The sequence below is a fragment of the Mastacembelus armatus genome, chromosome 8 (assembly GCF_900324485.2).
Source record: "Mastacembelus armatus chromosome 8, fMasArm1.2, whole genome shotgun sequence".
In the NCBI taxonomy this organism is placed as follows: Eukaryota; Metazoa; Chordata; class Actinopteri; order Synbranchiformes; family Mastacembelidae; genus Mastacembelus; species Mastacembelus armatus.
Window position 1 is genome coordinate 22,794,170 of NC_046640.1, and position 120,270 is coordinate 22,914,439.

Below are 120,270 nucleotides of genomic sequence, written 5' to 3' on the forward strand. Positions count from 1 at the left end.
GTTTGTGGTAAAAGCAGTGTCTGAAGACTAATTTATGGCCACGCATCCAACCCCTGCACCAACAGACCAGGACGTTTTATGTTTTATCTGAAGAACCAGAGAAACCACACTCCTCCACAAGTAAACAGATTTCCTCGGTCAGGAAGACGCAGCGACGTTGCCTGTGGGGCCTCGACATTCAGACTCACTGAAGCTGAGTGTAACGGAGCTGGTTGCGGTATCATCAGCCGAGCGTCTTTGCATCACCGCGTCAGGAACAGGCTGTTTTCGTTCAACTGATGCAAAGACGCGTTGGATTTAAACGGACGGGACGAGCTACCACGCCCCCAGGCCCCTTATCTTGGGTGAAGGAACAGCGGTGTCTGCAGCTCAGATAGTGCTGCCAAACGAAGAAAACATGTGGGTGCAGAAAGATAAGAAACCGTTTAGCCTTACTACTCCTCTGAGTGAGGACTTCGCGGTTTCCCCTTTATGCAGGGATTAAACTGGCCCGGGAGCCGGACTCTTCCTCCATGGGTCAGGCTCCGCTCCTGTGCTCAGGACAGGTCCGTTTAAAACACAAGGACTCGTTTTATTCCGTGTTCAGATTTATTACATCTACACGTCTGGCTTCTTCAACGTGTGCGCTTTTACGCACGGCACATGTGGGGTTGACTCACTTCCCCGGTCACCTGCACTAACAAGTAAACATCAATGAGCGCGTGATTCCCGCCCATCATCAAATGAGTAAAAAACGTTTTGTAAGAGTCCTGTTGCCCCACCTCTCCTCCCCTGGTACTGCGAGAACGTAAACAGCTCGGCTCCTCACACCTTATCGCTCCGCACCAGGCGCGTAACCGTGTCGCGCCATCCGTGGTATCTACCCAAAAACAAGCCTCCCAGGGCGAAAGCTGCGGCAGACCCGTTTATGGCAGGTTGTTCTTCAGTGATGCAGGTGGACAGCAGAAGGCCAAAGTCTTTCTGTTCACGGAGAAGACAAAAGGATGACGTGTGATCACCTGAGCCGAGTGTTGGCACTTTACGCGATATTCTGCGCCATGCGAACAGCGTCCACGGTCCAGGACGCAAGACATTTGGAAACGAAAGGTGAGAAACACTTCCGTGGGCCTGGTGTTTCCTGTAGTGGGGACAGAACTGAGACGCTTTAAATAAGTGAAATATTGAATCAATTAAATAAAATTATACAGAAACTCGTTGCTTCTAATAAACGATGAAGAGTGAGTGGGTTTTATGTTGAAGACAAACAGGAAGCAAAAGCCGCTGGGCTGCTCTCACAGTTGTCTGTTGCCTTTCAACTTCACCTCCTCAGTGTCTTTGCTGCTCAAAGAGGAGCCAGAAAACCCCAAATGCTTTGCTGAAGGCCGGAAGGACTTCACGTGTTTCTGGGAGGAAGATGAGGAGAGGGCCGGCGCACTGGACCAGTACTCCTTCACATACACCTACCAGTAAGTGACGGCCAGTGTTTTCACAACTGATGAACTGTTTTAAAATGCTTTGACACATTGAAGCACTGACAGCACCTCAGGGTGTCTGTGCTGTGCAGAACCCCCCACAGTGTCCCCTCTGTTCCTCTGCCTGCAGGAACGAAAACAGCAACAGCTGCCCCCTGACCGTCCTGCCTGCCGCAGGCGGAAAGAGGCTGTTCGTCTGCTACTTCAACCGAACCCAGCAGTTTGTCCAGATGGACATCCGCATCCATCGGGATGGACGGCTGATCCACAATCGCAGCCTCCTCATCGAGCTTTTGTGTAAGTAGTTTTCGTGAGCAGCTCAGTGCAGGGACACGTTCCAGAGGCTTGGCTGAGATCCACTGATGTGATTTCCACAGTCTCTAAGGCTTCAAGAAGCTTCCACAGTCAGCTGATCACATGACTAGACATAGTGGAGTTATCACCTGAACCTGAACTTCCAGGCTTTAGCATCTTTCAGCTTCGTGTTTTGGTTTTAGTGCAGACTCAGTGGTGCTCGAGTTGTACTTTACTCATTGTTGTGCAGACTCCTAACAGGCTGCTTCCTGTCTGTGGCACAGTTCTCCTGGACCCTCCTGCTAACGTGACTCTCAGCAGCACGGGGCAGCAGGGCCAGCTCAACGTCAGCTGGGTGCCGCCTCCTCTCAAGTACATGGATGACAGCATGATGTACGAGCTCAGCTACGCCGTGGCAGACGGTCACTTTGGGCAGGTATGGCCGAGTGAAGTTTTGTCTCAGGTTCAGTGGTTGATGCACAAGCTCTGCTGACGTGGGCTGATTTACAGGTGGAGGTGGTGAGGGCCAGCTCAGAGCTGATCCTCAGGGGCCTGCAGCCAGGCACGCCGTATAAGGTGCGAGTTCGTGTGAAGCTGGACGGGATTACCTACAGTGGGTACTGGAGTGCCTGGAGTGAGCCGGTATTCATGGAAACGCTGCCTGCAGGTGAGCGAACATGTGGCTGACGTGTCCCATACTCCTCTTAAGTCACTCAAAGATCTAATTTCCACTGGATCCATCCGCCAAGACCGATTTCTGACCACACTGTCTTTTCCCCAGAACTCGACCCCATCATCATGTCCCTGGCTTTCATCATCTCCTTCATCTTCACTGTCCTGTCGCTCGCTGTGCTCTTGTCTCATCGCAGGTCGGTCAAACAGGAAGCACACTGCTGATTTTCTAACCACACAGACATTTATGTTTAGATTTTATCTTTTAATTTGTGCTCTGTGCAGGGTTCTCGTAAAGAAGGTGTGGCCAACGATTCCAACTCCTGACAGCAAGTTCCAGGGGCTTTTTACTGTGTATGGTGGAGACTTCCAGGTAAGACCAGACAACTTAGCATGCTAGCTGTGAGGCTACCACAGGTATAAACCTGCAGATTCCTCATTCCCTGTTCCAGCCTTTTCTACTGACTTTTCATAATCCTTTGCTGTGCGTTTGTACAGGAGTGGTTGGGGCAGACCAATGGAGTTTTGTGGTTGACTCCAGGCTTCTCCTACCCAGGCGAACACCCTTCTCCCCTGGAGGTACTCTCAGAACTCAGCCTTTGTCCCTTACTGCCCTCCCCACCTCGGCCACCCAAGGTCTCCAGAGCTTTACCTGGCAACAGAAAGAAGGACACGGTGAAGAAGAGCCAGGATGAGGTAGAGCCGATGGAAAGGGGAGAGCCATCTCTGGCCGAGGGGTGGAGAGCCACACCACACAACCCCTGGCTGATGGATCGCTTACGGGCGCTCCACCAGAACAACGTCCCCTGCTCCCAGTCTTCACTGCTGGAGTCCCAAGACGCCTATGTCACCCTCAGCGCCAATGAGCAAAGCGGACCCGAGCACCTGGATGACTTTCTAGAAGAGACTTTACCTCTGGAAGTGCTTTTTACCTCCAGAAAGACAGTGTTGTGTGAGTCTCACTCTGACCTGGGCTCCGTTCAGCAGAGCTCCGGCTCAGGTCACCTTTCGTCCCAGTCCAGCTTTGAGTACCCAAACCACAGCTGGGCACCCAGAGGCCCTGGGTACGCCTACATGGCTGTGGCAGACTCTGGTGTCTCTATGGATTACAGCCCTATGAGCAGAGTGGACGACATCGGGAAAATGGTTATCTACGCCAATGACTACAAGAACGAGATCCCAGCTCCCAGAAAGCCCTTCCTGCTCAGGCAGCACCTTGTCCACGATGACGGCTGAGCCGGAGTCCACCAGCACAGGCTGCACAGACAGAGGCTGGAGGAGACCCAGGGCGAGGGTGTCTGAGCGCATCAGTTCTCATCAACTGTTACAAAAGGTGTACCAAGGATCTGAAGGTGACTTATGCCAACGTGTAAGCTACAGGACTCAGAGACTGCTGGATGTACAGACGGACATCGTTTTAGCTAAACATCCCAGATCTGTTCAGGACTCAACATTACACAGAAACAGCAGCTGCTGTTCACAGCAATTACTGATGATATTCAGTGCGAAGGTCTGCAGACGTATCACATCCTGTGGAGCTGATCTATAACTTCAGCAGATTCAAAACCAGTGAACCCTCTTAGTCATTTGTTTCAGATTCCTCTTAGTTTTCAGCGTAAATGACAGAATGGCTGTTCAGCCGAAACAGAGCAGAGACCTGAAATAAACGACTTCAGGTTCTTTTCCTCACGTGTCTTAAAGGATACGACTGATGATTGTGTAGTTTTCTTGTTGTCAACAAATCCCATGAAAACACAATAAACTGATCTTTGTTTTAGCTGTAGCTGATTAGCAGCCATGCTAGCAGCTACTCGTGTTGATCAGGGAAACTGACAGAGGAGCAGACTTGACATCTCTCCATCGGCCATGTTGATTGTTACCACGATAAGGATGATGAGATGAGATGCATATATGTTTCAGGAATTAGCCTGATGTTCCTTCTGCATCCATGGCCCATAGATCATGTGCACCGAGACTGGGACCAGTTGAATCCCAGTTGGCTTCCTGCACACATGAATAGGATCAAACCTAAATATCCTGCAGCTCAACTTGACTCTCCAGATGATACTGGATGACAGTGGATCCAATTCTAGTCTGGTTTGATCCGTATTCCAGCTGCTCCTTTCAGCTGTTGTTGCTTTGAGCCCAGAATCTTCAAACCCAGCAGGTTCCCCACGTTGAATATCTTCATTCAGCACGTCGACATGCTGTCATGTCAACGTGGTTTATGATCATTAGTCCCCAACAAAAGCAGCATCTACTCCTTTTTAAATAACACTTGCTAAAGGTGAATAAAAATGAAACTACACATTCATGAGCTGTTTCTTAAGATTTAAATCTTCAGCAGGAACAAATGGTCCGATATTTAGACAGGACTAACGTTGTGTTTTTGTTCTTCTCTTTGTTGTGTATAACAAAAATAGGACATTTCCAGCTTTATCACATTTACACTGCTTTTACTTGAATCCTGCAGATATTTCATCCTCAAATCTCACTGTAAGTAGTTTCACTGTTTTTAGCAAAATAAAGTTTTTAAAAGCAGGAATTCTCTTCAGGTAACTGAGCTGTAAGTAAATTGTTTGTTTAGTGTCAGAACAAACTGCCTGGACATTTCTCAACATTTACATTTGCTGCAGTATAGAAATCAAACTCAAATCATTTCTGCAGGATTTTTTGTGCTTGTTTGCTTTTGTGGTTAGAAAAAATATATAAGTAAAACAGATTTCTAAATATTTCTGTACAGAGTTCACTTTTATTTTGTGGGAAACAGGTTTAATGCTCTTTAGTCTTTACAGGATTCATCAAATATGATCAAAACTTAATGTAAAAACTTTTTGTATTTGTGGATCATATATTATTGTGGTATTGTCCCAACATAGATTTTAACATGAAATCTGGAATTTGTCAACTCACATTGTGTCTCTTTAGGATTAATGTTTGAAAACCTTAATTATTACATTATGTTGGTTCCATTATTAGAAACACATAAAATAATGTTCTCTCTTAGAAACTGATATCAGCAACTTTAGGCTCAGTCGTGTTTAAAACCTGCAGTGGTCCCAAGACAAACCCGAGGGTTGATGGAAAAGAGAAGATATATAGATATAGTTTAATATTGTGTTTATTTTAATGTACAGTGTATTTTCTTTGATCTGTCTGTAAGAAATGATCCATGTTTCACAAACATTTCTAAGGTTTAATTTTCAACTCATTAAATGTTGTACATGTACAAACACTGTTCCTGTTCAATGACACCTGAGAGGCTGAACACAGATCACATGACACACAGGAGCAGGCGTAGCTGAAAATACTCTGGACCTGATCTGATCTCGTTGTTAACAGGTGAGTTTTTAATCACATGTTCAAGTTGTGCATGAAAAGTCAGAGCAGAAACTCTGGAGGTCTGAGACAAATAAACTGATGAAGGTTTTACAGTTTCTGTGACAAACTTTTATCTCCTGATATTCACAGAATGGAAAAACATATTAACTGACATTTTGCTGCTTTTCTCAGTTGAAACTGTGAAATGTATTTGGACAGAAACTCACTGGAACCAACTGGTTCATTTTAAAGTCAACTGGTTTTTAATGGCACAGATGTTTTCAAATCCACTTAAACTCCATTAAACCATCAGGAGAGATCAACAGCTGCCACTCCTGCACCACATCCTCACAGTCTGTGGTCCCAGAAAGGTAAACGTGCCACACCTCCTGCAGTCCAGCTGCTGCAGCTTCATAGCCGCTGTCCTGGGCCAGAGTGCAGCGTGTCTGGAAATAGCGATCGAGGACATTGAGGATGGGGTCTGCTGCAGAGGCTTCCCCGCCAGCTGGTCCAGTGTCCATTTCTTTCTGGAAGGAGGCGAGGATGCGGCAGGGAGCCGAGCAGGGTGCCCGCTGCTCCAGGACTTGACTGAAAAAGGCGGCGGTGTCGCACAACAGCGCAGACAGGTGTGCAGCACAGGACTGTTCACCTGGGTGGAGTCCAGCAGAGCACAGGAAGCTCTCCAGCCGGTCTACGATGATTAGAGAGGGGGGAGTGGAAGATGGGCCGGTGGCCTCGTGAAGACCGGCCACCTGCTGGAGCAGCTCCGCCAGAGTCCTCGGGTAGAAGAACTGGATTTTCTTTAGAAAAGGAAACAGGTTGACAGCAGTGAGTCGAGGCCACAACCTGCAGTACTTTATATACCGCTGGGTAGCTGACGTTAACTACCTTATATACTTCTAATTTGAAGTACTTTATATACTGCTGGGTAGCTGACGTTAACTACCTTATATACTTCTAATTTGAAGTACTTTATATACTGCTGGGTAGCTGACGTTAACTACCTTATATACTTCTAATTTGAAGTACTTTATATACTGCTGGGTAGCTGACGTTAACTACCTTATATACTTCTAATTTGAAGTACTTTATATACTGCTGGGTAGCTGACGTTAACTACCTTATATACTTCTAATTTGAAGTACTTTATATACCGCTGGGTAGCTGACGTTAACTACCTCATATACTTCTAATTTGAAGTACTTTATATACCGCTGGGTAGCTGACGTTAACTACCTCATATACTTCTAATTTGAAGTACTTTATATACCGCTGGGTAGCTGACGTTAACTACCTCATATACTTCTAATTTGAAGTACTTTATATACCGCTGGGTAGCTGACGTTAACTACCTCATATACTTCTAATTTGAAGTACTTTATATACCGCTGGGTAGCTGACGTTAACTACCTCATATACTTCTAATTTGAAGTACTTTATATACCGCTGGGTAGCTGACGTTAACTACCTCATATACTTCTAATTTGAAGTACTTTATATACCGCTGGGTAGCTGACGTTAACTACCTCATATACTTCTAATTTGAAGTACTTTATATACCGCTGGGTAGCTGACGTTAACTACCTTATATACTTCTAATTTGAAGTACTTTATATACCGCTGGGTAGCTGACGTTAACTACCTTATATACTTCTAATTTGAAGTACTTTATATACCGCTGGGTAGCTGACGTTAACTACCTTATATACTTCTAATTTGAAGTACTTTCCATACCGCTGGGTAGCTGACGTTAACTACCTTATATACTTCTAATTTGAAGTACTTTATATACCGCTGGGTAGCTGACGTTAACTACCTTATATACTTCTAATTTGAAGTACTTTATATACCGCTGGGTAGCTGACGTTAACTACCTTATATACTTCTAATTTGAAGTACTTTATATACCGCTGGGTAGCTGACGTTAACTACCTTATATACTTCTAATTTGAAGTACTTTCCATACCGCTGGGTAGCTGACGTTAACTACCTTATATACTTCTAATTTGAAGTACTTTATATACCGCTGGGTAGCTGACGTTAACTACCTTATATACTTCTAATTTGAAGTACTTTATATACCGCTGGGTAGCTGACGTTAACTACCTTATATACTTCTAATTTGAAGTACTTTCCATACCGCTGGGTAGCTGACGTTAACTACCTTATATACTTCTAATTTGAAGTACTTTATATACCGCTGGGTAGCTGACGTTAACTACCTTATATACTTCTAATTTGAAGTACTTTATATACCGCTGGGTAGCTGACGTTAACTACCTTATATACTTCTAATTTGAAGTACTTTCCATGCTGCTGGGTAGCTGACGTTAACTACCTTATATACTTCTAATTTGAAGTACTTTCCATACTGCTGGGTATCTTGGGAATTTCCCCCCAGGGATCAATAAAGTTTGATGATCAGTCTGTATTTTGTTGGATCCATCTGATCCTGAAAAGGAACTAAAGTTCTCAGATAAATGTAGAGCAGGAAAAAGTCCAAGGTTTGACTCTGACATGTAGTGAAGTCCAAGGAAGAATAAATACAATTGTACTGCACTGAAGTAGTTGAGTACTTGGTACCGTCTACGCGCAGTAAACGAGCTGCACCTTCAGACTCTGTGGGCTCATGTTCGGGCCCAGCCTCTGCAGGGTCCCCGGCAGACTCTGGATCTGTGCCGGGCTGAAGAACACCACCCTCCTCCCGGCCTGGGACGCGGCGGTCACGGCCGCCAGCAGCAGCACGGAGCCGCTGACGCTTCGCGCCCCGACCAGCAGGGCGCTGGGGGCCGCGGGCGGCGGGGGCCCGGGGCTGGGCGGCTTCATCCGGCCCGTCTGGGACATAAACGTCCTGAACACAAGCGTTAAGATGTCCGCCATTACTCGTTATTGCACCAATAAATCGATATCACACGGGACTTAGCAATAATGCCCAGTGCTTATTTACATGTTGCACGATGGTGTTCGTGCTTTTGCATCCGTGTGAAAACCACTGTTTGCTCTACCGTTCCGCCTCCGGGTAACAGATACCACAGATATAAACCCTTCGATATACAGATATACATATAAATACTATATATATGTATATACATATAAACAAGATATATAGATATAAAAACACCGATATGCATATATATATATATATATATATATATATATATATATATATATATATATATATACTGATATATAGATGTATAAACACTGATATATAGATATAACATCACATGCTGTTCATTACAGTCAGCTGTGCTATTACTTTGTGTTTCTATCAAATATTCATAAAAATCCTCCTCGACTAGTCTCACTAAAGACCTCCACCTGTATCAGTGCCATCCAACACGTAGCTCCTCCCACTGAACACCTGCAGTCAGTCCCCGCTCTGAAAAAAAAACGTCTCCTTATTTATTTATTCATTTAATTATTTATTATCTATTAAAAAATATCGCCTGGATTGGCGTTTCCGGTTAGATCTGACGCAACTTCCGGGACGCTGTGCTCATCAGCCGCTGGGGCCAATATGGCGCAGATCCTGGCGGATTCGGAGGTCCCCTTGGACGCGGAGCGACCTGGGGCCACGGGGGACCGAGGGGACGGTGTTTCGAGGCGCTGCAGAGGAAGACCCAGGCTCACGGACTCCGACCGAGCCCAGAGGCGCCTCGAGTCCCGGAAGAAGTACGACGTGAGGAGAGTGTACCTGGGGGAGTCCTACAAGCTGTGGAGCGAGCTCCGGAGGAGGACCAGCCTGAGCGATGCGGGACTGGCCGAGTACCTGGTTCTGCTGCACTGCAGCCAGGGGGAGACGGAGCCGAGACGCTGCGGGTAGGAGCCCCTGGTCCTGAAGTACTCTAGTACCTCTCTGTGCTTTACTCGAGTATTTCCATTTAGTGCTACTTCATCCCAGGTGTTTTACTGCAGTCACACAGGATGACACAATATGAAGCACTTTGTGTGTAAAATGGACAAAACAGAATAAATTAGAAAACTGCTTGTTATTGAGTACTTGTATTTAAGTATATTTTACTTTTTTTTAAGTATATTTTTCTGCTAATACCTCTTGAATGCAAGGACTAACGTGGTAATTGTAGTACTTTTACCTAAATGAAGGATTTGAATACATAAAACTTCTTATGTTCTCCTAAAACGTCTGTCTGTTCCTCACAGGAAGAAGATTCCCACAGGAACATCGGTGAAAACAGGTGAGAGCCTCATAGCTAAAATCTCCTGGTCCTGGAGCTGACGCTGTCACATGATGAGTTAATTCTAGTTGTAGAAGCACAAATGACGGCGTTCGTCCCTCTGGGAACAGGATTTAAAGTCAAACCTTTGACTTTATTGATTAGCCCTCGCTGAGAGTCAGTTTTCAGCCATTCTTTCCTTACGGAGTGGACTCACCTGTCGAGTCTGGCTCTTCACTCACCTGTGGACTGTCCTTGTTTGCAGGCAGGAAGGAGTGTGTGTCCAGTCTGCAGAGCCTGGTGTGTTGGTACCAGGAGCACTCCCGCTCCTGCCCCCACGAGCCGCAGCTCCGAGCCCTGCGGCCCCAGCCCGACTCCTCCACCGCCGCCGTGTGGCAGTGTGACTCCAGACACTCGTTTGTGCAGCACCTGTTCCCGCCACGATGGGAGGTTGCTGACTCTGAGGATGAGGAGCGAGCAAACAGAGAGGGTGAAGGAGGGACGGCAGCAAAAACAGACGTGTCTGAGGCTAAAAATGTTGTGAGCAGGAGGAGAAGAAAAGAGACGCACAAACAATTCAGAGGTACATGGGGGTTTTTGTTCTGTGGGCCTTCCAGAGTATCAGGAAGTGAAGAGTGTGAGCCCTTTTGTCAACTGTCTCTCTGTGACTCTGCATATTTTACCAACTGCATGAACTAACGTGCATGAGATGATATGAGCCATGAACGTGAGAAGAAACTAATCTGTCTTGGCCTGAACAAACAATAAATTAAACACAGTCATTTGCTGCTGTTTGTAGGAAAAGATGTGACGATGTCAGTACGGAAGAAACTAATCGCGGTGGCGAACCTTAAAAACTGTCGTGTGTAAATTGAGCCAAACTTGTGGACAGAAACCGTCATGTGCTTCTATGCAGATGTAGATGCTTCTGAGGTGCAACCTTCAGCCATGAGCCCGATGGAGCAGGTCGCGGCTCCAAACCCACAGCCCGGTGTTGAGGCATCGTCCAGGGAGGTCGAGCTGGCGGGACAGCCTGTGTGGGAGATGGAGGTGGTGATGGAGCGAGAGCAGGCGTCCCTGGGTGCAGCTTTCCATTCCATCCCCTCAGAGGAGGAGGCAGAGGATCTGAGGCGAGGTGGAGTAGGTGGAGAGACTCTCAGAGAAGAAGAAGAAATGGGGACTCTGCCTCACAGGTATGAGTGTGTTACGAGCGAGACCACATCTTTAGCAGAGAAACTGGAGAAGACGGACAAAGACTCGGGGCTGTCACGCAGCCTGGGAGGCTCTGGCCCTCCAGCCCTGCAGGTGGAAGAGCAGAGTGACCTGTTTGACCCCCAGACGCTGCAGACGGTGGTGACCAGCTGTGAGGTTCCCGAGCAGAGGACGGCGTTGGAAGGCTCACAGGTCGGTAGATGAGGATGTACATCCACCAGTATGAGTTTTCTCTCTGCACATTTCAGTGTGTTGTACGTTTTATCTTAGAGATATGAAATTTCCATTTTTGCCCATTGTTCTGTCTCCGTAACCTGTAATGTCAAAGGGAGCACAAGAAAACAAGAATGAACGCGAACAGGAAGCAGCTGCAGCATCTGCAGACTTTAGACCAGGAGAGCAGCATTGTCTAAAACATGTTTCACATTAAGACTAGTTTGATGATTCTTTTCACATTAAATCTATTAAGAATTGGTGGAGTCTGGAAACATTTTCATTGTTTTTCCAATTTCTTGTCTTTCCCAGTTAATTATCATCACTGGGCCCAGCTACGAGGCTCTGGCATCAGAGGGCATCCAACTCAACGTGGGAGCCGGAAACGTGGAAGAAGTCACCTGCACTGTTATCGGGGGTGTGACCTACAACCAGGTGTGCACACCTGGCTCAAAGGCCCGGACAGTGGAGGATGAAGACTCCCTGTCAGGTACGCTACCTTCACTGCATGAACTCAGGGGTTTCACCCAGTCTGGTCCCTGCAGGTACCCAGATCCAGGCCCTGGTCTCTCAGCTACACTACCCCCCCAGGACTCTCTGCTACCTACAGCCCTTCTGTTGTTATTCCAGCTCCTCTACCCTGTGTTGGCAAAGTCCGCTCCATCAATGAGCCATGGAGGAGTCTCTGCAGCTCAAAGTGGGAAACAGTGGCTGTTCTTTAGCACAGAGTGTTTTGAGGCTAAACCCAGTTCATCAAGTCCCACTGCAGGTGGACTCTGGCGTCGTATCTTCTGTTAAAACTACTTCACACTGCAGGGCCATGTTCTGTGACCCACAGGGTTGATTTGCTTATACTGGAAGAATCATGTGCATGGATATGAAAAACAAGTTTATTTATGTCTCATGCAAACATCTGATTTGGTTGAAAGTGAGATAAGAGCAGGATTCTGTGAACCAGCTCTGGCCTCAGCAGGTCATCAGCTCCACAAAACATAACAGGGCGAGTCACGTTCTGCATCCTAATGAGCAGAGTCAGTCGGTTACAAAGCCAGATGTTGCTCCTGGAACAGCTGTCTGCGGTGAGAGTGAGCTGAGTGACCTGGTGTCTGCAGAGTCAGCCCAGCACACGTAGACTAGAACCCAGTCCATGGACTGGGACACATTTAGATTCAGCTGATGTTGAAACAGGTTTTTATGCTGCTCCTCTGCAGGTTTGACTGACAAACAGCTGCTGCACCCAGCTGTTGCTTCTCTGGAGCTGAGTGGGGACAGAGAGCTGCAGAGGAGTCTGAGCAGGTTTGTGGTCCCTGAACTCTCAGCAGAGATGAGAATCCATATTAATCCTCCAGTGATGTGGACTGTGTCTGAGGGTCGTGTGTTTCAGCGTCAGGTCAAAGAGAAACAGGCGAGGTCCGGTCATCGACGCTGATGGGATGCTCAAGATGTTCCACTGTCCGTACGAGGGCTGCAGTCAAGTCTATGTAGCTATTAGCAGCTTTCAGGTACAATGCTAACTGCCTTCACTCAGTTCAGCCTCAGTTCTCATGGAGAACATTAAACCAACCGCTTGTTCCTGCACCTGTTCTCTGTAGAATCACGTGAACCTGGTTCACAGGAAGGGGAGGACCAAGGTTTGCCCTCATCCAGGCTGTGGAAAAAAGTTCTACCTGTCGAACCACCTGCATCGCCACATGATCATCCATTCAGGTGAGCTGACAGACGCAGGTGACATGTCACAGACTCATTTTCACAGACCTCCAGGTGTAACTGCACCTTCTTACAGGGGTCAGAGATTTCATCTGTGAGACTTGCGGAAAATCCTTCAAGCGGAAGAATCACCTGGAGGTTCACAGGCGGACGCACACAGGAGAGACACCACTGCAGTGAGTTCCTGAAGCTGAACTGAAGCTCTTATTGTTGCACATGTAACTTTCATTGAGCAGGTTCGTCCAATCTGTAGGTCTGTGTCCACATCCCAGGCCTGAGTCTGTTCCTTCCCACCATGTCTGTCAGGGACCTGTCTCAGGTGTGAACACCCTGAGCTCCTAAACTGCCCCCCTGCACAGACTGAACTGAAATGTGAAGAACAACAACTTCATTTGTGTGACCTCACAGCGTGCGCACACTCACAGATCAGACAGGACTCAGATCTAGGGCCACATATGCAAGTTCCCCAGATCTGATCTGAGAACATCTGGTTTGGTCTGTTCACACTGTGGGAACATCAGGTCTGAGACAGTGGAGGGAAAACAGCAGCTCTGATGTGGACGCAGCCTCAGGGATGGTTCTGATGGTCGATCCCATTTCTGGATCTGTTTCCATGATCTTACAAAAACACTAATGATGTAAACAAATATAACAGACACAAACATGGAAGAAACAGCCAGTCCTCCATTTAAATGTTTGATACGTACAAACATACTTTTAATTCATTCAATAAAACTCATTTCCCACAATCACCTGTGTGATAATCACTTATGGCTTCTGGTCTGTCAGGTGTGAAATCTGTGGCTACCAGTGTCGCCAGCGGGCCTCTCTGAACTGGCACATGAAGAAACACACTCCGGAGGCCCACTACAACTTCACCTGCGAGTTCTGCAACAAGAGGTTCGAGAAGCTGGACAGTGTAAAGTTCCACAAGCTAAAGAGCCACCCGGACAAGCAGGCGAGCTGAGGTGGCACAGGTGAGACATGCTGTGTCCGTCTTTCCTCCCAGGTGCAGGGTGATATGGAGATCACCTGTGAACACACGGAGGCAGAGGTGAGCCGCTCCAACAGCCGTGCAGGACACCAGCTGTGTCGGAGTACGGGCCCGCGCTGTTCAGAACTGATCGGTGACGACGTTCGCTGAACTGCGGCTGAGCAGCTCTGTCGGGATTTGTCCCAGGGATTCTCCTTTTGTCTGTCTGAAACCACAGTCGCAACAGCAGGAGGGGAAGGAAAGGATCTCGGATGTGTTTTCTGCTCGACCATAAGTTGCACGGGCAGCTCACCTGGTTACTTCCTGAGCAGTGACTTTCAGCGGCAGCTGCTTTTCTCACGACGTCGTTACAGATTTAAAACATCTCACTGTGCAGGATTTTCACACTCGGCACGTTAGTGCGTCATCCTGCTCCTCCTAGGACTCGAAAGGTTCCTCCAGCAGAAACTGTGGTCGCTCCTCATCATAAAATGGTTCGAAACATGAAGAGGACAAATCTGATCTCTGAGGTCAAAGGCTAAAAAGCTGATGTTAATGGAGAATTAGGACAAAATAAGTTTAGCATCTTTTAATGTTATTGCTCTTCAAATCCATGGACTGTCATGCTGTTTGCATTGAACTGTGTTGTTTCTTTGTTTCTCTGCTGTAACTTCAGTCGTTTCATCTCCATAAGCTGTTTTAAACCCAGTCAGTGTGAAACTTTATTATTTAGCCAATAACCTCAGTTTTCCAGACAGTAAATTCAGCGTCAGCTCGGAAGAGAAGCCTCAAATTTTCTACCTCTGTCTGAAAACAAGGACCCAGTGTTTTGTAATGCAGGGTAGCGAAAGCTTTTTGCCGTGATGTAAAGTTAAATGCAACATGCAGAAGACTTGTGTGTCCACCACCACAGCAGGTCTGTTGGTGACGTACCAGCCTGGTGGATAAACGGCCGTGGAACCACGTGTGTGTTAAAGAGACGGAGGTGTGAGCGTCCTGCGCTGCAGTCAGCATGTGCTGTGTGGGCCGACACCAGCCCAGAGACTCACAGTCACACATGACAAATCCAGTTCAGTGTGACGGTTTCTCAGGTCCTCATGTCTCTGTCTTTGGTTGTGTCTGATGTCAGTTCCTTAGCAAATGCACTTTCTCTCTTTTCTGTCAGTTGTGTTAACTGATGAATCACTACAAACATGAATAACAAGACACGTACTTGTGTTGTGTTGTTTTTCTCAATGACTTAAATAGGCAGTGACATGCAGCGAGTTGCAGCCTTTTGCTCAATGCCCGGGCGAGGAAGGGCATGACCCCACAGACACTGGACCCTCTCAGTCAAGTGTCCCACATGGATTTTTGGGGGTTTGTGTGGGTTTAGCTCGGTGGAGTCCTAGGATCGGTCAGGGATCACTGTGGGAAATATTTATGAATATAAAAAGGGTTCAATCATCAGTCTAGTTCATGATGTTAGAGATCAAACACGCCGCTGATGCTGCAGACCAACATCCAACAGGCTCTGCTGCTTGGCACTTTGTCCTTTGAGTGTGGACTGATGGACACGCGTGGCAGTTTTATTCATTCATCAGAGCCACAACACAGAGTGAAAAGGCGAGTACTTCCTGAAGAGCAGGACCGGTCCTTCTGGGAAAAACAGCAGCGTGAGGTGAAGCAGAACGTCACGGTTTATTGTTAAACTGACCTGAACCGTTGATGCCGAGGTCACGACTCCTCCTGTCTGAAATCAGGTGCTTGAAGTAACCAGATCCTTTACTGCAGTACTTTTACTACACTGCTTTTTAGACCTGGTCAAAGTAAAAAAAAAAAAAAAAAAAAAAAAAAAAGCTGTCAGTCTGAAAAGTAAAGGTCTGACTGTGCTGAGCTGCTCCCTGTCATTGATGCTGGATTTTAAAGTTTCTGATTCAGGATCAGCAGGTTTGGGGAAAACGGTTTTCACTGCACATGATGTGTCCGATAAGAAAAAGTGACATATCTGGAGTCAGAATCTAAAGGAAATAAGCAGGTGCAGCCCAAATACCTCAGCACCTTCAGTCACTGTACCTGGACTGAGACACTCAGGAGTCCAACATGTCGGTCTGTCCTGTGTTTTCTTGTCAGATCTCAGACCAGCTTGACCTGTCAGGTCCATGTAGGGCAGGACAAATATGAGGCTGGATTATACTGAAAATACTGAAGTCCAGGACTCAGACCTCAAAAGTGTCCATGAGTAATAATCCAGTTTTGTGCTGGTTTGTAGTTATTATTCATTATTCTATTTACAAACTGTGAGAACATAGAGAACACACAGGTGTTACCTCTGCTCCTCCCTCCCTCAGGATCCGGACTCCACTGTGATGTTATTACTCAGCTGCCTCGGTCACGCCTACACCCCCCCCCCGTGACTTATAACCAGCCCCGCTCCGAACATAAGAGCAGAATGCTGGGAAGGTCTCAGGGAGTGGTGAGCACAGAGGATATTTCACAGAAAGAGGAAGAGTCCAGTGCACCTGTTTCCTCCGTGTGTCGGCCTCCGTCAGCAGAAACCTGTACCTGGATTTCACCTGTGAAAGGTAAGCTGGACAGTGTCACACACTGTTTTACAGTCACACGGTGTCTTTGTTATGTGGGTTTTGGCTGTTTTGGTTGTTTTTCTAGTGAAGTGCAGTTGTACCAGCGTAGACAGGGATCCATCCAACAATGACCCTTTGTCTCCTGAGACCTGCCTGTAATTATTCTGCTGTCTCAGTGTGTTTCTGGTGGAGGTCTGAGGCAGAGTACAGGCTTTGTCTGGAAAACCAACAGACACAGAACAACAAACTCACAGAGCAGCTTCTGGTTTTGTTGGTGTTTTAAACTCTGACAAGGATGTTAAAGACAAAACAAGCCGTGAAACATAAAACCAAACAATAAAACACGGAACATGCACAAATACAGCCCCAGAGAGTCAACATAAATAACGCCCACGTATCTGCAGTAGTTAAAGTTGTTTGTTGTTCAACTAAATGGTCCTGTGGCCACCCTACAGCAGTTATGTCATTTGGGGGGGGGGGTGAAATAGGATCCAGGAAGTTCAGTTTGGGGATTTCTGAGTTTAAAGGTTAAACACAGTGTAGTGATCTGTGTGTGTGAATCCTGTGGCTGGATGCTGAAAAACAGCAGCAGACCAAAACAGATGTGTGGAGCGATGAGGAGGCTGGGACCTTCCTCACATTTCCTGCAGCTTCTCTGCGTCTGTCAATCCAAGTTAACAGATACTATTCGGTCACATGACCGCCTACAGACGTGCACATCAGGTCCTGTTTTAGCCATCCAGCCATCATGTGCAGTGTTGTTAATACATCACCAGCAGGGACAGAGAGGACACTGGGGGAGTTCAGGGGAGTCAAGGAAACTGCTGGTTGTGTCTCTGAGGCCGCAGCCCTGAATGGATGATTAACTTGATGACAACCAGCTTTACTGGAAATAAACTGACAGGCCACTTCCTCTTTGGGGTGGACGTGCCGTGAGCTGGTTCTAGGGACGAAAAGGGACCAGAAGGTGAGAATGGAGTGACACAGAAGAGACTTGTCCCAGTTCTCAGCAAACAGCGTGTTGCTACGCAGTCGTCGTCTTTGGGGGCAACGGCAAATGTGCTGTGTCACGCCACACGAAGGCCACCGCTGTCCCTGCTGGGAGGCCTGACTCTGGAGAGCAGGCAGGCTGCTAAATTAGATGCATGTCATGTGTTTGTTTGTGTTCACGTTCTGAAACCTGCCAACATCAGAGGCCGACCGCAGATTTTTCTATGCATATACAGAGACAGAAAACAACAGACCCAGGTCCCGTCAGGGGTTCAGGTTTTCCATCCGTGGCGTTACAGCCCACACTCTCTCATTTCTGGGTCTAAATCAGAGGCTGTCAGATGTTGTCCAGACAGTAGTTTCTAACTTTGAGCTCTGTAAACCAAATCTGACTTGTCTAGGTTTATGATATTAACTTTTATGCTGCAGCCCAGTTCTGTACTGAGGCCACAGCAGAGAAAAGTCCTAAACAACCCGTGACGCCTGAGGGTGGCTCCTGTCCTCGTTTGCATACCACTGGCTTTTCATTTCTCCATCTGTGCCGACCAAACAAAGGGAAGCTGATATGTGGGCATGGAAGGAGGGAGAGCTCAGGTAGAAGCTGCAGGTGTTGCCCCTCCCACCTGAGAGGAAACAATGCCACTGTAAAATACACAGAGATTAAACAGATTCAACAGCCAAATGAACCGTGTCGTTCTGTCTTCTAGGTTCAACGATCGGCAGCAACGATGGGATGTTTTGGATTCCTCAAGGTCATGATGTTTGTTTTCAACGGCGTCATCTTTGTAAGTTTGATTAGAAATGATCGTTTCGCTTGCTCCGTCAGGTTTCAATGCACAAAGAGAAACTGACTCCGATTGTATCCACCAAATGTTTAATCCTCATGTATCACCTGTTCTAGAGACGTCCTTTCCTCTGATCTCACATCTGAATTGTCCAATCACCAACTAATTAACACTTCCTGTCCCCTCCCCCTCAGCTGGCGGGGGCGGCCATTCTGGGTGTGGGGGTGTGGGTGAAGGTGGACAGCGGCTCCATCCTCGGCTTCCTGGGGAAGATAGAAAACGCCCCCGCTGAGCTGAGCCAGGTGCTGAACGTGGGCTACCTGCTGATCGCCATCGGAGCGCTGCTGGTCGTCATCGGCTTCCTGGGCTGCTGTGGTGCCGTGAGGGAGAGTCGCTGCATGCTGCTGCTGGTACTCATACAGGCTGAAAGACAGGGCACATGTTCTCTACCTGTAGACCACAGGCCTTTAGTCTTGTCATCTTTTACCTAGTTTGACAAATCGTCAGCAGAGGAAGCACATGAGCTTTGTCATTTTTCCTCTGTGGGTTTTGTATAAATTAAACAATCTCAGTATGACATTTTTTCTTTCCCAGTTTTTCATCATCGTCCTGCTAGTCTTCATCGCGGAGGTTGCAGGAGCTGTGGTGGTCTTGGTCTTCCGGCCCCTGGTAGGTTTTACAAAGGGTATTAGTTTCTGGATTATTGCTGTTCACATTCGGTCCGTGTGTGCAGACGCTACTGTGCTCCTGAATTTCAGGCAGACGACTTGTTCAACAAGTTTGGCACAACAGCAGTTCAGAGCATCAAGAAGGACTATGGGAAAAATCCAGATGTCACCGGACTGTGGAACACCACGATGAGCACGGTGAGTGTTTCTGCTGCACATGGGACAGCATCAGTTCCACACCAGAGCTTCATGTAACACCAACTCTTTCTGTGTCCATCAGTTAAACTGTTGTGGATTCTACAACTCCTCGGACTTTGTGGGCTCTCCTTATTATGTGGACCACAACCAGCAATACCCACCACAGTGCTGTCCGGGCTTCATTATTAACCCGTGTAATCAAACAGTGGCCAACAATGCCATGGTACCCTGGAACATCCATGTGTATCAATTCAACAATAAGGCTTTGTGTGTTCCTGAGTCCAGATCCCATCCAGAGACTGACAGCACCAATGAATGTGTGTGTATCCAGAACCTGGTTCAGCTTATGGGTCTGAGCCGTAGACCTCCATTGTTGTCCTAAAACTATTAAAAGCCCAGCAGGGAGCCACACTGCTGACCTGGCTCACATGGTTCTTCCTCACCAACAATGCGAGGCCCGCCTGTTTCCAAAAACCAGCTCCAGACTCTGCTGAGCACGACCGTCACTGTTTACAGTTGAGGTTCTGGATTCACACACCACATTCGTTGGTGCTGTCAGTCTCTGGATGGGGTTTGGACTCACACACACACATTGAATCAGCATTTTTCATAACTTTTTGTTCCGTGTTCATGTTTATTGGCACAGGCGATCACCGGCTGCTTCCCAAAGATCAAGCGGCTGATCAATGACAACACGGTGGTTATTGCAGCTGTAGCATTGGGGATTGCAGTTCTGGAGGTAACGAGCTCATCCTCTTCATTAGTTGGACTTCAGAAGCAGAAATGACACATTCACTGAGCCCTTTCTGTTGTACTAACCCTCAGATTTGTGCCATGGCTGTCTCCATGATCCTTTACTGCAAAATAAAATCCATGAGGGCTTGAAGACCAAAAGCCTCAGGAGGATCGTGGGGATCACTGGGGCTTTTTGAGTCCTGCATCGCCTCTGGAGGAGTTTATCACCTTTATGCTGCAAGGACGCTTCATGACTGAATCTCTTGTGCAATCAGAATAACAAATGTATTTTTACTACATTGATGTGTAATAGATGCCAATGATGGATGTAAATGATCGTTATGACCAGGCTTCAGGCAACTCGTGGCCATTTAATGAGGAGTTACATGGAAACTGCTTCACTGTGATGATGAGCCAAAGGCTGGTTGCCATAATGCAGCAGCAGAGTGATGTGTTTGTTGTATGTGATCCATTTCCAAATAAAGGTCAAAGTGTTTGTAGGCGACTGCATTGATCTGTGGCTTTACAAAAGCTTTGAAGGGGAAAAGAAGCAGCAAACTGCAGGTGAGTGAGACTGATTTCCTCTTCTGTCTCACCTGTCCAGGTGCAAAGTTGCACAGTTTCCATTAGAAATGTATCATTTGTCTGAAAGTATTAAGAGCGACCTGATCGCTGATTCCCACCGATAGTTTGAGGATTGTGTTTAGACAAGATAACGTCGGGCTAATTCATGTTTATTGAGTCTGATAAACCTTAAAAGCTGATGTTAATGTGTAACTTTAAATACATAAGCCCTACTCTGACTGAAAGCCTAGCTGGAGTTTCACTCTGGACTCTGGCTCCATTTGCTGCTCATCGGTCTGGAAAGAAATCGACTCTCTGCAGGCCAAACAAAAGGCAGGACCATATCTGATCAGAGCAGGTAAACCCACCTGTACTAACACACAGGTCTGACTTTTAGAAACTACAGTAAGACAGTTATTGCTTTTTAAAGTGGACCTGTGCTGCTCTGATGTGGAATATTCTTTAATAGGAAGTGGTTTTAAAATGGTAGTAGGGCTAAACACTTACTGTACAGTCTGGACCTGCACATGGGCTCACATCATCTTTTTTCTGTTCCAGGACCAGTTTTTAACCACGGGGATCAGGAGGTTCATGTACTGGAACACATTTGAACCCAGAAAGTGTCCTGTGGTAACACGGTCACCCAGAGGAGGCTGCAGCTGCCCTGCAGGGGGCGCTGTCGCTCCATTTCCTGCTGCAGACTGAGACTGGAGCTACAGCTGCTCTGCAGGGGGCGCTGTCGCTCAGTCTGATCTGCAGATCTGATAACAGGTCTGTTCTCATGCTGCAGGTCCAGACCCACGAGCTGAGAGGACCATTCCTTCACTTTTATCTTATGAGAGCATTTCTCATCTGACTGTTGAATAGCAATTATCACCTGAAACCTAGTTCTAAGGATTTTCTTTCTTTCTGTTCTTGCTCAGTGGTTTTTTGTTTCCCTGCGTGACAAATGTGTCAGAATTTATTTTTTTTTGAGAATCTGCAGCGTCATATTGAAATGTAAATAGTTTTAAATGTGCATGTTTATATTCCTACAAACAAAATGCAGTAAATGTGTTTAGTTGTGTTATTTGTCAAGCATTTCTTAAAGTTATGTAAGAGACCTTTCATAGAAGTGTGTGTTGTTTCGTGTTGCTGTGTTACAGAGATCTTCCAGCTGAGTCTGAACACGTGAAGATGGGCAACTATTTCAGTGAACAGGCAGAACTGGACCGATTTGTGAAGTCTCTCAAAGACGGTCCAGATCTGAGAGTCAATGAGAACATTGTGATGTTCTGCGGTCTGTCCTCTTCAGACAATCTGAAACAACACTATGAGAAGAGGAAGATGGAGGTGGGTGACTATGGTGCCAACTGGATCAAGGCCTTGGTGGACAAACTGGCTGCTCTGAAGTGTGCTCCTGAGCTGGGGGGCATTGGGGGGCTCGCCATCGCCATTTTCATCGACATAATTTCCTCCACTCCGCCTGAGGAGAGCACCAAGGAAGCTCTGCGAAGTGTGTTTGCAGAGGAGAAGGCCTCCGAGGTCTGGGATTTGATCGACGAGTGCCTGAAGAGGTGTGTGATGAACCTTCAGAACCCAAACGACCTGAAGAGCGATATCAGACGGATCGAGCAGCAGCTGAGTGTCGCCATCACCAAGCTGAAGAACTCCATGGTGAGGGACGGGCACATGTCGTCTTCGGCTCTGAAGGCCTGGGTGAACGGGGCGGCCTTCCACGTTCAGATGCTGATCCACCTGGTGCGACTCGGAGAGCTCCAGACCTGCGACCCAGTGCAGAAACTCCTCTCTGTTTGTGAGGACGACGTGGACCCACTGTTCAAAAAGCACCAGAAACGTCATGCATGTGAATTATAGATTTAACTTGTTAGAAAAACATTAACATTCAAGATTATTGCACTTTCTAATATCTGAAAGGAAATAAATGGCTTTATTTCTAACACATAACACTTTGTTGTGAAATGTGTTCCCTCCTTCCAAAGTGTCCGTCATGAACACAGTCCACCTTTACACCTGTGAACATTACAAACCTCGTACCTGCAATAAAGTTGTAGATGTTTGTTTATCATAGATGTGCCAATGAATTTTTTTTCCTGTTTTCACCTGCACAGAAAGATGCAAATGACCACAGACAACCAGACCCCCCCAGTCGGTGCTGGGGGTCCCTGTGCAGGAGGGGCCCAGGGGCCTGGTGTCTAAATAATATTATAAAATTAAATATAATCATATAAAACTGTTGACAAGATGTTAATTCCAGGTCTTGAGGGCATGAAACATGTGAATACAGTGTGTGGTGGGAGAAGTACTGTGATCCTTTACGGCAGTACAAATACCACAGAGTAAAAATCCCATGTTCCAAGTAAAAGTCCTGCATTCAAAATATTGCTGCAGTACAAATATCAGTATCCAAATGTGCTTGAAATAGCCACAGTAAAAGTAGTACTGGAAATACTAATACCTCAGAACTGAAGTACAGCACTTGAGTACATGCAGTTTTACTCTGACGACCTAGTTTCCTTTCTCTTTGAAAGAACAAAAAAATCCCTCCTCCTACATTTCCCACAATGCCCCTCTACGCCAGAGAGCAGCACGCAGCTCCACGTGCTCGTGGATTTAAACCAGTACACAGAGGAGGGGCGGGAAAGTGTGTCACTGGGGCACGAGGCTCTCCCCGCGGTCACATGGTCCCGTTTTCTGCCGCGTGCGGGAGCGGCGGCCCCCGCACATTCAGCAGGGCGCGCGCCCTGTTTGCGAAGCGCGTGTAGCAGATGACAGACTCCTCGTGCCGCAGACGGACGTCTTCTTCTCGGCTTCTCTTCTTCTTCTGTGGTGTTTGATGCGGGCGGCGGAGCGGCAGCTCTCCGGGATTTTTAAAAGACCCCCTCGTGCGTGACTCTGTTGGGGCTCAGGATGATAACAACCGCCATGGACACAAACAACAACAACACAGGTAAACAACACCACCCGTTGTCGGCAAGGTAGCCTGTTAGAAATGCGCGTGTTGTGCGTGGTTAACGTGAAGTTTTAAACGCGCCGAATTGTGCGTTCGGGTGTGAAGGTTGTTGGTGAGTCCAGGTGAAATCCGTCAGGTCCGGTTTTCACGTCTGGACGTTGTGTTTCTTAGAAAATGTAGGATTTTACGCCGGAAAACTGTCAGGCTGTAGGTGCGTTTTAATTGGTGTGTGAGCCACGCATCGCTCCGCGGACGGTGCGTGAAGCTTGACGCGGGAAGCGGAGACTTTTGAAGCAAATAAGTCAATAAATATTAATATTAAAAAACAGACTCTTCACCGTCGCCGGTGCGTCTTGACTCGGCACCGAAACTGTGCGAACCTGTGAATGAGTCGCTTTGGACGCGCGGTGCCGCTCTGCTCCTTAACGCTCTGCCGCGCGGAAAACAGCAAGTTACGGTCCAAACACGCGTCAATAAATAATAATCAATAAATGTGTCGACGCTCGGCTCCGTTACTGCCTAAAGACCTTAATTCGTTTGTTGACTGGTCTTGTTGACTGGTGTTCGGTTTGGGTGTGAGCTCCGGTTCACACCGACCGGCTCCGGCACATGTCTGTGTCCGATCATCACGGGGACAGTCACCGTGATTCCGGTTGTGTTTCGGGGAACTGGGTCACGATGACAGCGCTCGGTCGGTGGGTCGTCTGGCGTCAGGTGGACCAGTCCGGATGCGTGTGTGTGGGCGTGTGCATGTGCGCGCGCTCCATCCACTACAGCGGCCGTCGTCCTTTCACATGGACCCGCAAACCGAGCCATGTGCGCTTTGTTTTCACGGAGCACGGCGCGCTGTGATTGGCTGCTGCTGAGAGTGAGCTCATTACATAATCCGCCCCTTTCCGCCTCAGCTCATTTACATACAGATACATGTAAACAGGTACTGCGATCCTTGACTGCAGTAACTGTAGGAATACCACAGTAAAAATCCTGTGTTCCAAATGTTACTGCAGTAGAAGTCCAAAAGCACCATCATCCAAATGTACTTGAAGTATCCAAAGTAAAAGTACTCATTGTGCAGAATGGCCCATTTCACATGAATGGATCTGATATTATTGGATTCTAATTATTGATGATTATTGTGTTGATCACTTTAATGTTGGAGCTGATGTTAACTACCTTATATACTTCTAATTTGAAGTACTTTATATACTGCTGGGTAGCTGACGTTAACTACCTTATATACTTCTAATTTGAAGTACTTTATGTACCGCTGTTTAGCTGACGTTGACTACCTTATATACTTCTAATTTGAAGTACTTTCCATACTGCTGGGTAGCTGACGTTAACTACCTTATGTACTTCTAATTTGAAGTACTTTCCATACTGCTGGGTATCTTGGGAATTTCCCCCCAGGGGTCAATAAAGTTTGATGATCAGTCTGTATTTTGTTGGATCCATCTGATCCTGAAAAGGAACTAAAGTTATCAGATAAATGTAGAGCAGGAAAAAGTCCAAGGTTTGACTCTGACATGTTGTGAAGTCCAAGGATGAAGTAGTACTACATGGAAATACTCAGGTGAAGTACTAATACCTCAGAAATGGAGTGACGTGCAGTGTCTGGTGTCATGTGGTTCAGTTTGAGGCTGCAGGTTCCCATCTTAGTTTCTGATCTCTTCATACCTGCTCTGCCATGTGCAGCTCTGATTGGGTGTTTCCTCACCCCTCCCTCCCCTCCTGTGTGAGAAAGTGGAGCAGCCTTAACCAATCAGCTTCTTTCATTTTCCTCTAGTTGCACCAACAATCTCAGGGTTTCGTTCATTCCAAGTTCAGTTTGAGACTTTTTAAGGCCACTTTGATTTTCTCTGTTTGCACTAAACCAGTTCTGAACTCACTGTAATGTGAACCCAGGACCTGGTTTTGAAGCCTGGAGTTTGGGTTTAGTGACAGGTGGTGTGTAATAACAGATCCATGAATCATGGTAGTGACTGAAGGTTCGGTGCAATCCGGAGGTTCAGTTCTTCCACCGCTCTCACTGTGAGCCTGGGACTGGTCGAGCCTCTGCAGCTGCTATTGGCTGGTGTTGGAGGACGATGAGTTGCCAAAACTGAGTCAGGTTTTTGGGTCTGGCTCTGGCCTAGTTCCATGCAAACTGCTCTTGGGGCCGTGGTATTTAACACAGAGGTAGTTGCTGACCTTTGACCTGAGCTGCGGCCGGTCACTGTTGACCTCTGATGGAACAGACAGAATTGAACGGGCCTATTGTGTTTCTGAGTTTCCTAAACCGTACAGTCACAAACCTTATTCCCCGAAGGACACGCTGCCTGTTTGTTCCGTGAAATGTCAGCAGCCACATTTTAAAGGCTGCTGCTAACAAAATTAGCATTGTAGCTAAACTGAAGCTGTTGGGCCCGACCCGATGGTGGGCTGCACACAGCAACACCCTGTGTCAAACTGCAGGAATCAGTCCGAGCAGGGTCTGGTCCGTCTGAGACATACTTCAGTCTTATACACTGATAAAATCACTGAACCTGTCACACTTGGTTCATCTCACTGTGTGCACTCCTGGACCTTCGTGAAGACCAGGACAGTTTAGTCCTGCACCCTATCCCAACCCTGACCTCCTGGAGCCCACACGGGGTCAAAGGTAGAGTCAGGTATAGATTAATGTCACGGGACGAGCTGGCCCTGCCCCACACTGATGGAAATGCCAGTTTATGGTCATTTTGTGTCTCTGTGGTAGTTTGTGTGTCTTTGTGGTGATGCTTCATGTGTGTGTGGACAGTAGACCAGTCCAGTAATTCACTGGATTAACTGTGTCTGTCTGTCTGTCTGTGTCTGTGTCTGTGTCTGTGTCTGTGTCTGTGTCTGTGTCTGTGTCTGTGTCTGTGTCTGTGTCTGTGTGTGTGTGTGTGTGTGTGTGTGTGTGTGTTCTGAGCGGCGGGAACGTGTGAGCGTGGGCAGAGGGAGGTGTGTGGGCGGCACCAACTGTGGAGGAGGCACGTGGCTCCAGGCCGTGACTGTGGAGAACACACGACTCCTGCAGTCTGCATGAGGGAGGAGGAGGAGAGAGGGAGGAGCAGGTTGAACACGTGTTTCAATGAAAACAGGCTCCGACACATTGGCTGTGCTCCTGAAACATTTCCTGGGTGCGTCTTAGTGACATTTCACACACACCTGAAACATGAAGCCTCAGGTGTGTGTGGAGCGATGAGGAGGCTCAGACCTTCCTCAGATTAACACAAACAGAAATGTCACATTCAATTTGTACGCATGGGTTTCACCTTTTAATCGGCTCCTCTTCTTCTGTGGTGGTTTAATGGCAGCTCAGGTTCACGCAGGTGGAAACTGATCTTCTAAATTTCCCATCCACCAGTTTGTGTTCAGCTTTTCTGGTTGGTGGAAACTTGGCAGTGTGAAAGAATCGTTAAAACCCTTTTACTCTTGGCCGAGCTGGACCAGTTGTGATTCATCAGATTTTCCAGTGTCTCACTGAAACTGCTGATTTTCACACAAGACGTGGATGGAAACACGTTCATTCTCATTTTCCTTCACTGACTTTCTTCAAATCTGGCTCAGATTTGTTCCACATTTAGATGGAAACCCACTTTCTGTCTGGAGGATGAAACTGTGCCTTGGTGGCCCAGTTAGACCGTTGGCAGAGGCCTCGCTTTCAGTTACATAACAGATGGATCAGACTCAGGACTCATCTCCATGTTTGCATCAGCACAAGCCCGACCTGACAAAACCCTTTAGACCTGCAGTCAGTGCACAGCGTCATCCAGCTTGGAGCGTTTCTCTTTGGGCCTGAGGCTTAAATGGGAATCAGAAAATGACGCACTGTTGGTCTGAGATTCAGTTTAAATGAACGAATAAAACCTGATTGTATGAGACAGGAGTTGACGCCTGAGCTCTTACCAAGCAGCAGCGTGTGTGTGTGTGTGTGTGTGTGTGTTCATTCATTGCAGTCGTGCAGACAGAAACCAGGCGTCACGTGCACCCCCGTCACGTGGGAGCAGGAGTCGCTGCTGCAGGATGAAAGCAGGAAGCTCAAACTGAGACCGTTTCTCTGCTGTCGGCTTCCCCCACTGTGTCTCTGTGGACGTTAAAGTCAGGTGTTTATGTCAGAATATAAACATCCTGAATGGATCCTTTCAAAATAAAATCCACAGCTGTATTCAGAATTTACCTGCAGCTGAATTAAGGCTTTAGTTCTTCAGTTCCTTCTCTTTAATGATAAACTTCATTATTACTGTTATAATGCTGATGCTGAATGAGACGTACAGAAACAAAAACATTCATGTCTTTTGGTTTTTCAGAGACGGATCATCCGATTTTGTTTCGGAACCTTGTTCTAACATAAACCTGGTTCTGACCTGAACCTAAGACCATTCAACACTAGAACACTACTATTTAATATTAAATATCCCCTTAAACTGATGCTGGTTTAAGGGGATAGAGTTTGACACATTTTGTTCCATAAATTCACCTCCAGCAGAAACACTGAAGTTTTCCCGATTTACATCAAATGCATAAAATCTTATGTAGCAGAGTGTTTTAACCTTCTCAGCTCCGACTCACCAGTCTGACCTCTCTCCTGCAGGAGGTGTGATCTCCTATGTGGGTTCGTGTGGAGGATCTCCGACCAGGACCAGCCCAGTCTCCATGTACAGTGAGAACTCCAACTCCCAGCCTGGCTTCACCTCCTCATCTTTATCTGCATCCTTCCTCAGCAGCAGCTCCAGTTCAGGCTCTGCAGCAGAAGATGGCTCCTCCTCAGCCTCCTCATCGGCAGGAGGTTCGCCTCGAGGTCGGGACGACGGAGGATCTCTGAGGGTGTCACCCAGCAAGTCTGTGGCCAGTCTGACCAGTAAGAACCTGCACAGCTCCACTTTCAGCAGATCGTAATAGAAAAAGCAGTTGTCATGCAAAGAATCTAAACTGTGCGAAATGTTAAAAACACCTATCGGAACAGGAGAAGAGGCTGTACAAATATTTTATCTGCACAGTGAAGGGAAGTTCCAATAAAATAATGGTCCCCCCGAAGGAACAGGAACTCTCTAACTAAGAAATCCTGAAAAATCATCTTGAAATGCACAAGTTACCAATAATACATTAGACCAGTGGAAGAAGTACTCAGATTCTTTACTGCAGTACAAATACTGCAGTGTAAAAATCTTCTGTACTGCATTCAAAATGTTACTGCAGTAAAAGTACAACAGTACAGTTGATGTTTGAACATGTTTGATGGCACCGTCTGATTTTACTCACACACCTATGCTGGAAATCAAAATAACCCAAGTCAGAAAACAGTTTATTGATCGGTGTGAAAAAGTGTTAAAATTAATATGAAGGATGGAGAACTGAGAGCATGCCGCTGTGTTTCAGAGCTGAACGGGATGGTGCTGCTCTGCAAGGTCTGTGGGGACGTGGCCTCTGGTTTCCATTACGGCGTTCACGCCTGCGAGGGCTGCAAGGTGAGCTCCTACATCCACACACCTATCAGGTCATGCTTTAGCTGGGACATGATGCCTGACCTCAACCACAACAACTGATGCCCCTTTTCCATTATGTGGGTTTGACTCAGATGTCACACTCATGACTCTTTTAATAACATCACTCCCTGTCCAATCAGTGACCCGCAGTCTGTTGACGTCACATTTTAGTACCTGCTCAGCTCGCTTAGAACCTCGGCCGAGCAGGTACTAAAAAAGTACCTTCTACCAGGTACTATCCCTTAATGGAAAACCCCCCAGAACTGGATACATGGATGGAAACCACTTGTTGTTTTGCTAATCTTTGAGAACGTTTGAAAGAAGCCCACCTCGTGTCTCCACCTGCAGGGTTTCTTCCGTCGCAGCATTCAGCAGAACATCCAGTACAAGAAGTGTCTGAAGAACGAGAGCTGCACCATCATGAGGATCAACAGGAACCGCTGCCAGCAGTGCCGCTTCAAGAAGTGCCTGTCTGTGGGCATGAGCCGAGACGGTCAGTACTCACCTGTCTGCCCGTACACACCTGCACACCCAGCTGTCAGCAGCCTGTAGCTCTGTGTTGTACTGGCCTCAGTGTCCAGAGGCCAGTACAACACCTGGTTCAAAGGGTAATCTGTAGGTTTTGTTGAATTGTCCAATAGGAAAATTCTTTTCTGAAGCTCTGATCTGTCACTTCCTCTTCTTCTTCCTCCTCTTCCTCCTCCTGCTCCGTCCACAGCTGTTCGTTTCGGGCGGATCCCGAAGCGTGAGAAACAGAGGATGTTGGCTGAGATGCAGAGCGCTATGAACAACATGGTCAATAACGAGCTGCAGAACGACTTCCAGCTCGCCAGCCTCTCTTCTTCTTCCTCCTCATCATCCTCTTCATCCTCCTCTTCCTCCTCTCCATGCCCGGGTGTGACCATTGCCATCCAGCCCCAGCCCTCGGCACTGCCGATCGCCCCTTCCTCACCTTCTCCCCCTGCCGCTGCCTCCTCTTCCTCACCCCCTCCTCTTCCTTCTCCTCCCTGTCAAAGCCCCTCCCCCTCCTCCTCGCCCCCTCCCAGTCCGGGCGTGGACTCCACCATCAGCACCATCGCCTGTGCTCACCGCGAGACCTTCCTGTACGCTCACGACAAACTGGCCAAGGCTCATGCGCCACCTCAGCAGCAGCTGGCGAACAACCACTGCCACACCCAGGAGGCGGAGCCTTGGGAACCCAACTGCTACGGCAGCAGTTACCATGCCAACGATCTCAACAACATCTATCACCATAACAACAACTTGGGGACGGGGCACCATCTGCCAGTGGATGACAGTAGCAATGTCACATATCGTCACCATAGCAATGGAAGGCGGAGCCTGCATAACAATAATCTGAATAGGGAAGATGGGCCCTGTGATCATGTGACCCAGGAGCAGAATTGTCCAATGAAGAACTGCACAGGGATAGTACTGGTGAGAACCAATCAGAATATTATATTTAAAGCCCCGCCTCTTTCTAACCAGTCAGTTAATCATTATTAAATGTTGATGCAGATTTACCATTAAAATTCATAGTAAATCTCAGTAAAGAGGCACCTCACTAACGTAAAAGTACCAATGAAACAATGTAAAAATACTCCATTACAGGTAAAAGTCCTGATCACACAGTGTATTTAAGGTAAAGTACTGGGTATTATAGTGTTTGAGTACTGGGTATTATAGTGTTTGACTGGTACTTGTACATTAAACACTTGAGTACTTCTTCGGTATTTCGGCCTGTTTGCGATTGGATAATCACTGTTCAGGGGAGGGATTTAGCAAACAGTCGCCTGATTGGTTGATGGAGGTCTCCTCTGTTTGCAGGCCTGTCCAATGAACATGCGGCCTCGTGCTGACCCCACGAAGACCCCCCAGGAGATCTGGGAGGACTTCTCTCTGTCCTTCACTCCTGCCGTCAGGGAGGTGGTTGAATTTGCCAAACATATCCCAGGATTCAGTGTTCTGTCCCAGAACGACCAGGTCGCCCTGCTCAAGGCTGGCACCTTCGAGGTACGATCCGATGCCACCCACCGATGCCTCACCTGTGCAACAGGTAGCACCTCTAGAGGAATTTAGAGGAATTCTAGAGTTTGTCTTCCTTCTCCCTGCAGGTGCTGATGGTGCGCTTTGCATCGCTGTTCAACATGAAGGAGCAGACGGTGACCTTCATCTCCGGCACCACCTACAACCTGGAGCAGCTGCAGGCGATGGGCATGAGCGAGCTGCTGGCAGCCATGTTTGACTTCAGCCACAAACTGGCAACACTGGAGCTGAACGCAGAGGAACTGGGACTGTTCACTGCTGTGGTGCTGGTGTCCGCAGGTGAGGATGGAGGGTGATGGTGGAGGGGGTCGGTGGACCGTACCTTCTGTAAATACCTTCAGTTTCAGGATGTGTTCCCGCCCTGTGTGTTTGATCAGTGTGTACGTTCTCAATATCGATGTTCTTCTTCCTCAGACCGGTCCGGTATCGAGAATGTGGCGTCGGTCGAGCAGCTGCAGGAGAACCTGATCAGAGCTCTGCGCTCACTGATAAACAAGTCGGCTGTCGCCCCTGGCAACAACCACCACAACGTGGAATCGCCACGCTTCACCAAACTGCTGCTGAAGCTGCCCGACCTGCGGACACTCAACAACATGCACTCTGAGAAGCTGCTGTCCTTCCGCATCGATGCGTGATGACGTCACGACGACGTCACAGCGCTCTCTGTTCCGACTCAGATCCAGGTCGCTTCCTGTGGTTGCCAGGGACGACAAACATGATCCTGCGGAGCGCTCTCCTCACACAGCACCCCGCCAAAATAAGAGCTCACAGAGCTTCATGGCTCCCAGAATCCTCCTGACTTTGGTCCAACACTTAAAACCAACTTGTTTATTGGTGTTTTACCCCAAACCTTTATTATAAGTCGGTGTCCTTCGATCCACTTCAGAGTGCTAAGGCTAGCTCAGCACAAAGGCTGGAAACAGGAGGTGAAGCGTAGCCCCACCTTTACTTTGACTTTATTCCACAGTGACTCAGTTTTTTATCTCTGCAAGCTCATTATTTTTTGGTTTTGATGTTAAAAACATTTGGAAACGTCATCTTGAGCTCTTGGAAAATGTAATCAGCATTTTGTACCGTTTTTAACATTTTATAAACCAAACAACTGATTTGTTGAGAAAATGGCACTGAACCCTGTAGATTCACTTTGCTGCCACCAGTGAATCCACAAACACTGAGACTCCTTTGAAATGGACAGACCTTTGCCATTTCAAATGCTGGTGTGACTGGGCTTTGACTCCAGGTAAAACAGGATTTACAGAAGATGTTTCAGGGGAAAGGCGACATCCACAACTTCCAGGAAACTTTCTGACTTGATATTTTGTTGAGCAGTGACACAGAGAAACAACAGAGGATGACGTGGGAGAATGAAGAAGAACATTTCTCGACATCTTTATTGTTAAAATACAGTATAACAGGAGAGCAGCTTCAATGAGACCAATGAGACAGAAACTGAACATTATGCAGCAGAGATTTTGTATAAAAAGTGTAAATAAGAATATCCAGTTATACTTGAAGTGTTTTGAGAACTGTGTTCGACACATTCAGATATATTCTACTGTACATTTTTATTTTTTGTTAATATGAATATATGCCTGTGCTAATATTATGAATATAAAGGTTTGTGGGGCACAAACTGTATGTACAACAATCCATGTAATGGAAGTGAGATATCGATGTATGTATTTTAATCTGTGTTTTATGTTGTAAAAATATTAAATATATATATATATCTATATATATAAATATACACATAAGAATCCTGGCTGCCTTATCTGTTTCTTCTGATGGAGAGGTTTAGTTTTGTTCATTAAATTTAAGACTTTTAAAGATCTTTTCTCAAAACAAACTGAATGTGATTTAATATTTTTCATGTTCATGCTGGTCCAGGAATAAGGTCTGGTCTCCACGGGAAAACGGGGCCCCAAATTTTAAGTCTTAGTCATTTCAAAAACTTAGGGTAAAATGCGTCTTTCTGTGGTGACGACACTTTGATTTGATGTTTTACGGAGGTCAACAGACCCGTTATTAGGCGTGAGCACAGAGGAGCGTGACCGGAGACCCGGGCCCGGATTGGAACTGGAGGCCGTTCGAGGTCAGCGCCAGCAGGTGAAGGTCGAAAGGTAAAGGTGAGATGAGCCCAACTGAACCGGTAAGTAGGTGTTTAAGTACTTTATATACTGCTGGGTAGCTGACGTTAACTACCTCATGTACTTCTAATGTGAAGTACTTTATATACTGCTGGGTAGCTGACGTTAACTACCTCATGTACTTCTAATTTGAAGTACTTTATGTACCGCTGGGTAGCTGACGTTAACTACCTCATGTACTTCTAATGTGAAGTACTTTATGTACCGCTGGGTAGCTGACGTTAACTACCTCATGTACTTCTAATTTGAAGTACTTTATGTACCGCTGGGTAGCTGACGTTAACTACCTCATGTACTTCTAATGTGAAGTACTTTATGTACCGCTGGGTAGCTGACGTTAACTACCTCATGTACTTCTAATTTGAAGTACTTTATGTACCGCTGGGTAGCTGACGTTAACTACCTCATGTACTTCTAATGTGAAGTACTTTATGTACCGCTGGGTAGCTGACGTTAACTACCTCATGTACTTCTAATGTGAAGTACTTTATAACAGCATAGAAACATGAAACAGCATCCTGAAAGATTCAGTTGACGATGGAGGAAACAATGAGTTAATCAACAATGATGAGTTCAGTGACTTTTACTGAGGAATGTAGAAAATAATAGTTTCTACATTTTAGTGAACTGGTCATTGTATTATCATTGTCTGAGACAGAAGAAACTGAGTCACACGGATGTAAACTGGGTCAAACTGAATCTTCATAACCAAGTTTCACTCTGCATCCTGATTGGTCAGCTGCTGCTGAACCTCAGCATCCCCACCGACCAATCAGGATGCAGCAGGTGGAGACATGAGACGCGTCCCATTTTCAGTCGACACAGATTCCAACAGTTTCCTGTTATGGTGTTGATATGTTATATAATAACATTAAAATCAGTGTAATGAGGTACATAATGAGTACACAGTGTACTATGGAATATTATGTGGACACAGCATTAGTACTTTTGTTAAACAAAGCCACTTCCATAGTAAAGTATATTTAATCAGTATTTTCAGAGATGAAGTTTCAGTATTCAAGTGTCCAGCTGTGTGAAATATTCTTATTCGATCAGAAAATATTATTTCTGGTGCCTGTGAGCAGCTATTTGCTGGAAATTCAGAGGTAGAACTGGACAGTTTGTTTCCAGCTCAGTTAAACAGTTTTTATCAAGCTAATTTCTTGTTTCGTAATCAATTCCACTGCAGAAAGTCTGAATCACTTTATTTATCATGAGGCCAGTTCTCCAGTGAAAACAGAAATATTTCTGAATATTTTCTTTTGCTTGGACTGTACTGAGAAAAAACAAATATTGACATTTGAGGAGCTGTTGCCCCTTTTGAAAAATCACTTCCTTTGTATATCAGATTATTATCTTTTACAGATTATTGATTATATGTTGATCGGCTCATTGGTGCAGCTCTAACTGGAACTCTGTGTTATGTTTGGCTGTAGTTTTGTTGTGTTGATTGTGTAGAGGTTGTTGCCGTCTCTCTGGAGGTTCGTCACAGGACAAATTAACCCTTGAATATCCAGGCTGCTTTAAGACATGACTTGTTCCTGCTTCCTGACATGTTTTCTAACACGTGCACATGCGTGTTATGTCACAGTGTACTGTAGGAGCGCAGTGCATGATGGAGGCATCAGAAAGGAGGAAACACTGACACATGGTGGACCCACTGTAGCACTGCAGGAGGTGCTTTTCAAAATAAAAGTTTAAAGGACATCAGGAGCTTATTTTATTGTGCTGGTTTACATGTGTAAACGGCAATAATTATTTATGTGTAATTAAAAACGTGAGATTGGAGTTTCTGCCTCTGAGTGTTAAAGGTTTATTTATGCTGACATTTTGTACAGTGATAAACAATACATTGATAGACAAAGGTTTAATTTAAGAACAGGCCAAAGAGATAAATCCTTTTTGGAAACGTAATAACTGGATTATTGTCAATGAGGAGGAATAAACAGGTGACAGAAGGAAAATAGAAGGAAAACGTGTGACAGGACAGAAAATGAAAGAAGAAAGTGAGACTTGGAGGTGATCAGATGAGTGGACTGCTGCAGAGAAAAACCAACCAGTCAGTCAGACTCAGGTCAGTTTTCTGAGGCTGAAAGAGAAAGAAACAGATTAGTTATTTCATATTTATAACTAACACCTGTTTTATGTTGCAGAACATTAGAGTCCCTGGATTTTAAACTGATTCATGCTATCTTGGGCTAAACCCCAGAATCACAGCTGCATCCTACCTTCAGTGCAGATGTGTCCAGAGGTTGCCCGTCTCTTTTCACAGACAGCAGTCGCACTCCTCCGCTGCTCGGGTATCCCTCCTGCACCTCCAGGTGACACACCAGCAGGGCAGACTTCAGGTAGACCAGCAGACGCTGAGAAGGACGCCAGTCGATGGCAAAGCTGCAAACACAGAGCAGCTGGATCAGGGTTTAGTCAACAAGCTATCAGGTGGGATTAGTCAACTACATAAAATGATTGTCAGTCGATTTGTGAAGATATTGGATGTTATCTAAAGGATATAAACTGTAAAGTCACAACCCATTTAAGTATCACACATAATTCTGTTATAAAGTCATATATAAGATGTATTTAAGGGATTCAGTAACAGTGTGAAGTCCCTGAACCTGTGGCAGTTTTGGTCAACAAATTATAGATTTCTTTCCCCTTTGGGTGACAAACAGAAGCATTTCTCAAAATGTTGGACTGTTCCTTTATACGATAATTATACAGCTGCTCTGGTACTTACAGAAGTTGTACGATGTATAAATGTGTCATTTTTAAATGGACTCTTGAATGATAACTTCTACATAAACATGTCCTTTCTCAGAAACAACAGGCAGCTCATCATGATTAGTGATTATTGATCACACAAGTTTCAGTCTGATCTGAATCATCAGGGGTCTCTGATCATCACAGACTGTCAGATAGAAAAGGCAATCAGCAGGTGTCTGTCTTTAATGACTCACCTGGACCTCAGGGCCTGGATCTCAGTCAGCAATTCCGCCTGACCCATGTAACACTGCATCACCTCCAGCAGGGTGGCACTCAGCTCTGACCGGCTGGCCGACATAGAGTCCTCCACCAGACCATCTCTCCCCTCGTTCACCTGCAGAGGCACAAATAGGTAGCTGTGGACATGTTTGCTCACACACCCATGTCATCCATGTTTACGATTTGACCATGGCACAAATGATGTTGATCTTCTTGTAGCACGTGGCTCACATTTCAGTTCAGTCTGTGCATGGTGGCAGTTTAGGAGCTCAGGGTGTTCACACCGGAGCCTGATACATGTCCCTGACAGACATGGATGTGAAGGAACAGAAAAACGTTCCTATAAAATGTCATGTTGTTAAACCAATCAGCTCTGAGCTCAGGTGAGAGCCATGTGTCTTCCACATCGCCCTCAGTCTTGTGGTCAGTTAAGAGGAACTGCTCCTGGACCAGCATGATGTCATCAGGTTGTTGTTTAATGTTAGTGTGACATCAGCACAAGTCACACAGAAATAACCTGATTGGTTCATGCGTTACCTGCAGTGTGAAGCGGTCATCATGGCTCCAGGCGACTGACAGCCTCAAAGGCTCCAGCTCACTGGACGACAGGTTAGAGGTGGGGTGTGGCCTCAGCTCCACACACAGCTGTGATTGGTTGAAGGAGAGCAGGTTAATCTGCATGACGTCCTGTAGGGCAGAGATGTGCACCTGCAGTCTAACATGAAGAGAAAACTGAGTCAGTGACCAATTAAATCCTCAGAACAAGGGTCACATGACCTGATGACACTCACTCATCTCTGAGACGCTGCCAGCTGATCAGATGAAAAAGCACTGGCTTTAACTCCGCCTTCAGCTGCCTCAGCTGACGATTACATGACTGCAATGCATTCTGGGCCTTCTGCAGAGACTCATCTAGGTGTTCACTCTCCTTCTTCTGAACAGAGCAAGGAATCAACGAGGATAAGTGATATGGAGAGGGGAGGAGACAAGGAGAGGAGTATTAAGAGTGAATTCTGGGTGTTGTAGTAACAGTAATGCATTAACATGGCTCTGCCTCAGACAGTTCTGTGTCTATTTCTGCATTGTTTCCTTCAATCTGTTTCAGACCCACTGACTTAACTTTTAGCAACCACCTGCAACACCACCATAGCAACCATCTATATATATAGATTTCATATTTACTGTCTTTACAGCTGTCTGCCGTCAGTGTGTGTTCCCACCTTACTATGCAGCTGTTGGACCAGCTGTGTGAGTGTATGTCGCCTGTTGTTGATCTGCTGGACTCTATCCTGCAGAGAGTTGAGCAGAGTCTCCAGGTCTTCCACCCGTGACCTACACTCCACCTTGAGAGCCTTCCACCTGCCCCGAGCTCCACCGTCTGTGCACACGCAGGAATAACCAGGTGATAGTCATTCTGCTTGGCACAATTCAAATTCTAATCAAATGTGATAACATTTGTAAATAGTTTGGTTGTGGAGTGTCCAAACTTTATGCATTTGGTGTACTATTTGTATTCTGTGCGTACTCTGCGTGTACTGTGTGTATTCTGCGTGTGCTTTATGTACCAGGTTGTGGGGGACAAGGCTGTGTCATTAGTTGCTGGACAGACTCCAGACCCTCAAGTAGAGACATCATGGAGTCGAGAACAAACAGCTGACGCCATAAAACCTTCTGGACACGACGACTGTCCTACACACACACACACACACACTGCTGGTTAACGAGGAGTCTAATAATTCTTAGTTTAATTACACAGTAACCTGTGGGTCAGTGTAGTTTTTACAGTGTTTCTGTATGTCAGACTCATTAAAGAGGATGGTCTGGATCAGACAGAATTAAAATACTGAATCTCCTGATCGTTGAAATATGAGACGCACTGTGAGGTAGAGGACCATCCTGGCTGCTTCAACACAGTCTGGGGGCTCAGAGGCTCCAGGGTCCAGCAGGGTCGGATCACAGCGCTGCAACACACTGACACAATCACCCACAACACAGTTCAGTCTAACACGGTTTCATCTTCATGGCCCTGCCGTTTTTTTAAATTAGTCCACATACTCTCAAAGGATCCTTCCATATTGGCTCATACTTTTTATTTTGGATTCTGTGATAATTTCAGCCTTTTCTGTATATTTTCTTTGTAACACAAAGACGCGTCCCTGTTTGTTTTCATGTAATAAAAATAATTCATGTCCTTGTAAATGTAGTTATGTGTAATTATTATTCCACCATCTGCGTTTTTACTTTACACTGGGTGTAAACATCTTCCATTTGATGTTACTGATCATTTGAAACTGTCCTGATCATTTATTGATCAGTTTTAGACAAACTAGCCGATTAGCTTTAGTTAGCATTAGTTAGCTTGAACTATGTCAACAACATCCTTCTCTGGCGATAATTCCCGTGTTTTAAGCTATTTCATGCTTGAGACCAGCATCAGTGATAAACCACTATTTGACAACTATTATATATATGACTGCATATATATTTGAATTATCTAAATATTAATCGAAATATAAAACAAACTGTTTTGAAAAAGGCTTACGTTCGAGCTTCGGCCATTTCCGTTTTTAAAATGTCCGCGATTACAGTCAGTGATGTGATTGGCCAATGGAATGTGACGTGTGGCTCTGTAAGCCAATCAGGGACTACTATTCAAAGAACCGTTATTTAAAAGTCCTGACAGACACAAAGCAACAGTGCCACCTGGTGACGAGGATGAGAAAAACAGCACAATGTTGAAATGAAAATGTATAGAAAGTTGACAAATATTAAAATATTGACGTTTAAACATTTTATGCTTTTGCAAGGTGACAACAACACCTAACACCAATGATAGTAGTCAAAGGCATTGCTTTATTTTTGCTTTAATTTTTACCGGTACATGTATGAAGGTTTTCGGCCTACTTTTTCATTTTACACTTCATTTTGAAATTGCAAAATGCACACTGATTTTTTTATTTCGTTATATTGGATAAAGAGGCTAAAGCATTTCCATAAGCCTTTCTCTGCCTCGGTGCTGACAAAAGCGTATGACTGTGCCATGATGCCACTTTAGTTACGCGATAATACCGCGTGGGAACGAGATATCGATCAATCAATCAATCTTTATGTGGATATCAAGGTCCTTAAAAAGAAAAAGGAAAAAAGAAGACCGACGTTTACACAAAATGTATAAATAGACTGGTGCCTGATATCACTCAAAGCCGATTGACAATCATTTTAATTATCTCATTTTAATAAATCGTTCATAAACCAGATCAATTTATGGCTCAAATGTCGTAGTGAACTATTCACTAGCAGCCATTAAATGCAGCCTGACCCGTCCGTCTCATTTAAACAACACATTATATGCCAACATATTACCCCATACATAGATGCACCATGTGTGATCATCATCATCATCATCATCATCATCATCATCGATCTGTGGAGTAACGACCCAGATGTTTGGTGCTGACTGGGTCTGATAAATAAAAATCATCTCTTCTCCTGTGGATCATCACAACTGTCTCCTTGCGTTAATATTAACAACAACAACAATAATGATGATGCAGGAGCTGCAGTATAATCCCATCATGCAGCTGCACCATTGCATGCCCCCGCAATCCCCCCATCCCCCGGGTCACGTGCTCCTGTGTGTTGCCAGCTCTGCAGCAGGGAGGCTAGTGGCTAACGAGCTAACGGTGCTCTGCGGAGAAACAGCTGGAACACGGAGCAACAGAGCAGCTGGAGACAGACTGGTCAGAGTATGAGTGAAGCAGCAGGGAGGCGGTGACGTTCACAGGTAGGAATTATTTCACCTGTCCGTATCATGTGATGCTGCACAGAGCTGCTGCGAATGCTAACCCGCAGCTAGCAGGCTGAGCTAGCTGGTCAGCTAACTCCGCGTTTTAACAGCAAACGTTTGAACCAGGTGTGTGACGCTGAGAGGCAGGTTTGTTCCTGTGAATGTGTTGGACAGATGTTGGTTAGAAACAACGCGAACAGCTGGAGAAGAGCTTAGCACAGAGGCTAACGCGTTAGCATCCTGCAGAGACTGGTGCTGATGCCGTTAGCTGGGAGCTAACTGTGCTAGCTGGTTGTTTTCTGCAGAGCTGGTTTAATAAAGTCTGAAACGGTTTGACACCGAATCCAGGTGCTGGTTTGATCTACACCTGATATGGATGGAAAAACAATTTAAATTTAGCTTTTGTCTGTTTTTATAAACGATTAAAAGGTTTAAACGTCACTTTGTTTATGTCTGTTTATTTGTTTACATTTACCTGTTACAGGTGAACAGGTGTCGTACCAGCCGCAGGATGCCCATCCCTCCCCCTCCTCCTCCTCCACCAGGGGGACCCCCACCTCCCCCCACCTTCAGCCAGGTAACATACATCATCATCATCATCATCTGCAGTTTGACGTAGATCTGAAGCAATAAATCGATCACGTGATTAGCAACAAGTCTGATTACTGATGAATCATTAAAATCAGATTTAATATGCAAACGAAGAAACAAACTTTGACCCGTATCAGCTTCAGGACGTTTTATAATAAAACCAGGTCACTGCAGGTTTTCTGTTTGTGTGAACATGTGGCTTTAGTTAATAAAAACTGCCCCCCCCCCAGGCCAACACCAGCCCTCCGAGGCTGAACAGAGAGGAGGCCAAAGGTCGCAGCGCTCTGCTGTCGGACATCTGTAAGGGCACCAAGCTGAAGAAGGTGGCGGTGGTGAACGACCGCAGCGCGCCGCTGCTCGACAGTAAGACTCAAACACCAAAGAGCCAAACACCTCCCACAGAGCACCCATACATTCGCTTATACCAATACCTACACCAGCAGCAGAGCCAACCTAAACAGCAGGGGGCGCCGTCCGAGGAGCAGAAGACGACAGCCGGAGAAAAGAGCTCTGCTCTGTCTCCAGAGAGTAAGACCATGAACTTCTCTGATACAAGAGGCTGACTGCAGGAGGCTCGGGGTCAGGGGTCAAACAGCCGCCACGGTTCTGTCCAACATAGTGAATGAAGCCTGTTTGTGTCCAAACTGGGCTAAACAAAACCATCGTCCACGTTTAAAATCTAATATTTTACCAAAACCTAAAGTTAACCCTCGGTGTTTGATGACAGTTTGATGCAGTGATTTGAAAATCCAAATCCTCTTTCAGTCAGACTGACAAACGTTTAGACTAAATTAAAGCGTGTCCGCTGTAAATAACAGTTTCTGTGTTTTGTGTTCATACTGAAAGACTCTGGGTCCAGAGTTAAACACCTGAACACCAGCAGATTCTTCAGTGACCAAATAAAACTGTCACAGCAGCAGGTGGCGAAGAGCAAGGCAGAACATTTGTCACCGTATCAACATAAACGCACACAAATACAGACGACAGCAGCTGAGTGTTTGCAGAAAGGTTAGAGATGACACACGCTATGGAACCGTGAAGTTCCTGACACGATAAGTCGATGGTCCATGAGCGTCTGTCGCTGAAGTCTGTCCGGTGTGTCCCGCTCCGTCCGCACTAGTCGGCCTCCTGTTGGCGTCTTTCTTTGGCCGATGCAACATGTTGAATTGGCAGCAGATCTGTCAGCGACTGCCCTGATTGGCAGTTTAGGTGGATCAGTGTAGTTTCTGTGATTTCACCCATTTAGTGCAGTTTCTCCTTATTTTCCTCCTCCACCTTTTCCCTCCTTCTTCCCCAACCAAAGACCAGGTCCTGCCAACAGCAGCTCCACCTGCAGGTTCTTCTCAGACGTGTTCTGGATCAGAAGCAGCTATAAACCGTCTGTGGTGTGAAGATGGTCAGTAAACGGAGTTTTGGTTACTCTTTATCTATATCTGCAGTATAGGGCTTCCACTGTCCCTTTCTGAATGGCCAATACAGACTACTGCCCCCTGCTGGTGTGGAGAGGTATTAGCTCTCAACAGGTGTGATGGTTGACGTCGGCTGGAGTCAGTGTGGTGCGTTCAAGTGTCACTTTTTGGTCCAGACAAAGCTGGTTCTGCTGTCGGCTCGGTGTGTTTCTGTTGTAAAGAGGTTCACGGGCCGAGACGTCTGATGAGTTTCTGCACCAACTCCACATCCTGACCCAGAGCAAACCTTTCTCACGCACATTATTCAATTCAGTTTATTGTTTTATTTTCTGTTCCACGTTTCACTGTTTCTCCACGTCTGATACGTTGGTTTTCTCTGTGTTTGACTTTGGTTAATCATCTTTATTTCTGCTCCTTGTTCTTCTTTTGCTGATCTCTCAGGAGTTGTGGTTAACAGCCGTTTGGATTTTTGCTGATGTGGTCAAAATATGGTCATTTTATTGATGTAGCTCGGCGCCACAGGACTGAGGTCATGTGACTGTGGTGCAGATTAAATCAGTGCATCAAACTGTTGATGAAGCGGCTGCTTAGAACAGATCCTGCAGCTTCCTGCACAGCTGCTGATGATTCTTATTGAAGGACACGTGGGTCATAATCTGTCTGCTTTTCCTGCTGTTTCATACGCGTTTTAATTTCACCAGGCGCTGCAGCTCAATGCGCCTGCACACCTGTCGGCACCGGGCGACATGGGAGAGGTGCAACTGTCCGTTAGCAAAGTTGGTTTAAAGGAAAGGAAAAATTTAATTTCATCTCATTTCTCCAGATTCACTGACATGCACAGACATACAGTTGTGGTGAACTCCATCTGCCTGCATTGTCTGCAGCGGTGTTTACAAACGGCGCCTGGTGACGTTAAAGACATGCAGAGCCCCCTCGGGTGGGTATGAAACACAGGGCGACGACAAAAAGCAGACAGACTGTGACCTGTTTGTCTTTGGGTGGTTGTTTGCTGCTGTCTGCTCTCCAGTTCAGTGTTTCCCAGAGTTTCATTACAGTCACAGCGTAAGGCAGCGCTGTCCGAACGTGCATTACACCACATTTATCATGGGAGTCCGATCCCACCCGGTCGTTACGGACTGAGGAAGAAAGTGTGTGGTTCCGTGTTAGCAGCACAGTTTTCATTTATTAAAGGCAGAACTAGATTTTTAAAAGCAGGATGATGCACAGACACAGAGTTAGTTTTAATGGGTTTGTTGGAAAACGGGTTTTCTGGAGAAATTTTAGACTTGTAGTGTTTCCTCTCTTGTCCAAACACAAAGTGGTATTTTTACTGTGTAGTATGAAAGGGACAGATCCCATAACGTTGAACGGTTCTTTTATAATGTTCTATCGATGAGATCAGTCTGTAGTGAAACTCTGGTCATCCTCCACAGTCGCACAGCATGCAGCTGGATGTGTTAGCACTGTAGCTTAGCACAAGCTGTGAGTGACTGTATTCTCACCGGGGTCATTGCTGTGTGCTCAGGAGCTGGTTCAGATCAGATGGTGATTCGCTGTTTGTTTGCTTATGGGTCTGAACCGTAGACCTCCATTGTTGTCCAAAAACTATTAAAAACCCAGCAGGGAGCCACACCGCTGACCTGGCTCACGTGGTTCTTCTTCACCAACAATGGGAGGCCCGTCTGTTTCCAAAAACCAGCTCCAGAACCTGAGAATGGCCGTCACTGTTTACAGGCTCTGAAGGAACAAAGAGTCCACTGGTCTCTGGTTCCAGCAACATCTGGAGCTGGTTTTTGCCAAATATAAGGACCATCCTCAGTTTCATTAAGTGTAGAAATGATTATTATAGTGACGTTATCTCTGATGGAAATGATGTTAATCAGTTTTGGACCTGCTGATATAGAATCTGTTGATTTATAGTTGTTTAATTGGCTTTAAAAAAAAGATAAATGTTCAGTCTGCATTTGATTAAATTCATATTAATGGAAAATCATTAATGTGCAGTTATTTTTATCTTGTTAGTTTCTGAATATGCACATATTTCTGTTTCTGCCTCATTGTTTCTGTGATTTTTCTGTTTATCTGTTCCTGCAGTCAGAATGGTTGATTAGAATATAGTCATGTGACTGTGCAGCCGGGCCCACCTGTGACGTCACCTGTGATGTCACCTGTGATTGATGATTAAATGTTTTCGACTGTTTGCTCATGTTGTGCTGTCGATGAACACCGGAGCAGCGTGGGAGCGTAAACACTTCATTTCAATTTTTAATATTTCATTTCACCTCACTTCACCTCCCAACCTCCGAACTGTGTGACGTCATTTCCTGGTCTCACCTGCATCCCGCCCCCCCTCACATTCTCTCATCCACTCAATGACGTCATGGTAGTGTCAGTGTAGTGCAGTGACATCATGCAGAAGGCGGAGCCCTCATTTACGTGTCCAATGGTTGTGGTTCTCAGAGCCTAAAGGAGGCGGAGCAGCAGCTGGGGGAGCCAGTGGCAGTGGAGCAGCAAGTCCGTCGGGTTCTGCTCCACCAATCGGAGGCTTGTTCACGGGCGGAGTTCCCAAACTGCGACCAATCGGAGGTGAGGAGATCCGTTATGGTTCAGGTTTTTTATAGGTTTTATGTGTTTGGTCAATTCTTCACGAAAAAAATGTGTTTGTAAATTTTAATTTTTAGATTTCTTTAAAATTTAACATTTATCTAAACTTTATCTAAAGTGGATTCCTAGTTTAATTTTATTAGAATATTGTATTATTATTATAAAATATTATTTTTGAATAACTACTGATTTGTTTTTTAAATGATTTCATTTCAGCATTTTTACTTAATTCTTATTGATTATTAATTTTATTGATCCCTTCTGTAGATGGTTCCTCTGGACGATCTCCCTCGACCCGATCCGCAGCGCCCCGCCCCCCCAGTCATCGCCATGACGACCCAGAGAGCCCCTCCCCTCAGGCATCGTCGCTGATGGAGACTTCTCGCGCCCAGCGTCCTTCACTTCCTAACCTGTCCTCCTCACCCTCCCCTTCCTCCCCCTCCTCCGCTGCGTCCTCCCCCTCCACCGGCATGAAGCACTCCTCGTCAGCCCCACCTCCCCCGCCTCCTATCTGTCGCCGTGGTAATGCCCCGTCCCCTCCCTGCTCCTCTTCTTACAACAGAGAAAAGCCCCTCCCCCCGACCCCTAACAACACCCCACCCCTGCCCTCTAAGCCTCCCCCGTCGCCTGGCAACACCAGACGCCCTCCCACCTCGGGAGGAAACCCTACATCCTCCGCCTCCTCCTCTCTAGCCCCGCCTCCTCCACCTTATCGCATCACTAATGGGCCAACAGGTGGTGGGGATATGGCGCCTGAGCTGCCTCAGCGGCACAACTCCCTCAGCAACAAAAGGACCGCCCCCTCACCTGGAGGTCACACCCCCACCAGAGGTCCTGCTCCTCCTCCCCCTGCCTCCCCTACCCCGTCCCAGCAGGGCACTAACAGGCCGCCGCCCCCTGTCAGGGAACCGCCAGGTAGAGGAGCAGGTAAGGTCGTCATCATTCAGTTGTTATGTCACGTTTACAGTGATGTCACCACACTGGAGACACTATTGAGGTGCATTATGGGAAAATGTAGGACATTAAGTTTTTTTAAAAATATTTTTTAGTTCTAATATTTTTTTTCTTTTGGTCTTCACATTTTTAGTATGTGACCAGTGACTGCTGGTTCTGTATTGATCACCTGTATTGATCTCTGCCTTTCAGCCCCTCCTATTCCAGTCCAGTCATCGTCCTCGAGAGTGGGAGGCAGAGAAGCCCCGCCTCCTCCTCCTCCTCCTTACAGGACATATGGTAGCCCCTCCCTCTCATCTGACCCCCCCACCAGAGGGAAACCACCTCCCCCACCCACCCGCATTCCCGCTGCTCCTCCCCCGCCCCCCCCCTCCTCTCCGCAATGGACACTCCTCCTCCTCCGCCCTCCCTCGCTCATTTGTCGGTGAGTCTCCACCCACCTCCCTCACTCACCAGCAGCATTATTGCTTCATCTAATCAATCATTTCTAATCGATCACCTATTTTCCATCAATCGTCAGATCAGAACATCCTTCATCGTCTGATTGTTTTTTCTCCTCACTGTTGTTTCCTCTTTTCCACTTTTCTTTTGTTCATCTTCCACCTGAAAACATGAAAATTCTGTAAAAACAGCAGAGTCAGGCCAGAAGAAAAAAGAGGATTGGCCCAACCCCGTCTCAGCAACAACTAATCAATATTATCGATAAAATCTCGTTATTGAAATTGTTAACTGCCTCCTCTCTCCTGCAGATGATTTTGAGTCCAAGTATTCGTTTCATCCTCTTGACGACTTCCCTCCTCCGGACGAGTACAGACACTTCACCAAGATCTACCCGAGCAAGGCCAACAGAGGTACGGACTCTCCCCTGTTCCTCTTTCACCTGCTTTGTCCTGTCCTTCTTTTGGTAACCGTGATCGGTTTTGGACCTAATGATCGGTTCCCATCCTAAGTTAAGAAAGGAAAGTGTGTTACAGCCTTCAGTCTGACCTTTCACTCGTCAGTGTTTGGTTGATCAGTCCTGTGCCTGCTTCTTTATTGCTTCATGTCAGCATGTGTTTGGTGGTTTTTGACAACACAGAAATGTCTGAGATGTCCTAAAGTGGCCACCGTCCAGTCGGCTTCAAGTGTAACGTTGTGTTTTGAAAGTGTGAGACAACAGACGTTTGGTTTTGTGTTGTGTGACGAACTTTGTTGTTTTTTGTTTGACGCAGTGATGAGAGGAGCTCCGCCGCTGCCTCCGGTCGGGAGGTGAAGCACAACAGCTGCAACACACATGCACACTAACCACACGCACACTAACCACACACACACACACACACACACACACACTAACCACACACGCGTCTTCATCCAGCTTCATTGCCCTCGACTCCTCCATCACAGCTTCTTCCACACTCTCAGCTGATTGGCTGATAACAGGTCAGACAGGAACAAACTGACCAATCGCCTGCGTGCAGGAGAAGTGATGAAGAGGAGGAAACAGAGCAGAGCGTCGTTCAAGACTTCCGTCACAAGGTGGCGACACAGCAGCTGAGTTTCTCCTCTTGCTCTCCTGGACTTCGCCACCTGCTGGTTTTTAGTTTTGGTTTTTGCACGTGCACTTTTTGTTTGCTCTGAACTTCGGAGGAAGTTAACGGAGAGTCTGTGATGCAAAGAAGAACCGTTTGTGCAGCCGAAAGCCGCTGCAGGACCTTTAGGGACACGACTCCAGTGGAGGAGCTGATGAGTGAGAGTGGTGAATATGAACAGGAGCAGTTTTGAACTGAATTGTGTTGCACTTGGAAAATAATTAAGCAAACAGCTTTTGTTTGTTCCAGGTCTGGTTCACTTTGGTTCTATTCAAACATCTGCACGAACAGCACAGACCAGGGGAAACGGCTGTTCAGGTTTTTATGTTAAACAGTGACAATAAAGGTTGAACTGCTCCTTTATGTACAGAATTCAGAGTCCCATTAAACCACAGACAAGGACTCTGAGCCACATGTCCTACAGCAACCTGGACCTGGATCCAGAAAAACCAGGACACTGCAGTGAAAATAGGTCCTGAAGGCTTGAACCTCAGACACCTGGATGATGTGTGAGATCTACCGTGAATACTTCACCTGCGGCGTCAGACACACCTGCCCCGGTGATGTCACACCTGTCTTGGTGACACACTTTACTTTGGTGGGACGTGACCGGGTCCGACCTCCGTCACAGACAGAGACCAGTTTCTGCCGAGGTCGAGGTCTTTTAAGTGCCAAGTGCAGAGAAACTGAGCTGGACTCACCGGAGCTCCGTCCTTCCTGTTGCATGTTGTGTGTTTCTGCAGCATGACGCCAACACTTCAGGGTTAACGCAGTGCAGAGTAATTACCCATCATTCAGTGCAGGCGGATGTTTTCATTTAGCTTCAATGTGTTCACGCATTAATCTGACGACAGCATCAGGGCAGCTGACTGGACACGATAACATCAGTGTGTTTTCAGAACGAAGGTAATCATCTCTCAGTGGTATGTGTGGCTGTAAAGTCAATAATATAAAATGAGAACAATTTAATTTTACACAGTGAAAAGTCAGAATATTACAGAGAAAAGTCACGTTCTTACAAAATGTTTAATGTTATTGGACCATAATTATCCTCAGAATATTAAAATGCATTTGTGATGTTAAAAGCTGATATTACAATAGTTTCATGAATATAAATATTTTACAGGAATAGTTCAAATATGGTGAGTGTGAAATCAGGTTTTTCCTAAATTTACCAAAAAAGCAAAACTGCTCAAGGCTTAAAGTTTTCTCTTAATCCTGAGACGTTGTAATATTCTGGCTTTTGTGTCCCTCATCAGTAGCTTTGACTCGATCTGCCGACTTTAACACAAGACAAACTTATTGAAGGTGGTTTGATGTTTTCTCTCAGTGCCATGTGACGCTTTCAGTCGCTTCCTGCTCTTTGTTCGGTGTTTTTCTGGTTTTCAATCCAAGCCTGATGTTTTAGTCGGATCTGAGTAACTAACACACAAGATTCCAGGTGTAAAATCTCACACAGGCTCATTCATGTTTATTAGTGATGCTTTGATCATGTGACCCCCCCCCTCCATATTTGCTGTCACTCAGACTGTTCAAAGCTTGGAAACAAACCAAGCTGGGACTGGACAGCACCAGTGAAACCTTAGTACCCTCCAGTAGCTTTAGATTCAAACTGGGACCCAGTTCAGCCGCATGCACATGCTCACTGGTCTCTGGTCACACCACCTGCAGCTGAAACATATGAAACTAAACCCACACAGATTAAACGTTCACCGACTGAGGATGCTTGTGTCTGATTGTTTCTTTGCTCCAGGTGACATTATATTGATCACTGTGAACCCTCCGCCACCTGCTCCATCCAACATGTTGCCTCTGGTTCCTCTTTCCTTTTTCTGTTGCACCTGTCTGTTCTGTTCTGCCGCACCTGGACCTTTCCCCCAGTATTGTACTAGGAAAACCTTCTCACTGCTGCCTCCTCAGTTTTGTCAGTGCTCATGCTTGTCGTCAGCAGCTGCCTCTGGGTATCGTGGGAACACACCTGGATGTTCGTGCCGAGACGATGCTCAAACTAACATCTGTCAGAAGGTTTCCCAGCATACGTCGTCTTAGCATCACTCATGGCCCCCAGGTCAACACCTTCCACCTTCTACTGCAGGAACATTTGTACTTTTAGTTCATGTGTAGTAAAAAAAACTCTTCTCTTTACATTTGGTAGATTTTATTTGTCATGAATTCAATTTGCATTTGTGCTTATCAGTTTCCACGCAATAACAACTGACACAAAATAAAAACAGGTTTTACACATCTACGCTGATCAGCTGTCTCACATAGGAACAACTTGCTATAGATATTTTAAAAACCTTAATGCTCTGTAAAGATCTTTGATTTCATTATTCAAAACTTATGTTCTATTGCAGCCAAAACCTCACAGATCAGTTTATATTAAAAGTAAAGAAAACAAAGTGAGCTAATTTTGTGCAAGTACCTATGATAGGATCTATATTTATGATATTTATGAGGAACTTATGAGTCTGAATTGCAGCTTTTTGCCTGAAAAACATCCAGTTTCTTTCCACCAGAATCAAAAACAACTTTAAGCAAATTGGCTGCGGGTCCGTCTCTGGACACTAGAGGGCAGACTTTGTTTTTCCGGGTTCAGGGGTCACCTGGCCGGAAGCAGAAGATAAAACAGCAAAAAAAAAAAAAAAACAGGTTCCCACGTGTGGAAACATCAGTAGATAGAAAAGATCTGCGGTTCTCATGGTGGTTTGCTTTAAATCCTTAGTTTTCTGTTAGGAGTTTGGTGTAGTTGACTTTAACATGGACGTTATCAAACTTCCGGAGACCGGAGGGAGAACCCGGACCCAGAAGAGAGTCCGACCACCGAAGCCCGGCAACCAGGAGCAGAAACGCAGAAGAAACGCGGAGAGTTTGGCGGTGCTGGGAGAGAAGGACAGTTCGGTGAAGCTGCTGGAGGAGCTGGTGTTCGGAGCCGAGGACGAGCTGGTGGAGAAACTCGTGGAGGTAACGAACGTGCCAGACTCCGCTGAGAAATCTGCTAATTTAACTTTCTCCGAGTCGGGGACAAAAATATCTGCACCTTAGAACAAAACCCCACAACTGTTGATGGTTCTCATGTCTTTGTAGGAAATCCGGATCACTAGTTCCCTTATATACTCTGTTACTTCAGTGTCCGTGCCTCAGGACAAAAGATTAAAGCCCCTAATCATTTTCAGTTATTTGACCCAAGTAAATGTCGTTAAACTCAATAAATTGTTCTTTTTAGGCTTTTTAAAATATTTTTTGTTGCCAGTTTTGGACAAGGAACAATATTGAATTTTAGGATGCTACGATTTAGATTAAATTTAATGTTACGTTTAATGTCCAGGCTTTTAAAATACCAAGCTCCTTTCAGATTTTTGCCAATTGTACGGTCTGCTCATCGGTCAAAAACTCAGACAACAAAATGAGTTAGTTAAACTCATGTCTTTCTGATAAATACGGATTAACGATCTTATTAAGTCTCAACCTAAATGACATTAAAGAAACTGCGTTAGGTGATTTGCTGCCAGACCTCATTAAGAAATCTGCTCATTTTAAACGTTTTACAGTGTATTCATTTCTGTTATAGTCTCTTTGAGAGGTTGTAGTGTGGGCTTCCTGCTGAAATAATGAGCTGATATTTATTATGTGTTAGTGACTGATGTTAGTCCGGTACAGTCTGGCACCTCGTGTATAAACGTGTTCCCCGTTGTTGAACAGGAGGATGAGGACCAGGCGGGAGTCCTGTCGCTGGAGGACCAGGACCAAGAGCCGGTTGACTCCGACGGTGAGGGGGAGGCTCCCCTGCAGCTCAGGCCGAGCAGAACAGCCGCCTGGGTTGATGAAGATGATGAGCTGGAGGAAGAGTAAGTGTTGAGTCCATTTTTGTTTCCTCTTTAGTTTTCTCCAGTCGACATAAAGAGTCCAGCCACGGTCACTTTTATTCTCAAAGAAAAAGCTTTTGTGTTAGTTTGTCGAGCGCCCAGGTGCTAAACAAGTCTCTGGTTTCAGGGTGGACATGAAGCATCGTTACCGCAGAGACCTGGTCCGGGGAGAGGCCGAGTCCACGATGTCCAAGCAGAAGCTGCAGCAGAGAATGAGGGACCAGTGAGTACACACATGTACACACCTGTATGCACCTTTACCTGCACACACCTGAACTGAACTCACCTCTGCCTGAACACTCTGTGCTGTTGAACCTGGTGTGTTTCAGGTTTCAGAGGTCGATGGGAGGAACTCCGTCGTGGGCGGAGAACAAGAAGACGAAGGACAAAGGTGAACACACAGTAATGAGGCAAAAAACATTTTAATCACGTTTGTGATTCTGTGGTTCCTCTTTAAACCAAAATGTCTGTCTCTGTCTCTGTCACTCAAGATGACGACGACGATGATGAAGAGGAGGAAGATGACCTGCTGAGGAGGACAGGAAATTTTGTGGCATCTTCAGACTGTCTGCCCAGCGGCGTCCTGAGGGTCAGTGATTGGATCAGTAACTGTAGCTTCATGCTTCTCGCGGCAGCGACATTTTGAGCAGGTTTTATAAAAAAGATGCACCTCACATTCTTGGTGAGGAAGAAACGTTCACAGACATTACAGAGAGTATGTAACGTTCGTTGTCGGAAACTCCTGAGTTTGTTCTGTTTCTCGGCTGCTGGTGTGCAGAACAGTCGGCGCGTATCAGAACTTCAGCATTTCTAACAAGAGAAACCGGTGACAAGTTATTTTCCTGCTCCACTGAACTCTGGCCCCTGCTGCTTTTTGTGTTTCAGATGAAAAAGTGCCTTCATGCCAACAGCGCTCGTCCATCAGAAGACAGACTGACCACCGTCCAGTTCCACCCGTCCGCTCAGGTCGTCATGACAGCTGGACTCGACCAGTCGGTGTCCCTCTTCCAGGTACAGACAGCCAGTCGGCTTCTCTGATGCCCGACAGCAAAGAACCAGTACGCAGGTAAGAAAGATCACATGACCTTGTCAATGCTTGCGTTTCCTCCTGCAGGTGGATGGAAAGACGAACCCGAAGATCCAGAGCATCCACCTGGAGCGGTTCCCTGTCCACAAAGCTCAGTTCAGCCTGGATGGAGAGATGGTGATTGCCACCAGCCTGAAAAACAAGATGTTCTACCTGTACGACATGATGGAGGGTCGAATCACACCTGTTCACACTGTCAGAGGTGAGAGAACTAGATGTCCTACCTGTTCAACATAGTGGAGGGTCGAATCACACCTGCTACAGGTACCAGGTTGAAACGGGACTGTGTTTTAAGGTCTTATTGTGTTGTTTGACTTGTTGTTTTGTGTAAAGCACCTTGGTCAAATTGTGTTAAAGTGCTTTAGAAATAAAAGTTGATCTGATTTGTTCTTTTATGTCATTAAACTGTTTTCATATATGTAGCCTTTCAGAATAAAAGCCTGTGAACAGCTGTTTTTGTGTACAGGTCTGAATGAAGCCCGAGTGAAGGATTTCTCAGTGTGTCCTGAAGGAGGCGCTCTGCTGCTCAATGGAACCAACGGATACCTGCACCTGCTCACACTCAAGGTAACACACCTGTTTTTTGGCCTGTTGGCTTGTTGGTGACGTTACCGTTCCCAGAGTTCAGTGCGACATTTTCAGGTGTTTTGTTTCTTTAACCAAATTGTTTGTTTTTCAATCTCGTATTTTCGCGCTGTCACGTGTGAACTTTGTCTCAGACTCAGGAAGTGGTTCGCAGCATGAAGATTAACGGTAACGTCACCGGAGTCGCTTTCTCTAACGACGGCAGCAAAGTCTTCACCAACTCAGGTGAGTCCACGACTCAGGTGAGTCCACGACATCACAGAGCAGCTGCCTGTCAGTCATGTGACCTGATGTTTGTGTGTGTGCAGAGGAGGGCGAGGTCTATGTGTGGGACATGCGCAGCAGTCGGTGCGTTAACAGGTTTACAGACGACGGCTGCGTGAAGGGAACGTCCATCGCCGCGTCACGGAACGGACAGTATCTCGCTTGCGGGTAAGGCACGCCCTGATCCTGCTCTCTGATTGGCTGACAGATGCTAGGATTGTGTATGAGACAGTACATCTGATTAAAAACATTGAAATGTTACATGTATGACAGAGAGAATGAATCTCAGGTGTGTCCGTGGAGACGACAGATTTCCGTCCGAGTGCGTGTCCTCAGTTTAGTTGATCTTCTGTGTTTTAGCTCCCAGTCAGGCGTGGTCAACGTCTACTCTCAGGAGGCGTGTCTAAATTCAGCCAATCCGAAGCCTCTGAAAGCAGTGATGAACCTGCTGACCTCAGCCACCTCACTCACCTTTAACCCTTCCTCTGAGATCCTGGCCATCGCATCCCGAGCGGAGGACGAGGCCGTACGACTGGTAAGATGGCGGCGGTGATGATGATGAAGATGATAAAGGTCACAACATCAGGCCATCTGTGATGCTGAACCTTACCCTGGTTCAGCCCTGGTTCTTTCCTGTATCTGACCTGGTTCTGTCCCCTCAGGTCCACCTGCCCAGTCTCACTGTCTTCTCCAACTTTCCCATCGCGAAGAGGAAGGTGGTTTATCGTGCCAGCTGCCTTGACTTCTCCCCACACAGCGGCTTCTTCTCATTGGCTAACAATAAAGGCCACGCCCCCCTGTTCAGGTCAGCCAATCATCTTTGAGTTTATTTTTTTGCTGCAGGATTTGCAGATTTGGGGGGAAACTGTAGAAACAAACGTGTTTGGTTTGTTTCACTTTGCACTGTGATGGTTTCAAACTGAACTGACGCCTCCTCCTGTCTGTGTTCAGGCTGCTGCATTACAGAGACTTCTGAAGAGCCTGGAACATGGAGCAGGAACCAGAACTCTCATATTTTATGGATCCACTGTAGAAACAGAACTTTTTATTCCTTCTGATCATGTTCCATCATCCTCCGTGATTTCCTGTTGATTTCCTTTAGGTTTCATTTCACTGGTTTTTTTGTCAGATGGTTTGAAAACCTGCTGAGTGAATGATCTGAGACGACGAGGAAAATAGAAACTTGTGGTTTGTTTGTTGGACTGAAGAAGTAGCAGTGGACTCCTCAGTCATAAACGTAGATTGCGAGACGGTCTCTGCTGGTGGTTTTCACTGAAATAAACAGGAAGTCAAACTGAAAACTGATGGAGCTAAAACAGGAGTCTGGTACAGAGTCCGACACGGACCACACACCGACAACAGGTGAAAGTGATTGTCCTGGCTTCAGATAAAACACATGTATGTTTATTTGTATGAAGTGATTCTATAAAAAGGCTAAAACCAAACAAAATGTGTTGCTATTTTTTACACTGAACAATTTGTTTTTGTTTGTTTGTTGTGGGTTTTATCCAACAGCACAAAGTTCAAATCCACAGACACTTTTTATTTCTAAAGCTCATTAGCATTTCACTGTTTAACCTCAAAACGTTTCATATTTAGTGTCACAGTAAAACATTTGACTTGTTGGATTTGAAAATCAAAACATTTTGAGTGTTTCACCTCAAATTTATCACAGTCTTATTTCTAATGTGGTTGTGGCTTAAAAAAGATTCAGTTTCTCTTCAAACTTACAATTTGAACTGAGATTATTAGAACTTATTAGAAATGATTTTAGCTTAATATTTTATATTCTGAACCTAAACCTTTGAATTCTGATCCAGCACAGTCATATTCTGGTTCCAGCCTCAAACTGGGGACGATCGAACATGTTTTCATTATGATTTGTGGCCGCCAGGACGACCAGACCGCCAAACTGGATTTACCACCTTCACTCAGTGACAACGTTAAAAGCACTAAGACACACACTGTCGCCCTTTGGTGCAGCAGGAATGTCCTCAGGCTGGTTTGTCCTCAGGTACAAATGGCCTGAAACACAAAGGGAACAAAGCATCATTCAAGATGCATTGCTGCTCTCAGGGTTCAAACCAAGACACACACACACAAAGGAGACAATAATTCCAACAAATATTTGTTTATATTTTGTTATTCATTCAGTTAAAAGTAAAACTCTTGATACATTTTATTTATAACCTGTTTGTTTTTCCGTTGGTTGTTCTCCAATAAATGATGTTATAGTTTATTTTAATATAAGAAGAAGAAGAAGTACCTTATTAATGCCCAAGGGGAAATTCGGTACTTATTGTATTTATATTTATTGATTTATTGTTGTGTACGGTAGCAGTTTTATTTCATTATGTTTGTGGTTGGTGGCACAGTGCTGCAGTGGTTAGTGCTGTCTCTTTACAGCAGCAGGTCGTGAGTCTGAACCCAGGTGGCCCCGGGGCCTTTCTGTGTGGAGTCTGCATGTTGTCCCTGTGTCTGTGTGGGTTTTCTCCTCCCACAGTCCAAACACATGCAGGTCAGGATTAGGGTCTGAACCCAGGTGGACCCGGGGCCTTTCTGTGTGGAGTCTGCATGTGGTCCCTGTGTCTGTGTGGGTTTTCTCCTCCCACAGTCCAAACACATGCAGGTCAGGATTAGGGTCTGAACCCAGGTGGACCCGGGGCCTTTCTGTGTGGAGTCTGCATGTTGTCCCTGTGTCTGTGTGGGTTTTCTCCTCCCACAGTCCAAACACATGCAGGTTCGGTTGGTTGGAGACTGTAAATTGTCCGTAGGTGTGAATGTGACTGTGTCTCTGTGTGTCAGCCCTGTGACTGGCTGCTGATCTGTCCAGCGGCGACCCGCCTCTCACCCACTGCATGCTGGGATTAGCTCCAAGCACCCCCCCCCCGAATTGGACTATGCGCATAGAGGATGGAGATTTGGGGTTAAAATATAAACTAATGGGACCTGATTGTTTAGAAAAGAATAAAAAGATTTTTGTTTATTTATTTGTGTCTTTATCATGATGTGAGTTCCCTTTAAAATCAGATCATATTTTCCTTCCATCCATCATCTAGACCCCCTTAGTCCTAACCAGGGTCCCAGGGATCTGCTGGAGCCTATCCCAGCTCTCTTTGGGTGGAAGGCAGGGGTCCACCCTGGACAGGTCAGATCATATTTTTAAAATCAAATTATTTCTCTTTGCAGAATAAATCAAAGTACAAAGCAGCTCGAACAAAGATCTACCTTCAAACTCACCCGACCACTTTCTGTAACTGCCGTCATGAATGAGTGAGTCCCCGCCCACTGATGACATCACATACCAACAGCAACCTGAGTTTCAGGATTTCTGACAGAAACACCTGGACTGACAGACACACACAGGTAAGAACCTGCTGCAGTTTCATCCTGTTGGATTTGAGCTGATTTTCCTCCTCAGTCTGTTGAACAACTTTCAGAAACTGAGCCCTGCTCCTCCTAATCCAGACTAACCCGCTGACATGAAGCTAAAATCATCCTGTTAATCTGATTCAGGTGTTTGATGAGTTTCTCTTCCGGCCTGCAGCTTCGCTTTCATTTGCTGCTTCTTCAGCCTTGGACTTTACTGCATTTCAGACGAATCAAGTAGGTTTGGGTGATGGTACTTTGGTGCTTTTACTGCAGGAACATTTTGAATGCAGTATTTCTACTGTTACTGCAGTAACTGCAGGTCTCATGCCAACATGTGCTGAAGTAAATAATGAAGTAAATGAGAGAACAACAGAATCTGCAGCTGCAGCAAAGTCAAACCTGAGTGTCTCTAATGTCAACACTTAGGCACAGTCAGGTGAGGTGGCCCTGCCCCCGCCTCTACCAGTCACACCTGTCGGGTCAGGTGGTATCAGTCTCGTTAGAGGAAACAGCAGCAGACAGGTAGAGGAGCTTGTCCCACAGAGTCCCTGTGCCCTGCCATGTGTGTTCCGGGTCGATGACTCACCTGTTGTGTTGTTTTTAGCGTTTCTGTGAGTTTGCTGTGCTTGTGTGTCAGAGTTCAGTTGTTTAAGGGGGAATTGTTGTTTGACCTGGATCCTCTAACTGGCACCTGTTGTGGTTTTACCTGAGATTAGGAATTTGGCCCATCTGAGCAGAGATTTTTATGTTTGCAGGTAAAGTGTTTGCTTTTTCTGCTTCCTTTTTAATCTCGTTTCATCCCAGTTGGAGGTAAACCTGTGTTTGGTGAACAGCGCCCACATGGAGGACATCCAGGTCACATTTCTGTCTTCTCAGAGTCCAGCAAGTGAACTGACTGGTCTGACTTTGTGGTTGTTATATTAAAACCTTTTCTGTCAGTGAAAATGTGAAGAAATGACCAGCACTTGTTTTTACATGGGGTCGACATTAAATCACATACAGAGCTGATATTCCAGTTTCCTGACTTTAAACCAAACTTTCTTGTTTTCGACAGAAAACTGGTCCTTTTTGATATTTGGCTTTGGAATATCAGCTGAAAACAGAGTGTTTCAGTTGTTTCCTGGTGTCCCTGTTGCCTGTCGAGCTGTGAAACCAAGTACTGACTTCTGTGTTTAAGAACCTCTGAAATCAGGTTTTCTGTGTATGTGACTTTGCCAACAGGGAGCTGACGGCGGCGTTGTTCCCTCTGCAGCAGCGGTGTGATGATGGCAGAGGCCGCAGCCCCAGAACTGTTCTCAGAGCAGGAACTAACCTGCTCCATCTGTCTGGACCTGTTCAGGGAACCTGTCTCTACTCCCTGTGGACACAACTTCTGCCAGGTAAGTCCTGAGGCCGGGTCAGATGTCACGCCCATGGTGGTTTGTCAGGTGTGTTCAGGTGCAGTCAAGGCTGCTGCTCAGGGCACATGGGACATGCTGTTCACCTGTTCTGTGTCCAGTCCAACCTGGACTCGTTCATTCATTGAGTAGTTTCCTCACAGTAGCACAGGTGTTACAGCTCGGTCTTCTCCGGTGTCACGTCAAGTCCTTTTGCCTCTTCGCCAACACTGAACTGATTTCATGCAGTAATGCGAGGAGGGGTACGGATCCAGGGTCTTGTTCACAAAACTCCTGAGTCCCTGCTGGTCCTTTCCACTGCAGGAACTCACTGGCCTGTGACTGAACCTGTGCCTGGTGCTTTGGAGACCAGTTCCAGGAACTCATGATTAAACCCAGGTTTGTGAAAGTCTGGAAAAGCAGCAGGTGACAGGTCGGTGACTTCCTGTTGTGAAAAAGAAGCTCAGGCTCAGTCCGGGCTGCAGCTCTTGGATCTTTGATGACACCTTTGTGTCTGATTTGACTGGGGATGGGACAGGACAGGTACCGGCCCTGTGTCTTTTCTTTTGTGTTGTCTTGAGACAGACAGCAGCTCAGACTCTGAACCTCTTGCTCTTTCTTCTTCTGCTGTTGTTTTGCAGGCGTGTATCGGAGGTTACTGGGCGTCCAGCACCGTCTGTTCCTGTCCTCTGTGTAAACGTCAGTTTGACGAGCGTCCTCAGCTCAGTGTCAACAAAGTCTTCGCTCTCATCGCAGATAAATACAAACTGGTTCATTACGGATCCACAGGGTTAGAGGTCAAGAACGGGACGTCGGCGTCCATGGACGCCGTGACGTCCAACGCGAGCGCTGACTCCGCCAGTTCTTTCGCCTCGGTGCCGTCAAACGACGAGGTGGTGTGGTGTGACATCTGTACAGGTGTAAAAAAGCCTGCGATCACCTCCTGTCTTACCTGCACTGCCTCATACTGCTCTAGTCATGCGGAGCCACATCAGACCATACCTTTCTTCTCCAGTCACCCACTGATGGACCCCCAGGAGGCCATCAGGGGCCGCACCTGCTCCTCCCACCGCCGCCTGCTGGAGGTAAGAAGAGTTCCCAGGTGACAGGGTTCAAGATTTACCTGCTACAGAGAGTAAATGTTCATAACTACGTGCACAACGTGAATATGCAACAGTAAACACGGTGACTATATGTTCACAGCTCTTGATGCAAAATTATTGATTGTTGGTGTTTTCTCAGGTAAAATGTTACCTGTGGCTTGTTTGACTGACTTTCTGAGATTGTTATAAATTAAACACTAAAACATGTTGAGTCTAAACTTCCTCTTTCACCTCCTGATGTGTTGACTTGTGCAGGTATACTGTAGGACATGTCAGCGTTGCATCTGTGCCATCTGTGTCCTGGAGGAACATCGAACACACAAAACCGTCTCCATCCAGACCGAGAGACTCAGCAAACAGGTAAAGCTGCAGAAAATCATCCTGCACGACTTTAACAAAAAACACTAGATCATGTTTCGTCATATACGAACCTCTTCAGTCAATAAGCCCAAGTCCCTGGCACGTTCACCTGTGTGTCCAGAAACAGGTAGCGAGGATGGAGCAGGAGATCCTGAGCCACATCAAAGAGAAGGAGAATCACGTGACCGAGCTGAAGAGGAAACTGGACGGGGTCAAGGTCGGTTCTGCTGTTCATCTTGTCCACTTTTAAATTTAGTCTTCGTCCTGGGAGCAACAGCCCATCTGACTCGACTTCGACTTTCCGCCTTCTAGTTCAGGTGAAGTAAAGACGCTGATGTCGCTTTCATTCCTTATGTTGCTCAGAACTACGCAGACAGAGAGCGAGGTGAGGTCGAAAACCTTCTGGACGAGGTGTCGGCGGCATTGGACCAGATCCGGACTCAAGTGGTTGGTGGGATCCAGAACCAACTGGATGCAGTGATGTCAAAGGGGGAGGGGCTGGTGAACCAACTGGAGGCGGAGCTTAGCCAGCTGATGGACAGGAGAGCCACAGTCGAGGTCCAGGCCACCAGTCTGGACCACATTACATTCCTGCAGGTAAGAACACCTGCCAGCACACAGGATGTGATTTCACTGAGGGGGAGGGGGTATTTAGAGCAAACCAACACAGAAAAGGATGGTCTTCATGTAGGCCAGGACTTGGCTCATTTGTCTATTTCTGTCTTTCCCTACTCACCCATTGGCTTCTCTCCTCAGAATTTCGAGGAGGCCATAGCTCCACTGGAGGACGACAAACATGACAATGTGGACGAGGACTCTGAGTTTTCCCTCCACTTCCAGCTGGAGGAAGTGAAAAGTGCTCTATCTGAGGTGAAGGACAAGATGGACGACATCAGGATGGGCGAGGTCCGATCCGGAGGCTCCAGAGGCTCCTGTGAGTTTACAGAAGCTAATACGTGTTAGACATTTGCAGTGGCCCATGAACAAATCAGTGGAGCAAAGAATTGACACAGCAAAGTCTTGGGTCAGCAGCTACACAGGCGGTTTGTTACGGCACCCACACGTCTCCCCAGCTCAGTGTTGATCTTTGAAACTAAGGTGTCAGCTGCAATTAGATCCTGATGACAGTTAAACATCCTGTGAAACTCGTAGTACAGCAGGGTCCACACCTGGAACCCTGCAGGATTTTCCCCTTCACTGGGTTTACTGGGTCAGTGTGTTCCGCCCAGCGCTCACCAGAATATTCAATTTGATTTGTGCCGAAGACTAAAACATGGAAAAACATTTAGATGCCAAATTCTTTAGCTATAACAAGATGATTATTTTCTGTCACTGAACGGCCTCCTTGTTTCACAGACTTGTGCTTACAAGAGAAAGGTCGTAACCGGGCGTGCACTGACCGTCTGCAGAGCTGACCTGCTGTGTTTGGTGTTTCAGTTTTGTCGGGTGATTTGATGGCGGCTGAGAGCACGCTCAGTATCAGACGAAGCAGCGCCAGCCTGAAGAAAAGTCAGTGGTCTCTCAAAGGTGACAGCCTGCTACATCAAAAACAGATTACTAATTATTAATATTTCAAATGCCACGATAAAACCTAGTGTCCTGTGAGGATTTGGAATCAGATCAGTGATCTGTACTTCAGCTGGTCCGGACTGTTTCAGTCTGTCTGGACCTTTAATGTGAAAGAATGACTAACTGTGGTTTCCTGTCTCTCTGCAGAGATGAAGAAGACCAAAGTGGTCTCAGGTTTGTGTTGAACTCAATGAATTACCAACATGTTTCTTATATTTTTGTTTTTCGGCTGTGATGGTAAAATCTGTTTATTCTATTTCAGGACACAAGAAGGCGCGAGTCTACATGGGTCAGTCACCAACTTTAACATGATTCTGTCTGTAACTTGGAGTCGTTAGGCTGTGAGGCAGTTTGGACCTGCTAACTTAGCTCTCGACTGACAGAGCATCATGTCAGCATGTTAATGTCCAGAGTTTCTATCTGCTTTTATTTGTTGCCTAAAATACTGACAGGCTAATGTTGAAAACAAAACCTGCAACATAAGATTAGCAGCTGGTATAATCACTGAGTGGTGCAGTCTGACGTGTCCTAAGAAGGCCAGAAAAAAAACCTTGGATTTTGGTGCCAACCTGGTGGTTTCGTGTCTCGGTTGTTTCCAGAGGACGTGACGTTGAACCCGGTGACGGCGTACCCGTTCCTGATCCTGTCCGAGGACAGGAAGCAGGTGAAGCGAGGAGAGAAGCTGCAGTTTTACAGAAACAGTCAGCAGAGGTTTGACGTCTGGTCCTGCGTCATCGGTAAAGAAGGATTTAACACCGGACGTCACTACTGGGAGGTCAGACGCACCACACAGGAGTCTGAACTTCTGATATTCACCCTGATTTATTGGGATTGTTAGTAACAATGAGACTCTTATAATGTGATGCTTTATTTTATTAATGATGAAATAGAGACTGTGTTGTGATACAGGATGGAAATCGAACTTAACTTTGCCAAACTAAAGAAATCTTCAAAAGTTTCTTCTTCAGGCCCTGTAACCTCCTGTGTTTGTACTCACCTGCGACAGGTGTTTGTTGGTGAGAATAAGGACTGGAAGCTGGGCGTGGTCAGTGAGTCGGCCCAGAGGAAAGGTCTGTTCGACATGAACCCGTCTAGCGGATACTACGTCCTGTGGTGGAGCAACAGCCAGCTGAGAGCGCTCACTACACCACCTGTCATCAAGGTGTGTTTCACATTCATTGTCCCATTCTGTCTTTGAGCTTTCTGAATTACAACGATCACTTACAAACTGTGGGCCATTAAAGAATATTTCATATTTTGTTGTATATGATGTTTTCTCAGAAAAGAAGTTTTTTTTTTATACTCTTGTATTTTCTTCTTTTTGTTTCTATCATTATTTCTGTGCTGTGGGATGACACAGTGTCTGGATCTTAACCTGCTGTAACTTCCATCCATTTCCTATCCAGCCTAGTCCAAACTCGGGGTGGGGGGCTGGAGCCAGTCCCAGCTGACAGTGGGTGAGGGCCGAGGTCCTCCTGTTGTCTGATTGACATTCTAAAATACTGCTGGATGAGGATTAAAAACATTTACCAGTTTTTCCCTTTCGAAACGTTTGTTGGAAACAGAATCAGAACTCGGACGTTTTGGCATCTGCAGGTATTTTCTGTGTTGAAACACCTGGAACCTGCAGGTGGTTCTGAGCTTAAATGTGTTTCTGCTTGTGCTGTAGGTAAAGAGTCCACCAAAGCTGCGGCAGCTGGGAGTCTTCCTGGATGTGGACGAGGGTCAGGTGTCCTTCTACAACGTGAAGACGGGCTCGGAGATCTATAGCTTCACCAAGTCCTCTGAGTTCACTGAGAGGATGTTTCCTCTGCTGGGGACGGGGGACAAGGAGGTTCCCCTGATCCTCATGACCATGCAGCACCAACTGGCCTGAGGGGCACACCTGGGTGAAAAAAAAAGGGGGACACTGGGACCTGCTGGGGGACCACACTGTGGAGGCGTATAGTTTGGATGTTCAGACAAACAGGATTTTCCTGCCGATAGAGACAAAGTGGAAATGTATGAGTTTAATTACCACCATGACAAAATCCCACAAATGATAAAAATGTCCTCACATGAAAAAAATATTTTTAAAACCAGAAATTTCTTGTTAAACAACTTTGATTGAAAGTTTGTCACAAAACCAGAAATAAAACATGAAGATCTCATTAACACAAGAAAAGTCTGCACTGCAGTTAAAACAAACAAATTAGTGCAGGTTTCTGGCAAATGTTAACATCAGCCTGGAGCCTGGTTCACTGATGTCCTGCTGCCATGAAGCCTTTATATTTTTTAAGGAAGCAACTTCAACACTGAGTTCTCATTTAAAAAAATAAATAAAAAGGTACCGTTTGTGTTTATAGAAGGAAGCTGCAGGTCGTGTGGAAGGTTAGAAAGGAAAAATGTGAACAGTAAAAATAACTGTGGTGAGACGATGTGATTTGGGTGAGGATATCTAGACTTCATTAAAAGCGATAGTCTAAATTATTCCGTTTTAAAAGGGAATCATGGGCTTTTATTGTGAGTTACTGCAATACCATGTCCTGCTTATAAGGTGCAAAGTAAAATTGAATAAATAAAACTGAGAAATGTATAAGAAGAAATTTGGTGTCAGAATTTGAAAGTGCATTAAACCTTTTCTCCAAGTCCGAACAAAAGTGTGACACAACACAGGTCAGAACTAAACAGATAAGCAAAATGTGTAGTTAGTCCAAATGAGAGCTTTTTAAATAAGAATGATGGAGCTTAGACAAATTAGTATAAGAAGTTAAATTTATTACATGCAAAAAAAAGTTATAACGTAAACAGCAGCTCAGTAACTGCAAAAGGCTGATAACTGATAAATTACTTCATACTGTTGAACTTGCATTTAACATGTTGTCTCTGACTCATCTGATTGTTAAACATGGATGAAAATGGCCAACAGGGGTCTCCAGTTATTGAAGGCTGCTGCTCACCCTCAAGGAAAACATGTTTCATGTTGCTGGAAAAGAGGATCCTTAATCTAACATATATCTATATATAGGTATTACTGGTTAAAACATGTTTCCTTCAGAGTTATTTCCTTTGTTGTGTTGCACCTGGTGTTACGTTAAAATGTGCAAACTGTTGTGTTATCTGAGGAGAAGCAGCTAGATGTTTGTCGTTTGAGTCATTTGTGATTCGTGGATTCTGACGGGTCCGTTCACTCATTCTTGCTTCAGACATTATCACTGGGCAAGTTGACTATGTCCGAGGGGCCAAAAGACCTTCAGGCCACTAGGAAATGTCCTGGTGGTCCTGACAGGCTGTCCACGTGTGATCAACCTCAGTGGACCAGCTCTATCGCCTTGCAGGGCTAAAACCGGTCTACATCTGTTTTGTGGACATGCATGTTTTGTGGCAGGCTTGTGACCATGCTCCTTAGGGCTAATGTCGGGAGTGCCTCAGACTGTGACCATCAGAAGGGACTGGAGTGTTTTGTGTTAAGTGGCTGGGATGAGAGTCAGCACCTCAAAGTCTGAGGCTATGGCTCTTACTGGAAAAAGGTTGATTGTTGAGATCAAAAGGCAGATCCGACTGAAACCGAACTAAAAGCTAACTAGTCTGTCAACTGGTCTGACATGTTAGAGCAACCAGTGTAAGGTCTGATACTAACAAGCTGCAAGGGAGCATGTCTCCACCTATTGTAATGGAGTCAGACATACTTCAGTGTGTGTACACTGGGATAAGGACAGCAGTCCGAATAAATGTCGTACCTTGACTTAACCGTGCATGTAAACGGACTGAGGTTGTGAGACTAGTAGAGAAATGAGTGCGCTGTGTAGTCATCAGGTCGCTGTTTTTGATGGGAGACAGTTATAATCATTCAAGTTCGTATTTTATTTAACATAAATCATATTGCAGTCAATGTGAACAGCTGGGGTTTCAATATACACAATAGAATCGTAACATTTAAGCCCTTCCCCTCTGTGACCCCGCCCACAACGACCCTCCCAACCACCCCATAAATGAAAACAATTGCCCCTCCCCCCCCCCACAAATCCCACCCCCTCCACTTCTTTAAACAAGCACACTGACCCCAGACAGCCCCGCCCCCCCGACACTGTTTTAGCAGCAAACTCCAAACTAAACACTGTCAGTGTTCCTGTCCACAAGACAAGATTCGCAAGCAACAAGTGCAAGTTCACTGTGATTTCATCAGCCTGCCACCAAAAAAAAAAACCATGTCGCCCTCTTGCTTTAAGGAGATTTTTGAAGTGCACTGTTTTTGCAAAGCTCCTATTCAGATAAGCTCCTCCCACACAATCTTACAAGTCCCTCCTCCTGGTGCTGATGTCATTGCACTAACAGATATAGACTGTTTCAGGCGACTTCACAACTGTGAATGTCAATAATGTCAGTGTCTGGCATTTGGGGAATTTCTATGATTCCTCTACTCCATTTTATCTTCAAAGGCCCCTCCCACTACACAAAGACCCTCCTACACAGAGACGCCGTGCACAGAAATACTGGGTGAATAGTCACTTGACGAGTGTTTGTAAGTTTGGAGTTTGCTGCTGCCCAATGACAGGCAGTGACAGGAAGGGGGCGTGTCTTTCCAGCCACCTGTCTGATGTCAGGTGTCTGTACCACACACGCAAAATAAAAAATTAAAAAAAAAAAAAAAAAAATCATGTGGCGATCATCAACAACATCGTGGCGTTCACCAAATCATCACCTTGCCATAGTAACATTCACTGACTGCCTTCCCCCTTCCTCTGTCCCTCCCCATCCCTCAGTCCTACATCATCATCATCCTCCTCAACTGCCACTGTCCGCCATCTTTTTGAGTCCACTTAGGTGTGTGTTGTGTGTTGGTGTCCCCCTGTGGCGTGTAAACGGTTGAATGCTGCATCATGGAAGTAAAATAGGGAGGAGGGAGGTAAGGTGGGTTTTTCTTTGTCGTCGTCTTTAGTTTTCAAACAGAAAAGCGTCTTCTGGCGAGCTGCTCTCTGTCACTGCAGCTCCTGCTTCAGGCAACGAGCAGCGTTGAGGAGGAGGAGGGGTGAGGCAGAGGGGACGAGAGAGGGGGGTGGGGGGCAGGGGGAGTATGAAGGACCGTGGGGCGCCGAGTTATTTAAGACACCTCTCAAAGTAGGTGGCACCCACGTAGCCGCCCCTCAGAGAGCGATGGACGTTCTGCTCAAAGAGCCGTCGGTTCGTCTGGAGGACCTCTGCTGCCTCCTTGTTTAACGGATCCTCTGGGTTAGGCTCCTGCAGGGGAGGGGGGCAGTTAGTTATTTACTTATTTTATTGTTTAGTCTTCGGTCTGAAAAATCCCCTAATTAGTTCCCCACAACCCAAAGCGACATCAGAAAATGTTGATTTGTCTGACCTACCTACCTTAATTCAAAAACCTCAAGTTTTTAGTTTTGTCATAGAAACAAAAAGAAACTTGTCATTTTTGTTGGCTAAAAAGATGATGAGCCCATTTTATTCTATTACATTAAATGTATTACCTTCTTGCACATATTTGGGATTTTTATCAGCTACATTTGACTGTGAAATCAGTCATTACATCTTTATTGGATTTGTTTAGACTTCCAAATATTAACGTTAGCATCAGCCTCAAATACTCAGTTGTGTCATTTTGTGAACCATTAAAAGTTAAACTCACTAGAAATAGATACTGTAGACCGTAGATGATGGAGTTTATTGTCAACACAGGCTTCCAGTCCTCTCTGTGGAGATGGAAAGAAAACAGAACAACGCTGCAGAACTAAAACCTGAGAGGCCATCAAAACTACAATACTACTACTACTACTACTACTACTACTACTACTACTACTACTACTATCACTACTACTACTACTACTACCTACTAATGGTCTACACTACGGCCAGAGATCCACTTACTGGCTGCTTTTAGCTGCATATAAATCAGTATAAAAGTCTGCTCAGCTGAAAAAGTGAGTTAGTGGACTTTGAGTACTAGTGAACCTTAAACTAAACTTAGTGACTGAAGCGGTGTACAGACCTTAGGATATTTAGGCAGACGTTTCCTTCCAGGTCGATATTAGGGTGATACACCATCGTCTCACACTTTACCTTGGGGGGGTCATGGGGATAACCCTGTCCTACCTGAAAAACACCCACACCGTTCTGATTTATAGTCGTTCATTTAGTCTCAGCAAGACTAATCCCAAACAAACCATGAACCAAATCTTAGAATTTAACACTGAGGACATCGTTTATGTCCCTAAAAATGAGAATGAGCAGCAGGGCTATGAAAGCTGCTTCCAGGCTGGATCCGGCTCCAAGTTAGTAAAACACCAGGATTCGTCAAGCTCTGCAGCCCAATGAATCCTTATTGAATCTTTCATTGTCCTTCTCGGTTTTGCTAAATTCACATGCAAACTGATAACACAGCAACACTGTAAACAAACAGGAAGCAGGTGTTGACAAGTGTTTCTCACCTTAAAGCTGAAGACAAACTTTCCTCCTTTGTAAAAACCCTGAGACACAGACACAAACGTTACACACACTAAAGAGACTATTGAATGTTTTCATATTTGGCCTGATGGTCCCAAACAATGTTCAGTTTAAATCACATAAGGTAAAAGCACAAATTCTCACACTTCACAGCCTAAAACAATAACTTTTGGCACTTAAGCTCAAAAAAATAGTAACAGTAATCGGTTATTTAAAGAGTTGTGGAATAATGATTACCACTGGGCTCTGTTTAGTAAATCTGGCCTGGATCAGTTTGAGTAAAAGCGTAGTAAATATATTTTGTTCAGATCCAAGGTGGTGCAGGAAACCTGTTCCTAAGGCAGGAAGGGGACACAACCACACACCTCATCTGGTGAGATGATGAGTCTGAAGTTAAGCAGGTCATCGTCATCAGGAAAGTTGATCTCACATGTCTTTGGCAGGTTCAACTCATTGATGTCTGAAACAGAAACACAGCTATATGACAGGCGTCTGTGAAAGTAAAAACTAAAATCACTCAACACTGATTGGAAAGTTTAACTTTGATGGTCAATACAACTCAGGGTTCCTGCTGCTTAACCGTGAGACTTTTAACTCCACAGAATACCATATCAGCTTCCTTCATCTATATTTGACCATGTTAACAACCAATACGGTTCCAACCTTTTCTTTATTTAGGTAATAAAAACTGACTTTTTGTTTCTACCAAAGAAGAGTTTGGATAAAGTGCAGAGGTTTAAACTTTAGGAAGAAGCTCAGAGGGAGAGAGGTGAGGACAAATCCTGTGTCAGGTGGTTGCTGGTGTTCTACACTACATGAAGTTACTGTTTGTAGTTTGGCTGATCGACATGAATGCAGCGGCACACAGCTCATACAGAACATGTCAAATCAGAGCCGTAACATGACAGACACATTATGACTCCCACTTCATGAGAATAAAGTCAGTCCACAGTGAAACTCCATAAATCCACTTAGAATCTGATGAAAGAAAAAGCTGTAGCACTTCATTCAAAATCCTGTTGTTTTTAGGTTTTCCTCAGTATTAGTGAATATTGTCTGTGTGTCCAGGTGTACTGCTAACAGCTAATTCAGTGTGCTTAGTTTTCCAAAATGTAAACAAATATTGGCTTTTATCTCACTTGGACAGGTTGTAGGTCCTGGGTCAGCTCCAGTCAGACTTTGTGACACTACTCCTGATATCAGCTGGGGCTCACAGGTGTGTTTACAGGTGTGTTTGGGCCAGATGATCAGCATGTACATTTCATCCTTATGTTTCTAGAAACGTGAACTCACCTCCAGGAACTTTCTGATGAAACCACTTTTGTTTTGGAGTCAGTGATATAAGTGATGGAGGACAAGTCTGTAGACACCAACACAAGCTGTTTACCTGTCCGTCAAACTGTCCCCTACAGCAGTAACATCTGTCCAGGTGTGAGGAAGACGTTTATCATCTTTCACACAAACACCCCGAGATCTGACACAGCAGGTTAGCTCGCTAGCAGCTAGCCAGTGTTAGCCAGAAATTATCCTAGGATATGTTCTGATTTTTAGAGAATAAATATTGTCGGAGTAATTGCACAGAACGTGTTCCAGGTGTCGTGGTGTTTTGTGTTAGATGTGTGCCAACATAACAGCCCGGAATGATTAGACAGGGGCCAGCTTTGCTTGTGACTGACTGCGTTTTGTTTTCAAATATAGCCCAAGCTAGCCGCCGTCAGCTAACAGGTTAGGTTAGCATGCTAGGTGCTAACCTGTGTGAGTTATGGTCATAATGACAACACCAACGCTGTTTTACTTGTTGTGTTAATGTCTCGTGTATACCGGGGGAGGGGCTTATCCCATGGTTTACTGCTAACTAGTCATCCAGCTAGTCGTCCAGCTAACCGGGTGATGCTAACTAGCCTACCTTTCTGTATTCGGAGCTGGGCCGCGCTGGCTTTTTTACCCCCGGCTCCTGTTCTGTTTCCTCCAGCAGATTCCTCGTCTTTTTTCTGCTGCTTCAGGGAAAAAAGCTTAATCATCTTCAGTTGTTTGATAACTGGATGCGTGTACTTCGTGACCCTGCGGTGTGCGCGGTGTCTGTGCGTGAGTTTCAGGAGTAGATCTGTCGAACAGCACCGTAGTGTGGATGGAGCCGGTGCGTCTCAGCTAATCACAGATGTTAGCCTAGCCTGCTAGCCGGGGGTGGGGGTGGTGGGGGGTGGGTTTTTTTTCTCCTTTTTTTTCTTAAAAAATAAATTAATTACTAAAATACAAACTGCGGTGTGTGTATAATGGCAAACATTTTAATTATTTAAGTAAAAGTTAAGTTGTAAAATATTTTTTTTGATATTTTTAACTATTTCGCCGCCGTGACAACAACAATCAGCGCAGAAAACAGCGTTACACAAGATTTGTCTGTGAAAACTTGGACTTTGTCTGTAGTAACTTAGCATCTCGTATTTTTTAATTAACAATTGGTGGTTGTTTTGACATTGTATAAAAGTGACTACACCCATTCTGCGTGACAGTGAATATCCTTTCTATAAAACTCTTTGTGCGTTAGTGTATTGCTGAGCTATAGTTTGTCACTGTGCTGCTGTAAACTCATGACGGCTTGTAATGAATCCGGGGTGGGAGGGGCTCTACCACCTTACATCGAGAACGACAAATCCCAAAATCCCTTTCTGCACCTGACGCATCATGACGTAGCCACGTAGAGCCGTGTGTTGCATATTTTCGCTTCCCATATTTCATTCACTTCATTAATTATTTTTTTATTCTCTCTCTCTCCTCTCAGCCACAAAGGGAGAGCGGCATCTGTAGTCACCTGGATGACGTAATCAATGCGGTGGGGGGCCGACCGTATCACAGGAGACCAACTGACTCACAACACTGGACCAAATCACGCATAACACCGCAGCCAGCTTCCGCACAAAAGACAGAACAATAGCCGCACTGCCTCAGCCCACAGTATCGGATTCATTCTGATGCGGTGCTCTGCGGGGCTCTAGTTTCTGCGGAGGGTTATAACCCTGCTCTCAGGTAAACACCCCCCCACCCCTCCCCATACTGAGATAGAGAGAGGTAGAATCACACTGGGAGAGAGAGAGAGAGGTAGACTCACACTGGGGGAGAGAGAGAGAGAGAGAGAGAGACTCACACTGGGAGAGAGAGAGAGAGAGAGAGAGAGACTCACACGGAGAGAGAGAGAGAGGTAGGCTCACTGGGAGAGAGAGAGAGAGGTAGATTCACACTGGGAGAGAGAGAGAGGCAGAGAGAGGTAGACTCACACGGAGAGAGAGAGAGAGGTAGACACACTGGGAGAGAGAGAGAGAGAGGTAGACTCAGACTGGGGGAGAGAGAGAGAGAGGTAGACACACTGGGAGAGAGAGAGAGAGAGAGGGAGACACACTGGGAGAGAGAGAGAGAGAGAGAGAGAGAGAGGTAGACACACTGGGAGAGAGAGAGAGAGAGAGAGGTAGACACACTGGGAGAGAGAGAGAGAGAGGTAGACACACTGGGAGAGAGAGAGAGAGAGAGAGAGAGAGAGGTAGACTCACACTGGGAGAGAGAGAGTGAGAGCGAGAGAGAGCAGTGAATGGGCACGACTCACTGCGCCCTTCACTTTATCGATATCGATCAGTTGGTTATCGAGACATTTGGCGCTACAGCGGGTCCGGTAGGTTAGCCGGGGAGCTAGCCGGACCACCGGGGGCTAAGGCGATGGGGCGCGTGTGAAGCCGCCCGGAGTAACGGCAGCTGGCGGAGAAAGAAACAAGGAAGCGGACGGCTAGCTGCGCTGCACACGAGCTAACGTTGGCTAACTGCTGCTAATATAATTTCTAATGAGCGACCAAGGAGTATGCGCCCTGATACGAAGAGGTGAGTCCCCGCTCTCTTTAGCTGCTTTGTTCTGAAACAGGATTTGACGAAGCTGCTGGTGCGGTCGGTTCCCGAAGCGGAGACATAATGAAAGAGGAAGCGTACTGCAGGGGCGCACGGACAGCTAACACGTTAGCCACCGTAACGTTAGCAGCTAAAAAACTAGGGGGTGTGGAGGGTCGGGTTGTCGTCTCACCTATGTGGTTCTTTAATTGACAGAACGGGTCGTTGTTAATACACCTGTGCAGGTGTTCGAGTTCGCGTGCACTGACTAAATGTAGGTTACTGTGACGCGTTAGCTGTTAGCCGCTAGCAGCTAAGCCCAAGTGGTGCCAGATGCGCATCTTCATTATTCTTGCAGGTCTGGAGAAGTCTTGATTTCAAGTCTTCAGAAACCTCCCTGAAGATATTTGCAATAAAGCTGCTGCTGTTAGTTTATTGATCGATTCTTTGATCAACAGGAAGTGAATTGGCACTATTTTGATAATCGATTTATGTTTTTAGTCAATTTAAAGGGAAAATTCTCTGACATATGACAGTAAACTCAGTGTTTGTCAGTGTAAACAAAATATCGATTATATTGGCCAATATATCGTTATCATATTGTTCAAATTTAGACATAACCATTTACTGATTTTTTTTTTTTTTTTTTTTTTTTTTTTTTTTTTTTTTTTTTTACCTTTGTCAGATTATCCCATTTTACCAACTGAAATCTGAGTCTATAATTATTAAAAGTTAAAAGATCAGAAAATTAATTGATATCAGGGAAACCCTTCGGTTCTGCAGAATTCTGTGGTTCTATGTTCTCAAATGTAAAGAATTGCTGCATCTATCAGTTAAATTTCAGGGTACACGGAGTGTGTTTCAGAACAGGCCACCTGAGCATATTTCAGCGTTTGCTGACATTTTATAGACGAGAACAATCAGCAGATAAATCAATAGTTTAGTTGTAGCTTTACTGAACACTGGAGCCACTGTGTTTGTCAGGAGCTATTTTCATTAAGCAAAAGGAAAAACCCGACAAAGCAGTCAGAACTGATACTTAAGGCCTGTGATGTGAACATGGCCTGTTTTCCTATCGATCCACTAATCAACGCAGCTCTGGAGGTCTCACAATGTAACGGCGGCAGGTCTCAGTCGGGCTGAAGAGCAGCGGCTCTGTGGGTTCATTACGTAGTTCTGCTGTGAGAAGGGACCTGAATTCTTGTGACTCTGCAGCGTCACCTCCCTCCTCTGACGGACCAACAGTTACTACCTCCTGCTCTTCTCAGCTCAGTCTGTGCTGAATTCTGTGCTCTGGTCCTGATGGTCTTGATGGTCCAGAGCTGTGTGCGATAACCAGTACTCTCATACAAACATTAGGTCCTTTCTCATTCTTGTTCCACCTGAAAATGACATTTTGGTGAGAGTGGAACATCAGCATCTGGTCTGAACCCAGGTAGACCTGGGGCCTTTCTGTGTGGAGTCTGCATGTTGTCCCTGTGTCTGTGTGGGTTTTCTCCTCCCACAGTCCAAACACATGCAGGTCAGGATTAGGGTCTGAACCCAGGTGGACCCGGGGCCTTTCTGTGTGGAGTCTGCATATTGTCCCTGTGTCTGTGTGGGTTTTCTCCTCCCACAGTCCAAACACATGCAGGTTAGGATTAGGGTCTGAACCCAGGTGGACCCGGGGCCCTTCTGTGTGGAGTCTGCATATTGTCCCTGTGTCTGTGTGGGTTTTCTCCTCCCACAGTCCAAACACATGCAGGTCAGGATTAGGGTCTGAACCCAGGTGGACCCGGGGCCTTTCTGTGTGGAGTCTGCATGTTGTCCCTGTGTCTGTGTGGGTTTTCTCCTCCCACAGTCCAAACACATGCAGGTCAGGATTAGGGTCTGAACCCAGGTGGACCCGGGGCCTTTCTGTGTGGAGTCTGCATGTTGTCCCTGTGTCTGTGTGGGTTTTCTCCTCCCACAGTCCAAACACATGCAGGTCAGGATTAGGGTCTGAACCCAGGTGGACCCGTGGCCTTTCTGTGTGGAGTCTGCATGTTGTCCCTGTGTCTGAGTGGGTTTTCTCCTCCCACAGTCCAAACACATGCAGGTTAGGATTAGGGTCTGAACCCAGGTGGACCCGGGGCCTTTCTGTGTGGAGTCTGCATGTTGTCCCTGTGTCTGTGTGGGTTTTCTCCTCCCACAGTCCAAACTCATGCAGGTCAGGATTAGGGTCTGAACCCAGGTGGACCCGGGGCCTTTCTGTGTGGAGTCTGCATGTTGTCCCTGTGTCTGTGTGGGTTTTCTCCTCCCACAGTCCAAACACATGCAGGTCAGGATTAGGGTCTGGACCCAGGTGGACCCGGGGCCTTTCTGTGTGGAGTCTGCATGTTGTCCCTGTGTCTGTGTGGGTTTTCTCCTCCCACAGTCCAAACACATGCAGGTTCGGTTGGTTGGAGACTCTAAATTGAATGTTGGCGTGTCTGTCTCTATGTGTCAGCCCCATAATTGCCTGCTGATCTGTCCAGGGGAGACCCACCTCTCACTCAGTGCATGCTGGGATTGGCTCCTGTCCCCCCACCCTGAATCAGACTAACCATTGCAGGAAATGGATTGATATTGTCTGAGGATACCTTGGACGTCACAGTGTCTGTAATAAAACAATACCCACATCCAACCACTTTACAGTCCCATCAATAGCACATATCTAAGATGACATAATGCCACAGTACTGTGCTGAATTGTAAAGTCAGTGCACACACATGAACTCACATACACATCTATTGAGTGTTTTAAATAGACGGGGATGCTCTACCATCTACGTGGAGGAAGTTGCTATTCAGGGTGAAGCACATGACTCAGATCTGAAATGATCTTCTGTGCCTTCCTAATTATGCTTTGCTGAAAAATGTTTTGTGGGCTGGGATGTTGATGGACTCCTGTCTGTACCAGTGTGCTGATTTGGGCCTTTGCCTGCACTGTCGAGTTACCAAACCAAAGAGAAATGTCATAAAGCATCAGTGCCTCCACTACGGCCTGACGGAATAGAAGCTGCACTTTCTGGGCCATTCCAAAGGTTCTCAGCTTCCTCAGATAGCACAGCCTCTGCTGTGGTTTGGTAGAGATGATTTCTACACACACCCTCACACTAGATTGTTCTGTGTGGATGCCCAGGTACTTGTAGGGGTCTGCCTGTGTTATGGTTTGATCACTGATGTTCACTGCAGGATGGTCACCAAAAGACCTGGCTTCAAAAACCATCTGGTTTTTTATTTGTTTTTTGTTTTTTTTGCTTGCAGCTTCTCAAATTTAGGAATTTGAGCTTTTTCTTTCTTTTTTTTTGAGACATTAAGTGAAACATTTGTAATTTCTAGACAAACTGTAGGTCATTTAATAGATGAAACAATCACTTGGTACTCCTCAGAACAGTTTTACCTCCAAACTCACCTTCTCCCACATTCACTCGGGTCTGTTCGGATCAGGTGTTGGACATACTGACCCACATCCTTGAGGCCCATGACCATGAGCACAGACCTGTCTAACACTGTCCTGTTGTGTTTCTTTGTCTGCAGCTGACTTGTTCGGGGATGTCGGGCAGTAAAGCGCTGGGCGGGGGGGCGCGGCGCAGGCGGACGCGGTGCCGGCGCTGCCAGGCCTGCATGAGGACAGAGTGTGGGGAGTGTCACTTCTGCAAGGACATGAAGAAGTTCGGAGGGCCCGGCCGGATGAAGCAGTCTTGCCTCCTGAGACAGTGCACGGCGGTGAGTCCAAACACACGCACAGTCACTGTTCACACAGGGCAGGCCAGTGGCATACATCTGCAATCTGAGTGACTGACAGACACACATTCCCCCAGCTCTTAAACCTGGTTTCAACCTGGACCCTAATACCTGAACCAAAACAGCAGTTCAGGAACGTTCCAGCAGTGATAGTGTTGAGCTATAGCATGTCCTCACAGCAACAGAAAGATACACACAGTCAGAACGTCTTCAAACACTGAAGGTGTGATTTTTATTTTTCTGTGTGGATTCTTCAAATAGCATCAGCTCAGAGCTGGAGCCCAGCAGGCAGCGATGCTGGGTTTCCGTGGCAACCAGAGATGGTTGCTGGAGCTGAGAGTTGGCTTTGATCCATCACCATGGTATCACTGAGATTCTTCTCTCTCACACAGAGCTGGGCCTTCTGCTGCTGTTCATTATTTCTGCTGTAGATGTATTTATTCTGTGCTGTGGGGAGGAAGAGGACGCCGTGTTGTTTCATTTGTGACTGTACTGGAGGAGCAGGAGAGTAAGGTGGGAGGGGATGGTTGAGAAATGGACAAATATAAGAGAGCAGAGAGGTGGAGAAAGGGGCTGGATGCTCCTCCAGCAGCAAGAGGAGGTGGCGACGCCCTCTGGTGGTTTCTTATTTGAGTTGTTTTCAGTAGCATTTTTATCAAATCCAAGGCATGAGATGCAGTCTGTAAATTATTCTGTAAAATATTTGAAGTTCCATAAAAATAATAAAAAAAAATAATAATAATATTGTCCAGGTGAAAATCACACAGAGCCATTTAAAAGCTGTTTTTGAAGTAATTTAATTTTAGAAAAATGTACTGACTCACCTGTGTGTGTATGTGTGTATGTGTGTGTGTGTGTGTGTGTGTGTGTGTGTGTGTGTGTGTGTGTGTGTGTGTGTGTGTGTGTGTGTGTGTGTGTGTGTGTGTGTGTGCGCGCAGCCGGTGTTGCCACACACAGCTGTGTGTTTTGCATGTGGTGAGGCAGGGAAGGAGGACACTGTGGATTCAGAGGAGGAGAAGTTCAACCTGTCTCTGATGGAGTGCACCATCTGCAACGAAATCATCCACCCCAGCTGCCTCAAGGTCAGTGTCCCGGCTCAGAATGTGATCAGCAGCACGCTAACATTAAAGCCATCGACTTAAAGAAGTGGCCGCTGATTCTGTGTGTGCGTTCCTGAGTCCAAACCCCTTCCAGAGATCCAATGAATGTGGTGTCCTTAGCGTAATGTGTGTGAATCCAGAACCTGGTTCAGCTTATGGGTCTGAGCCGTAGACCTCAATTGTTGTCCAAAAACTATTAAAAACCCAGCAGGGAGCCACACCGCTGACCTGGCTCACATGGTTCTTCCTCACCCACAATGGGAGGCCTGTCTTTTTTGCTAAAGTAACACAAACACACAGAATCAGTGAGTACTTCAGTCAAATGCCGTTTAAGACGCTTATGTATATTTGTGTGTCCTCAGATGGGTAAAGCTGAAGGAATCATCAACGATGAGATCCCAAACTGCTGGGAGTGTCCAAAGTGCCACAAGGAGGGCAAAACCAGTAAGGTGAGAGCCAGGCCAGTACTGAGGAGCACTTCTTAAACCGGTGGAAGGATTAAAGATCTTGTGATCTTGGTGATGATGTTTTTTTTAATGTGGTGCCACCAGACAATAAAGCAGAGACTACATTATACGACACTGCCCAAATTCCTGTCATTTAGCTAAAACGTTGGGAATGTAAAGAAAACCCACACAGACTTGCAGAACATGCAAACTCCACAGAGAAATGCTCTGAGTGGGGTTCAAACACAACTTTTTTGATGTGAGGCCATAGTGCGGCACCACTGTACCACCTGAGGACATAGTTTGATTTTTATATCATTATTTAGGGGTAAAGACACTCTGATGTGCGGTGAGTTTTGCATCATCTTTCATCATGCAGCTGAAATTAAAGCGGTTGTGATGTCTCTCTTCTCTTCTGTTCCCAGGACCAGGCGGACGGCTCGGGGAAGCGCAGGCTAGATAACGGGGCGGTCGGCCGCTGGAAGCTCACTGATGACCCTCCGCCTAAAAAGAAAGCCCCTCCCTCCCTGGAGGAGGGGGGGAGGATGGAGGGGACACACAAGAGGAAGAAGGAGAAGGAGCTGCCTCCCGACAGTGGGCCCAAGAAGAAGGTGAACATCCATGTTTTTATCATCGCGATCTTTAGAGGACTGAGCCAGCATCATGCAGGACTTTTATTTTGAAGGAGCTGTGTGAGTGACACTTTCAGGACAGTGTTGGATGTTAAATGTTAATCTGTGATTTCTGTGTCCTGTTTGGATCAACGATCTCTACATGTGCTGGAAACACCCAGATTAGTTTTTCTTTGCATTGTGTGGGAATAATTCTGTTGCTAGTTATATAACCAGCTTGTGAATTCACCGTTACCCACCTGATGCAAACGGGCTGGACAAAATAGCGTAAGACGGTCAGTTTGCTGATGTGTCTCTTCTCTGTTTCTTACCAGATCAAAGGTGTCCATGAAAAACGCCTCAAAAAGGTACGAAGGCTTAATCACGACTTTTCTTCATCGTGTCTCCAAACAGGAGAGATGACATTTTCTTACTAATGATTCCTCTGGTTTGTGGACACGTCCTCTTTTAATGTTGAACATCCTAAGTCACTGTGTGTTTGCATGTGTGTGTGTGTTTGCGTGTGTGTTTGCGTGTGTGTGCGCCACTTTAGTTTTTTGTCATTTCAAACGTGATTTTAGCAAAACTGAAAACCCTCCCGTGTTGTTTCAAACCCCCTTCCCTCAGTGAAATGAATTATTTATATTTTTGATTAGTTTTTTTCGTCCATCAACATTTTCTCTCTTTTCTAAACCAGACGTTCGCTGGGAGTTAGAACCCTCAGCTTTCAAATGATTTGTGATGTCACAGATTATGTTCATACATAACATTTCAGAGAAACTTCTGACCAGGAAACTGAGGACAACACAGTGAAAACGTGATTGGAGGACAGGTGTCACACCTGCAGGCAGGACACAGACTGTCTGTTTATTCCATGAGTCTGATGAAAGTTTAGTCATTTTCATTTTCAACCTTTTTATTTCTTATTTTCTGCCCCTCAGAAACCCAAACAGGAGGCAGCAGAGTCGAACGGACCCACCTCCTCAGCAGCAGGAGCAGGAGGACTGCAGGGCTCCTCCACCTCTCAGTCTGGTGGTGCCGGAGGAGGCGGGGGCAGCACAGGAGGGTCGTCAAGTGCAGACCAGCGATCCCATCACAGAGAGAAACTGGAGCGCTTTAAGAGGATGTGTCTGCTGGAGCGTCGGCCAGAGTCATCCTCATCCTCCTCCTCCAGTTCTGAGTCTGACTCCGAGTCCGACTCCGATGACTCCCTAAGAGGGGACCAGGGTGGAGGCTCCTCACCCTCATCCTCCTCACCAGCCCCGCCTCCTCCCGTTGTCTACGGCAACAGCAGCAGTGGCCGGGCAGACAGGGAGAGAAGTCGCAGCGAGCGGGAGAGGGAGAGGGAACGGGAGCGGCGTCTGGCCGAGCTGGGTTTCAGTGCCAGTGAGGAGTCGGAGGGTGAGGGAGGGAGGGGGGAGGAGGAGCGTGAAGAAGAGCAGGGAGGGGGCGACAAGGGCCGGAGGAGGGGTGGAGGAGGAGATTCAGGGTTACCTCCACGTGGACGGAAAGGAGGACTATTAGACGGCGAGGACGAGGACACACCCACCTCAGACAGGACCAGGAAAAACTCTGCATCCCTGCCCCCGCCATCACCCCTCTCCTCCAATCAGATGCCTCCGTCCTCCCAGCATGAAGGCTTCACGGGGAAGCAGCGCAGCAACGGGCAGGAGGCGCGCAATGGACGAACTCGAGGGGGGCGGGAAGGAGGGGAGAAGGAGAACGCCAGTAGTGTTTTGACCAATCACAGACACAGCGGGGGGGGGGGGGGCGGGACCAAAGGCAGCGGGAGCCGCAGCAACAAGATCCGTAGCAATAGCAAAAACCAGACATCCAAGAACATGTCCTCCTCCTCCTCCATCCCCACCTCTAATGGGGGCGGGGGCGGCGGCCCAGGGGCACCCGGCCTGATGATGTCAGCGATGGCAGCGTCTCCCTGCTCGCAGCCGTCCCGCCTCGCCCCTCGCTCTCAGATGATGAAGCGTAGCCCGCCGGCTGTGCCCTCACCGCCCCGGCCTGTTCAGATGGAGAGACACCTGGTGCGGCCCCCTCCCACCTGTCCAGAGCCCAGCTGCCTGCCTCTGGACTGTGGTGCGTCCCACATCATGACCCGGGACGTGTGGCTCCGGGTCTTCACCTACCTGAGCCACCGAGAGCTGTGCGTCTGCATGAGGGTGTGCCGCACCTGGAGTCGCTGGTGAGTTAACTGACAGACACCGAGGGAGGGGCCGTGTACCAGTACTGAGGTATTTGCTTTACCTGAGTACTGTCTTTTCATGCTACTTATCGCCCCACGGTTCAGAGCGAGGTCCTGTGAGTTTTACTGCTCGTTACTTCGCAGATGACGATGCTTCATGTACTCGGTTGTATTTGAAAGTAGAGTTGCAACAACTACAAACTATCGTCATAAGTCGAATCAAAGATTTTCTGCTTCAAAATGTGCTTTTCTTTTTTCATTGTTTTAATCGTTTTGATCTTTGGCCTTTTGACAACTATTTTAATAACTAGTTATTTATTTTCCGAAGAAAAGCGACAGGGCACATCTCTTCAAATGTGAGAATTTGATGATTTTCTTAGTTGTATGTGACAGTAGGTTGAGTATTATTAGTTTTCTGTTGGTTAGTTAAAGAGTCACTCTGGGCTGGACATATTGCCTGTTCCATCTTTCACAGTTTTTAACACAACAGGGCCTAAACAGTTTCATGGTTAATACTAAAAATAATCAGTAATTGGTAGTTGTGAGCAGGGTCTTGTGGTGGATCTGTGGAACCAGAGACCAGTGGACTTTTTGTCGACTGTAAACAGTGACGGACGTTCTCAGCGTCTGGAGCTGGTTTTTGGAAACGGATGGGCCTCCCATTGTTGGTGAGGAAGAACCATGTGAGCCAGGTCAGCGGTGTGGCCCCCTGCTGGGTTTTTAATAGTTTTTGGACAACAATGGAGGTCTACGGCACAGACCCATAAGCTGAACCAGGTTCTGGATTCACACACATTCATTGGTGCTGTCAGTCTCTGGATGGGATCTGGACTCAGTGACACACAGAATCAGTCAAGTGTAAAAACAGTTTTTACCACACAGCGGATTTGATGTTCAGTCCTTCAGAGAAACATGTGAAGCCTGTTTCCCTGTCCTGCAGGTGCTGTGATAAGAGGTTGTGGACTCAGATCGATCTGAGCCGGCAGCGCTCCATCACCCCCCCAATGCTGAGTGGTATCATCCGCCGACAGCCCGTCTCCCTCAACCTGGGTTACACCAACATCTCTAAGAAGCAACTGATGTGGCTCATCAACCGCTTACAAGGTGACAACAGCATCACAGTATTGACCTGTTGTCTTCAGGCAACAGGTCGTCCCTCTGTTCCAACATGCAGACTTTTCTTTCACCTTTCTGTCCATCAGTGTGGGCGACTGGAAGGCTTTTCTACCAAGTTAGTATTCAGGTCCAACTGATCCAAAACGCTGCTGCCAGGCTGCTGACCAGGACCAGTTCTTTATTGTTTCCTGTCAGTTCCTCTATTCAACAGCTGAGTGGCCTGGCAGCCTCACCTGAGCCTCACCTGAGCCTCACCCGAGCCTCACCTGTGCCTCACCTGTGCCTCACCTGTGTCCTGTGCAGGTCTTTTGGAGCTGAATGTGTCCGGCTGTCCATGGCCGGTGGTGTCTGCTTTGTGTCAGGCCATCTGTCCCTGTCTGAAGCTGCTGGATCTCAGCAGAGTGGAGGACCTCAAAGATTCTCACCTGAGAGAGCTGCTGGCCCCGCCACCTGACACCAGGACAGGTGAGAGACTTGGCACCAACGTCACCTAACAGGAAAACTGCAATGAAACAGTCGAGGAGGATTTTAAAAAACTTATTTTTAGTTTGAACAATGATCTCTAGGTTCTGTGAATATGACTCTGATTGAGGATTCAGTTGGATTTTAGGGAATAACTGATGGTTGAAAAAAACGGATTGTAAATTATTGGGATATTTTACTGGATTGCTTTGTGGTGTAAAAGTTTTAATAAGAGTAAAAACATCAAAAATGATAAATGGTAGTGTATAATGGTAATGTAAGTGTATTTATTACACTTTGGAGCACAATCTATTAAAAATACATCTCTGTTGCTTTGTGATGGTTGATCAGCTCGGTTCATTAACCTGTCTGTCTGCCCCACCTGTTCTCAGCTCACAGCGAAACCAGAGTAGGACGTTTCCAGAATGTGACGGAGCTACGATTGGCCGGTTTGGACTTGACGGACGCATCGTCACGCCTGTTGGTGCGTTATGTTCCTCACCTGACCAAGTTAGACCTGAGTCAGTGTGGAAACATCACAGACCAGACAGTGCACACCCTGACCTCTCCCATCTCCCCCCTGAGAGAGAGCCTCACCTACATCAACCTGGCAGGTAACTAAACACCTGAAAGTTTAAGTGAACTGAGTGGGTCCGACACGGCGGTTCCTAATAAACCGACTGGGTCCGACACGGGGGTTCCCTAATACCAGCTTATTTGCCTGGATACAACAGTTTTGAACAAAAATCTAGTCCAGGCAAAAAACTGAACTTAGAAAAATATTCTGTACGACTTGAAAAGAATCAACATTGCTGACATAAACCAGGACATCATCAGCATATGGTCAGATACAGTGCTGAACAGTTTTCTAGTACAGTAATACTACTGCAGTGCAGTTCCACTGTAGTACTACTGCACCATGTGACTGTGCTTCTGTGTTTCAGGTTGTGTCAAAGTGACGGAGCAGTGCGTCCCGTTGCTGCGTCGCTGCACCTCCCTGCAAACGGTCGACCTGCGCTCCTGCTCCCTCCTCTCCTCTGAGACCGGACAGCTACTCTCCTTCCCTTCCCACACGCCCACCTCTTCCTCCTCCTCCACATCCTCCTCCTCCTCTGCCTCGACCACCATCGCTGCTTCATGCTCCTCTACATCTGTTTCCTCCTCCTGTCCTTCTGAAGACAGAATGCTGCTAAAGAACAGCTAAAGTCCTCTGTGTCATCTGACACTAGGTCCAGGTAGCCTGTAAGCCCCGCCTCCCACCCTGTTACACTACAGACAGGTGAGGAAGAAGAGGAGGAGGAGGTGGTGGACCTGTGCAGTGTTTCTCCTGATGTTTTGTTGGCGAGTACAATGACCACAAAAGGAGAAGAAAAAGTGGAGGAGGAACATATTTTGGGGAAAAGTTGTCGGTAATAGTTGACAAAAAAATAGAACCCCTGAGCATGTACATATTTGTTCTCTGTACAATTTTGGGTGTGTGTATATATCTGTAGTTTACTGTAAATGACCCTTAACCTTTGTGGCATCACCTGCCCCCGCACACACTCTCCTTTCCCTCCCTTTCCTTCCTTCATCTTTTCGCCCTCTGACCAGTCATCATGCCAGGCGTCCACCTGCTCGTCAGCAGCTGCAGAACAGGGACAAAGTGGAAATTTAATACATATGTACAACACGTTAGTTGCTGTAGTTTGAATGGTAACCCTCCTACACCCCCACACAGGAAGTCACAGTCATAGGTTTGACTTTTGAGAAAATAAGAGCAGTTTGACATTTGTGTGACATGCTGAGTTGGAAGTGTGAACGGTTTCCTAGTACCTTTGGAGTTTCAGTAGGGTCTGAGCTAAGCTAGTTTCCTTCTGCTTTCAGTCTTTGTGCTGTGGGAATGTGGACTGTTCAGATTTTTGATGACCAGCGTTTTCTGTTAGAAGGCCGCTACAGCTGAAGATAAATCAGGCAGAAATCGGTTTAAATGTGAGGAATGGATGAATCAGTGAATTGTCTTTTTAACTTCGGTCGATTCAGTCAGACCCAAAGTGACAGACTTCATGTTCCCTAAAACTTAGATTGAAGTGTTGCACTGAACTTGAAAATTGAAGCGAGGCAAAGAATGTTTTGTAATGTGAAGCCTTAGAGCTGTGATGTGCTCCGTCAGTGTTTTTACCTGTTCCAGGGTTCACACGTTTTTCTGTTTCTGTGATGAAAAGTTACTAACATGACATCAATCACAAGTGTGCATAGATTTTTTCCTCCATCCAAAGCGTCAAACAAACACTAAACAATAACGATTATAGCTGGGAAAGGTTTCTGAAAGCTTTGGCCTATCTAACGTGAGACGTTGTGCTTGGTATAGTAACCCTAAAGTCAGTGTGACATGTCAGTGTTCAGGATTTTCAAACTGCAGTTGTACAGCTGTGTTGAGTAAAAAACAAATCGACGTGAACACAGGCTGATAAAACAGGGAGCTAATCAGGCGTGAAGACGTGCAGTGTCCCCTGCTGCCTCCTTGGTCCAATAAACAGTGAAAACACAAAAGTTTTATCAAGTTTAATGAGCAAACAATAATAATTGGAGACAGTTGTACCTGGTAGGAATTTACCTTTGTACTAACCCTCCCTAAGTTCAGTCAAAAATGCAGCAAACATTTCTGACCTTCAACATCGATTTACAGTCGGAGGATCATGAGTGTCCCTGAAGCTGAATCCAAACAGAGACTGGGCTGCAGTGTCAGGGAGCATGAGGTGGAAATCAGTGTTAGCACACAGCTGTGTCTGCAGCGAGCAGGATGTCAGTGCCGGCTCATGTAAGCCCCCACTGGTCAAATCAAGGTGATTAAAGCTGCTGAGGTCAGTTCGTAAGAAGAGGTTTGGTTCCACCTCCTGCCCGTCACCTCGACAGATGCAGCAATGTCTGAGGCAGAATCGCTGAAAAGGAAGAAACAAGTTTTTGTTTTTAGGGAGTGTAACAGATCTTTGTTTGCTGTGCAGCGCTGCAGGTGAAGTCAGGTGTGGTTTTGGTTTGAGGTGTTTTCCTTCATGTTTCCTCCTCTGTGCGTGTGTGTGTGTGTGTGTGTGCGTGCACGTGTGTGTGTGTGTCAGACCGACAGCGCTGGGTGTGTTTGAAACTCAACTTCAGTGTCTTCAACAGTCGCCTCAATCGTTCACCTCCCTTTGTTTTCATATCGGCTCATTGTTCTTCATCGTCCGCCGGCCGGGGCTCATTGCCTCTGACCAGATGTTGATCTATTGTGTTTTTTCTCAGGAGTTTTTTTTCTTACGTTTCACTTTAATAAGCCAGGTTTTAATTTATTTCTGTGCCACAGCAGCACTTCCATCCAGTCCAAACAGAGACATTCCGGCTAAACAGAAAACAACTTGTTTTTGTGATTTTTTTTTTTTTTTTTTTTTTTTTTTTTTTTCATACAATATCCCATTTTTTTGTGGATCTATGTTGTTTTCTACATATTGAACATTACTTCCTGTGTTTGCTGCATTGTGCTGATTGCATTGATGAATTTGAATCTGTTTTCTATTGAAGCCCATTTTTGCCAGGAAAAGATAAAAAACATGAGAAGTTAGAATATAGTTACAGAACAGAAAGTCAGGATTTACTCTCATCATTGACGTTTTGTCCCATATTCTTGATTTGATTGATCGCAGTGAAGACCAAGATAGTAAACAAATCAAGATTGAGACAATTGGTCAATATCTTGGTTTTGTTTCGTATCTTGATTTAGTAAATTAAAACAGAAACATTATCCAGATCTTCATTTACCATAATCTTGATACCTGATAGCTTTTATATCATTTTTATATCATGATTTACTTTAACTTCTATTGGAGTCTTGATTTATTGTGTCAAGATCTTGACCTGCATGTCTTGGCTTCATTATCTCGAGTGATTGTTGTGATCTTGATGTATTTCAGAATCTTGATTCATAACATTCATAACATTCACACTCTATTGTAAGATGTTGATTTGGTATTTTGCAGTTCAAACTTAAAGTTATAATCCTGATCTGATCTCATGATTTCATGTTCAGCTCAAATTTCTAATTTAAAGTCAGGGTTTCGACTTCTTATTTCTTAAAATCTTGCTTTAGTGAATAATTCTGATTCAGAGTCAAAAGAATATTTTTATACACAGTGATTTCCTTTTCCAATTTGTAACTTTTCATCAGGTTTTTTTTTCTTTTCTTGGTTGAACTGGGCTTCTGTAGTTTCTCAGGGGCCTCACTTTCTGGTCAAGACATTAAAGATTTTGATGCGTCATGTTGAAGCAAGATGTCGATGCAAGCTGTTGATTTCATCACAAGAAACGCACAGATGTTTCATGTACGACACCCAGATGTTTGTGACAAGGTGAAAAAGCAGAAATGACCAGATTCATCTCAGTCCACTCAGCTGTGTCTTATTTTTCTTCGTGAACTGACAGCGGCACTGAAGTGGGTGCAGCAAACTTATTTATTGTTTGTTTGACAGCCAGCCATGTCATGGACTACAGACATTAAAACAAAATGCTGAATATTTCTGGACATATCTGTTTAGAGTCCAGTACTTTTTTTTTAACCAATTAGCTTGTTTTGTGACAGCTCTTTGGATAGCAGTTCTAGAAAACCCTGTAACTGTTGAACAAGGAGCAAAAATAGACGCTGCAGTTTTTATATTAGTTTGAGAGAATGAGCAGGAAAATGTTCACTGCTAACAGCGGCTGGCTAACTAGTGTTAGCATAAGTTGGAGGTAATTGAGATCATGATTAAGGTTGATGAGTTAAACATTTACTAAACCAAGTGAAAATTACTGAGCGTCAGTTTTGGTGGATTAATTATTTGCATGATTTTTGATGGAAAAACACCCAAACTAAATAATTTCAGTTTATCTAATGTAAACTGGATGTTTTAGTTTTGGACTGTTGTCTGAAGACAGTTTGTCGATGAAATGATAAATGAATAATTAAATCACTCTTGCAGTCCTAATTTTAAAAATCTGAATAACATACCAACAATGGAAGGATTAGCAAAGGGCCAGGGGCCCCAGGGCCCACGTTCTTCTCCTGTAAAACATCTGTTGAGTGATTTAGAAGCGACACACCAACATTGTTTGCAGCTGTTCTGTGTCTTTCAGTCTGGGAGGCTTGTTTCTAAACAAGCCTCCCAGACTAGGACGCTAGGGGCCCTTTACCTGGGGCCAGGGCCCATTGTCTCATAATCCATCCAAGGTAGCACTGCAGGGGAGCTAATAGGTCAATGCCAGGTCATCGACATGATGTGGAGCCGCTGTAGTTCATGAAATCAAGTGTTAACAGATAAATTTGACATCTCCTACGCCGCATTGTGCCATAAACTCACCAGATCGATGATTCACTATGTCTAAATGGGTCAGTTTTTGTATTTTATTTTTTGTATTCTGTTGTGATTAAATGTTTTACTGTAATGGGAGATGGTTCAAATGTCACCTAGAAACAAGTGAGAAGATCAAACCTGATTGGACGATATTCCCTGAATTCTGAGAGCTCTTATCCAATCAGACACCCTGACATATCTCCTTGTGTTTCTGAGTAAAAACTGAATCAATGTTTGAAAGATGCACTGGAACATCATCATCATCACCTTCATCCTCACCTTTTGCCAAATGTAGTTTTGTTGTGAAAAGGGGCATTTTATCATTTTCTGTATGTTTTGGGGCTTTTTTTTTTTTTTGTACTTTGTTCATGACTTTTCTGTTGTTGACGAAAAAAATGGGGAAGTTGGAACAAAAAGTAAAAAGAGACAAAAAGACCAACTCAAGGCAGCTACGTATGAGTGACTACTGTAAAATGAGTAACTAATAAAGAAGCAATGGGTTTGTTTTTACAGCTTGTGTGTTCATTTCTCTATTAAAGGTCTCAACATCTCAAGTTTGATAATAAATATGACTGTACACAGCAGAAATACCACAGTGTAGAAATCCTCTGTTCTAAGTAAAAGTCCTAAGTAAATGTTACTGCAGTACAAGTCCAAAAGTACATCCAAATGTACTTGAAGTATCCAAAGTAAAAGTACTCATTGTGCAGAATGGCCCATTTCACATGAAAGGATCTGATATTATTGGATTCTGATTATTGGTGATTATTGTGTTGATCACTTTAATGTTGGAGCTGACGTTAACTACCTTATATACTTCTAATTTGAAGTACTTTATATACTGTTGGGTAGCTGACGTTAACTACCTTATATACTTCTAATTTGAAGTACTTTATATACTGCTGGGTAGCTGATGTTAACTACCTTATATACTTCTAATTTGAAGTACTTTATATACTGCTGGGTAGCTGATGTTAACTACCTTATATACTTCTAATCTGAAGTACTTTAGATACTGCTGGGTAGCTGACGTTGACTACCTTATGTACTTCTAATTTGAAGTATTTTATGTACCGCCGGGTAGCTGACGTTGACTACCTCATGTATTTCTAATTTGAAGTACTTTATGTACCGCCGGGTAGCTGACGTTGACTACCTCATGTACTTCTAATTTGAAGTACTTTATGTACCGCCGGGTAGCTGACGTTGACTACCTCATGTACTTCTAATTTGAAGTACTTTATGTACCGCCGGGTAGCTGACGTTGACTACCTCATGTACTTCTAATTTGAAGTACTTTATGTACCGCCGGGTAGCTGACGTTGACTACCTCATGTACTTCTAATTTGAAGTACTTTCCATACCGCTGGGTAGCTTGGGAATTTCCAACTGGAGATCAATAAAGTTTGATGATCTAAAGTAATACCTCAGCCATGATTAGGTAAGTAAGTAAATAATATGTCAACATACTTTTATTTTTAATTAAGTACATCGAGTCACTGAGATTACTGTGTACTTTTTTCTTTCTGAAAGGAGGGCGGGGTACTCCTGATTAAAGAATTTGACAAATACATATATTTTTCTACAGTGTCACAAACAAATAATCAGTGGTTTCATTTTTTTAAAAGATTATCAAATGTTTTTATGGAAAAAATATCGTGATGAAGCGTAACAGCAGCCTAAATGTAGTGAAGTAAAATATAACTGGACATTATAACTGAATTTCTCTCTGAAATGTCAAAGTATGGATAAACTATTGAAAGAAAACACGTGAAGTACACGCACCACCTGACGTCACACTGAAAAAGTCCGACAGCCCCTGAATGCAGCACGTCGCCGTCACTGTGCGTGATATCCCTCCGCGGGAGCGAAGCGCGCAGCCCTTTCCCTCCCGACAACACAGGATGTGAGCGGGTGAAGCTCCGAGACGCTGCTCCGCATCAGGCCCGTTACTATTTACCGCATCATCCTCGTGAAAACCGTTGAGCCAGCACCGGTGAACCTGCGCCTCCTTCCATACTGACTCAACGCGCCGTGTGGCCGGCACCGACCGAGCGACGTGGAAGAAATATAATCCCGCTGTGAGCGCTGCGCGGCAACCGAAAGTGTCCGAGCGAAGAGAGCCGGGGACGGAATGGAGCTCATCACTATCCTCGAAAAAACCGTCTCTCCAGGTGAAGACCAGCACCGCACACCTCACACAAGCTGCCGGGGCTCCGAAGTTGTATTTCGGGTTGGTGGAGGATGTGTTGGCGGGACGGCGCGCTGCTCCGGTGACCCGGGGAAAGTTTGAGGGAGGGAAATGCCTCGCTAGTGGCTGTTAGCTCGCAGTGCTAACCCTGCTAACGCTACGGCCTCGATCACCTTCGGATCGCTGCTGACTTAGCGCTCTGTCCGGCGTCTAAACTCGGTTTGACGGCGTAAATAACTCGCCGGTCAGCTCTGCGGGTCTTTGAATGCCCTGCCATGTTGTAGTAATACGGGTGTAGCTCCAGGGAGGCTAACCTGGCAGCTGTGTGGAGCCCGTTGGTGACGACGACCCTGCCCATGCCTCATTAGCCGCTACGCTAGCGGATCATTCAAACTGTCGGCCGCTTCCTCGCATGTCTGTCCCGGCTAACCTAGCTCTGAAGCCCCGGGGATGGGAGAAAGATCTCCTCGCCTGAAACATCCGTTACATTTTTTGCTGTAAACGGAGTTGACCTTATATTTGCTGCTCGTCTCGGCAACTTTACATGTATCACTGTCACTCGCTAATGCTAGCATGCTAACCGAGTATCTCCTGTTCGCGGAGGCTAACGCGCACGTTGGAGCCTCGACGTGCAGCCAGCCCGGCTGCGATCTCCCCGGAATTAACGCCACGCATTAATTGAGAATAGCCGCAATAGGTAATCGCGGTTGCACGGAGGAACTTAGTGTGTTTAGCCCCAGATTGAGTCTCGGACCAGAGTCTTCGTACTGTAGTCGTGTGTTAGCCTGCATGCTAACCATATCTGTCAGCTAATTAGCTAACATTACACTGGATCACCCCCCCCCCCCACCCCTCCTCTTTCCGCAGATCGGAATGAACTGGAGGCAGCACAGAAGTTTCTGGAGCAGGCGGCCATAGAGAACCTGGTTAGTATACTGGTTTTATGGTGAGTTACTGGTGAGTTACTGGTCAGGGCGGAGGAGAAGCTAACGGGGCTACAGCTACAGACATGCAGCAGCGTGGATGGAGCAGAAAGGAGCTCAGGACAGCTGGAGCCCGCCCGGCTTCTCCTCCTCTGCTGCCTCCACCCCTCCTCCCCCGCCTTTGACAGACACAGACATACACGCACACACACGCACGCGCGCTCACAGGCCTAACAGGCATTTGAAGACTCAGTTCCCACAAACTGAGCGACATGAACTTCAGTTTATTTCCATTGCAGCGTCACCAGAGAGGTTAACACAATGCATTTCTGCCATTAATACAGAAACATGTAAAATGTCGTCTTTAAATCGATCAGTGTGGTAAACATTACTGATGTAAGTGCAGAACAACCTAAACAGGTAGTAGACTAGAAACCAGAGATTACATTACATTTTGAAGAGTGAGAGCACTCTGCCATTAGCAGCCGCTGGTGTGATAGTGTTCCGTGTTTGAACAGTGTCCAGAGGCCGAGGCTCGTCCTTCTCACTTCAACAGTAACAGCAGCTCTAACTTTAACATGGTGTGTGCTACTTAATCATAATTACACATAGGACACATTCTTCCTCCACGAGTTTCACCTGCAGTTGTTTCACTGATTTTGGAAGGTTACCATGGGTCCACCACGCTTGTTGTTTATAACAGCGTCTGAGTTGTCATCAGTCTTTTTTTTCTCTGCTGGTGGTCAGAGCAGGAAGAGATAAAACAGCGTGGGAATGAAAGAGTTTATTTAAAAAAAAAAATCATTTTACTGCAGAAGTTTATGAATCCAGGTATTTTACTAACTTGGAACCGGATCTAAAAGTGGCCCTGAAAAACAGATTTTGCAGCAATAGAGGTTTCTGTTCAGTTCAGTGAGACTCTCAGCTGCTGTGAAAATCCTTCAGCTTCTTGCACACGTTTTAATAATAAAGGCAGTGGGGTTTTTTTTCTTATTGTCAATGAATCCGGTTCAAATATTAAAACAGCACTGTGACACACAATCATTCTGATAAACCACTTTTCACTGTTGTCCCTAAACACAGCATGTTTCTTCATTATGATAAACCTGGACTTGGTAATTCACCTGTAAACACAGATGACATGGGTGACTTTCAGTCTGCAGAATAGGTCACAGAGCATGCTCTGTTTATTTTCTAAATAAAGTTGGCTACAAAATAGTTGGATTCTCCCTTGAGTCAAACAAAGGCAGCGGGAGAAAGAATTTTCTTAATTGTTAATCACTGGTCATTTCCCAGTGCTAATGTGCTGCTGTAGCAGGCTTTGCAGGGAGCAGTGTGAAAGTGCTCTGCTCATTGTGGGTGTGAAGAGCTTTTCTTACAGTCTGGGCTGCAGAGAACTAGACAAACTGACTTGGTTTCTGCTGTAAGAGTTGTGCAGAGTCATGGAGGAGACTTCTTGGGGCATGATGGGACTTTGACTGTGATGATGCAGCACTTCATACACTGTTACGGTTCTGCTGAGATGTTAACACAGTGCTTTGTGTGACTAAAGCAATGTAAGATGGAGGGCAAAGTAAATGTGTGTCAGATGCAGTCAGTCAACCAGGAGGAAAAATGAGCTGTGTTTTTGTTTTTGTTTTTAAGCTGTGTGCTGATAATGTTAGAATGTGTGTGATGGGATTTTATCTCATTATGTGAAATTGTCATCAAGTAGTTTAATTGGGAAATAAATGAATAGTGTTGGAAAAGATAATATATTTTCTATTATGGTCTGTATTAAAGCTGAGAAAAGAATAAACTCAAACTAATCTAGTTCATCTTTGATGTTATTGAAACATGCCTAGTACATTATTTACAAATGTGTACAAAGCTGCATTTGTAATGTCACCAGGTCTCCTTGTGTTGCCCACAGGATAACGTTTGAAACCAAATCAAATAGTTTGGTTTTAAACACAGTTGTAATTTAGGAGCCCAGCAGTTGCGTTTCTCTGTAAACTTAATGGATCTCCTCCCTTTGCGTCTCCCTCAGCCCACATTCCTGGTGGAGTTGTCCAAAGTGTTGGCGAACCCAGGGAACACTCAGGTGGCTCGAGTTGCTGCTGGACTGCAGGTGAAGAACTCGCTGACCTCCAAAGACCCTGATGTCAAGACACAGTACCAGCAGAGATGGCTGGCCATCGACGCCAATGCTCGCCGCGAGATCAAGAACTACGTAAGAAATGTGAAAACATGCACACTGGATTTGTGTGTCAAAGGTTTGTCATCTCGTCATGTCTGTCTCTGTCTCGCAGGTTTTACAGACTCTGGGCACGGAGACGTACCGGCCCAGCTCGGCGTCGCAGTGTGTCGCTGGGATTGCCTGTGCAGAGATTCCCGTCAACCAGTGGCCCGAGCTGATCCCTCAGCTGGTGGCTAATGTCACCGACCCCTCCAGCACCGAACACATGAAGGAGTCCACGCTGGAGGCCATTGGGTACATCTGCCAGGACATTGTGAGTTCCATAAACACTTAGACTGGAAATAGATGAAGGATTTTATTTTGAAATGCAGGAAGCTGCTGTTCTGCTGTGGGAGAAACAAAATTCTTGAAAAGCAGAGAAGAAAGGTGCATGAAATTACACAGAAAAATAAACTGATTCCTCATAATTTCCAGCAAAGTTTCCTGACAAGAACCCTGGAGTTTATGGGCTTGAAGGCCAGGTTTCAGAATGTGTGGCGCAGAACATATAGAACCATCACCATGTCTGCGTAGCTTATTGCAGTGGGTCCCTGTTTTTTAAAGCTGTGATATTTATGCCAGTGTGAGACGGTAACTGGTGTTTTCTTCAGGACCCAGAGCAGCTGCAGGAAAATGCCAACCAGATCCTGACGGCCATCATCCAGGGCATGAGGAAGGAGGAGCCCAGTAACAACGTGAAGCTGGCTGCTACTAATGCCTTGCTCAACTCCCTGGAGTTCACCAAAGCCAACTTTGACAAGGAGGTACATGGATAAACAAGCAGTGTCGCATCAGGCCCTGCTCAGCAGCCAGGGCTGCAGCACATTGGAGTTTCTGAAAGCTGTAGATTTGGGGGAAAAGTTTAAGGAACTCGAGGAAGAGCCTCAGCTAACTTTGATATAACTTTATATCACCTTCATGCAAAGTAAAGGTGGAGCCTCCCTGGAGCTACACACATATTAAAGTAAAATAAACCACATTAGATTAAAATTACTTTTCTTTGGCTTATTTTGCGGCTCATATCTGGGCTCAGGTTGTGCTAATTCAACTAGTTGCATCATTGGGGTTCCTAAGTAAACAGTACAAACACTTTTAAGTTGTGAAATATGACCTAAAGTCTAATTTAGATCATGTCCCATTTACTGTATGTGGTTTTAAATGTGTTAGACTGAAGCAGGTGAAGCTGCAGATCAAGTTGATCCAATAAATGAGGCCTCAAATGAAAACACATCCTTCCCCTGGGGGAAGAGCTTTGTCACTTTCTCCTTTTTCTTTGATATGTGAAATTAGGACTGTTTGAATTAGCTTGTGCAAATCTAAACAGCGGGTTCATGCGTTATTTGTTTTTGAAACCGATCCTAATAAGTCTTGTTTCTGATGTTCTGTTACAGACGGAGCGACACTTCATCATGCAGGTGGTTTGTGAAGCGACACAGTGTCCTGACACCAGAGTGAGTGGCATCAGTGCTTTTAACTTTTGGAGGAACAAGTGCTGGACCAGTGAAGCTGAACCTCTACAGGTTCACTGTTGTAACTGTGCTGTGTTTTCAGGTGCGTGTGGCGGCCTTACAGAACCTGGTGAAGATCATGTCTCTGTATTATCAGTACATGGAGACGTACATGGGACCTGCTCTGTTTGCGGTAAGACGGCGTGTTAACCTGTTTCCAATGTTTCTCTACTTTATGTCTTTGTCCAAACCTGTGTTCCATCTAAAAATCACAGCTGGATCAGAACCAATAGCAGCTGTGCTCAGTTTGGTAACCCATCAGTGAGAGCAGCTGTTTTCATTCGGATCAGTTACTTCATAAATAGCGGTTTCCCTTATTGTCTGATGAGAGAACTAGAGAAGAAACTAAAAACCATGTTTCCCAAAAATATCCATCTTGTTTTTAAACCTTGACGTGATAAACAGTAAATCAGGTGTAACAATTCTTTTTTCTTTTTTTAATTGACGTCCCTTTTCAAACTGGGCATTTCCAGCTGAGTGATGGTGTGTTAAGTGTCTTATTAGGTTTGTTGTTCTGAACGTGTCTGCGGTTGTTCCCCCATGTTGTATTTTGGCCTTAATGTTACAAACTGCGATCTTTGGCATCTTCACTCACAGAAAAGAACTTACACTCCGACATGTTTACATGCGACTGAGTGTGCGTGTGGCTGTGATGTCATTGCCTGCGCCGCTGCAATGGCTCGGTATCGGCAAGACGTGAGACTGATCGGCCGGTCACCGATCTGGGCCGGTCGTGCGAAAAATTGGCCATTTCCGATCACTGGCCGGTCAATCAGTCCATCTCTAGCTGAAATTTGAAGGATCTTGGTTCATTCCTTTGCCTCCTTTGTCAGCTGCATCCATCTGTCTGCTTTATCCACCTTTGTGTTTCTCCTTCCTTTCTGCTGGTGCTCATCCTCTCAGATCACTATTGAGGCAATGAAGAGCGACATAGATGAGGTGGCCTTGCAGGGTATCGAGTTCTGGTCCAACGTCTGTGACGAGGAGATGGACCTGGCCATCGAGGCCTCAGAGGTAAGGATGTAGGATTTTATTGCCTTCATATCATCCAAACAGGATCCTAATCAGCTGCTGTAAGACCTTCTTCTCTCACTGTCCTTCTTGTCCAATGGCAGGCCTCGGAGCAGGGACGGCCTCCAGAGCACACCAGTAAATTCTATGCCAAAGGAGCCTTGCAGTACCTGGTCCCCATCCTGACCCAGACCCTCACCAAACAGGTAGCACACCTGAAGAAGACTGTCATCCTGTTGGATGGTTTGCAGTTTCACCTGTGTCACTGTCCCTGCTGTCCATCCTCCTGCAGGATGAGAACGACGATGACGACGACTGGAACCCCTGCAAGGCGGCAGGAGTGTGTCTGATGCTGCTCGCCACCTGCTGCGAGGACGACGTGGTTCCTCATGTCCTGCCCTTCATCAAAGAACACATCAAACATCCTGACTGGCGTTACCGTGATGCCTCCGTCATGGCCTTCGGGTCCATCCTGGAGGGACCCGAACTCAACCAGCTCAAACCGCTCGTCATACAGGTCAGCTTCCAGCTAACAGGTCACTAACCAACCAGCTCTTCTTCTTTTCCTTTCGGCTGCTCCCTTCAGGGGTCGCCAAAGCGAATCATCCGCCTCAACACTAACCAACCAGCTCAAGCTGCTGAATATAGAGCTCTTTGTTTGTAAATCATTTGGTTCTGTGGAGAAAAACTGATTCTGGGTCAATCTTTCCCCTGCCCTCCACAGGCGATGCCAACCCTGATCGAGCTGATGAAGGACCCAAGCGTGGTGGTCAGGGACACCACGGCGTGGACAGTGGGGAGGATCTGTGAGCTGCTGCCCGAGGCCGCCATCAACGAGGTCTACCTGGCTCCCCTGCTGCAATGTCTGATCGAGGGTCTGGGGGCTGAGCCCAGGGTGGCCTCCAACGTGTGTTGGGTGAGACAAGTTTGAAGGTTGAGGTTGACCTGTTGGTCCAGAACAAGCTCATGAAGCCATCTGTCTTACAACTTAGTCAGAAATGGCGTTATTAGACACGGCATCTTTTCTTGTCCTTTCAGAAAGAAGCTGTTCAAAAGTAGAAAAGTTTGGACGAGCCTTCAGACTGAAACATGAGCAGCAACACATGAGTGACTGTTGTCTTCTCTGTCCTCCTGTCAGGCCTTCTCCTCTCTGGCTGAGGCAGCTTATGAGGCCACAGACGCTGCAGAGGACCAGGAGGAGCCCAGCACCTACTGCCTGTCCTCGTCCTTCGAAATCATTGTTCAGAAACTCCTCGAGACCACCGACAGGTAGAGACCGGGCTGATCGGGAAACAGGTGGCCGTTTACTGGTTCTGTCAGGGAACTGCTGCAGAGCTCAGATGTGTTCCTGCTCTGTGTTATCTTTCTGACTTTAGTTAGTAAGGTTGTAGCGCCGTCACCATATCTCTCACTTAGTGTCTGTGGTGACAGTTTCCTGTTGCAGGACTTCCTGTTTTCAGCTTAAAGTGAGGAACTTGAGAATGCAGCTGAGTGTTTCACTGAAAAATAAAAACCTGCTGACTCTTACACAGATAAAAATTGTTCAATGCAAAAATAAATCTGCAGTGAAAACCAAAATGTTTTTAACAGAACAGTCCAAAGATGGAAACGTTTTTTGCTTATACAAAAACCACAATGTTTCCTGTCCAGACCCGATGGACACCAGAACAACCTGCGCTCTGCTGCCTACGAGGCTCTTATGGAGATCGTCAAGAACAGCGCCAAGGACTGCTATCCTGCCGTCCAGAAAACTACGCTGGTCATCATGGAGAGGCTGCAGCAGGTCCTGCAGATGGAGGTCAGGCACCACACTTGTACACAAGGTGGACCTTCACTGTGTGTTTTCTTCAGTCTCCTGATTTAATTGTCAGAGTAACATTTGCTTTGCTCAGGATCATAAGATGAGGAGAACAGAAACATGTTTCCCTGAATCTAATGTAAAAATGACGAGGTCAGAAGGAAGCCAACAGTCTTTTTGTTTGTAGGGTCAGATTTTATTTTGAAGACATTTCCTGCTTAATGATGTAAGTTCTTGTGTCCGCAGTCTCACATCCAGAGCACGTCAGACAGAATGCAGTTCAACGACCTGCAGTCGCTGCTGTGTGCTACTCTGCAGGTGAGCCCACACACCTGAGTGTTGGCTGTGATAAGTGATTCCTGCTGTGTTCAGAATGTCAGAATGACTTTAGCAAGAGGAAATAAACCACTGAGCTGTGAGCAGCTCTAAGGACTCAGTATTTGCTGTTTGTACAGTTGGAGTCAGATTGACGTGAGTAAAACTTACAGTAGATGTGCTTACAGCTCGTTAGTGTGTTAGGAACCAGTTTATTTACTGGTTTGGATAAATCAGGGGCTTAAACTAAAGTTTCTTGCTCTTATTGTGACATGTAATAGCCAGAGTTTCAGAATAAGAGTGACTGAGGGATTCCTGTTTTCTTGCAGAATGTTCTTCGGAAAGTACAGCATCAGGACGCCTTGCAGATTTCGGATGTGGTGATGGCGTCTCTGCTGAGGATGTTTCAGAGCACCGCCGGCTCTGGAGGCGTTCAGGAGGACGCTCTGATGGCTGTGTCCACGCTTGTGGAAGGTACACACAGCACACATCTGCTTTTTCAAATGAGTACAGGCCAGTCTGCAGCAGATCCAGGAGAAGGACCTTCCCACCTTCACATAGGGGGCGCTGTTTGACTTTGGCCTGTCTCTGTGTTTCAGTTCTGGGTAGTGACTTTCAGAAATACATGGATGCCTTCAAGCCGTTCCTGGGCATTGGACTGAAGAACTATGCTGAGTATCAGGTAAGGATGTCCCAATGCTGGAGTTTCCAACTTGGATACAGCACCTTAAAGACACAGATATTTTCAGATGATCCTGTAAGATAAATACAGCAAGAACATAACGTGACAACAAGGTATGACTTCTGTTGGCACCGGTCAGCAGAATGACACTGTAGTAAACCATCACACATGATCTGCAGGAAACACGTGTCGCAGGGTGTTGGAGAAGCTTTGGTGTTGAGCTTTGAAGAAATTTGAGTGAAATCTGGTCAACAAAATAAAAAACTATAAAATGTCTGAGCTTCATGATGATGACGATGGTGTCTGTTGCTGCAGGTGTGTCTGGCGGCCGTGGGTCTGGTGTGTGACCTGTGCAGGGCTCTGATGTCCAACATTCTGCCTTACTGTGATGAGATCATGCAGCTGCTGCTGGAAAACCTTGGGGTGAGGAACAGGAGGAGGAAGTCCTCTTCATCATTTCCTGTTGGACTCACCTGCTCCTTTTTCCTGTCTCCTACTTTGTCTTCTTGCTCCTCTTGTTTTTATCTCATCTGTGCTTCACCACTCTACATTCATCCTGTGGGTCAGTGATGAGAAATCATGCACCACTCTGACTGTGATGTAAAACACACCACATGTATCTGAGACCTACACACTTCAGACTCAGGTTCAGGGGGACAGCAGACACTAATGCAGCTGCTGTAAATTCCATGCTCATAGCACTCGTGGAAGTGTCACCCTGTGTTGAACTCAGCAGCCATAAGTTCAGTCCATGGATGGAAAGTGCCTTCAGAGCCACTCAGTCTGTTGTCCTCCTGACAAACCCTGGTCCTGAGTCCATCACTCTGTTTATTCTTCTCACGATCCCCCTGCCTTCCAGTCGAACATTAAATGTGCGCACTTGTGTGTCTCCAGAATGAGAATGTGCACCGGTCGGTGAAGCCTCAGATCCTATCTGCGTTTGGGGACATCGCTCTGGCCATTGGAGGAGAGTTTAAGAAATACCTGGACATCGTCCTGGACACGCTGCAGCAGGCCTCTCAGGCTCAGGTGGACAAAGTGAGTTCACTTCAGTTCAAATCCAACTTTATTATCAGAGCAGAGCGATGTAGACGTGAATTTGCGTAACACTGAACGTGACACTGAAATGTTTGGTCTGAAACTGATTTGAACTGGATTCTATTCAGATGCAGGTTCAGTTTTTTGCCAAATAAAAGTTTAGAACAGCCCTGTGATGTCTGTCACATCCCTAAAAACCAAATCCAGTTCAAAAGTAGGAGTGTGATCTGAATTAAGAGCAGTCCCCTTTGCACTGGGCTAGAAAGTAGTTCCTGGTTTCAGTGTTTCCTGTTTTTCAGACGGACTATGACATGGTGGACTACCTGAACGAGCTGAGGGAGGGCTGCCTGGAGGCCTACACCGGGATTATCCAGGGCCTGAAGGGGGACCAGGAGAACGTCCACCGTAAGACACACATGCAGCATGCAGGTCACATGACCTCAGCACACAGTTCACATGCCCATACACCCTGTCAAGCGACATCGGTTCCTCTTCCTGCCTGCAGCAAATCAGGATGATTTTACGATGTCGCAGAGAAATTCGGGTCTTTTTCACCCAGGAGGCTTCAGGCTGCAGCCGACCATAATCACGGCTTCCTGGTTTTGCGGGACCCAACAAAAACAAACATTTAAACAAACTCAGCTGAGCAGGTTTGAACCTGTTCTCAGTTTTTCCCTTGTTTCTCCTCTGTGCTTTGTCCTGCAGCTGATGTGATGTTGGTGCAGCCCCGTGTGGAATTCATCCTGTCCTTCATCTACCACATAGCGGAGGATGAGGATCACTCAGACGGCGTGGTGGCCAACGCCGCCGGCCTCATCGGGTGAGACACTCACTTTATCCTTTGCCTAATGATTTCCAGTTTCTGTCTAAACACTTAGTGTTATGATCTTTTTTTCCAGCTTGTCATGATCCACTTTTGATTTGCTGATTTGATTTGTGAGACATTAAAATCTTTCTAGTTCTTAATTTACTGACGTCCGTGTTTGAGGCTCCTGTTTTCCTCAGACTCTTCCTATGAAAAGGTTGGTTGGTTTGTTGTTGACGTCTTTGTTGTGTGTTGGCAGCGACCTGTGCACAGCGTTTGGTAAAGACGTGATGAAGCTGGTGGAGGTTCGTCCGCTCATCAACGACCTGCTGACGGAGGGTCGACGCTCCAAAACCACCAAGACCAAGACTCTGGCCACCTGGGCCACCAAGGAGCTCCGCAAGCTGAAGAGCCAGGCCTGGTCAGACACATACACACACACATACACACACACAGATTGGTCCTGGTCAGTTTATTAGGAACCCCTGTGCTGGACTGGGTCACTCTAATCCAACAGTCCTGCATTAAATCCTTGTCCATGTTAATTTGCTGCTGTTGGACTGGACTGTGCTTAGACCCTGGGCTTTGACTTGAGCAGGTTTACATCAGCGTGGGAGGTAAAGTCCCTTTAATGGATGAGCCCGGTCATTTTCTTTATTCCTCGTATTCATGTTCTTGGTCAGTTTCTGTTACTCCGGGGTTAAAGCGGCTCGCATGAACTGACAGGAGCCAAATTGTTGGAAATACTAAAGAAAATGAGTGGGCTGATCCTTTCACACACAGGGTCCAAAGTCCAGCGACGCACTGATCAACATGAAGTCCCATGGAACATGTTTAGGGTCAGGTGTGTTCGGTCAGTGAGGAGACATGCACCACTCTGACAGTGATGTACAACACAACCACAGCTTCTGAGACCAGCACACGTCAGCTCCGTCAGTCTGTCAAATCCCCTATCAGAGGGGTTGGTTCGGTGCTGGGGCAGGACCCACGTCAGATCCTGAGTCTTGTTCAAGAGTGAAATGTGTTTTGGTGTGAGTTTCTCATGGTTCTGACGCCGTTTCTTCTTCTTCTCCTGTCAGATTGTTGCTGCTGGGAGTGAGCGAGCTGTGAGGACAAACTGCCACTGGATTTGACTTTTCTCCGGTCGAAGCAGAGTCAGGATGAGTGTCTGTGTGAGAGAGAGAGAGAAATGTGTGAGCGAGCGAGAGATGACATCACACCACCCTCAGATCCAGCCGCCGATGACCCCCCCCCACCCAACACCCAAACTTTCTCTCCTTCTGGATGGCCTGTGGACTGGACTGACTACCCCCACCACCCACTTTAAATACAAACATGAACTCTGAGCCCCCACCCACCCTCCTCTTCCCACAGTCCACCTCTCTCGCTGTAGCCGGGCTCTCCTATGACATCACGATGACGTCACGAACCGCCACTCCCCCGCCGCCAGAGGGGGGGCAAATGGATAAAAACATGACGAGAAAATAAGACTTTAGTGGAATCAGATGAAAACCCGGGTGGACTTTGTGGACTTCTGTGGAAAACTTTAGATTTTGTTGCTCTTATATTTTTTTTCTTCTTCTTCCGAGCACTAAAACAGCGGAGGAGATGTGACAAACGTCTCCACCTGTTCCGTCTGCAGCGTTCCTATCCAACAGCAGCACTAAATTCCTTCAAAGTAAAAGTCGAGAAAGAAATCCTCCGAGGAGCGAGTGCCAAATGGAAAGTAAAACGACCTCTGAACTGAGCGTCTCAGTTTTTATTTCCCCGCTGCACTTGGTTTGGGAAGGGGTCACTCACCATTTTTGCTTGTTTAAAAAAGAATTGAAGACGTTTGTATAAGGTTATATTTTTCCATTGCTATGATGAAAATAAAGTTAAAAACAATAAAATGATCTGAAACATTCCCCACGCAGTTCTGGTGATTTCGGTCGTTTTGTCGTGTGTTGGACTCCTGGACTGACGAAACCTTCTGGACTCTGCTGTTTGGAAACTGAACTTTGGCCTGGAGTTGGGTTTGTTACTCGACGCCACAAAGAACCATGATTTTTTTTTTTTTAAACTTGCTTCCTGGCTTGTTTGGTAGCAGCAGCTCGGCGGCCGCTCCTCGCTGACGGACGAGTTCGTTGGGACGCTGTTTGTTCTCAAGTTTGGTGTGAAGCTTAGATGCTGCAGAAACTGCAAGTACGCTTGGTGCCGCCTGCCCCCCTCCACTCCTCCACGTTTGGATCACTTCACTTTCAGGTGGTGAAAAGCACCAAACTAGACAGAACACCTGAAATACCCTTGAAGTTTTTCTGTTGGAGTCGAAAGTGAAATGTTTCCAGCTCTGGGGGGCTCTTATTTTGGAGAGGTGTGGCAGCTGCAGGTGGAACGTACTTCCTGTGTTGATAAACCTGACAACTCAATTACTGAATTGTGAATCATTTAAGGCCGATCTGCTTTTTATTTCATATTCAACTTTAGTGAACTAATAAAGTCTATATTGTACTGAACCATCTGCTGCTGCTTCTTCTGCCGACAGCGAAAAGTGTCTGGTTTCCAGATGTTTCCAGCTGTTATCTGGGGAAGGGAACCCTGTAAAGACTGACAGTGAAACAATGTGGTGGTTGGTCTCCAGTGGGGACTGTGGTGCTGGACACAAATCTTGTCTCCTGGCTCTGTTTAATAAAAACTAAACATGTTCAGCTTTGAAATGTGAACTGAAACAGCTGATTGCACAGGGCTGTTAAGATGGAAAACTGATAAAAACCTTTGTCTTAACATTTCAGGAGGGGGATTTCCTGATCTCCCACACCCCCCTCCAGAATGAGCCCTAGGTCCATGCTCCTTTGGTTTCCACTCGGGGACCAGGAACACATTTGTTTATTGGTCTGTAACCCCAACACCACGTGTGTTTTATTTTAGTTTCAGATTAGTTCTGCAAGTGAAAGGCTGGTGTGGATACTATGTTAGTACAAACATCAACACCCAGTGTTTGAGGAACTCACTCAGGCTGCATTGTGGGAAGGATGAGACTTGGGACTTTCAGAATAAAATGCACGATAGTCCTATTGATAATCACTGACGGGAAGAGCAGGGTTATTTTGCGTCATAAGTGCAGTGTTTCCCTGCACAGGTGTTACTCAAAGTTTGGTTCTAACAGTAAAATACCACAAACTGAGTCTGCATTTCTCATATTCACTCACCTGTATTTATGTCACGTGACACCTGAGCACCTTCCATGGTTTGACAAAGACCAGGTGTGTATTCCAGAAAGCAGCTTCAACAAACTGAACCAAACCAACTCAGAGCTGAATGACTGACTCCATCATCAGTGGAGCTCAGGTACAAGGATTCACCATGGCAACGGGGAAAAAGGTCCAGTTCTTCACTGAGGTGGGATCTTGTTACCCAGAAGAGTCAGTCACAGTCCTTGGGTTTAACACTGACCACACTTTCTTTAACAGGAGGCTACAGATGGAAAAGTGGTGGATGGACTGAAGTTTCTGCTCATTTAGCTGCTATGGGCCAAACTATACAGGTAAGGCAAAACTGTGTCGGCTCATGATTCTAACCTCATTTGATTAATAATCATCTGACACCTTAAAGAAATTAAACATTTTATTCCAAACACAAAACACCCACACATCATTACAGTCCTCCACATTATATTTTGTTTTGAATCTCAATTTTTCAACATGCAGAAAATAAAATCAGCTTTAAAAGTTGATTAAGATGCTGCTGTTCTAATAGGCCTGTCCACACTGTGCCAGTGTGATAAAGGACTGTGCAGGTTGGATTCTGGCCTGAGGATAAATCCAGGCTGTACCTGTGAGGAGAGATCTCTGTCCTTGCACTGACTGACTGATCGTTAATCAATCATGTCAGTAAAAATCAATTATTGGCTACTGTCTAATCAGGATCTTTATCTGCTTCTCCCAGGACAAACGTGTGAAAATGAGTGGGCCCTGATCAGCACCGCCATAGGAACCCTAGGAAGGAGGACATGAAGCGGCCTGAAGGTTTCTGCAGACTGACAGGAGGAGACAGAAACCTGCCTGTGAGTTTCAGTGGTCCCTGTTTCTGGTCCAGACAACCGAGTTTCCCTCAGCTCAGGGTTAAACTCTGCCCAGAGGAAAGGGAGTGGATCTTGTGTTAAAAATATTTTACGTCCTGCAGGTCAAGAAGGAAACTCTAAAAATAAAATATATCACCTCTGTTCCATGAACTGTTCCCCCCTGACCCAAACAAATACACAAGCACCAACACAAATATAACAACAATGCAAACCAACAACACCACGAGTTCATCGATCAGCTCTGAGGAGGGAAGCAGCTGATGTCACCGACAGGTGTGACAGGTGTTTAATTAACGGGGAGCTGTTAGAAACGGACATTCTCCGGTACCGGGGAGTGTTTACAACGCACAAGCCTCCGTTGATCAATCAGAACTGATCGATTATTGATCCCGCCGCTGCGCAGCCGCCCCCCCCCCACCCCACCCCGCATCATCACATCCGTGTTGTGAGAGTCGGTAGGAGGCTAACGGGGAGCTAACGGTACCAAGCGGCGGCACCGGGCGGTTTCTCATGTCTGTTCGTGTTTTGGCGTCGTTGAGCGGAGCCGTCATCGTCACGAACTGGTCCGGACTTTTCATGGCTGTCGCTCGGTGCTCTGTCGGGACTGTCAGGTTAGCTCAGCGGGGACGATGCAGCAGCTAGCCGCCGTTAGCTGTTTGTTTGTCGGGGTGTTATGTAAGACGGAGCCCGTGTAGCCGCAGCTAGCGTTAGCCTGTTAGCTCGTTAGCCTGTTAGCATGAACGACGCGCAGCAAGAAATGTCCCCGGACTTCGTCCTGATGCGGCTCGTCTCCGCGGCCGAGTACGACCGGCTGGACGAGCCCGAAGACCTGATGTCCGGAGGCGGTGGGTTCGGCCCCGTTAAAGCCGTGCTGGGACACCACGGCGGCGGCATCAGCGGTGGGTTTGATCTGGACCCCAGCGGCCCCTCGGCAGGCCTCGGCTCGGCCTCCCCGCACTACAGCTCTCCGCTCCCCGGGAAAGGCGAGCTGGACGGCGGGCTGGTGTTGACGCAGGCCCCGCCGAGCTCCGAGGCGCCGCTGTCACCTCCGCCGCCCGAGGACTTTGCCGTAGCGGCCCAGCGGTTCGTGGACTTCCCGGTGCCGCACGGCTCGGGGGGGCACGGGTCGAGGGCGCAGCTGATGGTGTTTCAGAACCTGCTGCGGTCCGGAGACCGGATCCTGGAGTGCGGGTTGGAGCAACCGCCCCCAGGGTTCCTCCAGGAAGGAACAGAGAGACAGAAACAACAGCTGGATTCTGGATCAGGAACTGGCCCTGGTGGCACAACAGCTGGTCCTGGGCCTGGTGGGGGGAAGGACCAAAACTCGCACTGCATCCCCTCTGTAGAGGAAAGCCTGCAGTCGCAACAGCTGCAGCTCCAGTGGCACCCGGTCCTCAGACTGTCCAAAGGGTCAGACGGGTCCCAGACTCCCCAGCTGGGTGTCCCAGCTCTGGACTCTGAGCCCAGGTCTGTCTTGTGCCATCGACATCGTTTGCTAACTGACCGACTGACTAAATGGCCCCAGGGCCTGCTGGACCAAGCCCTGCGCCTGGGCCTGCTGGAGCCCAGGAAGAACCGTTCTGCTAGATGCGATGATACAGTTCTGGCTCTGGCCCAAAGGCTGGGGCAGCTGGGTGAGGGAAGGGAGGATGGTGGAGGAGGTGGGGACGAGGAGATGGTGCTCCCGCTTCCTCGGTGCTCATGCCACATCGTCCTGGCCTCAGGGACGGGTGGTATTGGGCCTGGCGAGGACCCAAGCGACACCAGCGATGCCTTGCTGGTCCTGGAAGGTCTTGGGTCTGAGGAGGTGGGAGGACTGGGGGGGCAGGCGGGCAGGGATGGCACGGACATGGGGGATGTTGACAAAGGAGAGAGGGTGGGAGGAGTCAGTGGAGGGGGGGCGTTTGACGGTGCGGGGCCTGTGTTCTCCAGTGGGACCCTGAGTGGTCTGATGCGGCAGGTCCACCGATTGGCGGAGGAGGCGGGGGTCTGCACCGATCAAAGCTGCCGGTCCTCGTTGGCCGTCCTGGGGACTGCAGTGTCTCATGGCCCCTGCGTGGACCCCCACACCCCCATCAGCAGCGCCACCACACCCTGCCTGTACAGCCCAGTCTGCCCGCAGGCCCCCCAGGCTGCAGCAGTCCTCAGCACTCTCCCAGTCTCCACTGACCCCCTCCTGTCCTCCAACTCAGACCTGAGTCCCTGCCCGCAGTATCAGCACCAGTCCCGTTCTCAGCCCCAGAGCCGTGCCACCACCCCCAAACTTGGTGTGGCTTCAGGGGGAGCAGGACGGTCCGCCTCCCCCCTGGTGGTTCTGGAGGGGGAGGTGGGAGGAGGGAAGCAGGGGGAGAAGACGCAGCGGGGGAAGTCGAGGAAAGGGGGGTCCCTGAAAGTCCGACTCAGCAAGCTGTTCAGAACCAAGAGCTCCAGCGGGGGATCGGGGGGGTTACTGGATAAGAGGCCATCCCTGGCGTCATCCACCTCGTCTGGAGGGAGTCTGCTGGATGTGTGGGGGTCCACCTGCAGCAACGCAGAGCAGGACAGCAGCAGGTAAGAGCCTTTGGGGGGGTCGGGTTAGGATGGACTGAGGCTTTCCTTTCTGACTTACAGATCATTTTAGTTACCGATAGACTGATCAATTACAATCAATGGACTGACCCTGGAGGAGGGGCACAAAATAACTTCAGACAATTTGATGTGTGCTGATATTGATTATTTACATGATCAGTGAATTTACTTCACCCGATTGGTAAAAGTAAAGATTCAGAGACGGACTGAGCTAATGATCAATCTGCAGCTGTTTGATCGATTAATGGATCATTCTCTGATTTCAGCTTCTGATTTTCTGAGTTTGAATTAAACTGAGTCTCTAGAAGTTTCATTCTGGCTGGTGAAGTTTTACAACTGTAACATTTTCAGTTGTGGGCAGAAAAAATAAACTGCAAAGACAAAGAGATCAATCAGTTCTGTAACTGATCAATGAATAATGTCAATAATCATGAGATGTTCCGTGCACCGGGAGGCAGGAGCATTACACAGAACTGAACCGCTCAGAGCCCAGTGCTGTGTGATGCAGTGCGTTGAGGCGTTCCTGTTATTTTGTCCACCCCCCCCGCTCCCAGGTCGAAATAAAACAGCAACACTTTATTTTGTAACTGTAGTCATGGCGATAAGCCTCATCTGCTCAGGTGAGGCATCGCCATAGTGACAGATGACGCTTCCTGAGTCCAGCACTGATGCTGGTCTCTGTAGCAACAGGTAAAAGTGTGGGGGGTGTGGCCACCTGGTCAGGTGAGACTGTGATGTCACTACTCACTAATAATTTGGCGCACACTGGTAACCATGGAAACAAAGCCGTCTCTACATGTATTTATATTTATCTGATTTAATCCGCACCTGTAACCACAGTGAATCATCATTAGTCCAGTCAGCAGTCTGCAGCGTTGTCGTCACATCAGTGTTTAGTGTCGTCTCGGCTCGGTCGGAACCCGACACAGGAGGTAGCAAAAAACCCAAAAGCGTTAAGCCGGGATGAGCCGGGACCACGCAGTGGAAAAGTTTCAGCTGTTGGTAGTTCATGAACATGTTTGCTGTGTGGAAACGCTGCGTCCTGTCAAACAAACACTTCCACACGTCACATTTCAACATTACTCTGAAGTCATGAGTGTCCACTGGTTTTACTTCTGTACAGAAACTGCTGCTTTCAGATCTGCAGTAACTCTGGTGTTTGTGTTGGTCTCCATCAGGCTGCAGGTGTCCCGGCCCAACAGCGCCTTCTCTCCGGTGCCCTTCACTCCTGCGTTCACCGGTGAGTCCACAGATAAGATGGAATACAAATATCACATTTTAGGAATCGAAATAGATAAAATAATAGATAAATAGAATTTAATGTAATGTATCTTCCTGATAAATGTGCTGAGTAACATTTAAGGCAACGTGCTAATGACAGGAAGTCATTAATTATGACGTTTCAGTGGAGTGTTGGTTATTAATTGTACATTTATGGACTAACCGACATGTTAGTCTGCCAGGCTTTTTTCTCTGTTTCATTATAATTTCAGTTTTATTATATTAAACATATGTGTTTCTTCATATGTTTCCATAAGAAGCTGCTGCACGAGTCTTTTCCATTTTTGCCTCAGTAATTTTGTGTTAAGAACAGTGAGAAGGGATACCTGTCTGTCTACACCTGCTTTGACAGAGCTCCACCTTTTCATCCTGGCTCAGTAAATGTGCAGCGGACTGAGCCAGGATGTGCTGATTCGACCAGGTCAAGCCGCTCTTTTTCTTTTTTCAATAAGCCACGCCCCCATGAGACATGAGGGGGAGGGGGATATCTCTGCACACAGACAGCAGGTCACTTCCAACCTTTTTCTGCGAGTAGGTGCTGTGGTTCTAAATGTGTCCTCACCTGTTTGAAGTACGATTTTCTCTTCCTCATTCTTCTTCTTTTTCTTATTCTCATGTGAAACTAACCTTCCACATTTCTCTAACACTGTCTTCCTGTGTGTGTGTTGTATACCTCTGTGTGTGTGTGTGTGTGTGTGCGTGTGTGTGTGTGCGTCCAGGTGAGACGGTGTCTCTGGTAGATGTGGATATTTCTCGGAGGGGGGGGAACTCTCTCCACCCCCCGACTCCCCCTCCCCCGCCCAGACGGAGCCTCAGTCTGCTCGGTACTTTACTTCTTCTTCTAATTTCACTTTCTGTTTTTACTTCTTCCATGTCTGTGTGTTGTCCTGTGGAGTCAAACTTTATTTAAACAGCCTAACATCTCAAATCACTCACTGATGTCTTTAAAATCATGAGCAGTGGACAAGAAACAGGCAGCAGCGCACTGACAGTGATGCAGGGCAGACTTTGTCAGTTCTTTTTCTGGTCCGCTGTTTGTGAAGAATTTTAACAGCAAATGTTTAGATCATGATGGCGACAGGCGATATGTGCGGAGGAGGGAGACGTTAAAACGACCACGTGGATTCTGATCTGACCGTTCTGATGGAATTCAAACACTCGCACATTGGATAGGAATCGGATCTAGGACCACGTATGCAGGTGGCCCAGATCTGATCTGAGACCATCTGGTTTGGTCTGTTCACACTGTGGGAACATCAGGGTCCAAACAGCAGCTGTGACGTGGACACAGCTTTGGTGTCTCAGGTGAATCTTACCCAGGTGTTTTTCTCTCGTCATCTACAGAAGATTTTGGTCCTCCTCAGCAACAGGGTCCCTTCATGGAGCGCAGTGTAGGGGCATCGATGCAGTCTCTGCCCCCCCGACCATTGGCCCTGCCACCCTCTATCAGCACCATTCAACACAGCCTGAGCCTTAACGGTAACCCCCTCCCCACACACACACACACAAACAGTCCGACAGGTGTTCCTTATGAACTGACAAGGTCTGACACAGAGGTTCCTGATAACCCTACTGGGTCTGACATAGGAGTTCCTAATAAACTGACTGGGTCTGCCACAGAGGTTCCTAATAAACTGACTGGGTCTGTCACAGTGGTTCCTAATAAACTGACCACTGGGTAAATAATATACAGGTCCCAGCATGCTACCCTGAGGGATTCCACAGGTTCTGGATCAGGACTAGAAAGCCTCTCATTAACAACCAGCAGTTAGTATCTACCTTTGTGATGACACGTGTGAAATGTGTGAAACCTGACTAACAGATGTGTATGTTGTGTGCTGACCAGACACCTTTCTGAGAGGTTTACCAAGGCCAGTCCCTCTGCGTCCTGATGGCCACCACCCCCCGCCCCGACTTGCCCCCCGTTGCCCACTCAGTCGGCCTGATGCCAGCAGCTTCGCCACCAGCCTCAGAGAGCTTGAGAAGGTTAACTCCTAGAAAAGATGCTGTACTTTCTAAAAACTATTTATTTTTAAGCCCTGGAACCATTTTCCTGCAGGGGCTGTGTTACAGGGTGTGTTTGTGTCTTTCCAGTGCGGATGGTACTGGGGGCCGATGAACTGGGAGGATGCAGAGATGAAGCTGAAGGGGAAACCGGACGGATCGTTTCTGGTTCGGGACAGTTCAGACCCTCGATACATCCTGAGCCTGAGCTTCAGGTCGCAGGGAGTCACACACCACACCCGCATGGAGCACTACAGAGGTACCACACACTGGGTTATTGTGGGTAAACCAGGGTTACTGGTCGCTACTGGTGTTTACCCTTCTTCTACCACTGATCCAGTTTGTAACAGACACACTTTCAGCTGGTCTTGGTGATTTTCTGCTCCTGTAGGAACCTTCAGTCTCTGGTGTCATCCCAAGTTTGAAGATCGCTGTCACTCTGTGGTGGAGTTCATAGAAAGAGCCATCATGCACTCCAAGAATGGAAAGTTCCTCTACTTCCTGCGGTCCAGAGTCCCTGGTAACCAAGCAACCAATCACCTGTCTCTGCGTTTGCCTGTCTGTGATCTCACCTGTCTTCACCTGTTGGTCTGCGTCACTGTTACAGAACATTTTGTGTCTAATTGCAGCTCTGTGACAGTGATGTTGGAATGATGTCTTGAAAAAGGTCACCTGTGTAATGTTGTCTTCAGGTCTGCCCCCAACACCGGTCCAGCTCCTGTATCCGGTTTCCAGGTTCAGCAGCGTTAAATCTCTGCAGCATCTCTGTCGTTTCTGCATCCGGCAACTGGTCCGTATAGACCACATCCAGGAGCTGCCGCTGCCCACGTGAGTACACTAATGAGTTCCGATCTTACTGTGACTCCATCGACCAGAGAGAGCAGGTCCAGGTCACATGAAAATGTGATCCGTGACACGCAAGGCCTCGCTTTTCTGGCATCACATAACCAGTTGGTTTGGTTCCGTTCATGGCTCAGTCTGCTCCCTGTAGGTCGAGGATCGTCCCATCATCACCAAGAACCCTTCAGCAACATTCTGGACTATTTTCTTCTGCTAATGTTCATTAATTGCTAGAATTTAGTCTGGAAGTGTGGTTTGTCACTTCTACTATAATTGGGCTGAGAGATGGAACATGTGATGTCAGGGTCCGTGTGTGTCCACTAGATGTCAGTAGTCTCTAAAGAGCCGCGTTAATATTAATAGCTCAGCTGCATTTTCCACTTTTTATTGACGTGTAAACGGCTCAGGTTCACTGATGAACCTAAGATGGTCCAACCAATGGTAAAGTCAAAAAATTTAATTTACTGAAAACAAGTGTTGACTCGTGATTCTGGCCCGTTTGTCCTGGCTCTCTTCAGGCCTCTGATCGCCTACCTGCGGAAGTTTTATTACTACGACCCAGAGGAAGAGATCAGCCCGACGCTGCAGGACCGAGCGCCGGAGCAGAACAGCCAGTCGGGCGTCGAGTCCCAAACGTAGCATCAGAACCTGAGAGACAAGTGAGTCGCTTTAACGTGTCAGCACAGCGTTCAGTCACTGGGGTTTATAGGACAGGTTTTCATCAGGACCAGTCTGGACCTTTACATCAGACACTTTCAGATCCTTCACATTTGAGCATTTTGAGTAGACGGGACATTTGATGTGTTGGACAGAGCAGAAGAACAGAAGCAGGTTTGTGCCGTGGTCAGTGGAGAACGTAGAAAGAATAGGGAATTTAGGAACTTTTCTGAAGTAGATGTGAATTTGACATTTATCACAGATGTGGATCACTGGATCAGGGTGACTAGTCTGAAAGTCACTGAGCTAGAAGACAAAGGCAGCACAGACTCAGCATAATTACGGTTCAAATATTACGACATGAATGCAGCAATAGCCCAGACATGAAAGCTCATTCTCATGAAGAAAGAGAACTGCATATTTAAAAATAGAATATTTGTAAGATCTTAGCATGAAGTTGATCCTTCGGCTTGTTTTCTCTTTCCCCTTCAGTTCTTTTCTTCTGTTTTTCGGACACTCGACCAGCTCACACTCAAACTGGACTCACAGACCGCAGCCAATCAGCTCCCTCCACTCAGTTGTTTCCGGGCGGGTTTCAGATGATCCACCCTTCTCCAGGCTCTCTAATTGGTTCATAGGGAGTCAACAGGGGGAGGGACAGGGGATGTGGAGACCCCGCCCCTTTCTGATGTCATCACTGAGCAGCCAAACTACAGGAGGCATAAGCGTTAGCGATTATGCTAAAATCGCTAAACAGCAACGTCAGTGTGAGGACAAGCATCCTGTCGCCTCTCGGATCCTTGACCTTCCAACACGGGCAGAACCTACACAACACTGGAGGCCTTTCTCAACTCACACGCTTGAGCTTGAATTCTCAGCACCTGAGAAGAATCAGAGACCAAAGTGATCAGTTCTACACCTGTTGGTGAACAGTAGGTATTTGTTTTGGTAAATTAACCACCTATTGGTAAAGGTATCAATTTCTCCCAAAACTGCATCTGGTCTGAATGTGGACTGAAAAAGGCCTCGCCAGTGACTCACGTCTGAGACATGTTGGGGTTTTGTGAAGCTAAACTGAAACCAGGGATTGTATGCTCAATGATTTACGGAGCAGCTGCAAAACCACCTCACCACAAGGTCCTTTACTGGCTGTTCTGGAGTTTTCAGTCATGGAGCAGTAGATGTTTCTCCTTTAAGCACTTTAAGCCATGTTGGCTAAACGTCGATGTTCAGGCGTCTTTGCCTCTGGAACAGCAGCTGACAAAATAATCTCATCAAGCTTTTAGCATCATCAGGTAACACCTACTGCAGCGTTTCTGCTCTAAGAAATGTTTGCTCAGACCTTGTCCATGTTGAAGTTCACCTGATGATGATGACGACCTCAAACTGGTCTGATAAAACAAAATCTGAGCTTCTGCACTTCCACCCGTGCAAACTACCCAGTGAAGAAGATCAAGTGATCGGCTCCAAAGCTCCAGAACTACATGGGTCTTGTAATGAGACTGTGTTGTCACCTGCTGTTTCTAAAGTGAAGAACTTTTTTTTTTTCTTGTTCAGTAGCATTTTGGCCTAGATTATTGATCAGATGCTAAATGTTAAAAAAGTTTTAGTTGTCCTGTGTTAAAGTTCTGTTAACTCACCCGGCTCTGACAAGTCCCGACAAGAGAAATGTGGTTTGTGCTTTTTTTTGTTGCACAAAACGTGTTTGTCTTCTGGGTCTGACCAAAGCTGCCTCCATTCAGTGGGCTTTGTTGGATCGGGCGTTGTGGGTTTGGAAGACATGGGTCTGAGTTTTGAGTTTAAGTGAACCTGAGTTGAGTCTCAGTGACGAGGATCACGTCTAATAAAACGGTACTGACAGAAACCAGATCTGACTTTGCTCCTGCTAGTGAGCATTAGCCAAGCTATTTAAAGTCATCTAATGCAAAGACTACTGTTCTAAGAGGATCACTCAGAACCCTCATTATCATAGTGCTGGAATAGCCGGGTTCTGTGCATGTAGTTGGCATGTTATTATTCTGTTAGCCAGACTGCAGCGCTACACTCGGGTTTGTTTCAGATTTTTTTTTTAGCAAGTCCATATTTTTAGGGCCAAGTCAGGTAAAGCCGAGTTTTTCAGAGATGAATGATTGTTTGAACTATTCTGACGTCGGAGGTCTCAGATGCCGACAAGCACTTTGAAACATGTTGAGCCACCTGACCTGGAGAGCCAGCAGTCAGTAATGGATGAAAGGAATCAAATACAGCTTCAGGTGCCAGGAAGGGTTTGGCTCTGAGAGATGCTGGTTTGGACTGGGTTTGGGTCTCATGCAGCACCTCGACCCTGTAGTCTGAGTCCTGAAACAGCACAAACCTAAAAACTTCATATCGGTTTTTGTAGCATCTTTTGAAATTTCTGGGACACGACTTAAACATAATGAACAGGAATAAACTGGTGCAGAAAAATGAGTCAATTCAGATTTTGCCTCATGTTAATTTTGTTCACACTGTGTTTGCCAAGGATCTGCCATGTACACACTAAAAAGTACTGCTCCGCGTTGGTGAAAATCCCGGACCCCAGAGGCGACAGGCCGCACTGACTGTTGCGGCAACGTTACCAAAAATTAAAAAAAGAAGGTGGCGACGGTTTTACCGTGACGACTACTGAACTACGATGTGAAGAGCCAAACAATTCACTGGAACAGGCAGATGTTTGGAAGGCCTGGACTTATTCAGACACTGGCCCTGAGTGACTTCTGTCCCAGCAGAAACTGGGAACACTGGGACACTTCCATGATGTCAAAACAGTGAAGGGGGGTGGGGGACATGTGTTGACACTGCACACTGAAGGACTGGAGACCTGCTGTGGCTACGAGATGAAATGTGAAATGTTATTTTTGGTGAGGAGGAACACTGGTGTGATAATCTGTCATCTTTGGTGCAAAGGTCATTTCTGTGCAAGCACCTGTTAATAAAACAGTGTGGGTGGGATTTGTTGTTTAGGCTGAATGTGTCATATCAAACCACTGGCATCAGACTTTTCAGGTATATGATCAGATCATTTTCAGATCATGAACGTTCACTTAGCTTGAACTGCTTCTGTTCATTGAAGCTGCAGAGAAAACACATTCAGTCAGTCAGACCCAGTCCTTTCTTAGCGAAAGCATGTGGGTCTGGACCCCCTGCCATGGAGAGGCTCTTCCTCCGGCCTCAAATGAGCCGGGCCAATCGCAGCCATTTATCTGCAGTGGGGCGGGCTTTACTCTCCAGTCGTCCAATCAGATTCAGACAAGCCTTGCACACACTGACTCGTTGGTAACGTTTCTCAGTGTCAGTCCCAAGTCCGCGAATCTTTCTACAACTGGCTTTTGTTGTTTACTCTGTTCAAAAATATGAACAGAACAGGTGATAACACCATGTTCTCATGTTTTTACAACAAAAATCACAACAGTTATTCACTAGTGTCTCTACTGCACGTGCCGCATCCTTCATTTCTCTGATTGGTTTACTCTGCGACCACGCTGCAATGAAATTGATCTCACCCATGAGATTCTGGATAATTTTCTCTATAGAATCGAAAAAGAGTCTGGCTGGCCAGGGTACTAAAAACTGGTTCTAGAAAAACCGTCTGTGTTTAGGGAGGCTAATGAAAAATGTTTCAGGCTCGGACGTGGAGGACGAGGCCTTCGCACCCTTAACAACTGGCAGCATCTCATGGAGTCGTGAACTTAGCACATAATTCCGTGAAACACCTGTGCAGGTGATTGCTAGAAGCTGGTGCCGCTTCGTGTTCCCGCCATAATGTGGACGCATGTGCAGTTTAGTCCGTTACCAGCTGTAGGGATGGTACGAAAGTAGTTGAAGTACCTGCACAGGCGACAGGTTGGAGACACCAGGTTTGTTTATTTGTGTTTGAACTGAATCGATGGACATATTAACTCTGTGCGGAAAGCTCCAGGTTCACGTGGTGCTGGACCGACGTCTGAGCGGACAACGGCTTCATCCAGCGGCCTGTTCACCGCCACAGCCCGACCTCTGCCCTGGTTCTGTTTCAGGTTGGTTTATAGAAATAAGGTCTTAATTTTAAATAGTCTGAACTACTGAAATTACTAAAATTAATGATTATTACAATTACTGTTTTAAGATGATGTTAAATTGACACGTCAGAGCAGTTCCAGAAGTTAAAATCTGACAAAGAAGCTTCAGTATTTACTATTTTAATGTTCCTGTAATTAATCGACATGACGCCTCCCAGCCCTAAAATAAATATGAAGAGCTTCCAGATGATTATTGCATATTCGTAAATGTTTACAATTTACATATTGCACTAAGAAGTTTACTGTATAATTGTAGTTCTACACAGAGCACACACACACACACACTCTGCTGTATTTGCCTGCTGCATTAATACTTTCTAACACACACTGCATGAATGGTTTTATCAGTTAGACCCATGACACGTTCAAAATAGTAAAACGAAAAATAATGTTACTGACAATATAGTTTGAAAAAAGTCACCGGGGACATGTTTTATAAGACCATGACAAAAGCAGCTTTGGATTCACAGGAGACCTTAAAGAAAACGTGTGTGTTGTTAGCACTTAGTGGCAGCAGTGGACAGTTGGTGACTGAGGTGTGTTGTGTATGATCAGCTGTTGAACCGTGTGAAGGTCAGTGTGGAGGTCGATGAACTTTACATGAAAATCTGCATTTGCTCACTAAGACGCACAAACTTGCTTCACACTCACTCACTGCAGATTGATCCGGACTCTGCACCTTTGACCCTAAACTACCTTAACACAGCCAGTGTGGAGCCTTGATGATTTACTGCCTCCAGCAGGGCTAAGACAAACAGACCCAGGGTCAGAGGGACGATCGGGGCTGCAAACACAAGTCCGGGGGAAACAGAAAGTGAACACCAGGTCTGTGCAGGAGGATGGAGGTTCTGCTGCTCCTGGTTCTGCTGCTGGTCTCTGTGGAGCGTTCAGGTGAGTCTGAATGTGAACCTTTTCTTTCCATCTTTGTTGACTGGCAGACGTCTGAAAAACCACTGCACAGATTTTAACAGTTTTTGTTGAAGATCAGACTCCAAGTCATTACGGTCGTCCTCCCTGCTGGGGATGAGTTTCTGTAAATCTGGACATGAGGCTTGTTGTTTGTTTGCGCTCATAAAATGCTGGTTCAGTTCTCAGCCTAATGTTTCTGCTGAAGCTCAAGCAGGTCGGGAAATACGAAGATTCCTGTTCTGTCTTTGTGTTATGAGGTAACAGTTTGTTAACCGTAATAAAGGAACGTGGTGAAATGAGTTGAAATAACGAGAATATAAATACACATGTAGACATTACATATATACTACACGAGTTATGTTTGTCTGATTAAAACACCAATATAAGAAAAAATGAGCGACTTGCAGAGAATAAACTCAAACTAAAATAAAGTTAGTTGCATGAGCAGTGCAGCAAAACATGAAACTGTTTTTCACTGAAAATGTTCATTTCCACAAAAACAAACAGGTTCACGTTTGTAAATAAGTTCAGTGGATGTTTGCTTGAAAATTGTGAAACACACACAAGAGTTTTACTGGAAACAGACGGGCCCCTGTGTCGAAATCCTGCTGTAACACAGCTGTGCCAACAGCCTCTGTGCAGTGTTTTGCACGTTTCGACTGGACCTCGGGTCAGTGTGATGACGAGCTCGGGGAAGTGGATGAAGACGACTGCTGTCAGAACCCTCACTACAGCTACAGGTCGACCGACGGAGTGTGTCAGTCCTGTGGGTCAGTACACACACACACACACACACAGATGTGTTCTACTATCTCTATGAAGACACGGACTCACATACATCCCCCAGCCCCTTAACCTAAACCTGGTCCTAACTTCAGTTAAAGTCAGCTTGTGTTTGAGGTAAAGGTCACACCAGCTTTTAAAACAGTAAAATCCTCTGCAGCTGTTTTACCTCAGACCTGACAGTCTGTCCCAGCTCGTTGTCTGTGCAGCTCCCGGCAGTCCAGGTTCCAGCCTTGACCTGTTCACTGACTTCTGTCGAGCCAGGACCTGAGCTTGTCAAGGGGAAGGGGTGTCTGTTGAAGGCCACTAAACAAAACTCAGCCATGTTTGATGTGAAATATGTGAAGTGAACGATATACCAGTCACACCTGTGTGTGTGTGTGTGTGTGTGTGTGTGTGTGTGTGTGTGTGTGTGTGTGTGTGTGTGTGTGTGTGTGTGTGTGTGTGCGTGTGTGTGTGTGTGCGTGTGTGTGTGTGTGTGTGTGTGCGCGTGCGTGTGTGCGCGTGTGCGTGTGCGCCCAGTCCCCTGGTGTGGTCTCCCTGGTCGCCATGGTCTCAGTGTAGCGTCCTGTGTGGGGAGGGGGTGAGACAGAGGCACAGGATGTGTTTTGGCATCGGCCAATCACAGTGTGACAAGATCGAGGAGAAACTGCAGACGGAGCCATGCAGCGGCGTCTGCTGTGACGGTGCACGCACACACACACACACACACACACACACACTCACACTCAGTCCGTTTACGTGCTCAGTAAAGTCGAAGTACAGTCAAAGCTCGACTAGGCCACAGTAACTGGACTGCTGTCCCAGAGTGCAAAGGAATCCATTTGTTCTGTCTCACTCTGTGACGATAGGTGAGACATGTTAGCAGCTTGTTACTGTTGGACCTTTTACTGGTTGAATAATGACGTCACAGACCAGTTGACAAACTGGGGCCAAACTGGCAGCATGTCACATTAAGCACATCCATGTTGAAGTTGACTGTGTGTGTTTCTGTGTGTGCATAGCAAAGGGGTGGGGCTTGTGGCTCGCCTGGTCATCCTGCTCAGTCACCTGTGGAGAAGGTGGAGTCAGGAAGAGAGAGAGAATCTGCTCCAGCCCTCCTGAGTGTCTCTCGGCCTGCAGCGGTCCGTCAGAAGAGAGAGAGAACTGTCCAACACACACCTGTCCAGGTGATCTGTCTGTCAATGTACCTGTCTGTCTACATGTCCAGGTGACCTGTCTGACACTCTTCACCTGTCTGCCTCTTAGTCCATGGTGGTTGGACCAGTTGGTCCAGTTGGTCTCAGTGTTCTGGTTCGTGTATTGATGATCAGCATGGCAAAGTCCCCTCCAGAGTGCGAAATCGCTCCTGCTCTAGCCCCGCCCCATCCAGTGACACAGAGCCACCCGGTGATCGTTGTCCTGGAGACGGCATCCAGGTCCAGGACTGTAGTGAGCTGCCCAACTGTCCAGGTGAGAAATGTCTTGATTGATGAACTGATCAGGTGAACAGCACCCGGTAGAGTCTTAAATGGGTGCTCTCTGATTAATTGTTTTTGCAGTGGACGGCAGCTGGGGGGCGTGGTCCCCACCTCAACCTTGCTCTGTCACCTGTGGGGAGGGGCTTCAGCTGTCGTTCAGGACATGTGAAAGTCCCCCTCCTAAATATGGCGGTCGATTCTGCGATGGAATGAGCACTCAGGCCAGCGTCTGTCGGAGTCCGTGTCCTGGTAACAGAAACGTCTCCCTCCGAACAGAAAACATCAGTCAGGAAACTTTACCTGTGGCGTCAACAGTGACACCTGCATCACAGGTGACTGACTCCATCTCTGTTCCTCTCTGACAGTGGACGGGTTCTGGTCTGGTTGGTCCAACTGGGGAGAGTGTTCCTCGTCCTGTATCCCAGATGGCCGAGTTCCCGTCAGGACTCGCCAGCGGTCCTGTTCTAACCCCGCCCCTTCGTCCAGCCCTCCTGGAAGAGGTTGCCAGGGTGATGACAGTCAGACAGAGAACTGCAACCACCTACCTCACTGCACAGGTACACCTGTGTGTCTACCTGTTTGTCATAATGTTTATTGGGCAGTTTATTGTGTGATGATGTTCAGGCTGAGGTTCTACTGTTGACTGATGTGACTCATGGCCAAACAAATGGTTCTACGTTCATATCATATTTGGTTCCTGCGAAAACAGTCACATATCAAGAAACATTTTTGAGTCAGCCAGGTGTCCTGTAGAGACAGTACTGCAGGTACAGCTTCTTCAAGAAGTGGCCACAGGTGACTTCCTGCCTTTCTCTCTCGCTCCATCAGTGGACGGAGGCTGGGGCTCCTGGTCCGACTTCACTCCCTGTTCTGTTACCTGTGGGGTGGGGCTCGAGGTGTCAGTCAGGCCATGTGACAGCCCCGCCCCCAAACATGGCGGACGGCCATGTTCTGGAGACGGACGTCGAACGAGGATCTGTACGACCAGCGTCCACTGTCCAGGTGCGTCACTGATTTAAAATCAACCAATAAGGCAGCCAATGACAGCAGCATAATAATTTTGTACTGTTTTCCATCTGGTCTCTTCAGAAAGAATTCAATTTAAATATTTCATATCCCCATTTGTGTCCACCAGCCTTCAATCAATAACCAATAATGACAAAGTGAAAACAGCCTGATCCAGTTAAAATTCTACCTCAAACACAACGAAGTGAAAGTTTCTGACGAGCCCAGGTCGAAGTAGACCAACCACCAGCACTGAGCTGGAAACTCAGATACCTTTCAAATGTTTGACAGATTTTATTGATGTCTTTTCTGATCATTTCTCACATTTTCCATGTAGTTTACAATTTATTTAAATGTCTATTGATTTTCTTCTGTTGCATTTTGATGACAATATTCATCTAAGCAGCTATTTTACTGTTTCACTATTTGTTTTTAGCACCAATGGTTTGGAGGCTTTATTGATATTTGTCTCTAGTTAAATATATTTTGTCAAATACTGACCAATATTTATTTTTGATTTTTTGGATTTTTCTGTGCTTGTGTGCGTTTGCAGTGGACGGCATGTGGTCGGAGTGGTCGCAGTGGAACACGTGTAAATTCCCGTTTGGTGAGAGAAACATTAACTGTAAGCAGCTGGGCGGCCGTCAGACTCGACAGCGAGAGTGTCTCTATCGAGCTCATAACGGATCCATCTGCACTGGAGAGTCCCTGACAGAAACACGGGTCTGCTACGATGTCAACGGATGTTACTGTGGGTGACCTTTACCTGACCCTGACCTTTACCTGACCCTGACCTTTACCCTGGCCCTCACCTTTACCTGACCCTGACCTTTACCCTGGCCCTCACCTTTACCTGACCCTGACCTTTCCCTAAGCTCCAGATGTTGAGAAGCTGGAGGAGCAGTGGGAACAGAGCAGAGATCATTATGAAGCGACCGTCACTCTCAGCCTCCGGAGCTGAAATGGCCTGAAACCAGTCACATGTTTCTGTTTGTGTGTGTTGCAGTGAAGGGCGTCTGGGAAAACTGGGAACCGTGGACTTTGTGTAGACCTCCCTGTGGAAAAAACTCCAGACGTGCCAGAAAGAAACACTGTAAACCTGATTACAGCGGATACAGGTCAGTTCACAGTTTAAATTTCAACATTAAAAAATCTAAATATCTAAGAAATGTTGGTGTGGATCAAAAACCAGAGAAACAAATTCGATGAATAAATGAAGCTTCCATGTAAGAGACGAGATGAGGTCCAGTATCACCATTGACAGGCTTAAAAGTCCCAAACACCCCAGGTTTGGGCCACTGCTTATCTTTGTCAATAATGTTTGTATGTGTTTAAGTGAGACCGATCAGTATCAGATGCTTAAATTCATCAGATCCATGCCGGGGACTCACCCTGGTTTCACGCCGTCCGTTCTGTGTTGCAGCCCCACCATCGGTCGTCAGAAGGAGAAGGCGACGTTCTTCGGGAAGCCGACTGCAGACTGTGGTCCTCTGCCCACTGAACAGAAGGTGGAGAGTCAGCCCTGCCTCAACATTCCCCCCTGCCCCTAAACTGTGTTCACCAGTGCCTCTAGCAACATTCACGTACCTTGAAATTGCCCAGAAGAAATTCAAAAATCTGCCTTCAGGTTTTGGACTTTTCTTTCACCTTTAATTTTACTTTGGGTTGTGCCGGACAATTGAAATGTTTAGAAGGGAAACGTCTCGACGGTGGATGAAACACGGACACAGAGCTGATTTAGTTTTTTTATTAGAGGTCACAGAACACACGGGTGGAAACTCCTGGTTTAATCATCTTTTTATGTACAATCCTAAGTTACAGTAGTGATAAATATACGCTGCCAGTTTTAGAACATTTTTCAGCTTTTGTTGAAATTTAAGCAGTTTCATGTCTCATAGGCTTGTTCTGAAATTAAAGCATAGAACAAATTATCATGGAATCATTTTTAATTACAAACTTTAATCCAAATTTTTGACTCAAAGCTGTTTGCAGATACAGAGCTATGAAAAACTGTTTCAACATTAGTATATTATTCATTTAATAATCAGCATCAATCAGCATTTAAAGCTGCAGGTTTTCTTTCTGTAATGATCGCAATCATCATGTTCTTTCCAACACTGTTGCAGAACTTCCCATAAATGTGTTTTCACTTTTCTGTCCATTTGACACCAAACCAGCTCGA

General features: G+C 46.4%; 14 protein-coding genes, 1 non-coding gene and 1 pseudogene across 27 annotated transcripts; 13 read left to right on the forward strand and 3 right to left on the reverse strand.

Annotated features, from left to right (window-relative positions):
- The first annotated feature begins 753 nt into the window (after positions 1 to 753).
- epor (erythropoietin receptor) lies at positions 754 to 5,650 on the forward strand. 6 transcript variants are annotated; one of them, XR_003296665.1, is made up of 10 exons: positions 754 to 1,086; positions 1,310 to 1,445; positions 1,582 to 1,748; positions 2,030 to 2,181; positions 2,256 to 2,412; positions 2,527 to 2,614; positions 2,703 to 2,790; positions 2,916 to 3,769; positions 4,841 to 4,913; positions 5,425 to 5,650. XR_003296665.1 is itself a non-coding variant. In XM_026324464.2 (8 exons), exons 1-8 carry the CDS (start codon positions 984 to 986, stop codon positions 3,651 to 3,653), a joined length of 1,629 nt encoding a protein of 542 aa, XP_026180249.1. In that variant the 5' UTR covers positions 754 to 983; the 3' UTR covers positions 3,654 to 5,149. The 6 variants fall into 6 exon arrangements, 1 of the variants encoding a protein (XP_026180249.1); XR_003296667.1 differs by having other exon boundaries at positions 4,891 to 4,913; XR_004463131.1 differs by having other exon boundaries at positions 2,916 to 4,913.
- swsap1 (SWIM-type zinc finger 7 associated protein 1) lies at positions 5,593 to 8,725 on the reverse strand. Its single transcript, XM_026324490.2, has 2 exons — positions 8,349 to 8,725; positions 5,593 to 6,538 (listed from the first exon to the last, which is right to left on the reverse strand). Exons 1-2 carry the CDS (start codon positions 8,616 to 8,618, stop codon positions 6,020 to 6,022), a joined length of 789 nt encoding a protein of 262 aa, XP_026180275.1. The 5' UTR covers positions 8,619 to 8,725; the 3' UTR covers positions 5,593 to 6,019.
- Positions 8,726 to 9,060: 335 nt separating this feature from the next.
- znf653 (zinc finger protein 653) lies at positions 9,061 to 15,229 on the forward strand. The gene is made up of 10 exons (XM_026326060.1): positions 9,061 to 9,560; positions 9,903 to 9,937; positions 10,182 to 10,499; positions 10,833 to 11,320; positions 11,654 to 11,831; positions 12,553 to 12,637; positions 12,726 to 12,843; positions 12,934 to 13,048; positions 13,125 to 13,224; positions 13,838 to 15,229. The coding sequence occupies exons 1-10, from the start codon at positions 9,259 to 9,261 to the stop codon at positions 14,013 to 14,015; spliced, it is 1,917 nt and encodes a 638-aa protein (XP_026181845.1). The 5' UTR covers positions 9,061 to 9,258; the 3' UTR covers positions 14,016 to 15,229.
- Positions 15,230 to 16,455: 1,226 nt separating this feature from the next.
- On the forward strand, positions 16,456 to 20,461 carry tspan34b (tetraspanin 34b). Its single transcript, XM_026326065.1, has 8 exons — positions 16,456 to 16,585; positions 18,283 to 18,360; positions 18,555 to 18,770; positions 18,955 to 19,029; positions 19,119 to 19,226; positions 19,309 to 19,449; positions 19,873 to 19,965; positions 20,052 to 20,461. The coding sequence occupies exons 2-8, from the start codon at positions 18,304 to 18,306 to the stop codon at positions 20,109 to 20,111; spliced, it is 750 nt and encodes a 249-aa protein (XP_026181850.1). The 5' UTR covers positions 16,456 to 16,585; positions 18,283 to 18,303; the 3' UTR covers positions 20,112 to 20,461.
- Positions 20,462 to 20,589: 128 nt separating this feature from the next.
- On the forward strand, positions 20,590 to 22,472 carry LOC113141569 (uncharacterized). 2 transcript variants are annotated; one of them, XM_026326064.1, is made up of 2 exons: positions 20,590 to 21,296; positions 21,671 to 22,472. In XM_026326064.1, exon 2 carries the CDS (start codon positions 21,702 to 21,704, stop codon positions 22,380 to 22,382), a length of 681 nt encoding a protein of 226 aa, XP_026181849.1. In that variant the 5' UTR covers positions 20,590 to 21,296; positions 21,671 to 21,701; the 3' UTR covers positions 22,383 to 22,472. The 2 variants fall into 2 exon arrangements, with proteins under 2 accessions (XP_026181849.1, XP_026181848.1); XM_026326063.1 differs by lacking the exon at positions 20,590 to 21,296 and adding an exon at positions 21,332 to 21,524.
- A 724-nt stretch (positions 22,473 to 23,196) lies between these two features.
- On the forward strand, positions 23,197 to 32,680 carry nr1d1 (nuclear receptor subfamily 1, group d, member 1). Of its 2 annotated transcripts, none has more exons than XM_026326206.2 (8): positions 23,197 to 23,475; positions 28,076 to 28,342; positions 28,861 to 28,949; positions 29,316 to 29,460; positions 29,686 to 30,404; positions 30,795 to 30,980; positions 31,082 to 31,292; positions 31,428 to 32,680. In XM_026326206.2, exons 1-8 carry the CDS (start codon positions 23,436 to 23,438, stop codon positions 31,646 to 31,648), a joined length of 1,878 nt encoding a protein of 625 aa, XP_026181991.1. In that variant the 5' UTR covers positions 23,197 to 23,435; the 3' UTR covers positions 31,649 to 32,680. The 2 variants fall into 2 exon arrangements, with proteins under 2 accessions (XP_026181991.1, XP_026181990.1); XM_026326205.1 differs by lacking the exon at positions 23,197 to 23,475 and adding an exon at positions 26,549 to 26,621.
- Positions 32,681 to 34,988: 2,308 nt separating this feature from the next.
- Positions 34,989 to 38,719, reverse strand: LOC113141174 (uncharacterized). Its single transcript, XM_026325424.1, has 9 exons — positions 38,685 to 38,719; positions 38,020 to 38,113; positions 37,708 to 37,831; positions 37,363 to 37,520; positions 36,934 to 37,076; positions 36,680 to 36,857; positions 36,118 to 36,257; positions 35,389 to 35,551; positions 34,989 to 35,249 (listed from the first exon to the last, which is right to left on the reverse strand). Exons 1-9 carry the CDS (start codon positions 38,699 to 38,701, stop codon positions 35,184 to 35,186), a joined length of 1,083 nt encoding a protein of 360 aa, XP_026181209.1. The 5' UTR covers positions 38,702 to 38,719; the 3' UTR covers positions 34,989 to 35,183.
- Positions 38,720 to 39,767: 1,048 nt separating this feature from the next.
- On the forward strand, positions 39,768 to 48,776 carry LOC113140999 (WAS/WASL-interacting protein family member 2-like; annotated as a pseudogene).
- Positions 48,777 to 49,663: 887 nt separating this feature from the next.
- Positions 49,664 to 54,302, forward strand: utp18 (UTP18 small subunit processome component). Its single transcript, XM_026325166.1, has 13 exons — positions 49,664 to 50,019; positions 50,758 to 50,903; positions 51,049 to 51,144; positions 51,251 to 51,312; positions 51,413 to 51,510; positions 51,807 to 51,932; positions 52,036 to 52,210; positions 52,475 to 52,575; positions 52,728 to 52,818; positions 52,902 to 53,025; positions 53,218 to 53,392; positions 53,520 to 53,662; positions 53,809 to 54,302. Exons 1-13 carry the CDS (start codon positions 49,816 to 49,818, stop codon positions 53,831 to 53,833), a joined length of 1,566 nt encoding a protein of 521 aa, XP_026180951.1. The 5' UTR covers positions 49,664 to 49,815; the 3' UTR covers positions 53,834 to 54,302.
- A 1,787-nt stretch (positions 54,303 to 56,089) lies between these two features.
- On the forward strand, positions 56,090 to 63,222 carry btr30 (bloodthirsty-related gene family, member 30). Of its 3 annotated transcripts, none has more exons than XM_026325298.2 (13): positions 56,090 to 56,223; positions 57,451 to 57,608; positions 58,247 to 58,690; positions 58,964 to 59,068; positions 59,190 to 59,285; positions 59,432 to 59,665; positions 59,825 to 60,002; positions 60,506 to 60,595; positions 60,785 to 60,811; positions 60,900 to 60,926; positions 61,237 to 61,412; positions 61,644 to 61,799; positions 62,307 to 63,222. In XM_026325298.2, exons 2-13 carry the CDS (start codon positions 57,492 to 57,494, stop codon positions 62,511 to 62,513), a joined length of 1,857 nt encoding a protein of 618 aa, XP_026181083.1. In that variant the 5' UTR covers positions 56,090 to 56,223; positions 57,451 to 57,491; the 3' UTR covers positions 62,514 to 63,222. The 3 variants fall into 3 exon arrangements, with proteins under 3 accessions (XP_026181083.1, XP_026181085.1, XP_026181084.1); XM_026325300.2 differs by lacking the exon at positions 56,090 to 56,223 and adding an exon at positions 56,429 to 56,463; XM_026325299.2 differs by lacking the exon at positions 56,090 to 56,223 and adding an exon at positions 56,865 to 56,984.
- A 1,660-nt stretch (positions 63,223 to 64,882) lies between these two features.
- Positions 64,883 to 69,242, reverse strand: ube2m (ubiquitin conjugating enzyme E2 M). The gene is made up of 6 exons (XM_026324273.1): positions 68,979 to 69,242; positions 67,438 to 67,532; positions 67,057 to 67,095; positions 66,618 to 66,721; positions 66,258 to 66,321; positions 64,883 to 65,854 (listed from the first exon to the last, which is right to left on the reverse strand). Exons 1-6 carry the CDS (start codon positions 69,091 to 69,093, stop codon positions 65,714 to 65,716), a joined length of 558 nt encoding a protein of 185 aa, XP_026180058.1. The 5' UTR covers positions 69,094 to 69,242; the 3' UTR covers positions 64,883 to 65,713.
- Positions 69,243 to 70,609: 1,367 nt separating this feature from the next.
- On the forward strand, positions 70,610 to 81,974 carry fbxl19 (F-box and leucine rich repeat protein 19). The gene is made up of 11 exons (XM_026324272.1): positions 70,610 to 70,936; positions 74,479 to 74,667; positions 75,624 to 75,767; positions 76,148 to 76,234; positions 76,657 to 76,842; positions 77,178 to 77,210; positions 77,784 to 79,039; positions 79,980 to 80,143; positions 80,459 to 80,620; positions 81,010 to 81,231; positions 81,562 to 81,974. Exons 2-11 carry the CDS (start codon positions 74,494 to 74,496, stop codon positions 81,819 to 81,821), a joined length of 2,688 nt encoding a protein of 895 aa, XP_026180057.1. The 5' UTR covers positions 70,610 to 70,936; positions 74,479 to 74,493; the 3' UTR covers positions 81,822 to 81,974.
- Positions 81,975 to 87,817: 5,843 nt separating this feature from the next.
- On the forward strand, positions 87,818 to 100,352 carry kpnb1 (karyopherin (importin) beta 1). Its single transcript, XM_026324818.2, has 22 exons — positions 87,818 to 88,130; positions 89,015 to 89,073; positions 91,100 to 91,282; positions 91,362 to 91,562; positions 91,900 to 92,052; positions 92,680 to 92,739; positions 92,840 to 92,929; positions 93,700 to 93,810; positions 93,912 to 94,013; positions 94,100 to 94,324; positions 94,532 to 94,723; positions 94,946 to 95,076; positions 95,458 to 95,605; positions 95,852 to 95,923; positions 96,250 to 96,394; positions 96,520 to 96,602; positions 96,918 to 97,025; positions 97,497 to 97,640; positions 97,940 to 98,045; positions 98,346 to 98,460; positions 98,705 to 98,866; positions 99,525 to 100,352. Coding segments are annotated over exons 1-22 (2,631 nt in total). The 5' UTR covers positions 87,818 to 88,090; the 3' UTR covers positions 99,526 to 100,352.
- LOC113141727 (small nucleolar RNA SNORA79) lies at positions 98,118 to 98,260 on the forward strand. Its single transcript, XR_003296803.1, has one exon. It is a non-coding gene; the product is annotated as a small nucleolar RNA SNORA79 (small nucleolar RNA).
- Positions 100,353 to 102,764: 2,412 nt separating the features above from the next.
- On the forward strand, positions 102,765 to 112,825 carry LOC113140851 (suppressor of cytokine signaling 7-like). Of its 3 annotated transcripts, XM_026324907.2 has the most exons (10): positions 102,770 to 105,055; positions 106,252 to 106,313; positions 107,074 to 107,178; positions 107,699 to 107,833; positions 108,201 to 108,340; positions 108,449 to 108,617; positions 108,750 to 108,878; positions 109,051 to 109,186; positions 109,717 to 109,857; positions 110,348 to 112,825. In XM_026324907.2, the coding sequence occupies exons 1-9, from the start codon at positions 103,242 to 103,244 to the stop codon at positions 109,835 to 109,837; spliced, it is 2,811 nt and encodes a 936-aa protein (XP_026180692.1). In that variant the 5' UTR covers positions 102,770 to 103,241; the 3' UTR covers positions 109,838 to 109,857; positions 110,348 to 112,825. The 3 variants fall into 3 exon arrangements, with proteins under 3 accessions (XP_026180695.1, XP_026180692.1, XP_026180693.1); XM_026324908.2 differs by lacking the exon at positions 107,074 to 107,178 and having other exon boundaries at positions 102,771 to 105,055; XM_026324910.2 differs by lacking the exons at positions 109,717 to 109,857; positions 110,348 to 112,825 and having other exon boundaries at positions 102,765 to 105,055; positions 108,988 to 109,129.
- Positions 112,826 to 113,638: 813 nt separating this feature from the next.
- On the forward strand, positions 113,639 to 120,017 carry LOC113140307 (properdin-like). 2 transcript variants are annotated; one of them, XM_026324134.1, is made up of 12 exons: positions 113,639 to 113,889; positions 114,675 to 114,822; positions 115,472 to 115,610; positions 116,146 to 116,309; positions 116,628 to 116,792; positions 116,872 to 117,075; positions 117,165 to 117,332; positions 117,449 to 117,640; positions 117,912 to 118,085; positions 118,642 to 118,839; positions 119,095 to 119,206; positions 119,512 to 120,017. In XM_026324134.1, the coding sequence occupies exons 2-12, from the start codon at positions 114,771 to 114,773 to the stop codon at positions 119,636 to 119,638; spliced, it is 1,695 nt and encodes a 564-aa protein (XP_026179919.1). In that variant the 5' UTR covers positions 113,639 to 113,889; positions 114,675 to 114,770; the 3' UTR covers positions 119,639 to 120,017. The 2 variants fall into 2 exon arrangements, with proteins under 2 accessions (XP_026179919.1, XP_026179920.1); XM_026324135.1 differs by lacking the exons at positions 113,639 to 113,889; positions 116,146 to 116,309 and having other exon boundaries at positions 114,402 to 114,822.
- The last annotated feature ends 253 nt before the right edge of the window (positions 120,018 to 120,270 follow it).

What these genes read in the sequence shown, in the direction of transcription:
- epor (XM_026324464.2), top strand. Translation starts at nt 984, where the DNA reads ATGACGTGTGATCACCTGAGCCGAGTGTTGGCACTTTACGCGATATTC. An exon ending in CCTCCTCATCGAGCTTTTGT is followed by an intron (nt 1,749 to 2,029) that starts GTAAGTAGTTTT and finishes TCTGTGGCACAG; the next exon opens with TTCTCCTGGACCCTCCTGCT. An exon ending in CATGGAAACGCTGCCTGCAG is followed by an intron (nt 2,413 to 2,526) that starts GTGAGCGAACAT and finishes TCTTTTCCCCAG; the next exon opens with AACTCGACCCCATCATCATG.
- swsap1 (XM_026324490.2), bottom strand. Translation starts at nt 8,618, where the DNA reads ATGGCGGACATCTTAACGCTTGTGTTCAGGACGTTTATGTCCCAGACG. An exon ending in TGAGCCCACAGAGTCTGAAG is followed by an intron (nt 6,539 to 8,348) that starts GTGCAGCTCGTT and finishes CCTTTTCTAAAG; the next exon opens with AAAATCCAGTTCTTCTACCC.
- znf653 (XM_026326060.1), top strand. Translation starts at nt 9,259, where the DNA reads ATGGCGCAGATCCTGGCGGATTCGGAGGTCCCCTTGGACGCGGAGCGA. An exon ending in AGGAACATCGGTGAAAACAG is followed by an intron (nt 9,938 to 10,181) that starts GTGAGAGCCTCA and finishes CCTTGTTTGCAG; the next exon opens with GCAGGAAGGAGTGTGTGTCC. An exon ending in CCACATGATCATCCATTCAG is followed by an intron (nt 13,049 to 13,124) that starts GTGAGCTGACAG and finishes ACCTTCTTACAG; the next exon opens with GGGTCAGAGATTTCATCTGT.
- tspan34b (XM_026326065.1), top strand. Translation starts at nt 18,304, where the DNA reads ATGGGATGTTTTGGATTCCTCAAGGTCATGATGTTTGTTTTCAACGGC. An exon ending in TCTTGGTCTTCCGGCCCCTG is followed by an intron (nt 19,030 to 19,118) that starts GTAGGTTTTACA and finishes CCTGAATTTCAG; the next exon opens with GCAGACGACTTGTTCAACAA. An exon ending in GGAACACCACGATGAGCACG is followed by an intron (nt 19,227 to 19,308) that starts GTGAGTGTTTCT and finishes TGTGTCCATCAG; the next exon opens with TTAAACTGTTGTGGATTCTA.
- LOC113141569 (XM_026326063.1), top strand. Translation starts at nt 21,475, where the DNA reads ATGTGTCAGAATTTATTTTTTTTTGAGAATCTGCAGCGTCATATTGAA. An exon ending in CTGCAGCGTCATATTGAAAT is followed by an intron (nt 21,525 to 21,670) that starts GTAAATAGTTTT and finishes GCTGTGTTACAG; the next exon opens with AGATCTTCCAGCTGAGTCTG.
- nr1d1 (XM_026326205.1), top strand. Translation starts at nt 26,573, where the DNA reads ATGAAAACAGGCTCCGACACATTGGCTGTGCTCCTGAAACATTTCCTG. An exon ending in ACGCCTGCGAGGGCTGCAAG is followed by an intron (nt 28,950 to 29,315) that starts GTGAGCTCCTAC and finishes CTCCACCTGCAG; the next exon opens with GGTTTCTTCCGTCGCAGCAT. An exon ending in ACTGCACAGGGATAGTACTG is followed by an intron (nt 30,405 to 30,794) that starts GTGAGAACCAAT and finishes CTCTGTTTGCAG; the next exon opens with GCCTGTCCAATGAACATGCG.
- LOC113141174 (XM_026325424.1), bottom strand. An exon ending in GGATGGTCCTCTACCTCACA is followed by an intron (nt 37,832 to 38,019) that starts GTGCGTCTCATA and finishes GTGTGTGTGTAG; the next exon opens with GACAGTCGTCGTGTCCAGAA. An exon ending in ATCCAGGCCCTGAGGTCCAG is followed by an intron (nt 35,552 to 36,117) that starts GTGAGTCATTAA and finishes CTGTGTTTGCAG; the next exon opens with CTTTGCCATCGACTGGCGTC.
- utp18 (XM_026325166.1), top strand. Translation starts at nt 49,816, where the DNA reads ATGGACGTTATCAAACTTCCGGAGACCGGAGGGAGAACCCGGACCCAG. An exon ending in TGGTGGAGAAACTCGTGGAG is followed by an intron (nt 50,020 to 50,757) that starts GTAACGAACGTG and finishes GTTGTTGAACAG; the next exon opens with GAGGATGAGGACCAGGCGGG. An exon ending in CAAGAAGACGAAGGACAAAG is followed by an intron (nt 51,313 to 51,412) that starts GTGAACACACAG and finishes CTGTCACTCAAG; the next exon opens with ATGACGACGACGATGATGAA.
- btr30 (XM_026325298.2), top strand. Translation starts at nt 57,492, where the DNA reads ATGATGGCAGAGGCCGCAGCCCCAGAACTGTTCTCAGAGCAGGAACTA. An exon ending in CCCACCGCCGCCTGCTGGAG is followed by an intron (nt 58,691 to 58,963) that starts GTAAGAAGAGTT and finishes TGACTTGTGCAG; the next exon opens with GTATACTGTAGGACATGTCA. An exon ending in ACCACATTACATTCCTGCAG is followed by an intron (nt 59,666 to 59,824) that starts GTAAGAACACCT and finishes TTCTCTCCTCAG; the next exon opens with AATTTCGAGGAGGCCATAGC.
- ube2m (XM_026324273.1), bottom strand. Translation starts at nt 69,093, where the DNA reads ATGATTAAGCTTTTTTCCCTGAAGCAGCAGAAAAAAGACGAGGAATCT. An exon ending in AGTTTGTCTTCAGCTTTAAG is followed by an intron (nt 66,722 to 67,056) that starts GTGAGAAACACT and finishes GGTGTTTTTCAG; the next exon opens with GTAGGACAGGGTTATCCCCA. An exon ending in GTCTACAGTATCTATTTCTA is followed by an intron (nt 65,855 to 66,257) that starts GTGAGTTTAACT and finishes CCTCCCCTGCAG; the next exon opens with GAGCCTAACCCAGAGGATCC.
- fbxl19 (XM_026324272.1), top strand. Translation starts at nt 74,494, where the DNA reads ATGTCGGGCAGTAAAGCGCTGGGCGGGGGGGCGCGGCGCAGGCGGACG. An exon ending in ATGAAAAACGCCTCAAAAAG is followed by an intron (nt 77,211 to 77,783) that starts GTACGAAGGCTT and finishes TCTGCCCCTCAG; the next exon opens with AAACCCAAACAGGAGGCAGC. An exon ending in TGCCGCACCTGGAGTCGCTG is followed by an intron (nt 79,040 to 79,979) that starts GTGAGTTAACTG and finishes CCTGTCCTGCAG; the next exon opens with GTGCTGTGATAAGAGGTTGT.
- kpnb1 (XM_026324818.2), top strand. Translation starts at nt 88,091, where the DNA reads ATGGAGCTCATCACTATCCTCGAAAAAACCGTCTCTCCAG. An exon ending in TGCTGCTGGAAAACCTTGGG is followed by an intron (nt 97,026 to 97,496) that starts GTGAGGAACAGG and finishes GTGTGTCTCCAG; the next exon opens with AATGAGAATGTGCACCGGTC. An exon ending in CTCAGGCTCAGGTGGACAAA is followed by an intron (nt 97,641 to 97,939) that starts GTGAGTTCACTT and finishes CCTGTTTTTCAG; the next exon opens with ACGGACTATGACATGGTGGA.
- LOC113140851 (XM_026324907.2), top strand. Translation starts at nt 103,242, where the DNA reads ATGAACGACGCGCAGCAAGAAATGTCCCCGGACTTCGTCCTGATGCGG. An exon ending in CTTCACTCCTGCGTTCACCG is followed by an intron (nt 106,314 to 107,073) that starts GTGAGTCCACAG and finishes GTGTGCGTCCAG; the next exon opens with GTGAGACGGTGTCTCTGGTA. An exon ending in CAGGAGCTGCCGCTGCCCAC is followed by an intron (nt 109,187 to 109,716) that starts GTGAGTACACTA and finishes GGCTCTCTTCAG; the next exon opens with GCCTCTGATCGCCTACCTGC.
- LOC113140307 (XM_026324134.1), top strand. Translation starts at nt 114,771, where the DNA reads ATGGAGGTTCTGCTGCTCCTGGTTCTGCTGCTGGTCTCTGTGGAGCGT. An exon ending in CTGTCGGAGTCCGTGTCCTG is followed by an intron (nt 117,333 to 117,448) that starts GTAACAGAAACG and finishes CCTCTCTGACAG; the next exon opens with TGGACGGGTTCTGGTCTGGT. An exon ending in CCACCTACCTCACTGCACAG is followed by an intron (nt 117,641 to 117,911) that starts GTACACCTGTGT and finishes TCGCTCCATCAG; the next exon opens with TGGACGGAGGCTGGGGCTCC.